Here is a 144,179-nt window from a genome sequence, read left to right on the forward strand (position 1 = left end):
TTCCTATAAGAAGACTTTCTTAGGCTAACATGAACTGCTGCAAAGGAAAGAGAGCAGAAGTAGAAGAAAGTTGTACACAGTAACAAGAATATTGTTCAGTGAAGAACTAACTATGAATGACTTAACTATTCTCAGCAATATAATGATCCAAGACAATCCCAAAGGACTCATGATGAAGCATGCTATCCATCTCCAGAGAAAGAACTGATATCGTCTGAAGACAGACTGACGCATGTTATTTTTCACTTTCATTCCTTTTTTTTGAGTCTTCTTGTACAAAATGCCTAACACAGAAATGTTTTACATGATTGCACATGTATAAACTATATTGGATTGCTTACCATTTCAGGGAGGTGGGGAGGGGAGGGATAGAATTTGAAACTCAAAACTTTAACAGAAAATGTTAAAAAATTATTTTAACACGTAAACTGGGAAAAAAAATTTTAAATCCTTATTGATTCTTCTAATACTTCTGCCCAAAGTACTTTGTACTTATTTCATATATAGTTTGTACTCATTTGTGTACATATTATTCCTTGCCTTCCCTGCCTGCCCCCCTTCAGTAGGATGTAATCTCCTTGAAGGCAGGAGATTGTTTTGTCACCAAAAAGCATTTAAGCACCTACTTATTAGATACCAGGGCAGCTAGGTATCTAAGTAGATAGAAGACTTATTTTCGTGAGTTCACATCACCCTCTGATACTTACTAGCTGGGTGACCCTGGGCAAGTCACTTCACCCTGTTTGCCTCAATTTCCTCATCTGTAAAATGAGTTGAAGAAGGAAATGGCAAACCACTCCAGTATCTTTGCCAAGAAAACTTGGGGTGATAAACAGTTGGGCATGACAGAAACCACTGAACAGCAAAATACTAGGTACCAAGCATTCTACTAGGCCTAGTACTACATACTACAAAAACAAAAGTGACCTCAGGAAACTTATATTCTACTCGGCATGGTGGTGTGTTTTTCAAATGTTAATACATCAGCATATATACCAGATATATACAAAAGAATTACAAAGTTATTTGTTGGGGGATGGCTGACACTATTAAATAACATGGCAATCGGGAAAGGCCTCCTCCCACTGACGGCACTTAGCTGAGCTTTAAGGGAGCCAAATTCTAAATGGTTCATATTCTTAACACCTGCAGAGGTAGCAAACTCATCTTTTAAGTGCTTGGTGAATTGGAGGTGAAGGAAAAGTGGATCATATCCCACCATTCATTTCCTTTTTCCCACTTTTCTAACCACAAAACCAGAGTGGTCTTTGACCACAGTTTTTAGCCAGGAGACTGTCTTTGCAAATTGCAGGTGGCTCCGCTGGGGGAAGAGAGTCTCCTGGACGTCAAGCATTGCCTTTAAGAAGCCAGAACCCACTTCATAAGGAAAACACTTACTCAAGTAAAACATTTACTGTCTACTATGTGCCAGGCACTATGCTGAGGATGGAGAGGAAAGGGATAAACATTACTGTAGTACCAGCTGTGCCAAGAGCTTTAAAAAAAAGTACAAATATTATCTCACCTGATCCTCATAATAATCTCTAGAGGTAGGGGCTACTATCACCATTTTTCAGAGGAGGAACCTGAGGCAAACGGAGGTTAAGTGACTCACCCAAGGCCACACAGCTTTCATAAGAAGCTGCATTGCAATTGGAACCCAGGGCTTCCTGACTGCAGCCCTGGCGCTCTCTACACTGCGCCACCAGGGGGCTCACAAATGCAAATCCAGGTCCTGCCCTCAAGGAGCTTACACACGGGGGGGGGGGGGAAGGATACACTGTGCAAAAAGCTACGTATGAAGCAGCTTCACATACAGACTCGCCCTCTACAAGGAAAATGGCAGACAATCGACAAAGGGCATGCATTAGCATCAAAAAAGAGGCATCTTGCAGAGGTGAGCTTTGAAGCTGCAACACTTGAACCTAAGCGATAATCCTGGTTTTTGGAGCTCATTTTACAGATGAGGAAACTGAGGCTCGAAGAAGTGACCTGGGGACCATAAAAACTGGTGGCCCATGGGACAAGGAAGAGGGGTGCAGAAAGAAAACCCTCGAGGTCTTCGCTCGCCCACCACCCCACGCTAGGTCCTCGCGCAGTCTGTTAGCTTGTAAGGGTGGGGGGAGAGGCAGCGAGGAGGCGGGGGAAGGGGGTGAAGCGAAGACGCGCGGGCGCGGGGAGTCACGTGACGTCCTCCGCCGACCCGGAGGCTCAGGCCTGGTCTGGGCTCCCCTCCTCCTCTTCCGCTCCCGCCCCCTCCCAGCTGGGCACCAGCACGAGGCTGTGTGCAGAGGGGCGGGATGGGAGGCGGGGGGGGAGGAGAAGGAGGAGGAGGAGGAGGAGGAGCCGGTTTCACCCGGAATGAAAACAAACAGCGACCCGCTTCATCCGGGGACTTTCCGGAACGCTGGCGAGCTCTGATCGTAGCGCTGCTCAGGTGAGTGAGGCTTCTGGGCCGGGCTGAGCTAGGAGGGCTGAGGGGCGGACGCCGGCCCGCCTGCTTCCCTGCCTCCTGCCAGCCCAGCCTCCTTTGGGGTCGGCGTCGGCCGCGCCCCATGGGCACGCCCCAGCCCCCGGGAGCCTCCCGGGACTGCGGGGCGCCCGGGCTTTCTTCGTCCTCCGGGGAGCTGAGGGGCAGTGGATGTGTGAGGGGTCTGGGACCGGCGCTGGGTTTGCAAAGGTAACTCCGGGGGAAGCTGATGGTCCCACGGGAGGCGGGGCGGCGAGGGGAGGGGCGGGGCGGGGCGGTCCGGGTCCTCCTCCCTTCCTCACCTGACCCGGGGGGGCGGGGAGCCCAGGGCTGGGAGAAGGTGCTTCCATCTTCTATTCATCCTGGCTCTTGTCTGCTGAACCAGACCTGGCTCCCTTTCTCCCCCTACCCCTACATCTCCAGGCACTGAGGAGGAGGGTGGTCACTGTGGGGAGCGAGCCCCTTCTTCTTGGTTCCCCAGGCAAGGCTGCCCCGCCCCGGGTAAGGACGAAGTGGGGTGGATGACGCGGGGGTGAATGTGGCCTGGGGTTGAAGCGCACGGTCTCTCGGTGGGACCCCGCTGGGGAGGCGGGAGGCAGGGGTGGGGGGCTGTGTGGCACTACTACCTCGTCGCCGACACGACCTGTAAGACCGGTTGGGTACTTACTTAAACCTTTGTTTATAAGCTCATAGCTCATAATTTAAACCACAGCAACATGAGATTGTAATTAAAATCAAAGAGTTCTAATTAAAAGTACAAAGTGTGTGGTTTAAGGTTTAGTCAACAGTAGGTTCTGTTGGACTTTTGATTGCCTCATTGTTCTGTAGGTGGATAGGTGAATGTTACTTTCCAAAATCCTAACTTTCTGCTGTTAGATTCCCTCCTTTGCCCATTCCTCTCAAAGAATTTGTTACATTTCATAAGAAAAGTAAAAGTATGAACATTCTGGGAGATGTATAGTTAGGAAGTTTGGGAAGGTTGAACTTTTTTGTCAACTTAATGCAAAAGTGAAAATAAAGCTTAAGTATTCTTTATCCCTGGCCCTAAAATGGCACTTCAAAGAAATTTCACTTTCAGTTTTGTATTGTGGAGTGCAGCTTTGTTAGTTTTAATGTAAGACCCATGTATCAAATTTTTCTGTTCCCTCAAAACCCTCCCTCATTACCTATTGCCTTAGTAAGTCTGCTCACTGGTCTCTTAAAATCCCTCATACACATTTAAGCCAAGGGTGATATGCTCCAGAGTTCTGTTTCAGGACCAGAGTAATTTGTTGTTATAATCATAGGGCTAGAATAGCATGGTATGATGGAAAAAACCACAGGATTTAGAGTCAGAGAACCTGTGTCCAAATACTGGCTATGTGGTTCCTACTACCTATGTGCTGTTCAGTTAGTCATTTAACTTCTTTCAGCCTCATTTTCCTCATCTAGTTAGGTAAGATGATTCCAGGTTCCCTTTCAACTCAAAATTCTCTGATCCCAGTAAAGTGGTGCGCAGGTCTGATACCATCATTCTCCCATTCAAAAATCTTCAATATCTCCTTGTTACCTCCTCAGTAAAGTGTAAATTCAGCTTCTTATTCAAAGCCTTCTACAATCTGACTCTAACTCACCTTTTGAAGTGATAAGTGAGATAAACTCTAACTACTTGTCACTTGGTCTTCCTTGCTGACATATCTTTGCTCATGCAGTCTTTTCCACATAGAATGTACTTTCACATTCTTCAAGGCTCTACTAAGTTGAACCTGGTCCAATTGGTAGACAAGACCAAAACACCTTAACTATAATACTGTTAATAATAATATTGTACACTGCCTTTTAGGCATAAGGCTGCCAGGAATAATTTTATTTATTTTAATGCTATTTCATATTCAGGCAGTTTCTAACTTACAGAGAGAGGTCCAAAATGGAATCGTTCCCTATGTTCTCGTACTTCAAGACAGTTTGAGGTACTGATGGGGTTATGGGACTTGGACCCCTAAAAGGAAAAGACCATGTCTTTGAAAGCAACCGAGTCCCTGAATTTTCCCATACGTTTCAGCAGCCCAGATCACTGTGCCCAAGGCAACTGGCCCACCCCAGCCTACCCTGATCACCGCCTAATTAGCTTACTAGACATTCCTTTCACTGTAGCTCTTGGCCCACTCCAAACTATTTACAACTCCTTAATCCCAACCAGATCCTATCCTTTTTCTATATAAGCATCAGTCTCAACCCCAATTAAGTAGAAGGTTCACTGGGAACCTGCCCTCTTTTATTGGCATTACAGTAAACCTTGTCATTTGACTGGAAGAAGGTTTGAGTTTGTGAATTCATTCCAGGTGGATACTGCCCTGTACCCTGACATTTTGGGGTTCCCAGCAACCTCAAACCGTGTCATCAGGTTCCTAGCAGCCCTTTACCGAATCAGTACCATTTATAACAATCTTCAACAAGGAAAAGGTTATAGTATCTTAAATTATAATTTCACGTTAATATTCCAAAACAGTAATCACTACTCAGTTTCTTCCTTGTTGTTGTTGTTCAGTCATGTCTGACTCTTCCTGATCCCCATTTGGAGTTTTCTTGCCAAAGACACTGGAGTGGTTTGCCATTTCCTTCTCCACCTCATTTTACAGATGAGGCAAACAGCTTTAAGTGACTTGCCCAGGGTCACCCACCTAGTAAGTATCTGAGGCTGGGTTGGAACTCTGAACTTCCTGACTTCAGGCAAAGCTCACTATCTACTGCTTCACCCTGGCCACCACTCTTGAGGATTAAAAAGAGTTTTTACCCTGTGATAAGTATGACCTTGAAGGCGAAAGAGGGCGCTGCCATTAAGTTGGTTCCCAAATCTCTAAATGAGGCAGTGATTCTAGTTAGATAAGAGTTAAGTTTGGTTATCATCCTTAATACATTTGTCTTAAGAAAGGCCCATTCTTAGCTTTCTATACATTTTTAGGAAAAAACTCTGGAAAGAGTTCAAGACTAGAGAAATATTTATTTCTTAAATATTTATTATTTATTATTATATATGTTAATATAATATATTAACATATTATTATATAATATATAATTATATTAATATTATTTGTTTATTATTATATTAAATTTATTATTTATTTATTATTATTTATTCTTAAATTTATTCTTAAATATTTATTTCTTAACTATTTTCAGTTGAACACAGTAAGGTCACAAGATAAAGTGCTGTGTGAGGTGGGGAGGGAAGAGAAGGAAAATTGTTTGCAATGAGGGAGATCAGAGAACATCCTACAAGAGGAAGCGTTTGACTTGGGCTTTAAAGGATAGATGGGAATTCACAGGTAAAAGAAGGGAGGGCATTCTGGGCAAACAGCTTGAGTGGAAGCATGAGAATTCAGTGTAGGGGGCTTAAATGGTTATCTAATTTGCTGAGAGTGTAGAGCAGGTTCTCCACCCCTAGTGTAGAGTATAGATGGAGGCAGGGTAATATGAGAAAAAGCTGGGATGATACCAAGTTGTTGTGGAAAGCCTTGAATGCTCAGCAAAGAAGAATGACCTTTACTTGATAATTAATAAGGAACTATTAAAAATTTTTGAAACAAAGCAAGATGTAACCAGATCTATGTGTTATAAAGATTATTCTGTCAGCAGCATAAAGGAGAGAGATTGGAGATTAGGAAGACCCCTAAGGAGATGGTTTAGACATCTAGTAATAAGCCCTGAACTACGTACAGTGGACTTGGTAAATGATTGATTGGATATGAGGAATGAGGGAGGGGGAAGAATCAAAGCTAGCAAGATTGCCAAAATGGGAGACTGAATTAGTGGTGGTGTCACAGGCAGAAATAATGAAATCAGAAAAAGGAACAAGTTTGGGGAAAAGGTTAAGTTCCGTTTTGGACATGTTGAGTTTGAGGTATTTGAAGAATACCCAGGTGGAGATGCCCTATAGGCAGCCAGTGATCTAAATTCAAACCTCAAAACAGAGGTCAGGACTAGTAACAGGTTTTGAATTCACCTGCATAAAGGAAGTATTTTGAAGCCATGGAGTGAATTATGTTGCTGAGGGAGAGAAGAGAACCAAACCCTGAAACTTGTAGAATATACTAGAAGGTGTTGGGAATAGGGCAGAGAGAACAACCTGAAGGAGCTGTGACTCTGCAACCAGTGGAAGAGAGAGAATGTACAAGGGGAGGGGGTTGTCAACGTTGTCAGAGAGGATGATAACTGAAAGAAATGTCACTGGATTTGGTGATTAGAGAGCCATTGGTGACCTTAAAACAGTTTTGGTAGAGTGGTGGAGCTGGAAGCCCAGATACCAGGGAAGATGTGGGTAATGAGGAAGCGGAGACATGAGGTGTAGACAATTTTTTTTACTTTCATTAAGTGAAGGGGAGGAAAGAGATGGGATTGTAATTGGATTGCCTAACAAGGTCAGATGAAGGCTTTCATAGAATTAGAGAAACATGTATATATTGATTTACAGGGGTGGGAAACCTGCAGCCTTGAGGCCACATGTAGCCCTCTAGGTCCTCAAGTGCAGCCCTTTGATGAATCCAAACTTCACATAACAAGTCCCCTTAAAAAAGGATTTGTTTTGTAAAACTTGGACTTGGTCAAAAGGCTGCACCCAAGGACCGAGGAGGCCATATGTGGCCTCGAGGCCACAGGTTCCCTACCCCAATTTAGTATCAGAGGATCTATCGAGGTATTTGGTAAAAACTTATAGAAAATGTACTTTTAAGTAAATGTGTCTCATTGGTAATGTTCCATCTGTACCAGAGGATGGCAACCTTCTGGATAGAGTTAGTTTTGGATGAGTTGGTTTGATTTAATACTCTGGGTAATATTGTTGAAGTTATAGCTACTAGACCAGGGAGTATTCTTCTCTTTCAACCCAGACTGTACTGTCACTGATAAAATGTGTAAATTCTTTAACTGCAACCTAGGTGGACAAGCTGGAAACTTGTGAGGAAGAAGGGTGAGTAATAATAGGAGAATGAAGCAGAGAAGACAGTTTTAAAATACTTTGAGGAGGTCTTTTTAGTAGTTAAAATTTATTTTTTGATAGGCAAAAATTTGCACCAGACTAATATCTGCTTGCGAAATACTCATTTAGTCTCTGAAGGCTTAAAACAAGGAACAGTTGAAGAACTGTGAGCAGTGGTTAACTGGGGTTTTTTAAGTTAGTTGAAAAAGGTGATAATGATCTAAATAAAGCTATTTCGAATTTGAGAAGTGGCTTATTAATCATTTAGAACTTACTGAGCATGTCTTTCAGATATGTTCCCCCTCCTTAGTTCCCTATTTTAACTTTCTCTTTTTCCTCGCTCTTTCCATTCTCTTTTTAGCCATTCTCTATCCTTTTCTCTTTCTTCCACATCTTTTCATACTTGTGACTTGTGGCCACCACTTCCCTGGCCACCACTCCTCTATATGTGTTGCTCTCTGTATTATAAAGTAAGGTCTTTGAGGGCATGAACTGTCTTGCTTTTGTTTTTGTATCCTCGTTGTTTAGAATGGTGCCTTGAATGTAGTCAGGGCTTAATAATTGCCTTTTCATTCTTTGAATTTCCTTTACCTCAACTAAACTAATATGTAATTTAAACCTAATTTTAGATAGAAAAAAAGTTTCCTACCCCAGTGGTATAACCTTAATCCTCACTTCACTTTTTGAATGCTTTCTGTACCTTAGTTAGACTTGTCTTGATTATGCACAAGCTAATAACTTGTCCATACATCCTTACATTTTCTCTACACATTGTATATCTGCCACAGCTCCTCATTTGATCATGTAGTGAAAATGAGAAAAAAGAGCCTGAGTGGTACACTGATATCCCCAGGATATTAATAGGTTGAAAGAAAGCTCTTTAGAGTGTTGGGTGGGGTCTTTGGAATGACATGGATTAAAAAACACATATGTGGAGAGGTTTGGGAATCTTCACTGGTGTTAGCAGTTAACCACACAGATAAAAGAACAGATTGACCAAAACACCAAGATTATGTCTTATTAAGCTTCTAATTGACCTTTGGTAGGGCCTGGTACTTTGATAGAGCTCTGTACTCAGTCATTGTTATCAGCATTTTTACCTTTCTTCTACAGCTTCACCCCCATCAGCAAAATATTCAGTCTTCTTTGTCTTTGATACAAAGATTAATCAAAAACATACTGCTTTACTTTGTGAATCGGTAAGCATGCTGACAGAACAGAATAGCAACAAATAATTGAGTAATGAAGTATATATGAAATGGCACCTTACATAGAAAATAATTTTTGGTTTTTAAAAAAATTCAGTTCTGTTTTAAGAAAGGAGTCTAAAATGTTTTGTTTTTTTTAAGACAATTTATCTCTTTTTCTGCTATAATTATAAAGTCTAATGATGGATTAAAGAAGAATTTAGAGGGTGGGCAAGGGAGTCTAAAGAAGACAAAATTCAGACCTACAGATCTTACCACGTGTTAGCATCTCTAATAAAAAGGTTCGTAAAGGAAAGAAACTGAAATGATAACACCTCCCTAGTTTATATTAACTGGGGATGGGTAACTGATTATTCTAGTCCAAAAAGACACCACCACCATACTGTGTAAGTTCTAGTTACACTCTAAAATATTCCTTTATATCTGTTTTTTAAAGGATGGCACAAAAGAAATATCTACAAGCAAAACTGACCCACTTCTTAAGGGAAGACAAAATTCAACTTTGGAAACCTCCATATACAACCGAGAACAAAGAAGCTGGTTTGGTGTTGAAGGTATTAACTTTTCTTATAAAACATCAAAACTGGTCAGTAATTCATATCTGATGTCTAGTGAAGTGACTATTGAAGATACCAAAGTGTCAGAATCATAACTATGTAAAATGCAGAATCTCTGTTAGAGTTTTGCTGATAAACAAGTGGCAAGTTAATGCCATCATTTCTCCCACCAAGCATTCTTGTCTTTATGAATCTTTTCAGTAAGGGCCCATCCATAATGACAATGAAATCTTTTATTTCTTTGTGGTTTTTTTATGATTAATTATAATAGTATTAAAATTAAGATTTCCCCCCCAATTTATTAAAGAACTAAAATTGAAAGAAATGTAGATATTAACATTGATATCATCGCTCAGTAGTAGAGTACCAATTAGTTACTGTTGAATTATTTAAACTGATGTTTCTTAGCTGCTTCTACTGTCACACATTGTAAAAATGGATTTAATTTTTTGTACACTAGTCTTCAAATAGCCTACTTATTTTTCTCATTTGGTGCATATAGAATGTTAAAAGAGTTTTTTGTCATTCAGTTGTTTCAGTCATGTCTGATTCTTCATGACCCCATTTGGGGTTTTCTTGGAAAATATCCTGGAATGGTTTGCCATTTCCTTCTCCACCTCATTTTATAGGTGAGGAACTGAGACATACAGGGTTAAGTGACTTGCCCAGGTTCACACAGTTAGTAAGTGTCTGAGGCCAAATTTGAACTCTGGAAGATGAATCTGTCTGACTCCAGGTATGTAACTCTATCTGAGGCCTACATACTGGATAGATTCTTTAAGGAAGATTTTTGGGAGGACATGGATGAATGAGATTCATAAAGGAATGCATTGGTGGGAATGCATGATCTGTGTTATTTGAGCAAATTCCCATTTCTATAAGATCATGTGTCCACTGTGAGGGAAAATACTTAAAAAAGGGGTTGACTGTAACTGCTGCATTGATATTCATGCAGTGACATCAAGAAGGAGAATGTGGTTAACGGTACTGAATGAGAAGGTACGGATGGTTTGTCATCTGCACTGAGGGAATACCCAAATGAATGAGATTCAAAAATCTGTGGAATTGTTCTAAATATTGTAATATTTCATTTACTTAACTTTTTTCCCAGAATAAGTTGTTCCATATAGATAACTGAAACTTACCTTGTTCAACAGAGGAACTTAATGTTAAACATTTTTAATGGAATCTCTGCAAAATATACTACACATTTCCTATTATCTTAAAGTCTTCCTGGCATGATTTAACCATCACTTTATGACCAAGCCATCATTATGAATACTAATTTTACACTCTACTGTAATGCAATGAAGACTCCAGGGCCATTCAGGTATATCAGGCTATAGGACTAGACTGCTATGCTTTCTGTTGTTTTCCTGCTTTCTTTAGTCAGCTGTGACTTCTTGGTATTATCTTTTTCTTTAGAGATCCCACCCTCCCTTCAGATTTGTGGCATCTAAATCTTTGTAGGAATCCACCCATGTTAGAATTGTATTTAAAATAAGAGTTAGTAGATTTAAGAGTGATGACTTCAGAGAATTTCTTACGAATAAAATATGTGAAATCTTTCTGCTCCAAGGCCTTTTTTTGTTTACTTGTCTGTGTTCCAAATAGTTGAGATCTATGGCTAAATGACTTCCGGATTAGTTGTTATACTGGAACTGAAGACAACTTTTTGGCCACCAGAGAATATTTCTCAGTACTGTATTCCTGAACACCCAAGAATGATCCTTTGGAATAAGATTACCTTGAGTAGCTCTCTGTTGAGGACTAGAATTTGAGATTTACTTTTGCATATATAAATATCTCTGAGGCTTCTAACATAGCAAGAATTGGCATCTATCACAAATATGTATTTTAGAAAATTCCATTTTATTAAGTTAATATTAGGATGAATTTTACTTTAGAAAAGCTCTGACGGGGAAGAGCCAAGCTGGCAGAGAACAGGCAGGGACTTGCCTGAGCTCTCCTAAATTCTATAGACAACTTTAAATACACCTCAAAACAAATTCTGGAGTGGCAGACTCCAGACTTCACCTGTAAAAGAACTGGGTGAAACAATTTTCCAGCCCAAGACAACTTAGAAGGTTGACAGGAAAGGTTTGTCACACTGAGGTGAGAGTGAAGTGCAGGTGGTGCCCCAACAAAACCAGAGGAGGGCTTTGGAAATGGGTAGTAGGTGGGAGATGACTGAATCAGCAGTGGCAATGACTGTTTCTGGAGCTCCCAGCACACAGACAGTAAGGGGGTCAGACAGCTAGTCAGAAGGAGATTACAGGGGTCCCTTTACTGACACTGGGTGCAGGACTCTGTGACATTGCCCATACTAAGATTCAGGTCATAGTCCTGGGTTGTAGTCCTAGGGTGAGGAGGAGCACTAGCACACCAGAGCTTGCAGCCACAGGGGAGTGGAGACTCTGGTCACAGTTCCACAGCAAAAGAGAGTGCTTGTGGTCACTTAGAGACCATAGCATAGGCTAAGAGAGAGTAAACACACCTCTCCTTAGACCATGCCACCTTAGAAGAACTGAAAGCTGACACACCCTCACAAGTAGCTGCACAAAAAACCTGAAGCTTGGGACAGTGCCTCCTTCATCCTGGGAGTAGAGTCCAACTTTAGTATAAAGTTAAAAGTCAAGAAATAGGCTGAGAAAGTGAGCAAGCAAAGAAGAAGGATCCTGACCATAGAAAGTTACTGTGATGACAGGGAAGATCAAAACACAGACTCGGAAGATAGCAGAGCCTTAAAGAAAAAATGTGAATTGGTCTGAGGCACAAAAAGAATTCCCAGAAGAGCTCAAAAAGGATTTTAAAAAAATCGAATGAAGTAGAGGAAAAATTGGGGAGAAATGACAGTGATGCAAGAAAATCATGAAAAAAGAGTCAATAGCCTGGTAAAGGAGGCACAGATATAACTCCTTAAAAAGCAGAATAGGTCAAATGGTAAAAGAGGTACAAAAATCCATTGAAGAGAAGAATGCCTGAAAAAGTAGAATTGGCCAAATGGAGAAAAATATACACAAATTCACTGAAGAGAAGAACTCCTTAAAAAGCAGAATTCATGGGGCAGCTAGGTGGCACAGTGGATAGAGCACTGGCCCTGAAGTTAAGAGGACCTGAGTTCAAATCTGACCTCAGACCAAACACTTGACACTTCCTAGCTGTGTGACCCTGGGCAAGTCACTTAACCCCAATTGCCTAAAAAAAATAAAAATAAAAAAACTAAAAAACCAGAATTTGCAAAATGGAAAAGAAGGTACAAAAGCTCACTGAAGAAAATAATTTCTTAAAAATTAGAAGTGGGCAAGCGGAAGCTAATGACTCCATGAGACATCAAGAAGCAATAAAACAATTAAAAGAATGGAAAAATGGAAGAAAAAATGAATTATGTCATTGGAAAAACACTGACCTGAAAAATAGATCAAGCAGAGATAATTTAAAAATTATTTGACCATATTATATGATCATATCAAAATTATTTGATCATATTATATGATCAAAAAAAAAGAGCCCAGATGTCATCTTTCAAGAAATTATTAAGGAAAACTCTCCTGATATTCTAGAACCAGAGGGTAAAATAGAGATTGAAAGAATACACTGATCACCTCCTGAAAGAGATCCTCAAATGAAAACACCCAGGAATATTATAGCAAAATTCCAGAACTCCTAGGCCAAGGAGAAAATGTTACAAGTAGACAGAAAGGAATAGTTCACATCTCATGGAGCCACAGTTAGGATAAGACAAGATTTAACAGCTAGTACATTAAAGGATCAGAGGGCTTAGAATATGAGCTTCTGGAGGGCAAAGGAACTAGGATTACAACCAAGAATTACCTACCTAGCAAAACCAAGTATAGTCCTTTGGGGAAAAAATGCTATTCAATGAAATAGGACTTTCAAGCATTCCTGATGAAAAGACTGGAGCTGAATAGAAAATCTCACTTTTTTTTTTCTCTCATTTTTATTTTTATTTTTTTTTTTACATTTTTTTTAAACGTGTTTTTAAAACTTGGGGTTCCAAATTTTCTCCCTTCCTCCCTCCCCACCCACCCTCATTGAGAAGGCAAGCAACTCAATATAGGCTATACATGTGCAGTTATGCGAAACACTTCCATAGTAGACATGCTGTGAAAAACTAACTCTATTTCCCTTAATCCTATCCCACCCCCCATTTATTCTATTCTTTCTTTTGACCCTGTCCCTCCTCAGAAGTATTTGCTTCTGATTACCCCCTTTCCCAATCTGCCCTCCTCTCTATCATCCCCCTACTCTCTTGTCCCCTTCCCCCCCCATTTTCCTGTAGGGTAAGACAGATTTTCATACCCAATTGAGTGTGTATGTTATTCCCTCCTTAAGTCAAATCCTATGAGAATAAGCTTCACTCATTTCCTCTCACCTTCCCCCGGTTCCCCTCCACTGTAAGAGCCTTTTCTTTTCTGTTTTTTTGTGAGATAATTTACCCTGTTCTACCTTTCCCTTTCTCCTAGTATAATCCTCTTTCACCCCTTAATTTTATTCTCCAGATATGACCCCTTCATCTTCAACTCACCCTGTGCCCTCTGTCTATCTATCTATCCATCTATCTATCTATATATATATACACATATACATATAATTTTTTCCATCCAACTACCCTAATACTGACAAAGGTCTTATGAGTTACAAATATCATCTTTCCATGCAGGAATGTAAACAGTTCAATCTTAATAAGTCTCTTATGATTTCTCTTTCCTGTTTACCTCTTCATGTTCCACTCGAGTCTTGTATTGGAAAGTCAGATTTTCTATTCAGCTCTGGTCTTTTCATCAAGAATGCTTGAAAGTCCTCTATTTCACTGAAAGACCATTTTTTCCTCTGAAGAATTATACTCAGTTTTGTTGGGTAGGTGATTCTTGGTTGTAATCCTATCTCCTTTGCCCTTCGGAATATTATATTCCATGCCCTGCGGTCCCTTAATGTAGAAGCAGCTAAATCTTGTGTTATCCTGATTGTGTTTCCACAATACTTGAATTGTTTCTTAAATATTTTCTCCTTGACCTGGGAACTCTGGAATTTGGCTACAATATTCCTAGGAGTTTTCCTTTGGGCATCTCTTTTAGGAGGAGATCAGTGGATTCTTTCAATTTCTATTTTGCCCTCTGGTTCTAAAATATCAGGACAGTTTTCCTTGATCATTTCTTGAAAGATGATGTCTAGGCTCTTTTTTTGATCATGGCTTTCAGATAGTCCAATAATTTTTAAATTCTCTCTCTTGGATCTATTTTCCAGGTCAGTTGTTTTTCCAACGAGATATTTCACATTGTTTTCTAATTTTTCATTCTTTTGGATTTGTTTTACAGTGTCTTGATTTCTCATAAAGTCACTAGCTTCCATTTGCTCTATTCTAATTTTTAAGGAAGTATTTTCTTCAGTAGTCTTTTGGACTTCCTTTTCCATTTGTTCAATTCTGCTCTTTAGGGCATTCTTTTCTTTTTCTTTTTTTTTTCTGGTATTTTTTCAGTGAGGCAGTCAGGGTTAAGTGACTTGCCCAAGGTCACACAGCTAGTATGTGTCAAGTGTTTGGTCTGAGGCCGGATTTGAACACAGGTCCCCCTGACTTCAGGGCCAGTGCTCTATCAACTGCACCACCTAGCTGCCCCTAGGGCATTCTTTTCTTCATTGGCTTTTTGGACCTCTTTTGCCTTTTAGGTTAGGCTATTTTTTAAGGTGTTATTTTCTTCAGTATTTTTTTGGGTCTCCTTTAGCAAGCTGTTAACTTGCTTTTCATGATTTTCTTGCATCACTCTCATTTCTTTTCCCAGTAAGTAAGTAAGTTTCCTCTACTTCTCTTACTTGCTTCTCAAAATCCCTTTTGAGCTCTTCCAAGGCCTGGGACTGATTCATATTTTTCTTGAAAGTTTTGGATGTAGGAGCTTTGACTTTGTTTTCTTCTTCTGGTTGTATGTTTTGATCTTCTTTGTCACCAAAGTAAGATGATATAGTCTGACTCTTTTTGCACTGCTTGCCCATGATTCCAACCAATTACTTGAGTTTTAAACTCTTTGTTAAGATAAGAGTCTGTTTCCAATGTGGAGAATGTACTGTCCCAAGCTTCGGGGGTTTGTACTGCTGTTTTCAGAGATACTTCTAGGGACCTGAAAAGTGTCAGTTCTTCCAAGGTGCTATGATAAGGGGTAAGGTGTTTCCTCTCCACCGCCACAAGAAGTTCCACCGCGTCAACACTCTTCCTCGCTCCAGGACCGCCCCTCAGAACTGTGACCCAGATCCAAGCACGGGCAAAGCAAGAGATTCCTGCCTCAGCCCTGGCAAAGAGATCCTTGCAATCCCCTCTCTGATCAGCCACTCGATTCCCCCTCAGTCTGTGGGCCGGAAGCTCAGAAGGCAGCCGCTGCCCTCGGGGCGGCTGAGATCTAGCTGCTTCTCTCACTGCAGTCACAGACTTTTCCCACTGACCTTCTAAGTTGTCTTTGGCATTCCTGGGTTGAGAAGTCTGGAAACTGCCACAGCTGCCTCTGATTCAGTCCTCTGGCGCCTGCTCCAGGGTCGCTGCTGCCTGCACGCCCACGCCAAACTGTGCTCCTCTCCCTGCCCAGCGCGATATACCTTTATGATCAACCGTCCAGGTTGTCTTGGGCTGGACATTTGTTTTACTCTGTGTTTTTGTGGGTTCTGCTGCTTTAGAATTTGTTTAGAGCCATTTTTTGTAGGTATTTGGAGGGGTCTGGGGGAGAGCTCTAGCAAGTCACTGCTTTCCCTCTGCCATCTTGGTTCTGCCCCGCTAGCTCTCAAAAATTTCACTTTCAAATACAAGACTTAAGAGAAGCATTGAAAAGGTAAACTGGAAAGAAATCCTAAGAGTTCCAATAAGATTAAAATGTTTACTTTCTTTTTTTTTGGTGAGGCAATTGGGGTTAAGTGACTTGCCACGTTCACACATCTAGTAAGTGTTATTTGTCTGAGGCTGGATTTGAACTTGAGTCCTCCTGATTCCAGGGCCAGTGCTCTATCCATTGTACCACCTTGCTGCCCCAAATGTTTACATTCTTACATGGGAAGATACTTGTAACTCCTAAGAACTTCCTCATTAGAGCAGTTAGAAGGAATATACATAGAGGGCATGAGTGCAAATTGAATATGAGAGAATGATTATCTCAAAGATAAGATGAAGAGGTGAAAAAGAGGAATGCAGTGGGAAAAGGGGAAGAGGACAGGTAGAATGGGGTAAATCATCTCACATAAAAGAGGCTTGAAGGAGCTTTTACAGTGGAGGGGAACATGGGGGAGGGGAGGAGCAGGTGAACGTTACTGTCATTGGAATTGGCTCAGAGAGGGAATAACACACACACTCAGTTGTGTACAGACGTTTGTCTCACCCTGCAGGAGAGTATGAGAGCCAGGGGATGAGGGAGGGGCAGTAGGTCGGCAAGAAGGGAGGGCCAATTGGGGGATGCGGTAGAAGCAGGATATTTTTGAGGATGGACAGGGTGAAGGGGAGAGAGAGAGAGTAGGATAAATAGCAAAATGGGATAGAGGGAAATACAGTTAGTAATCCTAACTGAAAAAATTTTTACAGCCAGCTTTCTCTGATAAAGACCTCATTTCTCAAATATGAGAACTGAGTCAAATTTACACAAATAAGGGCCATTCCCACGTGATAAATCGTCGATGCATGTGAACAGGCAGTTTTCAGAAAAAGTAATTAAAACTGTCGTCATATGAAAAAATGCTCTAAATCATTGATTAGAGAAATGCAAATTAAAACAATTCTGTGATATCACCCCACTCCTGTCAGATTGGCTAATATGACAGAAAGGGAAAATGACAAATGTTGGAGGAGATGTGGGAAAATTGAGACACTAGTGCACTGTTGTTATGGATCTATGAACTGATTCAACCATTCTGGTGAACAATTTGGAACTATACTTAAAGGGCTATAAAACTTTCATACCCTTTGACCCAGCAATACTACTACTAGGTCTTTATCCCAAAGGGATCAAAAACAAAAAGGAGGACTATATGTACAAAAATATTTATAGTAGCTCTTTTTGTGGTGGCAGAGAATTGGAAATCGAGAGGATCCCCATCAATGAGGGAATGGCTGACCAAATTGTGGTGTATGATTGTGATGAAGTACCATTGTGCAACAAGAAATGACAGACAGAGTGCTCTCAGAAAAACCTGGAAAGACTTACATGAACTGATGCAAAATGAAATGAGCAGAACCAGTAGAACACCGTACACAGTAACAGCAATATTGTAGGATGATCAGCTGTGAATGACTTAACAGTTCTCAGCAGTATAATGATCCAAGACAGTTCAGAAGGACTTAGGATAAAAAATGCTATCCATCTCCAGAGAAAGAACTGATGGAGTCTGAATGAAGATTTAAGCATACTTTTTTTTTTACTTTATTTTTCTTGTGTGGTTTTTTGGTCTGTGTTTTCTTCCACAACATGTCTAATATGGAAATATGTTTTGCATGACTGCACATAATATAACCTATATCAAATTGCTTGCCTTCTTAGGGAGGGGGGGGGGAGAGAGAGAGAATTTGAAACTCAAAATTTTAAGAAGTGAATGTTGAAAATTGTACATGTAATCAAGGAAAAATAAAACATAAAAAAATTAAAATTATAGGATTATAGAACTTTGAAATTTTCTAGTCTGTCTTCTAAGCTGGCTTCACCAAAACCTAAAACATGGTCATTTTTCTCTCCCAGTTCTAAAGTTCTCCTTGGGTAATTATTTTGCCATTCATTCTATCATCTTAGAACTATTGTGATGAGAAAGTTGTTCCCTACGTATAATCTGAATTGTTCCTACTTTACTGTAATTTAAATCCATCTTCTCTTGTTTTCTCCTTAGTGGAGATGGAGAACACTTGGTCACCATCTTTCTTAAAATAATCCTTCATATTACTGACGACAGTTAAGTCACTTCTTAGCTTTCTTTTCTGAATGATCTCAGTTGTTTTGGCTTTTCCTTGTAGGCCATAGCTCTTTAGTTGTTTTTGTTTTATTCCTGAATCCTCCTTAAATTTTTTATATATCTCAAAATATGGCTCCCATACAGGCTCTTACACGAGGAGTGACTACTACTCAACACAGTTGATTATTTCACAGTTCCTGCATGCTTTGTTTCTCTTAGTACTAGCTTCTTGGTTTGTTTGGGGTTTTTTTTTCTCTGTTGCATTATTCATTTAAAATTTAGCAGCTTTGCATTGAGCTCTGTTTTGTAAATTTTTGACAGGAACTTGCAAAGAAATATTCAGACAAGCTAGAATGCTGTGAAAATGAAATAGAAAAAATTATTGAAGAAATACGGTGTAAAGCAATTGAACGTGGAACAGGAAATGAAAACTTTAAAACCACAGGTGTTGCTACAATTGAATTATTCTTGCCTCCAAGACTAAGAAGAGTAAGTAATTATCTTTACTAATATAGATGCTCATTATTTGTTCAGTGCTCAAGCTAATTGTGATTTTAAAATTATAGTGTTATAGTATTTAAATTTAAAGTATTTCAAATTTTGGGAAAGCAATTTCCCATTTTTATTTTTTTAAAAGATATCTTAAGAGGACTTAATTTTAATGGTCACTTAAATGTGAGTAATAGTATAAAAGCATGTATAATATAGATTTTAACGTGATACAGTGACATCCTAAACAAATGAGACAGGTTTCCTTTTGTTTTCCTATCAAATATGATAGAATTAGCCACAATGTCTCAAGGATAAGAAGATAACTGAAAAGTCATGATGTGATCTGTATGCCATTGATAGCCTATATGACAAATCTCTGATTTACCAGCATATTGTATGCCAAATGTTTCTAAATCAGTTGTTTGAAATTTGAAATATGTTTTCTTGTAGAAATAGTGTTACAAGTGGTGGTTAAGTTCTCATGTTAGGCCACCAAAAAAAGAACTTTTTTTTTTTGGTGAGGCAGTTGGGGTTAAATGACTTGCTCAGAGTCACACAGCTAGTGAGTATTATGTGTCTGAAGTCGGATTTGAATTTGGGTCCTCCTGACTCTGGGGTGGTGCTCTATCCACTACTGCACCACCTGCCTGCCCCTAAAAAAAAAGAACTTCTTAACCCATACTATTTCTTAAATACTCTACCTTAGAAAATTGACACTGTTGCAAATATATAGCTACTGAAAAAATAGAGAGGAGAGAAGGGGTTAAGAATGCAAAGAAGGAATTCCAAGATAGCCAGACAGAGGGACAGGGGAATGTAGTTAGGGTCAGAGGACCTGGGTTCAGATTCTGTCTCTGACATGTACTAGCCCTGAGCAAGTCACTTAGCCACTCTGGTCCCCAGTTTTCTCATCTGTAAAATGAGAGAGTTGAACTAGATCACTTGTCAATCTGATTTCTGTGTTTAAAGAAAAAGCAGTGATAGAAAGGGTAGGTGCTTCCCTTCAGGGATTTTAGGACCTCTGCCGCTTAGGGTATGGCTCTCCACGTGGGTGAGATTCATCTTCTCCCCAAAAGGGAGTTTGGAGGGAGTATGAATAGATGTGCTCTCTCTTCATGGTAACAGATAAAGGAATGCTACTCCTTCATTCCAGTACCTGACTGGGGGACATTGTCTCGCATCTTGCTACTGCCAGTTTTCCCCCATTATCTAGTCTGAAGGGAATGTAATGGAAACAGCAACTTCTATATTCCCTACCATAGCTACCCAATACATAGAAACTCTAAAGAGAAAGTTCTAAGGGAAGCCCACACCCTGCATGGACCAGATATCTACAGATAAAAGCAGTTTACAGGTATTCCCACCACTTATAATGTAGTTTTGGTAAAACCAGTATTTATAAAAGCTTCTAGTACACGTTAAAGAGCTTAGTGGGAAAACCAGAGCATTTGTTCTGTGCATGTTTATTATTTCAGTTCATAAATATGTAGGGTTTTTTTAAGTAATGAAAAATTGAAAATCCATGAAGATATGTTTCCATTCATCAGTTTCTGATACTTGTCATAGACATTTTACTATTCTGGTCTTGGACAGGTACCAGAATGGTGGATTGTAATATTTTCTTAATCTCCTTCCTCTTGGTTATTTTATTGGTTAGCTTCCCTAAATCATGTCTTGGTACCAGAGTATAAACTAAAGCATCAGTTACGTATGTTGTGATTTCTGTAACATTTTTGCACTTTTCAGTTAGCTGTCTGGCTGAAATCTTTTGGGCTCTAGTTCTGACACTGCAGTAGAATTGTGTTCTAGACCCTTTCTCGTAAGTCTGTATAGCTATCATTTTAGTCCATATCCAGTGCCACAAATGTCATAATATTTGATATAAGGCCTTCTTAACAGAAAAGAATAATAGAACAGAAAAATATAAAATTAAGTACAGGGGAATCGCAATTGTAATTTTTAAAAATTTTATATTAGGATAAGAAAACCTTCTTGGAAACCAAACTGCACATCACCGGCAAAGAACTGAGATCACAGTAAGTTCAGAAAGTCTTTCTCCACTTTTCCTAAGTCTTAGTACATTTTTATAGTTTATAGACTGGATTGGATTATATGCTGTTTCCTGTATGATATCAATTACCCATCTTGGACTATCCATTTGCAATATGAAAAAAATGGTGTCTGTTCAGCGAGAAGAGCCTTGGGATTCCAGTCCTAACTATGCCACTGGCAGAACCTTTGTGATCTTCAGCAAGTCATTTAACTTCTGAGTCTTATTTTTCTCATTTTTAAGGGTCTTTTCACAAGATCCTAACTTAAGGGAATGTTGAAATTTAATTGTTTATTTTATTTATTTGTATTTTTTGAGTGTTAAATGCTTTAAGCAATAGGTGATTTTTTTTTAATAGTGAGGCAGGGTTGTTTTTGTTTTTTTGTTATTGTTATTTTAACCATATGTGTAATTGTGTAAGTAGCTCCAGGTGAAGAATTTGTACCATTCAAATCAGGACCAGCTGTACCATTTATAGTCTTGGAGAACTACCTGGGATACTGAGAACCAAGTGATTTGCCTAGAGTCATAAGTAGGACTTGAACCCAGGTCTTCTTGACACTAGAGGACAGCCCTCTATATCTCCAGCCATTACTCCCCTCTGCCTCAGGCAGTCATTCTTTTTTTTTTGTTTGTTTGTTTTTGTTTTTGGTGAGGCAATTGGGGTTAAGTGCCTAGGGTCACACTGCTGGTTCAAGTGTCTGAGGCCAAATTGATCTCAGGTCGTCCTGACTCCAGGACTGCTGCTCTATCCACTGCACCACCTAGCTACCTCTCAGGCAGTGATTTTTAAACATTTTTCCTGTTTATCCCCCCATTGTCTGCAGTTGTTTAGCCTACATTTAGGGTTAGGATCCAGAAAAGAACAGTAGAAAGTTGCATTGAGTTAGCTCTGTTATAGCCTGGTTCCTCCATGAAAACTAAAAAAGGCACAGGAGTAACTTCCATACTGATAAGTTAACTTCTTCCTGTTTAAATCCTTTACTGTGAGTTTTGGACCAAAGTCTACTAGAAATCATTTTTATTAATTTACACTATTCTATTTAAGCATTGAGGGGAGGGGAACAGGAAGAGAAAAGGGAGGGAGATTGCTTTTCAGGTGGATAAGTCAAGCACACCTTGGTCTGATCACCACTTTAATTACTTTCAGCAAGAACTAATCTTCCTTTCCAGGGCTCACCTGGAAAGGGGAGAGAACATCATTTCACAATCAACAGTTAAAGACTGATATTAGTCCAAAGGCTTCAGACCAGGATAATTTAAAGATGCTTTCTTAATATTTCTGAAAGAAGGAGCAAGTATTGCTTTAGTCAGTTTCCATAGTAGTTATGTGACATATCAAAGTATAATGCTGTATAGGTGGTCCCTGAATTATGATGAGAAGCATTCTAGAAATCTGTGGTAAAAATGATTCAGATGGAGCGTTTCACTTTTTTGGATAACAAATTTCTGTAGTTACTAATTTTTGACACTAGGTGACACTCATTCATACTGGTTGAATTTGTGTTAGTGACTGAATTTATGAAAGCAAAATGGTGAAATGCAGGAACTATCTTAGGTGTACCTTTTATGCCGAAGTGACCCTGAAAAGTTATTTGTTAAGTTGTTTTTTAATTTGAATTGTTTTGAATGACATGAGATTATTTTTTTTTAAAAAACCTTTGAGGAAAATCAATATAAATGATGGCAGTTTATATGTTTTCTCTATTTTACTTATTTGTCAGTTTCAGTTGAAAATGGAAAGTATTTATATATATTTAATACTCCAGCTAAACAGTCATTATAAGGATGATGATAGCAAATGTGAGTTGTCCTATATCTACATTTTTTGTGTTGCTTATAAATGAATACTAAATTGAAATGTACTTGTAACTATGTCTGAATTTTCTCTTATATTTTGATTTATTAAGATATATAGGATTAACCAAAGTTACATTTAAAAGGAGAACTGAAAACTTAATTCCAATAAATAGATTTGCTAACTGCTTTTCCTGATGGTTTTTGGTTTTTAGTTTTCATAATGAAAACAACAATTCACAGGTACATAGCACTATATTTATAGTTTCAAAGTGTTTTTATATATAAAATAATTTCATTTGAACCACATAACCATGCAAAGCAGTTCATATAAAATGACCTTAGTTTTCTCACTTAAGAAAACTTATGTGACTTTCCCAAACCTATTATCTTGAAGGTCTTGATTAGCGTTACTGTCCTTATGTTGAAAGTCGAGTATTTCGTCATGAAATAGTAATACAGAATTTTCCTGATTCTGTCTTTCAGAAAAATTGAAACTTCCCCCTCTGGTAGCCTATATTTCTATTTGTGAAAATTGAAATCTGTTTCATAGGTAATGTAATATAAACATTTGTATTTTACAATGACTTTTATCCATTTTATTTTGTAGAATAGCTGAAACCTTTGGATTTCAAGAAAACTACATTAAAATAGTTATAAATAAGAAGCAACTTCAATTAGGTATGTATTGATTAAATCTGTAGGGTTTTAAAAAATAATTTATAGCACTAAACAATGAAGAAATTTAGATATTTGAACCTTTCCTCTTCATTGATTATATGGTGTTAGATCAGTGAGCTTAGAGGTAATGCTTCATTTCACTCTTTTTCTTCACCATGGAAATCATCTTGACCATCTCTAACATGAAGAAGAATGGCAAGTAGAATTCTGTCTGCTTTCTGCCTTCTACCTTTTCACTCTACTGAATTTGAACTTGTGAAGCTCAATGGGAATTGCTTGCCCTTCTCAGCCAGTGTAATTTTCTTAGTTCTCTCTTGCCTTGATTTCCGGTCAATAAACATGGGGCTCCTACTCTGTGCAGAGTACTGCACTAAGTGCTGGGGTACAAAAGCACACAAAAACAGCCCTTTCCTTGAAGATCTTTTAGGTTTACCAACATTTGGTACTGTTTACTTACAAGTTATTGAAATTCTACTTTTTTCCTCCCTTTATTTCCCATGATCTTATGTTATCCTGGTTCTTTTCTTCTATTTACCAGACATCTTCCTGATATTTCCCTGATCAGTTCCTGATCATTTGCACTTCTCTTTTTTTTCTCCATTTGTGCTCTCATTTGTTCTATAGTTTCAGCTATTACTTTGGATGGCCCCCAGGTCTTCATCTCTAGCCCTGATCTCTCTGCTAGCTGCCTGATAGGCTCAGTCTGCTGCTTCCTTATTGCTTTGAATGGTACAAATCTCCCATTGGTCCAATCTCACAACTTTATCTTATCCTCATCTTCCTTAGATAGTCACCAACTCCCATTGATTCTTTCTTCACAATATCTTTTCCTTCCATTTTCATTCCCACTGGTAGAAATCTAGTTCAGACTTTTATCCTCTCTAGATTATTGCAAAAATTAACTAGCATTTCTCCATCAAGTCTAACCTGCACGTAATTGCCAGATTAAACTTCCTCGAATATCACTTTGATCTTGTTACGTTATTGTTCAGAAACTTATCAGTTCCTACCCATTTCCCTTACATAAGATCTGGACTTCTTCAAAATGTCCAAGTCTGCTGTACAAGTCATATCTCCCAGTACTCCTCTACATAAGCCATTCCAACTAGACTGATATATTTACTCTCAGACATACCATGCACTTCTCAACTTCCTTATGCTTTCTACCTTAATGACATTATACTCTGCCCTGTTCTACTTATCTGCATCCACCCTAGCCTTTAAGATCTGCTGAAATTCCATCTCTTCTCTAAAGCGTTCTCTGATCACTCCATAAAGAATGGAACTTTCCATACTCTTAGAATCTACAACCCTTGTGGACTGTGTCATTTACTTGTGCTAACTTGTACCATCTCATCTGGTGTTATCATATTTAAATCTAACTTAATGTGCTTGTTTTATATTCCCTATTAGGTTGTAGGTTTCTTGAAGGCAGTATGAGTCACTTGTACTTCATTTACTCCACAAAGGCTAACATAGTATATTCTGCCATAGGGTCTAGCATAGTGCCTGGAACTTTGCAGGCACTTAGTAAAGCTTGGTTGACTTTATTGGATATTTTAAAATTCCAGTGACTTTTTTTGAAAAGAATTACTGAGGGCAGCTAGGTGGCACAGTGGATAGAGCACTGGCCCTGGATTCAGGAGGACCTGAGTTCAAATCCGGCCTCAGACACGTAACACTTACTAGCTATGTGACACTGGGCAAGTCACTTAACCCCAGTTGCCTCACCAAAAAAAAAAAGAAAGAAAGAAAAGAATTACTGAAAGAATAAATTGATTTTAGATCAACTAAATTTCCCCAAATGGAAATATAGTATTTCTTAATGTTTTTACTTACTAAGGTTAATATATGTTTAATGCTACCATTGTCACAAGGCAAATTCAAATGTATTTATCCCAGAATGATCCTATAATGGTTTTTTGAAGGTTAGTATAACTCCCAAAGTGCCCATTTAATTTGTAATAATGTTTTCTTGATTGGTATTTGTTACCCACTACATTTAGGCCTGGGCCACATTTTACTTCACTTCCTAGCCATCTTCTCTTTGTCTTCTCCCTCTTCCCTCTCCTCCATTTTCCAGTCTTGGAATCATAATCAAATCTGCCCATTGATCCTTCCTGGAAAGGCTGTGACTATCACTTCACTTTGGCTACAACTCATCATCCCTGTAACTTCTCCAAAACAAAATATCTTTCCCTGGCCACTTCTCCCATATATGTGTTTTGTCTTTCTAGTACTGTATTGCAAATTGCAAATATTGCACATCTCTTGAGGGCAGGGACTGTCTTTGCTTTTATATTTGTAACTCTGGCTATTTGATACATAATAAATGCTTAGTAACAACAACTGCTAGCATTTACATAACGTTTTTAGATTTGCAAAGTGCTTTAACAATATAATCTCATTTTACTTCACAATAACCCTGGGAAGTAGATGCTGTCATTATCCCCATTTTAAAGATAAGGAAACTGAGTTGGACAGAGTTTATTTGACTTGCCCAGGATCACACAGTTTATGTCTGAGGCAGGATTTGTGGTCAGGTCTTCCTGACTCCATCCTAGCTCTATCCACTGTGCCACCTAGATGCTTTTTCATTCATTCACCTTTCTATGGTACTTTAAAGTTTATAAAGCACATTCCTTAGAGAAATCTTGTAAAATATTTAATGTAGACATTATTAGCTCCACATTATAGGGGGCAACTAAGTGGTACAGTGGATAGAATGCTTGGCCTGATGTCAGGAAGAGTCATCTCCCTGAGTTCAGATCTGGCCTCAGACACTTACTAGCTATGTAACTGTGTGACCCTGGGCAAGTTATTTCACTCTTGTTTTCCTCAGTTTCCTCATCTGTAAAGTGAGCTGGTAGAAGAAATGGCAAACTGTTCCAGTCTCTTTGCCAAGAAAACCCCAAATGGGGTCACAGAAAGTTGGACACAATTGAGCCACAACAAAACAAAAATAGACGAGGAAGCTGAGGCTCAAGAAGGAGGGCCTGCAGCTGGCGAGCTTCATGGCAGGTCCGTGAGCCGACGGACTGGATGTCTCTACTCACCTGTCACTCCAATTCTGTAGGGAAAAGCCTGGAAGAGCAAGGGGTCACACACAATGTGAAAGCTTTGGTGCTTGAGCTCAAGCAGTCAGAAGAGGACGCAAGAAGAAATCTTCAGGAAGAAGAACTAGAGCAAAGTGAAGCTGACAAAAAGGAAAAGAGGATGCAGAGAACAAAGCGAGGCCTGGAAATACTGGCACAGAGAGGTATGCATACGAGCGTTTGCTTGTCACCTTCTGCTGGTGAAAAATACAACTGAGTTCTTTTATTGGGGTGAGAGTAAAACACAAGCACATTTCAGTGGATTAGCATGGTGGTTGTCTCCCTTTCAGTTTTTGGAACCCTTTGTCCTTGGCAGTTTGGTTTATGTATTGTTCTATATCATCATTGTTGACTGTGAGCTAGTGAAAGTTTATTTTTGTTTTGTTGCAGCTGAGACTGTGGATCCTGAAACAACTCCATACTTAGAAATAGCTAATCAAACAGGCAGATCAATCAAAATACCCACAGCAGAAAAAAAAGTAAGTACTTTAGTTTCATAGTTCATTCTCAGATTTTGTGTTAAGTAAAAATGTGGTTTTTTTCTAGCCATTTGGTGTCTCTATAATTCATTGGATCAAATGATAGATTTCTGTTCATGGTCCTACAAATAGAGTATGTAACAATTGTAGTGTGGAACTGTTCCCAACGGGAACTAATTCTGTGACTTTTAATAAAGGAACATAATATGTAGGCACTTTTCTCTAATATTGTCTATACTTGTGGGGAATTTAGTAGTGGAGGGCTTCAGTGATTTACTTGGATAAATTTTCTTCAGCATATTTACCCACATGACAAAGTTCATAAGCTCGCATTCTAAAATAGGTTCAGATTCATGAAAATTTGCTATTTAGATAGCGATTTTTTTCATTTTCTAAAAAACATTTTAGTTGCATTGGAAATACCAGTGAAGATATGAATAAGAAATCCAGAAACAGAATCTTGTGATTAAGAACAGAAACATATTCATTCCCAAAAGATTCTATAGTATTCCTGGCAAGTTTTTCTTATTTATGTTCCTATGTACTATATTAAACTTAGACTGTACATACCATCCATCATACTGAAATAAAAAGATGAGAATAAAGGGACAGCTTTCACTAATTCATGAAATAAAATTTAGAAATCTTTACTGTGGCCACTTGATACTGCCATAATGAGGCTCATTAAACCAAGAATGCTGTTTTTTCATGTGATAACTTGTTATGGTATACATCTCTTGAGATCTTTCAGTATTTAAAATAAATTTTGTAGAAATCAGTTTTCCTTTTACTTCATTTGGCTTTTAGATTAAGTTGTGAATCTACCTTGATATTAAAGATATATTTTTACTTTTTTTGGAAATATAAATGGAAATTTTCCATTGCCCTGAATTACAATTAAAAGTGACCTTTTCCAATCCACTTTTCCCTGTAGGCCCTTATGTTAGCTATGGGATATCATGAAAAGGGTCGTGCATTTCTGAAAAGGAAAGAATATGGAATAGCATTGCCGTGTCTGCTGGATGCTGACAAATACTTCTGGTAAGTATCTTTGGACTCCTTAATTTTAAGAGAAATGACAAAATACTTTTTTAGGTTCTCTATTTCAAGCCTACATAGTGGTGAAGTGGGCCTCTTATGTGAATATTACTTCTTTAAATCTAACTTAACTTTCTGCAGAAATTCTTCTTCTTCTTCTGCTTTTTTTTTTTTGGTTCGTCTTTGGTGAGGCAATCGAGGTTAAGGGACTTGCCCAGGGTCACACAGCTAGTAAGTGTTAAGTGTCTGAGGCTGGATTTGAACTCAGGTCCTCCTGACTCCAAGGCCAGTGCTTATCCACTGTGCCACCTAGCCGCCCCCAGAAATTCTTCTTAATAATATGCTTTTGACCATATCTTGGATCCAGAGAACAGTATTGTAACAAGGATCCATTGAATGTATCACAGTACCCTGACCCAAAGATCTCTGTTTTTTTCTAAGAAAAAATTAAATGTAAAACATCTTTATTCTTGTTGACTGGCACTGAAGCATTGAAACAAACTCGGTCATAATGCTTAAGAGTAGACTTACAAAAAAGAAATAGAAATCTCTAGTTGGATACCTGGCTTGAGGAAAAGGAATAAGAATTAATGATGAGCACCATTTCAACATCTTGAATTTTGGAATAGTTTTTGGACACACACCGGTGAGGAATCTATTCAGTTTCACTAAAGTGTATCTGGGTTTTCAAAATCATCTTCCTACCCCTGTAGCAACTCCCAGGTTTTCTGGCAGATAACCTTTTAATTTTATCCTCAGTATGTAGGAGACCCTGCATACTTCCAGAAAGAGAATAGCTCAATTCCAAATAAGATCATCTTCTATACAGGATTCCTCGGAGCGTATCAGAAGCCCAGAGGTCCTTCAGAACACAACTATTTGTACTTAGACCTGGAGCTAACTCTGAAAAATGGCTATATGTCTCCAGTTCAAGTCCTTATGTGATTCAGACATTCTGGAGCTGATCTAGATTGCTGGCTGGGAATTTTCATTCAGCTTGTTGGTAGCAATTGGCATCTGTGCCTAGGATATAAGGGTGGAAACCTTAGAGATTTGAGTCTAGCAGAAAAAAAAAGCAGGGAAGTGTTTTTGTACCCATAATATTATTTAAGTAGTACAGAGGCCATATCTGTTTTTACATCTTTGTATGCTTTATACAACATCACATGTCAGTATTTGCCATCATTTAGTTTGGGGAGGTTTTTCAAGGTTATAATTGCCAAGAGGATGAATGAAAAATGTTATATGCCACTTGAGAAATAACATACATAGTAAATTTTCATTTATCCATGATGGCAGAAAAGAATAGTGATGTGGATAATCCTAATGGTTTTACAACAAATTTACCTTCTTGGTTATGTTTTAATGGTTAGGCTTATTGGTTTGAATTCCAAGAGTAGTTGAGCTCAGAATGTAATCAACAGTCTCTTCACTTTGTACCGTGAGGCAATGTACAGGTTGTAAAATGTTTTTCTTGATTTCAAAGCAATAATATGTATGTGTATGTATGTGTTATTTTTTGTGATTATGGCATAGGTGTTGTTCATAAATAGGGGATACCCTATGTAAGTTTTTAAAAGCTTTTAGTCATTGGAATTTATTATTTCACACTTGGAATGTGTAGTGAACTTTTTTTCCTATAAAAGTCTGTTGCCTGACATAAAAACATGATCAAGTGCCACACTTAAGGAGAAAAACAGTTTTTATATTAAAAACCAACACTGAACAGGGGACATGAAACTATTTGTTAAGTAATGCACATAATAAAATGTGTATTTAAATTCCATTATATTAGCTAGTAGTTAGGGGAAGAGAAGCAGAGAGTGAGGGGAAATTAGAACAGGAGTTAAAAGAGGAAAAAGTTGGAGACAGGAGGGAGAGAAAGAGATTTGGGTTATAAAGATCATACGATTATAGGTTTAGAGCTGGGACAGAGCTTAGAGAACATTTAGGGCAACCCCATCATGTTCTAGTTAAACAGGCTCAGAGAGTTCTAAGGCCTTATCTAAGTCAGAAGTAGGATTTGAACATGGGTTACATCTGGAGTCATTTGACTCCATATTTAGCACACTATTCTTTGAATCACATTGCATTCACATGTATGAACGGATGAAGAAGAGACAGATTTAGTAGGTTCTCAGGTCAAGCTTAGTTATATTTTAACTCTTTCCATCGTATACTGGACTTTACTTGGGCTGGAGCCAAGGTGGTAGAGTAAAAGCAGGGACTCATTTGAGGTCTCCCCTAAACCCCTCCAAATACCTGTAAAAAATTACTCTAGGCAAATTCTAGAGCAACAGAGCCCACAGAAACAGAGAAACAAATTTCCAGCCGAAGGCAACCTAGATGGTCTACAGGAAAGGTCTGTTTGTGCCTGGCTGGGAGACGAGCACAGTCCAGCGCAGGCTGCAGTGGCACAGAGAAGGCCCCAGTAGGCCTAGAGCAGGCCTCCAGAGAACAAATCACTGGCAGCTGTGGCAGTGTCCAGACTTCCCAACACACAGACACCAAAAACAACTTAGTAGGGCAGTAGGAAAGGTCTGTCGGACTTGAGTGAGAGAGGAGCGTAGTCTGGCCCCAGTCCTAGCATAGCCCGGCAGTGGCGGCAGCTGCTTCTGGAGTTCTCAGCCCACAGACTGTAAGGGGATTGAAAAACTGATCAGAAGAAGATTACCGGAATCTCTTTGCTGGCACTGAGGCAGGATTCTGTTGCTTTGCCTATACTTGGATATGGGTGGCAGTCCTGGGGCGAGGAGGAACACTGGCATAGCAGAGCTTGTGGCAGTAGTGGAGAGGTAACCCTCCTCACAGTTCCAGGGCAGAAAAGAGTGCTTGTGGTCACTCACAGACTAGAGCACAGGCCAGGAAAGGAGTACACACCTCACCCTTGATCTTACCACTTTGGAAGAACTGAAAACTTACAGGTCCCTACAAATATCTCTGAAAGCAGCTGCACAAAACCCCTGAAGCTTGGGACAGCATGTCCTCCACCCTCGAAGCAGAGCGCTACCTTAACGAAGAGTTAAAAAGTCAAGTATTTGACTGGGAAAATGAGCAAACGGTGGAAAAAAAAAACTCAGACTATAGAATCTTACTTTGGTGACAAGGAAGATCAAAACATACAAACAGAAGAAGACAACAAAATCAAAGCTCCTACATCCAAAGCCTCCAAGAAAAATATAGGGTGGGGGGAGGGGAGAGATGGGGAGAAATTATGGAACTCAAAAGTCTGTGGAAGTGAATGTTGAAAACTAAAAATAAATAAGTTAAAAAATAATTTAAAAAAGAATAAGAAGAATAAATGGTAGAATATGTTGTGACCTGTTAGAATTGCCCTTTGGAAGATTGATTACCAGAAAAGTTTCCAGTTTTTGTAAAATGTCAGTTCTGGATAGAGTACCTCATCAGCCTACCAGATGTATTGTGTGGTGTGCATTGGCTGCAGCCAGATCAGACATCATCTCAAATTGCTTGCAAAGAACAATCAAATGTAGCTAAAGGCCATAGCCATGAAATAGAGGTTTCTGAACCCTGCTATTGGTTTTGCATCAAAATTTTGTTTGACATAAAGCTTGTAAAGAGCATTTTATTCTTATTCAAATACATTAAATCAAGTCAAGAAGAATTCATTAAAAGCCTACTGTATGCAAGAAACTGTATAAGCATTAAGCACTGAAGTTATGAAGAAAGGCAAAAAACAGTCCTTGATCTCAAGGAATTTACAGTCTAATGAGACAGGCAACATGGCAAATAACTTTGTACAAACAAGACATACAGTATAAATTTGAGATAATCTTAGAGGAAAGGCACTAGCTTTAAGGGGAGATTGGAAGAACCTTCTTGTAGAAGGCAGGATTTTAGTTGGGACCTGAGGAAAGCTAGGAGAAAGGATATGAGTCAGTCAGACATTTATCAAGTGCTAGGCATTCTGCTAAATTTGGGGGAAACCAATATGAAAAAGAAAGTTTCTCACCTCGAGAAACTTACAATCTAATGGAGAAAGATAACACACAAAAGGAAACTGAAAAGTGGAGGTGGTGGTGGAGAAAAAGTACTGGGACAGATGGGGGCAAGGTGGAGAAATCAAAGGAGCACAGCCAGTGGGAAGTGAAGAGAAGACTGTCCTAGGCCCCCTTCTTCAATGCCAGTTTTGAAGCTCATTGCTCCTGCGCACCAGTCAGAAAGTACTGAAGTTGATTTGTTGTGTCAAAGTGATGAGGTTTCCCGTTGATGACATTCTTGTGGACACGGTGTAGTGAGTGAAGGAGTGAAGCCAGTGGGAAATGAAGGCTGTGAGGAGGGAGAGTATTCTAGGCATTGGGGACAGCCTCGAGTAGGGAAATGGGCTGTGAGAGGAGCAAGGTTAGCATCACTGGATCACAAAGTGTTCAAAGGGAAGAAGTTGTAAGAGTGGAACAGCAGGAAGAGGCCAGGTTATGAGGCTTTAAAAGCCAAGAGAACGTTTTAGATTCGATTCTGGAGTTGATAGGGAGCCACTGGAGCGTATCAGATAAGGTGAGGGTGTGATCATATCTACAGAGATCAGTTTGACAGTGAAGGAGTCAAGGATGATACCTAGGTTTTTGAATCTGGGTGATTAGGAGGATAGTGGTACCAGTGAAATTAGGGAGAGGGTAGGGTTTAGGAAGAAGGGTAATACACGTTGAGTTTAAAATATCTAGAAACATCCTCTTCAAGATGTCCAAAAGGCAATTGGAGATGTGACTAGAGGTTAGGAGAGAAGTTAGAGCTGGATAAGTGGATTGGAGAATCATCTCCATAGAGGTGATAATTAAATTCATGGGAGCTGCTGAGACAAGTGAAATAGCATAGAGGGAGAAAAGAAGAGGACCTGGAACATCATTATATGGAATTAATGTCCTGGAATACTGTGAGTGTGAGTGGCTTTAAATCATGAATATAGCAATCAATTAGTTTATAGACTTAAAAGCCCATGTTTTACATTGGTAGAAAAAAAGCACCTGGTGACCTCACCCAGGACTGGCCCTATGAAGGTAGTCAACTCCTTATTGAGTATACTTACCACATGAGTAATGGCTCCTTTCTTTTCTTTTCCCTGCCCTCCAAAATAGAGAGTCATAGCTGACTTTACCTACTAAAATGTCTAGTCCACTTGTTGCTTAAAATCAGGGTTAAAATGTACATATACTTTCTGTCCCTGAGAGGTAGGAGGGATGTGGAAGTAGGGAGGGGACAGCAAGGCAAAATGGTTAGAGGGCCTGCCTTGAGTTCAGGTTCTCCCATTGACTCGCATTAGCTGTGAGGACATACAAAAATTAAGTTACGGATGAGCTACTGATTTGTATCAGTGGAAGAAATTTCTCCACCAATAGTTCCTAAAATGAAATCACAGATCTGGACCAAATTCATTTTTATTGCTGTAATAGGCATATGTACCTATTACTGTCAGGGGCACTACCCTCCTTCCATCCAGGTTTGTAAACCCCTCTTTCTCATCTTGAATGTCCAGTCAGCTGTCAAATTTAGCTATCTCTACCTTCACAATATCTGTCTTATCTATCCCCATCTCTGTTTGTGCAACCACTGCCCTACTCCAGGCCCTCATCTGTCACTTCCAAGAACCTCTTAATTGGTCTCCCTGCCTCAAGTTTATCCCAACTCTAATCCATCAGTCCATCCTTCATACAGCTGCCAACATGATTTTCCTAAAGTGCAGGTCTGAACACATCATGCCCTAATAAATTATCTTCATAATCTAATTGTGCGCTATTTCCCTTCCTATTCCTCATACAGGACACATTATCTCCCAACTTTGTGCCTCTGCACTGGCTGTTGTCCTCTGCCTGAATTGCACTCCCTGCTCCCCTCTGCCTCTTAGAATCCTTCATTTCCTTCAAGTCTTGACTCAAGCTCCATTTTCTACATGAGGCCTTTTGTGATCTCCTACTTCTTCCCACCCAGATATTAGTGATTTCTCCCCTCAGATTACTTCATAGCTCTCTTATCCATGGGTCCTGTGTACATTCATAGAATCATAAAATGTCAATGTTGGAAGGACCTTCAGAGGACAGCCAGTCCAATCCATACCTGAACAAGAACCCTCTCCAACATTCCCAACAAAGGCTCTTCCATTCTTTCTGTAAAGGCCTCTCGGAAGGTCGCATTTTACCTTTGGATTTCAGTTTATCTAGAGCTTCTAAACTTCTCAGAGCACTTGTGTGGGTGATGATCTCCAACTTCTATCCTAGCTTTATAACTTAGTATCTGTATCCCTTTTGTCTTTAAACCTTTGTGAGAGAGGCAGGTCAGGATGACATCACTCTCATTTTACAGTTGAAGGAAACTGAGGTCCTAAAAGGTTAAGTGACTTTTCTAGCAGTTTTGGGACAGAGCCAGAGCTGGGACACAGATATCCCAATATTCAGCCCCATTTCCTGACTCTAAACTTTGCTTCCTTAGTGCTGAAGCATCAGGATTGGGGTTGCACTGACATCTTCCTTTTATTCAGATTGATGGAGGGGAAAAGACAAGAGGTTGATTCAAAATAATAGACTTAATCTGTGTTTGTGTTTAGAATAGGTCTGAGAGCTTGTTCTTGAAGATGGGATGTCTGACCCTGAGAAATAATTTTTATAATAAAAGTTAAAGGATCTTCATGCAGACCTGATTAAGAAAGCTTTGGATAATCAGCATGATAGAAAATGGATAGTAGTACTCCATCAAGTCCAACCTCTTCATTATATAGATGAAGAAATAGTGATTACTTGTTGATTGATTGACTAGTAATCCCATAACAGCCAGCTTTAATTGGAGTCAAAGAAGTCTAGCCAGCTAGATACTGAAAGCATTTATTAAACACTTCCCATGTGCCAGACATTGTGTGCACTGGGAATACAAACCAAATAAAAAAGGGATAGTTCCTATCTTCAAGGAGCTTGTGTTCTAAGCCTGGAACTATAGAACCACTGCTTTAGCAGTTTAGAATGTAGAAGGTCTCCAGTAATCTCAAAGAACAATGTACTGTAGTAGAAAGGTTTTTATATTTGGGGTCTGGGGACTTGGGTTTAAGTCATGACTCCACTGCTTACTCAGTCTGTAGAACTGTGGAGAGGTCGTTCATCTTCAGGCCTCAGTTTCCTCCTTAAAGTGAGGGGGTTGGACTAGATGTCTTCTAAGGTCCCTCCCAGCTCTATCTAAATCTGTGCTCTTGCAGTTAATAATTATTGCTCCAGCCTAGAGGTTGGTGTAAGTTGTAGAGTGGAGGCTCAGCTTAAAACAGCAACTTCCTGGGAATTAGGGAATGGATAATCAGTAAAAAGATTGAAAAAGGAAAGATGTAATCTACCCAGAGAGAAGAACTCTGCCAGTGTCTGGAAGCACCGAAAATTCTTCTGGGCAGGAGGAACTACCTCTTTCAAAAGTTTTCCTTTACAGCTGTGTTTTATCTGTAGTTGGGGTAAACATTTTGAAGTATTATTTTATTTCTCGACTGTTGCCATAAATGAGTTTCTTTGCAAGTACCAAAGAGAAAAGCACTTACATGGTCAGCACAAAGCAATTCCTGATCAGAGGCAAAAAATGAGTGGTACACTCTAGTTGCTTGATAAAACTTGAGGTCCTTCCAAAGGAGGCAAGAAAAATCAGTACTAAAGACAACAGAATTGGTTAAATCTATGTTAGGATGTTTAGTTTTATTTTTTTTAATTTATTTTTTATTAACATATTTTGAGTTATCAGCAATCACTTCCATAAGCTTTTGAGTTTTAGATTTTTCTCCACCTCCCTCCTTACCTCCCTCCCCAAGATGGCGTGCAATCTGATATAGGCTATACATATACATTCCTATTAAATGTATTTTCACATTAGTCATGTTGTAGGGAACAATTAGAACCAATAGGAGGAACCACCACAGAAAGAGGAAACAAACCAAAACAGAAGGAAAAAAAAAGCAAATAGTGTGCTTCGATCTGTATTCAAACTCTATAGTTCTTTATTTAGTTGTGGATAGCATCTTCTATCATGAGACATTTGGAGAAGTCTTAGATCCTTGCACTGCTGAGAAGGGCTAAGTTTATCAAAGTTAGTCATCACACAACGTGGCTGTTACTGTGTACAACATTCTCCTGATTCTGCTCACTTCACTCAGCATCAGTCCATACAAGTCTTTCCAGGTTTTTCTGAAGTCTGCTTGCTCATCATTTCTTGTAGCACAATAGTATTCCATTACATTCATACACGACAACTTGTTCAGCCGTTTCCCAATTGATGGGCATCTCCTCAATAAAAATGGGAAAAAGACCCACATGTACAAAAATATTTATAGCAGCTTTTTTGTGGTGGCTGCTTAGTTTTATTGCAGATGGTTTAGTAAGTTAAGCAAGAATGTTAGCTCCTTGAGTGCAGGAATGATTCTGCTTTTGTCTCTGTATCCCCAGGGCCTGACACATAATAGGTACTTCACAAGCTTGTTTTGACACACGCACACATACACATATACATATACATATACATATATATCTCCATCCCCCTGGGAGAGATAGCAGAATGGAAAGTTTAAATCGTAGACACAAATTATTTCCAGTAGATTTTGGTAATGGAAATGGGAGGAAATCATTAAGACACAGGTGCTTGAAGAGAGTATGAAGCCAGTCTTAATTAACATTTTGCCTAGGAGATGATACTATGTATAGTAGAGTATCTATTAAGTTAAAAGGATATGTTATCTTAAAACTTGAAACAAAAATAGTTTGATTATTGAAGAAAGATAATTCTGACTGGTAGGCTAGATTTGCATTATAAATTTTCATTTAGTAATTACTTAACACTAGAAGGACCAGAAACATCAATTGATGCAAAAATATAATAATTTTACTTTGAAATACAGCTTTTCATCATTCTATCTCTATTTTCTTTGCCTTATGTATTGAAAAAATGCACTTTATCACTTGATGCAGCTCATTCCTTTGAGATGTTCTTAAATTCTGGTCCTTCTGCATTTAATTTGAAGATAAGTAATTTTAAGATCATAATATTTTCTGTTAGAACTAGAATAATAGAGGCAAGCATGGTTTAGGGGAAAGAACACTGGATTTGCAATTAGACCCAGGTTTAAAATTCCAGCTCTATTTCTACTACCTGTATTATCTTGAGCAAATCATTTCACTTCTTTAAGTATTCTCATCTATAGAATGTGGGGGTTGGACTTTAAAATTTTTCTAAGGTTCTTTCCAGTTTTTTCTTTCTTTTCTTTTTTTTATTTTTAATATGTGTTTTTAAAACTTTGGGTTACAAATTTTCTCCCTTCCTCCCTCCCCACCTACCCTTATTGAAAAGGCAAGCATCTCAATACAGGTTATAGATGTGTAGTCATGCAAAACACTTTCATAGTAGTCCTGTTGTGGAAAACTAAGTATATTTCCCTTCATCCTGTCCTACCCCCCATTTATTCTATTCTCTCTTTTGACCCTGTCCTTCCTCAGAAGTGTTTGCTTTTGATTATCCCCTCCCACAATCTGCCCTCCCCTCTATCGATCCCCTACTCTCTTGTCCCCTTCCCCCCTTATTTTCCTATAGGGTAAGATAGATTTCCATACCCCATTGTGTATGTTATTCCCTCCTTAAGCCAAATCCTATGAGAATAAAATTCACTCATTCCCTCTCACCTTCCCCCATTTCCCCTCTATTGTAAAAGCCTTTTCTTGTCTGTTTCATGTGAGATAATTTACCCCATTCTACTTCTCCCTTTCTCCTTCTCCCAGTATAATCCTCTCTCACCCCTTAATTTTGTTTTCCAGATATCACCCCTTCATCTTCAACTCACCCTGTGTCCTGTATCTATCTATCTATACATATAATTTTTTCCGTCCCACTACCCTAATACTGACAAAGGACTCGTGAGTTACAAATACCATCTTTCCCTGCAGGAATGTAAACAGTTCAACCTTAATAAGTCTCTTATGATTTCTCTTTTCTGTTTACTTCTTCCATGTTTGACTTGAGTCTTGTATTTGAAGGTCAGATTTTCTATTCAGCTCTGGTCTTTTCCACAGGAATGCTTGAAAGTCCCCTATTTCATTGAATAACCATTTTTTACCCTGAAGGATTATACTCAGTTTTGCTGGGTAGGTGATTCTAGGTTGTAGTCCTAACTCCCTTGCCCTCCAGAATATCATACTCCATGCCCTCCAGACCCTTAATGTAGAAGCTGCTAAATTTTGTGTTACCCTGATTGTGTTTCCACAATACTTGAATTGTTTCCTTCTAGCTGCTTGCAATATTTTCTCCTTGACCTGGGGATTTTGGAATTTGGCTACAGTATTCCTAGGAATTTTCCTTTGGGGATCTTTTTTAGGAGGTGATCGGTGGATTCTTTCAATTTCTATTTTGCCCTCTGGTTCTAAAATATCAGGGCAGCTTTCCTTGATAATTTCTTGAAAGATGATATCTAGGCTGTTTTTTTGATCATGACTTTCAGATAGTTCAGTAATTTTTAAGTTCTCTCTCCTGGATCTCCAGGTCAGTTGATTTTCCAGTGAGATAGTTCACATTCTCTTCCCTTTTTTCATTCCTTTTGATTAGTGTTACGGTGCCTTGATTTCTCAAATTGTTACTAGCTTCTAATTTCTCCATTCTAGTTTTTAAGAAAGTATTTTCTTCAGTAAGCTTTTGGACTTCCTTTTCCATTTGGCCAATTTTACTTTTTAGGGCATTCTTCTCCTCATTGGCTTTTTGGACCTCTTTTGCCATTTGGGTTAGGCTATTTTTTAAGGTGTTATTTTCTTCAGTATTTTTTGGGGTCTCTTTTAGCATCACTCTCAGTTTTTCTTCTACTTCTCTTCTCAAAATCCTTTTTGAGCTCTTCCATGACCTGGGACCAATTCATGTTTTTCTTGGAGGCTTTGGATGTAGGAGCTTTGGCTTTATTGTCTTCTTCTGGTTGTATGTTTTGATCTTCTTTGTCACCAAAGTAAGATGATATAGTCTGACTCTTTTTGCACTGCTTGCTCATGATCCCAGCCAATTACTTGAATTATAAACTCTTTGTTAAGGTAGGAGTCTGTTTCCAGTGTGGAGAATGTACTGTCCCAAGCTTCAGGGGTTTTGTGCAGCTGTTTTCAGAGATACTTCTAGGGACCTGTAAATTTTCAGTTCTTCCAAGGTGCTATGATCAAGGGTGAGGTATTTACTCCTTTCCTGGCCTGTGCTTTGGTCTATGAGTACTTTTTTCTGTCTTGGAACTCTGAGGAGGGTTTCCTCTCCACAACCACTACAAGCTCCACCTCACCAGTGCTCCTCCTCGCCACAGGACCGCCACCCAGAACCGTGACCCAGATCCAAGCTCGGGCAAAGCAAGAGATTCCTGCCTCAGCACTGGCAAAGAGATCCCTGCAATCCTCCTCCATCAGCCACTTGATTTCCCCTCAGTCTGTGGGCTGGAAGCTCAGGAGGCAGCTGCAGCCCACGCTTGGGACTTGCGGCTGAGACCTAGCTTCTCTCTCACGAAAGTCACAGACTTTTCCCACTAACCTTCCAAGTTGTCTTTGGTGTTCAGGGGTTGAGAAGTCTGGAAGCCACCACAGTTGCCCACGATTCAGTCCTCTGAGGCCTGCTCCAGGTTTGCTGCTGCCTGTGCACCCACGCCAAACTGCACTTTTCTCCCTGCCCGGCGCGATATACCTTTCTGATCAACCATCCAAGCTGTCTTTGGCCTCAAATTTGTTTTACTCTGTCTTTTTGTGGGTTCTGCTGCTTTAGAATTTGTTTAGAGCCATTTTTTATAGGTATTTGGAGGAGTTTGGGGGAGAGCTCTAGCAAGTCACTGCTTTCACTCCGCCATTTTGGCTCCCCCCTCCCCCCCGGTTCTTTCCAGATTTTAAACCTTTAACTATCTTTAACTTTTATCTTCTCCCAATATACCCATCTAATCCATGGTCCCTAACTTATAGAGAAAGTCTTTAAAGATCCCAAAGGATTAATTGTGGAGTGCAATGTGGTAAACTAGGTACAAGAAGGAAGTTTGGCCGGAAACCTTTATTCAAGAGATTTTTGACACCCTTTTACTAGTCCAGCTCTACTTTCCCTCCCACCTCAGAGCCCCAGTTGATCTGGATGCTTTGGATAAGAAACAGAACTTGCCCCATAATAGTTAAGAACTTCACTGTAAAACATCCAGTCTTCACAAACACAAGTGAAGTTTTTTTGTAGCTTCTTTCTGCTTTAATTTTTGAAAAAAAGAATTCAGTAAAACTTGACATAATGAAAATTTTCATAAAATAGATGATTAGTGAGATTTACTTTTTCTCTTACAGTGAATGTTGCAGAGACTTGTTGGATACAGTAGATAATTATGCAGTGCTTCAGCTGGACATAGTGTGGTGTTACTTCCGTCTGGGACAGCTGGAATGCCTTGATGATGCAGAAAGAAAGCTAAATGTGGCCCAAACATGCTTTAAAAACTGCTACGGGGAAAACCACCAAAGACTAGTCCATATAAAAGTATGTTGATTTGAACTATGGTTTGTTTGGGATTATATTGCATGTTGTCAGGTCTGAGTACAGAATTTGTGTGTATGTGTAATTCACGTCATATCTACTAGCTCAAAAGTGCTTCATAGTAGTTTGCAGTTTCTTGCAATTTCAGACTATATTTGAAAATAATTTTTTAAGGGTTTTAAAATACCTTGTATGTGTGGGGCCTTTGGGTTTCATTATTGTTGTCTATGCAGAATTCAGACCCAAGATATTCACAGTTAAGGGACTCTGGGACCACCTTTGCAATCCCCATTAACCAAAAGAAACATGTGACCTCTGTATACCCTGTAGAGTTTACATGTCACATATACCTCAAGAACTGTTGTCTGGGCGTTATTGGCTTAAACTAACCAACTAAATTATTGTTTAACTATCCCACAAACAAATTCATTTAATTCCTAAGATATTGCTTAGGATTTTCTATCCCATTCTATAATTACTAAGTTTTGGTTCTTTTCCCTATTTTCCCACAGACTTGCAAAGGGAGAGTGTTTGGGTTCTGTTACCAGTTGTACTACTTCTTCACTTCAAGGAATATCATTTTATTGTAATAACTCTTGTTTATGTAATAGCTCACATTTACGTAGCACTTTAACTTCTGCAAAGTTCTTTCCTCATAACAATCCTGTGAGGGTAGGTAGTGGAAAGATTATTAATTATCCCCATTTTACAGATGAGCAACCTACATTTGAAAATAATTTTTTAAAGTTTAACAATATATTATACAAGTGGAGTTTTGGGGGTTTAGTCCTTATTTCCTGTGCAGGCTATTAGACCCATGGAACTCAGTTACTGACCCAGGAACTATGCTCTCCTTTTTTAAGATAAATTAAGTGATAAGCCTGTGTTCACATAGCTAGTAAGCATCTGAACTAGGACTTAAACCCAGGGGTCTTTACTGCAGATCTAGTGCTCTTTCCATTATATCTTGCTGGCATTACTTAGATTACAGAATTTCAGAGTTGAAAGGAATCTTAGTGGTCATCTAAACTAACCCTGCCCAGTGCACGAAGCCATTTTATGGTGTTTCCAACAAATTGTTTGGCTAGCTTTTGCTTGAATAACTTCAGGGAAAGAACGCTTGTTACCTAATCAGTCAGCCCATTACATTTTAGCTAGCTTGAAAGACCCCATAGTGTAGTGAAAAGAATATGGGCTCTGGATCAGAGCACCTGAATTTGTGTCCCAACCCTGCTACTTACAACTGGTGTAACCTTGGGCAAGTCATTTCATCTGCCTCATTGGTCTCTGGGGCGTGGGAATTAGAGACTTAACTAAATGATCTTTAAAGCCCCAGCCATCCCTAAAGCCTTAGAAAAGGGAGAGAGATCAAGCACTTATTAAGTGTCTGCTGTGTACAAGACACTGTGCCATTAGAAATATTAACTCATTTGATCCTCACAACAACTCTGGGAGGTAGGTACTGTTACTATCTACCTGTGCTGAAAATAAAGATAAAGAACAAAAGTCTTTGAGATGAATTATAAATTACAGGTAGGTGCAGGTTTATTGTTCTTTCCTGTCTTTCCCCTCACCTTCCAGTTATCTGAATTACATGTTGTATTGGTATGCATGGAATGAGCTAACACTGGATGGAAAGCTTTGAAGAGAAATTTCAAGAATAGTACAGTGATAATGTGGATGCCACTAGTAAAAAAACAGCCGCCCCACAGGATCTGGTCCAAAATCATTTGGTGGAAAAACCTCTTTTAGATGAGTCTACTAGTAGGAATCATTTGGTGAGACTGACATTGAAAGGTGATTCCGGGGCAGCTAGGTGGCGCAGTGAATAGCGCTCTGGCCTTGGAGTTAGGAGTGCCTGAGTTCAAATCCAGCCTCAGACACTTAACACTTACTAGCTGTGTCACCCTGGGCAAGTCACTTAACCCCGATAACCTCACCAAAAAGAAAAAAGAAAGGTGATTCTACCACTTTATTAATTTATTTTCAATAAACATTTTTGCATTGGAATTTTATTAAATTGTTCATCTTCCTGTCAGCCTCTTCTTAAACCAAGTCTTTAAAATTTGTTTTTAAAAAAAAAAATGAAATTCATAGGGGCAGCTAGGTGGCACAGTGGATAGAGCACTGGTCCTGGAGTCAGGAGGACCTCGGTTCAAATCCTGCCTCAGACACATAACATTCACTAGTGTTATGACTCTGGGTAAGTCACTTAACCCTAATTACCTCACCAAAAATAAAAAGAAAAGAAATTCAATAAACTTGTTCATTGGGCATAGTTGGTAATTTTAAAATAATATTTAAAGCAATTAATAGCAGTAAAATAAAAATAATTGTTTTAAGTGATGGTAAATGATAATGACCATATCTGCAATATGTAGGTGATCAATTTTTAAAGAATTAGCAGAATGCAGCAAAATACACTTAACACTAAAAGTATTCTAAATATAATTTTATCTTTCTTGGATATTTCAGAAAGTTCTAATAGTGCTTTGAAGTTAGCATATCTCCATGGCCTAGAAATTAGACTTGGGTTCTAGTCTTGCATACACTGCTAGGGACCTTTAAGAGTTCATTAATTCAGGGTTTGACCAATCTTAGGTATCGTGTTGTCATAGTGTCTGGGGGCTTCACATGATACTTAGTATTTTAGGGAAACTAGTTTTCTAGTATCATATGAGAAACTGTAAACTTCCTTCTCTGTGAATCTTTTACTTTAAGATAACTTGACATTCACAACCCTAGACAACCGCACAAATGGGGATTCACCTAAAGGCTTTGTGTGCTTCTAAATCTTTACCATGTGTGTCTTGGCTCTGTTCCCTGAATGTTAGGATAGAAGAAGAGAGGTAGGTGAGAACTGGACCCAAAAGAGCCAAGCACTTTGCCTCTGAGCCAAGGAAGTGCCCAGACTGAATGTTTGAGCTTTTCTAGAGGATTCTTCCAGAGTTTTCAATAGTCCTTCTCTAATCCTAATGTAGTGTCCATCTTCTAGTTGAGCTGCAGTGCCTCACCAACAATGTGCAGCTTCTCTTACTCACCCTGTTCTTCCTTCTTCCCTTTTTTCCCTTGAAAGCTAAAAAGTTCATTTGGCTTCTAAACTTTTTGGCTATCTCCCAGATGCAAAATTGATTTGTTGTGCTTCAATCTAATCTAGCTTCATTTGTGTTATATCTTACGAGGAAACTGAGACAGAGGGAGATTGTGATTTTCCCAAGGTAACATAGCTAGCTAGTTGTAGACCTGGAGTGGGAACCTTTGTCTCTTGACCGCCAGTCCTGTGTTCTTTCTATCCTATTAGAGCTGATTAATATGAGATAGCAGAGTTTACTGTATTGAAATTAACTTTGTTTTTTGCTATTATAGAAGAAAAAAGGAATTTAAACGGAAGTGTTAACATGTCTAGTAATAGAAGTAAGGTAGTTGTTTTAACTTTTGGATGTTTTTTTTTCCTCTCCTTAGGGAAGTTATGGGAGAGAGAAGGTACTATTTTTAAGACTTTACTTGCTTCAAGGAATAAGAAACTATCATAGTGGTAATGGGGAGGAGGCTTCTGAATATCTCAATAAGGTAAGATGAGAAACATTGTAGTTACTCAGCTACTATTTGTTTTGCCAATAAACATTAGATTATATTACAGAAGCTTAAAGACTAATAGGGTGAAAAGATATGAATAGTGGTAACATAATGATAAAGCAATAAGTGCATTACAGAGTTACAAAACAAAGTTTCATTTCGGACTAGGGAGAAAGGTCATTAGCAACTTGGAATCTTGGAAGACTTCCTGGGAAAAGTGACATTGAATTTTGGCTTCAAAGTTTTTTAGGAGAAGATTAGGAAGAAAGGAATTTCAGGAAGAGGGGAGAACTTGAGCAAAGGCATGGATGTGCAGGGTGTGGGATTGGGAAGGGAAGAGGGCTAGCCTTTCTGAGGCAGGACTCTTGAAGGGAAATAATACAAGACAAGACTAAAAAGAGAGGGTTCTACCCTCTAGGAAAAGCTTTGATTGTAGGCAGTGAATGGCAAACTTAGGCAGGGTGGAGTCTTTGAAGATTTTTGAGTAGGGGAGTGACATGACCAAATCTATAAGATTATTCTGGCCGTCTTGTGATGAACAGATCGGAGGGAGGAGAGAGTGGTGGGGGAGATATGTTAGACCTTATCAACAGTCTCAGTGGTTGGTAATAGGATTCCAAATTATGGTGGTGGTGGTGAGAGGACAGATGTGAGGGCTGTCATAGAGATGGAATCAAAAGGACTTAGTAAGTGATGCAAGAGGTGAGGGAGAAGACAGTGCTCCAGAGGGTTTGAGGGAGCATAAGGGTTGAGGAAAATCCATTGGATTTATCAAGGAGAAAGTCTTTGGTGACTTAGAGCATTTTCAGTGGAGTTAGGCAGGTGAGGCAAGTCCAGTTACAAGAGGTTGAGGAGAAAGTGGGTAGTGAGGAAATAGAGACGTAAGGTGCAGATGAATTTAGGCACTGAAGTGAAGTAGAAAAAAGGCTAGACTCGGTCAGGAGACCTAGGTTCAAATACTGCCTTATCACCCTGGCTGTATGAATACAGAGAAATCACGTAACCTTTCAGAGTTTCCATTTTCTCATTTAGAAAGTGGGGGATAATAGTACCCTCTACCTCCTTGTGATAAGGAAAGTGTTTTGCAAACATCCAGCTGGTATATACATGTGAATTATTTTCAAGAAGGCCAGCATTGAAGAGGAGTGGAGAGATGAGATGGGAACAATGGATGGGCTTCAAGCAAAGGCTTTTTTTTTTTCCCTCCTAAGGATTAGGGAAGCTTAAGCATGTTTGTACACAGGTGGACCTTATTCAGTTAAGGAGATATTGAAGATATGTGAGTGAAAGAATGATCATTGGTGCAGGAGTCTAAAGGAAGTGGGAAGAAATTGGGATTAAGGGTACAGGTGGAAAGATGAGCTTTTTCTGTGGGGATATCTGTTCTTTGACTTGAGAGAAGTATGGGACAGTGGGAGATGATGCTGAACAGGTTTAGGGAATCGAAGGATGGGAGCTGAAGAAACTCATCAGATGGCTTCAGTTTTTTCTTGGTGACGTTACATATATCTTGTGAGTTACATATATCTGACAAGCACTACTAATTTTTCTTCTGTCATAAGCTTATGAGGGCAGGTACAACATCTTAAGTTTCTGCTGTAACTCCCCATGGTGCCCAGTATAGTGCTCTGCACATATTAGGTGTTCATAATGTACCACTGACTGGTCATGTTTCCAATTCTTACATGCACATGGCCAAGTTGATTTTGGCTCTACAGTTTAATTTCTTTTAGGCCTTAAATTTATGTTAAGTATCAGCATTCTTATACCCATATGGTTACTTTGTTTTTTCCCCCATTGGTAGGCACAGCAACTCTATGAAGAGCTGTCTATAGATCCTCTAAAAGTTCACAGTTTGTTACAGTTGGGATTTACTGCTCAGGAAGCTCGACTTGGCTTGAGGGCTTGTGATGGAAATGTAGATCATGCTGCCACCCATATTACCAACCGAAGAGAGGTACTTTAACATTCTCTGTTTATATGTTTGTCAAACATCTATACTCTGTTCCTTGAATAGGTAGTGAGACTTAAGACCAAACCAATACTATACCAGCCATCAGTGTCAGAGAAAACTGTTTATCCCTTTTGACTCAAGTTTCCTGACTTCAGAAGAGTGGAAACTTATTCTACTTTTCCAGTAGGTATTAATTACAATGTATTGTTAGAACAGGACATGAAAAATTTTAAATTGAATCACTTGATTAATTGGAAGTTTAATGTTCACAGTTGTATTTACTCCAGTAACAAGTCCTGGTTCTGCTCTCTGGAGCAATACAGAATAAGTCTATTACTTCATCTGTATTTCATGCACCGTGGCTGGATTGAGATTAGGTAAAAAGAGGTTATCACTGCTCTGCTTTTTTTCTGTTTGTTTGATATTGCCAGGCAACCCTAGGGGATGTTATCCTAAATCATGGATTTATGTTATAGAGCATGGATTTAGAAAACTGCATAGGAAATCTCCTAAGATCCCAGTTATACAGTCTGCTCTTGTGAAATAAAAAGATAAGGACGATTTCTTTATGACTTCAGCTATGTGAACTTGTACTTGTGGCTAGGCCTAGAATAGGGAGATTGGGTGAGGATTATCTGTTGAACGACAAACATTTAAATAATGGTTCTTGTTATATGTTATCGAAGCATCCATTCTCTCTATTTCCTGTATTCCCTTCTCCTTCCTTTCTTCTTCCTTCCCCCAGTCCCTCCTACACAAAGAGAGTAGAATAAAGTTCTTTAAATTTTTTCTTGAGGTTGTATGCTGAGAACAGTACTGAGGAAGGACTCAGATATAGGGATGTAGTTGAGCTCAGTGCCCAGCGTACTAGCCATATGGGTTATTGAACATTTATCAGTCAGTATAACTTCATTCTGTTTGAATTGTCTCCTAAAGGAAATTGCCCAAATAAAGAAAGAGGAAAAAGAAAAAAGAAAAAGAAGACTGGATAACATAAACTCTTTGAAAGGAATGGGCTATTCGGCTCATGCTGCAAAAGAAGCTCTCCACCAGGCAAGAGGAAACCTGGATGAAGCACTCAAGGTAAGTGGAAGGATTCATCCATTCTATGTCTTCGTCACAGGCCTCGTTCTCTGAAACACCATGTACTGTACTGAGGACGCTTGGCCACCAGGGCCTGGAGATCACCCACCACCCCTGGGAGACCCAGGACTATGTGTTCTTCTAACTCCAGCATAAAATCTCTTGAGGTTTTAAAATTTCATCTGAACTTTGTTTCTCAGTTGGTGTTTAATTTAGTGTTTGCAAGCAAATAGACTTTCCAAAAAAAAACCTAAACCTCCAGTGCCCGTTTCTTCCCCTTCTCTAGCCTTATACTCAATCAGGAGACCCATTTCCCCTTCTATCTTTCCTACCTCAAGAACAGAGATGAAGAAATTAGACATCCTCTAACTTTAGCACAATTGTACAATTAAAAGACTAATGACATTTTTTAACAAAACGGAGGTCTGTTCACAACATTTGTCGATCTAACTGTATTGATACTATAAGTCATAAGGCCTGTAGAAGATCATGGCAAAATTTGGTTGCCTGGAGAAGTCCACCAGTATTGTACACCAGTTTCACGATGGCATGCTTGCACAGGTTCTGGATAATGGACAGTGCTCTTGCATTTTCCCGGTCATCAGTGGAGTGAAGCAGGGCTATATGTTTGCTCCCATGACTTTTAGCATGTTGTTTTTAGTGATGTTGTTGGATTCCTTCAACAAGGATGAAACAGCATCAAGGTCAGCTACCACCATGATGGTAAATATTTAACTTGAAAAGGCTCCAAGCCAAGATTAAAGTGGAGGGAGAGTTTGTGTGTGACTTTTTGTTTGCAGATGATTGTGTGCTCATCGCAGCCTTTGAGGGTGAGATGTAACAGAGTATGGCTAAAATTTCTGCTGCTTGTGCTAATTTTGGTCTAACAACTAACACCAAGAAAAAACAGAGGTTCTCCACCAACCAGCATTACACCATCCATATGCGGTACCATCAGTTACAACAAGTGGAGAAATGTTTAATGCTATGGATAAATTCACTTATGTTGGCAGTATACTTTCCAGGGATGTACACATAGAGGATGAGGTTGATGCACACATTGCCAGAGCTATCTCAGCATTTGGGAGGCTCTAAAAGAAAGTGTGGAAGAGAAGAGGTATTAGACTGCCTAACATCCTGAAGGTCTACAGAGCCGTTGTTCTGTCCTCATTGTTGTATACCTGTGAAACCAAGATAAACTGCTAGGACCATGCCAGAAAATGGAACTGCTTCCATTTGAATTGTCTTAAAAAGACCCTGAAAATCGCCTGGCAAGATAAGGTACACTGAAGCCCTTTCTTGAGCTGGACTGCCAAGCGTTCAAACTTTACTGCAGAGAGCCCAACTCTGATGGGCTCACCATGTTGTTCAAATGTCAACTGTATGTCTTTTGCCTAAAAGACTGTTTTATGGATAACTCACACAAGGCAGGTGCTTACATGGTGGTCAGAAGAAACAATACAAGAACACTTTCAAGGTCTCTTTGAAGAGCTTTGGTATCAGTTATAAGACATGGAAGATATTGGCACAGGACCACTCAGCCTGATGGTAACTCAAAAGAAATGAAATGTGAAATGTACAAGTTTAGAGAGGTCTCCCTCCCAGATGTTCATGTAGACTATTTGTGCCTGACCTGTGGTAGAGCCTTCCAAGCTCAAAGTGGTATGATCCGCCATAGCCAGGCACGTTGTATATTGACCTTAACATCACAATGTCATTTTGGTCCTCTTCAAGCATGAAGGACAAACAACTTTCCAAATCAAAAATTTGTTTAAAAAACAAAAAACTCCATATAAACTATTGGAAATAGGAGCACTTCATGTATTGTAGAGAGTTATAAAATGTAGGTAACCTCAGTGCTTGACATTTTAATAGCAGACTGGATAAAGTTCTTTGAAAAACAGATTAGAGAGAATAAGCCTGTATTGCCAAGGGCTTAATATAAAGGTAGCTTTTTCTAGGTTTTGAGTTCTGCTTTAGAACCTGAGTGGGGAGTGACATTTATATTCCATATGGATCGGTAGCTTGTTATTCCTGTGTATTTTAGATTCTTCTTAGTAATCCTCAGATGTGGTGGCTAAATGATGCAGATCCTGAGACTAGCAACAACCAGGAACATGTTTCTCAAGAAAATATTGATAAGGTGAGTGCTAATGCCTTTGTGTCCCTCAAAGCATCACAGAGATCTCTTCAGTTGCAGAGATAGGGGTCAAGAAAGAGACAGTGCCTCAGCTATTCTGGCCTCTTGTCCTGGAGACAGTCAAACATTGGGAAGCTGTGGAGGGTGTATTCCTGGCAGGAGAAAACCAAGGGAACAACTTAGGACTTTATCTTGTCTTGTACACATTTACTTAAGGAAGCAACTAGTATAGTCTGAGTACTTAGTTAAGTACAAATATTACTAATTTGTATAGTACCTTTCATACAGAGGCCTCAAGGTTTTCTTTGGAGGAATCGGAACTAAAGGCAATGGTAAAACTACTCCTTTTCTCAAGGGAAATTAAGATGCTTGACTCAAATGTGCTCACCACTTGAATTACTTGGAGTCAGACTCATAGAATTCAAAACATTTAATTTGGGAAAAATTTGATGTTCATGATATGATCTTTTTAAAAAATCCTCTTTAAAATAAGCCTAGGACTAACCAGTTGTGGTCCCAGAGAAGACATAATGAAACATAGTTCCTTAATCTTAGAATAAGGAGATGAGACCTATGTTACAGAATGGTATGTAATCTGTCAGATTATGTTTGTTCTGTTGGCTAGTTTTAGTCAACTTTTTTCAATCTTAGAGCAGAGTGTTCATTGAGGGGGGAATAGGGGTAAATCAGGAAATAACTGGTATAAAGAACAAAAGGTCTGATGAATTTTAAGAAATAAGCTTGGGGATTGACTGTCTCATTGGATGATGTAAGTGCTTACAGCAACCATTAACAAACCTCAAGTTTTGTATACTACCTGAATTTTCTATTTTCTACTATCTGTAATTTTCCATTTTTCTGCTTTAGTTGGTATATATGGGTTTTGAAGCAGAGACAGCCAAGACAGCTCTCAGAGTATTTAGAGGAAATGTTCAACTGGCTGCTCAGACACTTGCTCATAATAGCGGAACTCTTCCGTCTGACTTACAAATACCATCTGAAGATTCTTCTTCCACCTCATCAACAAAATCCCCTTCAGATTCTGCTGGTAAGACTATGGTCTAGCTCTTGATTAGTGGGAAACTGATCGTACTGAGAAAGGAGAACAGTTGCATGACTTTGGGCTGCAGAAATAGAAATAGAAGCCTTAGGTGGGAAGGCTGGGGCTGCCATACTGGTTTTGCATAGCGATTGATTACTTGGGAGAATATGTAATTAGAAGAAGACATATTCTAAAACTGACTTTGGTAGACCATTATTTGTTTGATTTTTCCCCCCTTTTATCCCATTTTAATATTTTATTTTAGGTACTTCTAGTGCCTCAACAGATGAAGATATGGAAACAGAGGCAGTCAATGAAATCTTGGGTGATATTCCAGAACATGAAGAAGATTATCTTGACTCAACTCTAGAAGATGAAGCACTGGTTATTGCTGAGTACTTATCCTATGTAGAGAATATAAAATCAACAAGCCAGAAAAAGTAGATGACAAATTGAAATAAGTACCTTAATTTTGTGCTTATAAATTCTATCTGTATAAAAAAAAAAATCTAATACAGTCCTTCATTTTTTTTCTTCTTCCCTATTGCTTGCTTTGAGTACTTGAAAGATATTCCCAGGATAGGGGATAGGGAAGATAAAGGACTATAAAGGCAGGGACCGAGGAAATCCCTGAAATGTTTAGTAGTTGGAGCCATGGTGGGGAGGGCATAAAGAAGGGAGATTGTTCTGGCCTAACTTGCTTTTTGCTGTCTTCATTCAAGCTTGGCCTCCTCACCTTGGTCTACCTGGCCCCACTTCTTTTTCCTTGCAGGTGAGATTGGGAGCTAGAGAGGGCCATTTGGAAAAAAACAGGGTTTCCCTAACCCCTTAATGTAGTTTCTGGCTTTGTAGCTGTGGACCTTGACCCTCCTTCCTCCTAAGACCGAGCTCTGGATAATTTTTCTTCACATAGTGCCTGTCCTTGCCTCCGAAGCACTTGTGCCTTTCTGTATCAACTTGGCTGCTACTGTCACTAAAATTGTTTTAAATCTCTATTCCATGTGCAAAAAAAAAACAAACAGATGAGTGCGCTGCAGGTACAGAATAAAATAATGGTAAATGACTGGAGCTTTTAAATACCTTGATTATATAGTAAAATATACATTTGAAATTTAGGTCAGGAATTTTTACACATCAGCAACTTTTTTTCCACAAACTTTATTCAGTTATTAAATGGAAGGCAGAGCAACTCTATTTTTAAGTAATCTGTTCCAAATCTTCACTGTCATTTAAATGTCATTGCTAGCAGAGAAAACTGTAGTGGAAACAAATATTTTATGACAGATTTTTTTGTATGCTTATATTTCACAGAGTTTATTTCTAAGGCTTTGTGGTTAATATGTTTAGTGGAATGAATAAATCATTTTCCTAACACCAAGATTTCATCCATGTAACAAAAGGAGAACCCGAGTGCAAGTGTTGTCCCTTGGGCTCGTCTCAGCCTCCTTAAAGCCAGTGGGATCTACACTGATTGAGGGCAAACGTTGACCCCCCCCCCCCAAAGCCTGATGGTTATTGTCAAGAGACTGAAATCACCACAACAGCTTGGGCAGTGGTTTCATTTGAATGAGCAAAGGCCATTTTTTTGTAGTTCCCTTCAAACGGCACAAGAAAGGTGGGTGAGATCTTTCTGCCTCATTAGCTTAGCCCTTCTTAGCACTGTTGGATGGAAAAGTCCTGACTTGAAAACTGTTAAGGGTTATGGCTCCTGGATGAATCAGAGGTTCCTTTAAACTACTGTAAGTTTACATATTCCTTGTGTTCTTTGTCCTGACCCCATATCTTTTCATCAGAAGAACTGAGGAAGCTTTTAGCTTTACACTTCATTGAAGGCTTGAAATTCATTTAATGTCAAGGCAAAAGGAAAATTAGAATTTTTTCAGATTTATTGTGCTACAGTTTCAGAATTGGCAGTGGTAGCAAGGTATATCAGAGAGAAATGGCAAGGTACCCATTTGCTTTGGGAGAATGCTGAAGGAAGCTCCCAGGGGGAGGGAAATCTGTATTATACACATCTGTAAAATGGGCATACTTGCACTCTTTTTTCCACATAAACCCTAAAGGGATTGTTTTGAGTTATTTCAGGGTTTTCAGCTTACAAGCCACTTCGATATTACTTACCATTTTGAGGCTAGGAAATTATACAGATAACTTCACAGATGTTGTTTTAATTGTAATAGAAAAGAACTGCCATACTGTACCAGCCTGTTCCTGTCTTTACTGCATTGCCGCATAAAAGGATTTGACAGAGAACAAAACAAATGCCTATTCCTTGAATAAGAACTTGGTCCAAAATTGAGGAGTTTCTCTTTTGGGTCAGTTTTACTTATTTATACATTTTAACATCCTAACAGATAGGTCATTGGAATAATAAATTGCCTTTCAGGTTGGTGCAGGAATGTGGATTTTAAGAACCTTGGATGAAGGGTGAGGAAGGAGCAGGGTGACCCATTGCAGTCGAAAGAGTGGGCCAGGAAGAAAAATTGGATATTCTCAGCCATTTAGGAAGTGCGTTTTCAGTTCCTGTTCCAAAGAAAATAAGCAGTGGTGGAAGTGGGCTCAACAGCTGGGGAGCTGAGTAAATGAATTCATCCTTTTAGCAGAGTACAAGGGAAAGAGTGCATTGGTTCCTCTAGCTATGACAGGAAAACCAGAAAAATGAGCACCCAGTGTATTCGTGGCACTTTGTTAAACGCTACAGAAGAGGCATAAGACAAAATCACTACCCCTCAAACCGTGCTATAATCAAAAAGAGAGAGACTGAGGGCCTGAGGGGGTAGCCCATTTGGATAAAAAGTAGGCAAAGGGACCAATCTGAGCAAAGACATGAATGATTGTATGATCCTGGAAAATAATGGAAGACCTGGCTGGAGCCTTGCATGAAGTCGCCGATACCAGAGTGTCAGCTTGGTCGTTCAAAAGGGTACCACCTGAATTCTTGTTTTATTCTTTTAGTGAGCTACTCAGTAACCACTCCATTGTGTCACTGTGGTGGTGGTTTTAATCTCCTTCCTAGGAGTACTTCCTTATTCAAGATGCAACAGGTCAACATGAGAAGACCAGATGATGGAAATAGCGTGTTTTATGTGTAATACTGCTATACCCGGCTTATAACCCATGAGTTTTTGCCATCATTTCTTAGCACCAAACAGCATTGTTTTTCTAGATGAGAGAGGAGGAGTTCTCTCCTTGGAAGGTCCCTGATTCTGGTGTGCTTTTCTGACTAGTGTGAGGCCTGAGCAGCCGGATACATAGAGTTCACTCCTCTCTCACCTCCCGTGGTACCGCAAACAGCATCTTGGATGCCTCCATCAGGAAATGCAGTGATCCATTGATGATCATCTTGTCAGTCATCCCAGAGAGCAGAGATCTGCCCTGCCTTTTCTTGCCAACTCCAAGCTCATAAGACAGAATAGGCACTTAATAAAAGCTTGTTGATGGTATAAGACATCTCAACAAGTTTGTAAACTTTTTGAAAGTAATCTTTTTTTTCCCTACATCCTCCATGGTTTCTGGCATAGAACTATGCGCTTAAGTCCTCAAAATATGCCAGACCCAACCCCTGCTCCAGGGGGACCAATCTGGCCACCCCTTCTCCTCCCTTCCACTTCTCCAAAGCTCAGTTCTTTCATGAAGTTTTCCCCAATTCTGATCCTCAAAGTTCTTTCTGCCCTAAACCCTAACACTTACTGTTCATCTATTAGTATCTTGCATGATTTAAATCTACTGATGTGTACGTTGAACCTTCAAATTCCTTGGAAGTTGGGATTATGTTTTATGACCTACCTTTGCAACATTGTTGTTCTATTAAAGTTGTTGACTGAGGACCCTGGAGAAGAGCCTGGGCCAGTCTCCCCATCAGGTGCAGAGAAGTCAAAAATCCTGAGGGTACTTAATTTCTCCATTCGCCACACAAAACAAAGGCAACTCTCTACCCCAAACCAGGAAGCCATAGGGCTTACCCCTTATTTTTACAGACCTTCATTTTCTTCTGGGTTTAGTAGTCATCACACATGGTCCTCCAACTCCTGTTTATATGTCCACATCACCCAAACTAATCAACTCTCCAGTAATCTGCATGAATTAGAGGAGTTTGGTTGTGTGGATAACCCACAGATGAGTTAAGTAGTCACTCCAGACACCCCCACACAATCCCTCTTATAGGCCAGGCAGAATTGGGTATCCTGGGAGACCTAGCTGGGCATCAAGCTGAGAGCAGTCCTGATCCTTGTAGCTGGAGTATAAGAAATGAGACATTGCATTCTAAGGGATAAGAACCAGCAGAAGCCAAATACCGCTCCAAACTAAAGAGTTTGTGAGGAAGGTATCGTGGAAGAAAAGTTTCAGAGCCAGAAGGGATGTTAGGGACCATAGAGTAAGTACAATGGAAAGTCGGGAGAAATCTGGAGTTTTTAATCCTAACCCTGTCACTTAAATTGTGATGTGACCTTGGATCTCTCGGGCCTCTATTTCCCCATGTGTTAAATGAAAAAGTTGGTCTAAAGCAGAGATGTCAAACCCTTAGCCCACAACACTCCCTACTGCAGCCCAGCCTAGATTAAAATGAAATGGGGGAATATTTAACAAAATAAATAAAAATAGAATAAAATGTGGTTTTCTAAGTTAACATGTAGCCCACAGGGATTCTCACACAATTCAGTGGCCCTTGTTTCTATTGGAGTTTGACTCCACTAGTTTAAAGGATTTTTAAGGTTCCTGTGGTTGCACATAGCCTGATCTACCTAATTTTACAAACTGGGAGCCTGTGGCTCAGAAAAGTTAACTTGTCCAAGGTTCCTTGAGGTGTCAGTGGGAGAGATGAGACTCCAAAGCCATCATAGCACCCAGCCTCACCTGTGTTTACTGCACCCCTCTGAACAAAACCTAGAACTTGGCCTAAGAGTTTTACAGGATTAAATCAAGAAAAGCACATCAAGAGAGCATGGCTAGCAAACAATATGTATTTCAGTTCTCTATCAAGTTCCCTCATCACAGAAAACTGACCAAAATGGAAAAATGACAGCGATCACATACATATCCATGGCTCAATGGTTATCTTTTGAAATATTTTTTTAAAAAATGTAATGTCTCCACTCTCTTCTCATTGAGTTGGGGAGTTAAGGTTCTGGCTTCATTTGGGGATTCAGAGAGTGGAGGGATTAGTGTCTGATCTCTTATTCCTAAGCAGGAGAATAAGAGCTCAGGTTGTTGATCCATGACAGAGAGAGAAGTTAGGGTTTGCCAAGTTCGTGTCTGAGGAGTAGTGGCCAGTCTTGCCCACAAGAAAGGCTTAATCTTGTGCTCTCGGTGAGCTTTCACTTGGTTATCCACAGTGGTAATGGGTCTATGTTGGGGGAAGGTGAGGGAGTGGAGAGAGGAGAGGGAGAAATAGATGGAGAGAATAAAAAGAACAGGGAAAGACAAAGTGGGAAATCGATAGTGACAACATGCAGAGGAAATGAGATGGGGGGTAAAAAGGGAAAAGGAGAGGAATTGGAGAAAATGTGTGGAGAGAAGAATTGAAGAGGCAGGGGAAGAAAAGGGGAAGGATGGAGGAGGGAGAAGAGAAAAATGGAGACAAAATTCCCAAAGCAAAAGTGTAACCTATGTCACCTCATCCCTTGCCAGACAATGTAATAAAGGCAGAATCTTCTTGCTTGTCTCTTCCTTTTTTGTTTCCTTGAGAACAGGGCTCTAGTGCTGGGCAGCAGCTGGTTGCAGAGAGGAATTTTTAAAAATAGTTTAAAATTACAGTTATATGATAATAGGCATACAGAAGAAACTTATCTAGTCCTACAGGGCTCCTTTGTCAGTCCCAGCCAGAAGTCCTAGAGGCACATGAATCAAGGCTTCTGTACCATCATGACCTACGTGAAGTAACACCACAAGGCATTCAATTTCCTGAGCTCGTCAAGGAAATGGATTTTCAAACATTCACTTCAATACTCTCTGAGCTTGGGACCTTCTAGTTTTCCCTTCTGCTGAGTAACAGACAGCTTGGTTTTGGCGACCAATGGCTAACTAAGGTCCGTTCTATACTCCAGGGTCACAGTAGCTCAATGGTCTCACACTCCCCACCCTGAGGTGGAGTCACTGTGCAACCAACTTTGTTGTTGAAGAGCTGGGAGAGGCTCCTTTTGGGGGTGCTGCGATTCTGGGCCAGCTCCCTCTTGGGGCGGCTACGCAAATTTTGCTTGCAGACTCCATGAATGTCCCAGATCCTCAGTGTGCCATCGTGGGAAGCTGTGTAGAGCACCTCATTGTGAACCTGAAATAACATGGTCATATTTCATCCTGCTGGGTCTGGGGCAGAATACCAGGAAGCCCACAGGGCAGGATGGACCTGGGGTTGTTGGGGAAGGGGGTAGAAACTCCTGCAAATTTTCAATTATATACCATGATGAGGGAATGGAGTGATATAGATTCAATTCAAATCAAGTAAACCAACATTTATTAAGCACTTTATATATGTAAGACTGGTGGGTGCTAGAGATACAAAAATGGAACATGGATATAGTCTCTGCCAACAAAGAGCTCTGACCGTAATCCAGGGAGAGCAGAGTTAGACCTAGCAACTTTGTCATAAATGGAGCAAATAGAATGAAAATTGCCCTCAAATTAACTTGGAAATTCATGATGTGAAAATAATGAGGATTGTTGTAAAAATATAAACCTAACAAATTTTTGAATTGCACACACAATCTTTATTTATACCCTCTAAATTTTAGCACCCTAGGAAAAGCTCCTGTTGACCTGACCTAGTTAAAACTTAAGTGAAGTAGGGAGGACACAGCACCAAATAAGTATTACGTAAGGCAAAGTGCTATAAGACCAAAAGAGTTTCAGGCAAAGTGCTGTAGGAAAATATGAAGAGGGAGAGATTGCTTTCAGCTGCGGGGATCAGGGAACGCTTCATGAAGGCCATGGCACCTGAGCTGGTCCTTGAAGGATGAGAATTCTAACAAGTGGAGGTGAGGAAGCAGTGCATTCCCTGCATGGTGGTGGATGGCTGTGTGGATACATGGAGGTGGGGGTGGCAACAGGAAATACAGATGGAAAAGCAGATGAGAGTCAGAATGTGGAGGACCTTCAATGCCAGGCCAAGGAGTTTGTATTTTATCTCTCAGGCAATAGGGAACCTCTTAAAACATTTTTGAGAAAGGGGAGTGATGTGGCCAGATTCATATATTAGGAAGAGTACTTTGGTCAATCCAATATGCTTCTTTGGTGCTTTTAAGTCTATGATTCTGTGATCCTACTGCAATGTCTGTGATTTCATCGAAGTGGGTACTCCCTCTAACAGTGCAGACTGATGCTCTGGATAGAGTTGCTATGTGTGTGTGTGTGTGTATATTTAGGTTTTATACCCATGACTAGATTGTAAGATCCTTGAGGGCACAGAACATATCTTCTTGTGACTCACCTTCCAAATAACTAGGCATACAGGGGAACACACCAAAGATTTGTTGAACTAAACTAAATGCACCAAGGATAGATTGGCTTAGGATGCTGGTCACAATGTCAGATGATTCTGAGCTTCTGGGCAAAGCTATTTCTTAACAAGATTGTGAAGTAGACAAAACTTAAATTTTGTGGTCTCCTACTTGCCATCAGAGGCTCTTCTGACCTGGACACTATGAACAACTGCCCCGTGTTTTTTTTTTGTTTTGTTTGTATTGCTTTATTTCACCTTTCTTTGTATCCGTAGTACTAAGCACAGTGCCTGGCACATTGTAGGTACCTAATAATTGCCGGGTCGTTGACTAATTCTCCAATGTCACATGCTTTTTCACAGCTTACTGACAAGCAACCCTTGCCAAGTTGTTAGCTAGGAATGAAATAGTTAACTGATAAGTAAAGAATTAGTGAATAACTAAAGTGTTATCTGACAAAGCATTAAGAATTAAAATTCTGTGCTAGCTATTAACTAAGAAATTAGGTGATAGTAAGCCCTTTCAGTATTTTAAAAGGGTAATCCTGAACAAAACATTTACCCCCTTTTGCTTTGCCCAGAAGGCCAACTACTATTGACCAGAGCCAATAGGGTGCTCAGTAGTCAATTAGGGAGAAGAGGATGGTAGATCTGGAGTTGGAAAGGACCCCGGAGATCATTTGGTGCAATCCTCTTACTTTTCAGGGGACCATTAAGACCGAGTGCTTTGCTCATTGTCACACATGCAGTAAGGGGCAGAGATGGGATCTGAACCCAGGTCCTCTAAAAGCCAGTGTAAAGGTAAATGTAGAACGTGACTAATTTGACCATGTTTCTCTCCCCACAGTGAGAGGAATGTGAGTGTCCCAAAGGGGTCATCAGTGTTCCTATCCCAATTCATCTCCATTCAACTGCACAATCTACCTGGGTGGCTTGCTACCTACGTAACCTTGTGCAAGGCCCTTAACCTCTCTGGGCCTCAGTTTCCCTTTGTATAAAATGAACGTTTGGATTAGATGAGGTTCCTTCTTACTCTACAGCGAGGATCCTAAGGTCTACTATTGCTTGTAAACATTTCATATTCTTCCCCATCACCTGTTTAGTCCCCTCTAACACAAATCTCCCCATCCTGTACCTATTGTAGTCATGGAATGCTATAAGATATAAATATATTATATTATAATTATATTATGTATAGTACTATACAATACCATGCTATATTATTGTAATTATCTTAACAATATAATATGTGTTAATAGTAATAAAATAATATTATATAATAACATCATATAACTATAATTATAAATATAAAAACACAGGAGCACTAGGGGTAAATGAGCCCTTCACTATTTCCAAAAAAAAAGGAAACAGAGAAGTTATGAGTTGTACACCAGGGCACATGGTGGAATGAACCAAAAAACTGATGGTAATCTCTAAGCACTATCTCTACATCTACTCACCACCTCCAACTTCCACAAGCTCCCAATAAAAACTCACAACATATCCCTAAAAGAAATCCACACCTTTATGCATCAAAGCCAGATTTCTCCCTCATTTCAGGGGGAAATGAGCCTGGTCTGTAGTATATACACTAAGGGGTTAGATAAAAAACCAAGGAGGAGGTCTGTGAGAGATTATGAGGCTAAAAGTGGAATATGATCAATTTTTCTAAGGCTGAAGTAAATCCAAAACTCAGTTTTTCTCGACCCTCTAATAACCATGTCAATAGGCTTCCAAACCCGGAAAGTCTCTTGGCCCTACCTGGATGCAGTTGATGATGAAGGTGTGGCCCCGGAATACCCTTTGTAGCACACCAGACTCGGTATTGAATGCTCGGGCACAGGCATCCCCACTGCCTGTAAACACTGCAAATATAAACACATGTAGGTGTTGGCTAACAACAGACTATACCTGGATGGCAAGAAGGCTTCTGCCTCTCTCCAGGCCTCATTTCTCCATCAATTAAATAGGTATGTATAAATAATAATCATTCCCCATGTCAAAGGGTCAAAGGATATGAACAGGCAGTATTCAGAAGAAGAAATCAAAGCTATCAATAGTCATATGAAAAAATGCTGTAAATCACTATTAGAGAAATGCAAATTAAAACAACTCTGGGGTACCACTTCACATCTATCAGATTAGCTTACATGGCAGAAAAGCAAAATGACAAATGCTGGAAAAAAAAAGGGACATTAATGTACTATTGGAGTTGTGAACTGATCCTACCATTCTGGAGAGCAATTTGGAACTATGCCCAAAGGGCTGTAAAACCATGCATACCCTTTGACCCAGCAATCCCAGTACTAGATCTGTAACTCAAAGAAACCAAAGAAAATGAAAAAGGACCTATATGTATAAAAATATTTATAGCAACTCTTTTTGTGGTGGCAAAGAATTGGAAATCAATTGGGGGATGACTGAACAAGTTGTGGTATAAGTCTGTGATGGAATGCTATTGTGCTATAAGAAATAATGAGCAGAATAGTTTCAGAAAAATCTGAGAAGTCTTCCATGAATTGATGCAAAATGAACTGAGCAGAACCAGGAGAACACTGTAGACAGTAACAGCAATATTATAAGGATGATCAATTGCAAAAGACTTAACTATTCTGATCAATGCAATGATCCAAGACAATTCCAAAGGACTTCTGATAAAAAAATGCTATCCATCTCCAGAGAGAGAGAGAGCTTGAAGTATGAGTGTAGATTGAAGCATAATTTTTTCACTTTATTTTTCTTGGGGTTTTTTGGCAATATGGCTAATATGGAAATAGGTTTTGCATAATTTCACATGTATAATTGATATCACATTGCTTGCCTTCTCAATGGGTGAGGGAGAGACGCAGGCAGAAGGGAAAGAATTTGGAACACAAATTTTTTTTTAAATTGATGTTAAAAATAAATTTAAAATTTATTTAAAAATAAAATAGGAACAATCATCTATCAGTGGTTTCCTGTTGCCCCCAGGATAACATACAAACTTCAGTTTCACCCTTCATAATCTGATTTCAGCCTTCTTTTTCAGATTTATTATATATTACTTCCCATCGCTTTGTGGTCCAGACAAAGGGCTTACTTACTTTCTATTCATCAAACTTGGGATTCCATTTCCCAGTTCCATGTTTTTATGCCTGCTGTCAACCCATGCCATTTCCTTCCTCTCACCTCTGTGAGGGGAGAATGACAAAAATTCAGTTCCATTCAAGGGTCAGCTCATGTGCTACCACCTAAGGAAGGCTTTCCTAACCACTTCCCCCCACTTGTTGTTAGTGCTCACTCCTGCCTAAAATTATCACATATATACACATATGTATATATAATGTATATACATGTTACATATACCACATATGTTATATATTGTGTATATTAGATCAATATCTGTATTATGCTGTAAAATGCAAATTCCTTGAGGGCAGGAACTGGTTTTTGTATTGTCTTTGCATTCCCAGTCAGTCAACAAGAATTTATTAAACTATTGTACTATATAAGAACTGACAAGCAGGCAGATTTCAGAAAAACCTGGAAAGACTTACATGAACTAATGCAAAATGAAGTGAGCAGAACCAGGAGAACATTGTACATAGTAACCACAACTGTGTGATGATTAACTATGATACACTTAGCTCTCCTCAACAATGCAATGATTTAAGACAAGTCCAAAAGACTCATGATGGAAAATGCTATCCATATCCAGAGAAAGAACTGATGGAGTCTAACTTCAGATCAAGGCATACTATTTTCACTTTCTTTCCTTTTTTTTTCCCATGGGGGCAGGAAGGGGAGGGAGAAAGGGAGAAAAACTGTAACTGAAAATTTTATATAAAAAATAAATGTTAAATAAAATAAAAACAAATAAAAAATTTAAAAACAAGCATTTATTAAATTCTTACTATGTGCCAGGCTACAAATGAAGGTACAAACACCATCCCTGACCTTGAGGAGTTTCCATTCAAAGGAAAGAGACAACCTGTAAATAACCAGGTACATACACGATATATATACAGACAACAGGAGGTGATTTGAGAAAGGCATTAGTTGCTAAAGGGATCAGAAAAGGCCTTTCAGCAGAAGGTGGTATCTGAGCTGAATCTTGAAGGAAGCTGGGGAAATAGAGAGGGAGAGGCGAGAAGGAGCGAATTCCCGGTGCAGGGGCAGCAAGTACAAATACCTGAAGCCTGGTGATGGATTGTCATGTTTGAGGAAGTGGAAGTAGGCCAATGTCTCTGGATTGTTGAGTTTGGGGAAAGGCCCCAGATTAGAAAAGAGGCCAGGTTATGAGAAGCTTTGTTGTTGTAGTTTGTCCTTTGTTCTTGAAGAGGACCATGACATCAGGAAGGTGAGGCCATGACATGCAAGTGAATTGGATTTAAGGGAGGGAGGGCTGTGTCAATTCACCAACCTCACTTTCTCCTTCAGAGGCATCTGGGACCAGTGGCCAGATATAGATCAGGATGACTGGAGATGGAGGAGCTTTACATGCCAAAAAGAGGACTTTATACTTGATCTTGGAGGTAATGGAGAGCCATTGATGCTTGGGGAGCAGGCAGTGAAATGACTGGACCTAGGCTTTAGAAAAACCACCTTGGCACCTGAGTACCCAGTGCCTTGCAAAAGCAGGGGCTTAATAAATGCTTGTTGGTTTGGACTGGATTCAATCACTATCTCCTCCTGCCTCTAGTCCACCCTCCTAGCAACAGAGCCAGAAGGAAATGTGAGAATGGGTTGCAAAGTTTCGTTCAACAGTGCAGATAAAAAATCTTATTCATCTGCACAATGGGGATAATATTTGGTCCCCCATGCTCACCATGATCCTTCCTGTCCCCCCCCCCCCAGCTAGAATCATAAGATTTAAAGAAGGAAGAAGCCTTAGAGACCATGTAGTCTAACACCTTCATCTTACAGATAAGGAATCTTAGGCCCCCAGTCACACACTAGTGAAAATATAGCAAGAGTAGTAATAGAAAGGGCAACTAGGTGGCACAGTGGATAAGAGTACTGGGTTTAGAATCAGGAAGACTCAACTTCCTCAGTTCAAATCCAGCCTCAGACACTTACTAGCTGGGTGACCCTGAGTAAGTCACTTAACCCTATTTGCCTCAGTTTCCTCATCTATAAAATGAATTGGAGAAGGAAATGGCAAAGCATTCTAGGATCTTTGCAAGAAAACACCAAATGGGGTCACAAAGACTCAGACACGACTAAAACAACTGAACAACAGTAATAGAAAAGTTAGGATCCGAACCAAGTTCCTCTGACTCCAAGTCTTCCTTACGTCCCACTATATCCAGCTATCTCCACAGACTTATTATGGGGAGACTCCTCTACCAACCTTACAGAGTCATATGAATGTGATATGTTAGCTCTTACTATCCCAGGCATGAAAAGCATCATGATGTAATGGGGAAGGTTCCACATCAACAATCAGAAGACGTGGTTTCTTGTCTTACTTTTATCCCTAGTCACTTGCACTGAGCCTTGAAGGAAAAGTAGTATTTTAATAGCAGAGAAGAGACAGGAGTGTACATTAAACATCCTTCACTCCTCCTGCCTCCCACTCCTGGAAAAACCAAACCAGAAACTGACCCAAAGCCCTGAGATCCACTGGTACCACACCAGTGTTTGCTGAACACAGAATTCTGTGCCTCCCACACAGGGCCAGAGATGGGATGTAAAAGGGCCAGCCTAATGTGGGCCTTTATTTAAAAGAACCATTTTCATGGGTTCTTTTATCCATGAATGTCATGGATAAAGACAGTGAGGTTTGCTTCAAGCTATAGGGGAAGTGGGGTGACATGAAGCAGCTGAAGGTGGATCTGATTTACAGCCATAAGTCAGTTCCTCATAAGCTGTTCAAATGGCCTCTGGGAGCTGAGTGTTCTGATTTTTAAACTGGGGTTTGGGAGCAGAGTCTCAATCACACCCACTGGCTGTGACACAGGAAGGAGAAAAGAACAATTTATCTTTTTCTGTGTCAGATCCCCTGCCTCTTGAGAGCAGTCTGGGTTCTATTCTCAGACACTCGGTACCATCCCCATCTGACACATCTGCACCTCTGACTGTGAAAATAGATTTTATGATTCCACCGTCACCTCATCAGCAACCTCCTCATTCCTCTCCCCAAGCCTCTCCAACTTGGGGGGGCAGTGAGGATGTGGTAGAGGTCTCTCATAGGTGTACCCCAAAGATCATTTTTCTGTCTAGCCAGACATCTTGCAGGGAACCTGAGAGGGTGTGTGACAGGCGTTAGGACAGCAGGGATGAGGAATGAGAGTGATAGGGATGGAGGACTGGCTTTTGAGAGGAGGGAGACCAAGGAACAGGAGAGCAAAAACATTTCAGGCAGGCTTGAGGACCCCATCCCAGATATAGGACGTGTGGTGTCTGTGATGTGCATGCAAACAGGTGGTTGGTTTGACAGGTTATCAGAGGCAAGCTATGAAAAATTCTGGAGAGTGGGGACCATGACAGACTTGAAGTCAGAAGGCCTGGCTTCAAGTACAGACTTTGAGACCTACTGGACAAGTTGCTTAACCTCTATCTGCCTCAGTTTCCTCATCTGTATAATGGATATGTTAATAATGCCTACTTCCCATGGTTGTTGTGAAGATAAAGCACTTAGCACTGCGCCAGCACGTAATTGGTGCTTAATAAATGTTTGTTTTCTTTGGGGGCCCTGAGGATACCACCACTTCTCTGATCCTGAATCATGAGAATTCTATCTTTGCCTAGTGCTTTTCAACTTGGGAGCTCAGAACATATAGGAATCCTCATTATGTTCTGTTGTGGTAAAGATGGGATGACAGCCCGATAGAGTGGAGAAGGTAATGGAGTCAGAGGGTCAGGATTTAAATGTTGGCTCTGCCATTCACTACCTGTGTGACCTTGGCTAAATCACTTAACCTCTTTGGGCCTCAGTTTTCTTATATGTAAAAAGAGAGGGTTGGACCAGATGATCCCCAAGGTTACTTTCATCTTTAAATATTTGCTAATAACAATAATGATAATGACGACAACAATTATAGCTAGCATTTGTATAGCCCATTAAGGTTTGCAGAGTGTTTTACAAATAATGTCTCATTTGATACTCACAACAACCCTGAGAGGTAGGTGCTATTATTATCCCCATTTTACAAATGAGGAAATTGAGGCAGACAGAGGTGACTTGTCCAGGGTCACACAGCTAGTAAGTATCTGAAGTTGGATTTGGACTCAGGTCTTCCTGACTGCAGATCCTGAAGTCTATCCAAGCCACCACCTAATTCCTTTAGGGATGGAAGGGGGAAGGGGAACACATGATAGGAACTTCTAGCCACTTGCCAGGAGTTAGCTGCAAGTTTGTGCCAAGGGTAGTGGTGAACAACAAAACTTTCCAGTATATTCCTCCCCCAAGGAGTAACTGATTAAGAACTAGAAACAATGATAGGATGTAAAAATTACTGGGTAGTTATGATATATTTCTACAAATATATAAAATAATATATAATATAAATTTTATATAAATATATAGAGTGATATATTTATATATTATATAAATTTAATATAAACATATAAAATAATATATTTATATATTATATAGAATATAAAAATTTATAGAAATATACAAAAATATATAAACCATATATTTTATAGCACTTTAAGGTTTACCAGTATGGTTTCTTCACAACTCCCCTGTGAGGTAGGTAGCCTAAGTATTATTGTATCATTTTATAGAAGAAACTGAGGCTCAGAGGGGTTAAGTGACAGTATCTACACTCCCACAGCTCTTAAGTTATCAGAGGCAGGATTTTTATCCTGATTCAAATGTCCAAGTATTCTTTCCACTTCCACCATGCTATCATAAAGAACTATAATTACTCTGAAACTATGCATCGCATTAAGTACGCTTCCCTCTTCTAATTACAAAGTGGTGATGGAGTAGCACTGGGGTGGGGAACCTGTGGCCAGGGCCACAGGACCTAGAGGACCTAGAGGGTGGCATGTGGCCTTGAAGCCACAGGTTTGCCGTGCCTGGAGTAGCCGATGGCCAAGGCCTGAGAGACATCTGACAGCCAGGTCATGTGCTCCAAGGTCTAACAAAGGGAATGAGCTCAGATCCTGAAGCATTTTACCACCTCCCTCTGTGAGAGAGGATAGCCCAGGCTGCTTAGAGGGGGTGAGAGCCGGGAAAAGAAGGGCCACTTACAGGTGCCGGCGTGATACTTGAGGGCACTCACGCTATGCTTGTGGGCCCTGAAAGTGCGCACACTCTCCCCTGTGTCTGCCAGCCAGCACTTCACCGTCCGGTCTGCACTTCCTGAATACAAGTGCCGATTCACCAGCTGCAAAACAGGACGAAGAGGGAAAGAGATCAGCCCCCACTGGAGTACAGCCCTCTTCCATACTTTTTGATTGGTCATGCCATCAGTAAGGAATTGGGGTTTCAAACCCGCCAACATAGATATATTTATTTTTTACATTTAATTTTTATTTTATTTCTTCTTAATTCATGTCTATAAATTATATACATATTACTAGACTAGTATATCATAGACTATACACATGCTAGACTAGTATATATGTACATTATAAAATATACACAAAACAGACATTAAAAAGAATGAGAGATGAAAAATAATATTTTCAAAATAATTTATTTAAATGTGGCTCACAAAAAGATCCCACTAGGAGTAGAAATGTCCTGCCTGCCCTTGTTCTATTCTAGCATTAGACTATTTGTCTTTAATTTCCAATTTTTTTGAAGGAATCTTTTTAAGCCACTTGGCCTTCTTGTGAGAGTCAGTGTAATTAAAATGAGATCACATAATCTGTAAAGCCACTTAACTGGGCACATGAAAATTGAAATGAATAAATGAAAGAAAAAGCATCTTCTGAGCCCTTGTGATGTGCAAAACACCAAAGTGCTGGGAATACAGAGAAGTGGAACCCGTGTGTTCCCAAGAAGCTTGTGTTCTAGTGGGACACAACATAGAGAGGGGATTTAAGCCTCGAGTCAGATGGCAAAGTCCCATGGTCCTTACAATGCAGCAGCAAAACTACAAAGAGTTAATGTTGTTTCCATTGACAAAATAATGTCTATTTCTGACTTTGAACTACTGGACAAGGCCAAGAACTTTGTTGTCTAGAACTTTCTCTTTTGGGTCTTCGTGGCTACTGAGTTGGGGGAAGGAGGGTGTACGTAGAGGTACAGCACCTGCATAGGTATTTCTTCCCATGCTGATAACTAGAGGGGCCAGGCTCAGCCGGGCCAGGGGTCTGGGGATGGGGAGAATCTGGCCAAGTATCAGCACATGCTGAAAGTGAACCAAGTGACAGCGCTCATTAACCATGTTATGGAACTCCTATTCTACCCTCAGGATATCACGCTTACCATGACGTGATTGACAGACAACTCAGTGAGGGGTGCCATTGTCAACCATATGTTAAATATTATTAGAGTTTAAATTCATTCTCTCTCTCTCATTTAAACAAAGAAACTCTTCTATTTTCTTCCTTCACTCCAATGCATCATCTTATACATCCCACTTTGGAGACCATAGGATGGAGGAAGGCAGGGAACAAGCATTTATTAAATGCCTACTGTATGTCACAACCTGTACTAAACACTTTATATGTATTATCTCATTTGCTTCTCGCAACCACCTTGGGAGTAGTTGAGTAAACTGAGGCAGACAGAGATCAAGTGACTTGCCCAGGTTCACCTAGAGAGTAAGTGTCTGGGTCATATTTGAACTCAGATCTTCCTGGTATCAGGCCCAGTGCTCTATCCACTGAGCCACCATGGCACCAGAACACCATTGCCAAGAATAACCATTCACTCACAGGCCTGTTACTGAAGTGGAGGCTAATGCCGTGATTTAAGTCAGCTCGTCGCATTCCTATCTCCCTGAGGGGCTCTCAGGGCCTCCCTTGACACAAGTGGGTGGAGCAGGCCTCACTGGAGGAGCACCAAAATCCAAATATCTTCTGCCCCTGGTGTGTCCTATAATGCCTAAAATTTCCATTGTTGTTTGGTTGTGCTTCAGTCATGTCTAACTCTCCACGATCCTATCTGGGGTTTTCTTGGCAGAGATACTGGAGTGGTTTGCCATTTCCTTCTGCAGCTCATTTTACAGATGAGGAAACTGAGGCAAACAGGGTGAAGTGACTTACCCAGGATCACACAGCTAGTAAATGTCTGAGGCCATATTTGAACTCAGGTCTTCCTGACTCCAGGCCTGGTGCTCTATTCACTGCACCACCTAGCTGCCCCAAAATTTTCTTTAGGAACAGTCATTGTTTCCAGACGGCGTTTGTAAAAATGTATGTATGTTACCCTGGAGAGTAACATGAACCTATTAATAGTTATCATCACACTAGTACGGAGACTCGCCCAAAAACAGGAGTTCTTAACCTGGGGTCTGTGAACTTGTTATTTTAAAAATATTTTTTGTAACTATACTTCAGTATAATTGGCTTCCATCACGGGAAACTTCATTTGCTATTGGCTGTTCTGCTTGCTTTCAATTCCACAAATATCTCCCTATGCCTGTGCCAAGTACCCTCCGGTGGTCCTCTCGCCCCGTTTCCTGCTTCTTATATTGTCTCCCCCGTTAGATTGTATGCTCTGTGAGGGCAGGAACTGTCCTTTTTGAATGTGTATCCTCCTCACTTAGTACTATGTGCCTGGCACACAGCAGGCGCTTAATAAATGTTTATTGATTAACCTTATTTTATTTTATGTCCCTAAAAACATTATTTTGAGAAGGTGTCCATAAGTTTCATCAACTTGCCAAAGGGATGCATGATACGGAAAAGGTTAAAAACCTCTGTGTCTAGAAGAAGACAGGGAACTGAAGGACTAGGAAACACGGGATAGAAATGGATTTATGTGGTGGGGGGGAGGGTGAGAAGGAGTGAGGGAATAGGTTCATATGGGGTCAGGGAAGGCAGGCAAGAGTGGAGAGCAGGGGCAAGGGAAATCTGGACAGCCAGGGCTTGTGACCTAAGACTCTTGGGCACCACAGCAAGAAATGAGAGATGAGGAGATGATGGGTGGGGGCAGAGGCCACTTGGAGAGGGATGGAGGAGGTACTCAAGGGAATCTGCCTGAATCGCAGTTTTTCTTGACAAAGAGGTGTTCTGCTGATGACCTGCAATGAGGGAACTCGAGGATACAGGAAAGGGAGTTGAAAAGATTGGGACAGAGTATGAAAGCCCAGCTCTTTCTCTGCTTTCAGGCCACAGCCCTTTCAACCCCTGAGACTCGTTGCCCTGTACAAGAGCCACTGTGAGAGCCCAGGAGGAGAAATCTTGAGACTGTGAAAATAATTCTTGAAAAAATCCCTAGACTAAACATTTCCAGGCCAAGCAGGAGCCCCAGTTGAAGAAACCATTCACCAGGAACACCGGTAACTGGATGCCTCAGCAGCGTGGATAGGGCCCTCTCCAGCACTGTTCCTTGGCCTTGGGATGCTCCCTGGGAGAGGGAAATATCATCTGCTGCACCGGCTGATTCGAGTAACCGACACATTGTTTGCTCTTGGCCACTGAAAGCATGGGAGCATTTGGGGGGGTTAGGCACTCAAAATCTTTGCAGTGGAAACAGCCATATGGTTTTCGGGCCACATGCATTAGAAAATCCAGACTACCATTTGTCCAAAGTGTTTACAGGCAGCCTGTGAAAATTCTCCATTAGGTAGATCTTGTTTGGTTTTAAGTCTACATGAAATTGAACACAGTATTAGCGATGTGTCTCTGCTTTTCTCTGTCTCCTCCTGTGTATTTTAAAAATGTCATTGACACTTTTTTTTATGGCATCACTATTACTACCTAACTCTCCCTGCTGAAACCCCTCCCTCCAGAAATGAAAGCCCCTTCTTTCCCCCTTGTGATAATTTAATATGGTTAAGCAGATAAATTCAGACGTTGGTCTTGTCTGAAAAAGGAAGCCACAGTTGTCCTTTTAAATATGGTTATTTCCCTCTTCCTTCCTTCATGTTTATCTCTAACCCAGAATTCTTTAATTACTATGCCCCTGTCCTTCCCCTTCTCCCCAGCCCTGTCACTCATGTAAATCCTTTCCACTTTTTCTAGGTCTATCTCAAAGCTCACCTTTTCCATGCTAGCTTTCATTGCTCTCCTCTCCTGCTCTGCTCTTGTTTAATGTATTTTATCATTCCAATTGGATTATGAGATCTTTGAGGCCAAGGATAACCTGGTGTGCAAGCACTGGCTCTGGAGTGGACCTGGGTTCAAATCCTGACTCTTCTTCTTAGCTGCATGACTTTGGGCGAGTCACTTCTCTAGACCTGAGTTTCCTCCTCTGGATTAGATTGGCTTCTACTGTCCCTTCCAGCACCAAGATTCCACGGATCATGTGTGTATTATGATACTTCAATCAGTATCTCCCATGATGCCTCACACAACGTTAAGCACATAGTAGGTGCTCATAAATATATCATAGGCTCATGGAATAGAGCTGGCTATGACCTTAGGGGTCATTTGGTCATAAACTCACAGATCTGACAGCTCTCTCGTTTTACAGACACATAAAGGCAGGTCTCACAAACAATGTCCTGGCTCTTCCCACTGCACCTCTCAGTCATCTTTGCATCATGTGTCCTGAGGAGGAAACTGAGTAGAGGAAAGCTGAAGTCACACAGGTAAGAGGAGAGCCCAGAGAAGAACTTGGATTTTCTGACTCCAAAACCCATTGCTGTTATTACTATCTATTGATGTTTCAGGGTTTCCATTTAGAAAAAAATTTCAATGCTTTTCTTGATGACTTCGTTACCCCCAAGTCCAGGGGATACCTGTCACCACCTAAGATACAAATCCTTTTTGCCATGACTTTATTTAAAGACAATTAATCTGCTGTGAGATTAATCTTCCTAAAACGCTGCTTCCTATACTCTTATGATCAAAAGCCTTCAATTGCTTCTAGAGCCATAACAAGCCACCGCCGTACCTGGAGCAAAATCTCTTGGGATGGAGGACATCATGGTGCAGCAACGCAGAGGACGGTCCCGCATCAGGGGTGATTATCCTGGCAGGGGCCATGTCATTAACCAAGGAGGGTGGCTGTTGAGCCCTTGAGAGTGGGGGAGAAGGGGACCCCAGAAGAGAGCTGCTATAGTGATAGGAGTTTCAGAGTAGAGGCCAAGAGTGGTCGTGCTCTATGCCATCAAAGGACTTTGAAATGAGTCACAGGGGCAGACCATGCGGGGAAGCATGGGAAGGAAGCCCACGCACCCACCTCTAGTACACAGTGCTATGGGGGCAGACATCTATTCTATACAAGCTGTGGCTCTGATAGTGCCTCGTTTCCTCAAATATAAATACCAGATTCCTGAGCTTGTCATTCAAAGCCTTCAACAGCCTTGGTCCAACCCATCATTCCAACTTGATCTCCTACCATCCCTCTAGGTGAACCTTCTACTCTGGGGCTAATGCAGTCTGCTCCCCATTCCTCAAATACATCATTCATATTGTCTTTCTCACTCTTCTGCTCATACCATTCTTTCTACCGAGAATACTCTCCCTAATCCCCTCTACTTGAATAAGGTCTATTCATCCTTCAAGGCCCAGCTTCTTCTGCAAAGCCTTCCCTGGCCACCTATCACTGAGAGGTCTCTTTCTCCTTTAACCAGTAGCATTATGGTCCCTTTTATTTATTTGCCAACTAATATTTGCTACTTTTTGTTCTTAGAAGTATGTCCTGTTTTCCCATTAGACTCCAGTTGAGAGCATGGACCCTCTTTGTATCCTCAACATCTAACACAGGGTTCTGCATAGAACAGGTACTCAAGAAATGCTTGTTGATAATGATGATAATGAAGGAAAAACCCTTTAGTGCCCTCAGTGGCATTTCCAAACTACCCAATATCTATAAATCCTCTTGTTTGAAAATGATTGGGAGGTAACAGTGACAAATTCTGATCCACCAGGATCTGGGGCTCAGTAAGAGAGGCTCAGTGAAATATTTGTCTTGGCTAACTCAGGCTCATCTCTGTTCACTTTGGCTAATTTCCTATTCAGTTGACAGTGGCCTGAGGGAGCCTGAGAGATGCACAAAGGAAGTATGGAATAGAACACCAGCAGTGTTTTAGGAAGATTAATCTCATAGCAGATTAATTGTCTTTAAATAAAGTCATGGCAAAAAGGATTTGTACCTTGGGTGGTGACACGTATCCCCTGGACTTGGGGGTAACCAAGTCATCAAGAAAAGCATCGAAACTTTTCTCTAAATAGAAACCCTGAAACATCAATAAATAGTAATAACAGCAGCAGATTTTGGAGTCAGAAACAGCAGTGCTTCTCCTTCACACAGCAGAGGATGACAGGACTAAGGGGGATGGGGAGGCAGTGCATTTCCGTCAAAAGCATCAGATGCAAATCCATCAATCATCTTGTGGCGCCCTCCTCACCCCCGCAAAGATCTGTTAATCCTCAAATACACAGCAGGCCCTGCCCCACTTTACATTCTGCGGATACCATCACTGGTGAGCTGAAAAATGAGAGCGGGTTGTCCCAGGCAGTGCAGCATCATGGAGAGTAGAAGGTTTCTCCAACACTTCTGAAAAGTTAAATGCTGGAGTCTCAAGTACAAATTCTTCAAAGGGGCTCCTTTTGGAGTGTGGGTAGTAGGAGCTCAACCATCATCAATAAGCAGGGTGGTGCAATGCAAAATGAACTTAATGGGTTTGAAGACTAATCCAAGAGAGACAGGTTTTCACACTGCCTCTACTAGTAACTATCTGTGTGGCTTTGGGCAAACTTCAGCTTCTCTGGGCCTCAGTTTCCTCCTCTGTAAAATGAGCATCTGCCTCACCTACATTCCAGAGCTGTGCGTAAGGACCACTTACTTTCTCCCCAGATGGCATGGAAAATTTTTTAGATATATCTAGAAGATCTTTCTTCTTTGTGCTCTGGTGGGAATCACTAGTTGGAACCAAGAACACTGACTTTCACTGACACTCTCCCCCCAGCCCTTTTCTTCCAATAGATGCCTAGGGATGGAAGGAACCTCAGAGGCCGTCTAGGTCAATTGCTACCTCCAACGATGGCAAACTTCCTATGTGACGTTGCAGCCCATTGCATTGGTGGAGAGCTTGGATCCTTAGGAAGTTTTTCCTCATATAGAGCTGAAACCTGCCTCTTTGTTACGTCAACCCCCTTGTTCTACTTCTGCCCTTTGGGGCCAAGGAAAACAAGACTAATCCTTCTTCCACGTGACAACCCTTCCAATATTTGTAGACAGCTATCATATTTCCCCTAAGTCTCCATTCCCTTGGGCTTAACCATCCTCAATTAAGATCAGAATGACTATAGAATTTTAGTGCTGAAAAGGCCCTTCGAAATCATCCACTCTAAACACCTTATTTTTGAGATGAGGAAACTGAGACACACAGAGTCTAAGTGACTTGTCCAAAGTTACTCAAGTATTAAATAAGAGATCTAGAATTCAAACCCAGGGCTTCTGGTTCCAATCCAGTGCTTTTTCTATTAAGCCCACAATTCCTTCAACTATTTCTCTCATGGTATGGTTAGTCAACCCACCATCCTGGTCACTGTCCCTGATCATGCTTTACCTTCTCTTAAAATATGCTACCCAGATCCAAGCATAATAATCCAGATATCATCTGGCCTGGTCAGAGTAAAATAGGACTAGCATTTCTCTCATTCAGGAAGTTATACTTCACTATAATTCCAATAATACAGAATGAAAACAAATTAGTTTTTTGACTGCCATGTTATTTTGCTGACTCATATGGAGCTTGCAACCTGTTCAAACGTCCAAGTCTTTTTCTCAAGAACTGTTCCCTCATGGTGCTCCTTTATCCTGTACTTTTGTAGTTGATTTTTCTTAACCTAAGCTCAATACTTTACATTCCCAGAGATCAAATTTCATCTCCTTGGATTTAGCTCAGTATCCTAAGCTGCGAAATGTCCTTTTGATTGCCAGTTCCATCCTTCAGGGTATCATCAAGCCAACCAATCCCTTACAGCTTTGAGTCATCCACAAATTTGATAAGCATGTCATTGATGACTTCAGTCAGGCCAGTGATAACAGTTTTGAACACAGCCGACTGGAACTCTACCAGGCAATCCACTCCTGGCTAATACTGATATATTAGCCAATACTCTCTGGATCAAATTGTTTAACCAGTCCCAAATCCAAGACCTTTGGCAATTGCCAGTCTCAAAATACTCCTCTTGATCTCCATGAGTTCTCAAAGATCATTAACAATGGCTTGGCAATCCTATCTTTCAGTATCATAAACTGTGATTAGTTTAAGTCAACCTCAGCTATGGATAGGTAGGTGCTCTTCTGCCATCTCTTTACTTCTCTTGGGGGTAATGCAAAGGGAACTTAATGGGTTCATTAAAAAGGAGACTAATCCAAGGGAGAGAGGTTTTCACTCTGCCTCTGCTAATAACTACTATCTGTACGGCCTTGGGAAGCCACAACTTCTTCGGGCCTCAGTTTCCCCCTCTGTAGAATGAAGGTAATAGGATCTGCCTTACCTATATTCCAGAATGGTACATAAGGATCATCTACTTTCTCAACTTGCTAATTTTGCCAATTTTATTCTATCCTTCCCAGTCTTAAGCGTATCTTTCTTGGTGCAGGAAAGAGGAGCAGAAGAAGAGCTGAATAGCTATCTTTGCTCTTCCATTATCATTGTCCTATTTACTCTAAGTCAAGAGTCTCTTTTCCCCTTGTTCCTCCCTTTAATCCCAACATTGGCAAAAAATGCCATTTTTGTTTGTCCTTGGCACTTATCACAAGCCTCGGTTCATTCTTGGATTTAGTCTTCCTAATATTGACCGAATTTTTGTATTCATTCCCAATAAACTGCCCTTAATTCTACTTCCTATACTTAGTTTTTTAAAATCCGAGCTCTTAAACGAGCTTCCTATGTAGTCACATCATTTAGGCCCCTTTCCCTTTGTTTCCTTAATGGAATTATTTGTGACTGTATCATCAGAATTTTGCTCACGAGAGTTTCTTAGCTCTCTTTAGCTGACCTCCCCTTTAGTAGGCAGGTCCCAGGCCACAAATTTTTGCCTATATTTTCTCTGACTTTGAAATCTGTCCACTCTACTATGAATGCTAAGAAGGCATCATCGCTTCCCTCAATGTTTCTGCAATCTCCACTTCAACCAGGTCTACCCAGTTACAGTCAGATCCGAAAGAGCAGCTCCCCGTAATGTTTCCTCTACTTTCTGAAAGATGAAGTGATCAGCAGGGCAAATCAGAGGCTTATCAGATGTTCTGCTTTAGTGGTTTTTTTCCCCCCAAAACAAACAGAAATCCTCTCTCTAGCAGATGTTTGGATGACTGAATTTCCCAACACTGCCAGATCCTGCCTCTGTATCAGTTTTGGGTTCTATGGTAGGCATTCCCTACCCATGTCTTCCTCCTGGCCTGGTGGAGGTTTATAGCAGACTCACACCATGATATCATTTATGTTTTCCCCTCCTTTTATCCTCACCCATATCACTGTATATATCACTGTATCATGCTCCTTCCTCTAGGTTTGTCCACATCGACCCAGGACCATATCTGCTTCAAGAACTGACACAGATCACAAGCCCTTAACAACCTTGTAGATAATCTTTAACAGTTGCTGGTGCTGAATATTTATCAGCCTCAGTCAACCCAATGAAAAGCCTCTCCAAACTTAGCTATGGCAGTACTTATATGATGGCCCATCATCAAACCTGTACTCAAAGTCTTTCCAGCCTGATAGTACCTACTAGATCTTACACTCTACTGGGGTCACCTTCAAGAACTCAGGATCACTTCGATGCCACAATGAAGCACCCAAGTTGGACTTCTTGGTGGATATAACATAAATAATATAATGTAATATAACAATGTAAAATAACATAATGTTCTACTTTTAGTGAATTATATTTCATATAATGCATATAATCATAAGGATCATAGCTGGCAATGAGGTGAAGAGATCATTGCTGGTTGGAGTTATCAGGACTTAACCTGCACAGGCAACCTGGTGATAAACTTCCATGAATTTAATTAGGCTGGTTTCTAGATAATAAGTATAACATCTAATCATACATACAATACATACATACTCAAAGCATTTCTAGTTTGGAAGGACATGCCAGAGCTTTCACTATGATGGCACAGCCTTTGAGAAGCCAAGGTTATCTCTATACAATGATGAGGCATTAGAAGAAGGACCTATGCTTTCACTGATACAGGAAACTCATTCCTGGAAGAGGAAGCTCCCTCTATCAATAAAGGTCATGAATTTCTCTTCAACTTAGAGAGTTAGAGTGTTTCCTAGAACAATAAGAGATTAAATCACTTGTCCAGGATGACATAGGCAGTATGTGTCAGAAACAAGATTTGAAGGGGAAAGGACCCACACGTATAAAAATATTTAGAGCAGCTCTTTTTGTGATGGCAAAGAATTGGAAATCGAAGGGACGCCCATCAATTGGGGAATGGTTGAACAAGTTGTGATAAATGAATGTAATGGAAGATTATTGTGCCATAAGAAATGATGAGCAGGCAGATTTCTGAAAAACCTGGAAAGACTTACATGAACTCATGCATAGTGAAGTGAACAGAACCAGGAGAACACTGTACACAATAATAGCAACATTGTGTGATGATTAACTATGAATGACTTAACTCTTCTCAGTAATACAACGGTCCAAGACAATTCCAAAGGACTCATGATGGAAGATGCTATTCATATCCAGAGAAAGAACTGATGGAGTCTGAATGCAGATCAAAGTATACTATTTTCACTTTATTTGTGTGTATGTGTGTGTTTTTTCCCCCTTTGGTCTGTTTCTTCTTTCACAACATGACCAATAGGGACATTTACATGATTACACATACATAATCTATATCAACATACACATATCAGCATTACACATATGTAACCTATATCAAATTGCTTACCATCTTAGGGAAGGGGGAGGGGAAGCAAGGAATAAATTTGGAACTCAAAAAATTATTTTTAAAAATGAATGTTAAAGGGCAGCTAGGTGGTGAGGTGGATAAAGCCCCTGGAGTCAGGAGAACCCGAGTTTAAATCTAGTCTTGGACACTTACTAGGCATGTGACCTTGGGCAAGTCACTTAACCCTGATTGCCTCGAAAAACATTTTTAAAATAAAAAAGAAGATGAATGTTAAAAATTGTCTTTACATGTAATTGGGAAAAATAAAATACCGTTTAAAAAGAAAAAAAATAAATTCAATAATTTTTTTTAAAAAGAAGTAGGATTTGAAGCTCAGTCTTCCTAGCTCCCTAGGCCAGCTAGTTCCCTGTCCATTGCACCATGCTACCTCTCATTAGAAAAGGATACAACACTGTTATTTCTCAATATACACTACTATTCTACCAATCCCTTTCAATCCACCTTAGTCCTTTTAGAAAGGGTCTACTCTTCCACTGGCATATTATAGCTATCAGTCATAGCCCAACAAGTCTCTATGATATTTGCAAGTTCATATTTTCCTCTTTACATTAAAATCTCTGGTTTTGTGCATTTTAATTTGCAGACATCTCTGAGACCATGATTATTGCTTTTGCTTCCTCTTCCTTGTTATAATTATCATTATATTCTCCTAAGAATTACTAGAAACCTCAACTGCTATTTTTCTTCCATTGTTATACTGTTGCTCCCTTTAGTATCTGGTTTGGCAGGGAAATCTGGGCAATTTTTTCATTCTCCATTTACTTAAAGTCCTTTGAATCAGACCAATAAGTCTCCAGGCAAATCCATTTTTTCCTCGGTCCTCATTAGATGCACTTCATTGCTGGCAAAGAGCCTATTCCTGGCCAAGACCCACTCTTATATCTTAATCCACAGCCCAGAAAACTAAATCTCAATTTCTCACAATAACTTCTTAGCTAGCTGCTAATTTTCCCACAAACTCATTTCTGTTCTAAAGCCTCTACCGTCAATCATCAGCAATAATTCAAATACCCAGTAAGTCTTTCAGTTTCCTGCCAACGAGTTCACAATTCCTAGATATTAACTCTCAAAAATTGCAAAAAGGCAGCATTGCAAAATGGAAAGAATACTGAATTTGGAGTCAAAGGATCTGGGTTTGAATCCTCTGTTTCCTTAGCTATAAAATGAAGGAGTTAAATAAGATAATCTCTAAGATACCTTCCAACTTTAAACCCAATGATCCAATAAATAGGCTGCTCAGTCCTAGCCTAGTCCTTTTCTGACTACTCAGAGGTCTGGCTTATCTAGACATTAGATTTTTGGCATGGGAGAAGCTGGGCCTAGCCTTTTTCCATCAGCTAGTGCCTTAATTTGACTGCCGTGACCCACCCAGTAATTTGAAGTGCTGATTTATGAATTTTTAAGCCTGTAGAAAGGATATCAAGTTGTTCTCTGGATATTACTAGTATTCAAGCTGGGTAAACCATCCATCCTAAAAGGACTGCCACCTCCTATATGTCATACCACGCCAATGGCCACCTACCACCATTAGGGTAATTATGCGAACCAATCCACCAAAGGCATCTTTCCAGATAACTACAACTAAGGCTTTTGAAAGTTTTGAATAGGAACCAAGTTGGTTCTAGGACCAAACATAAGTGTGGAAAACACTATCTGTGAGCTAGATTCACGTGTCCTTGCCAAGTAACCTGCAGAAAAGACCGTCTACAAGCTCAGGCTTGACCAATGAGTACTGATAAGTTTCCAGGAATATTTGAAGGGGCAGGTCACCGTTAGTAAGGACTAATTTCAGGGGTGGAGGCTTTTTCATTACATTTGTAGCGACAACCCAGTCTCAAATCACATTGCCATCAAAGACTCATCCTGTGACCCTCACACAGATACTGTTGACTTGCAGTGGTATGAAAGAGGCTGTCAAAGAAACTTCGCAAGCCTGGAAGAGCTTGCCTTTCCTCTGGAAGCACCTGAGAGAGTTATTGTTAGCTCTCACATTCCCCCGTATTCGTTATCTACCCAAGATTTGGCCAGCTATAACTCATTTCTTCAATAACTCTCATCCTTCAATAAATCTTACCAGAACATTTGAAAAGTGTGCATTGGGTATTGCTTTCACTTTTTAGTGGCTCAGGGGTAATGTTTATCACATTTAGAGAGCCTTAGCTGCTTAATGTTGGAAAATGGGCAGGAGAGTCTAATCATGCCTCCACTCCTTGGAATTAGCCTCTCAAATCCAGAATACCAGGTATGGGGGAGGGCACCTAAAGCTAGTTCTGCTGAAGTCTCTTCATAAACCCCCAGCTAGACATTTGGGTTTCTGAACATGCTAATCAAAGCATAAATAGGACTCTCTCCCCAGAGGTTGTCCTTGGGGCCACACCTTATCTCCTTGACCCTGTGCCTAGAGTTCAACAGAGCCAGGGCTACTGAAGCTAAGGATACCAGAACATTTATTTTTTTTTTTTCCCACAGGCTTCAGGTCCTCCCTCACCACCCTTATGGGTGGCATATCCTATATTGGGATTTCAATTTTAATCTACCGCTGTACACTTTAAGTACTTAGAAGACTAAAGAAGGATCAGATTTTTTTCTTCATGCTGGCAGAGGGAAGAACTGGTAGCCATATGTAAAAGCTGCAAAGGCAGATTTTAGCTTAATGTAAAAGGACAAATTCCCTAATAAATGGAGCTGATCAAAAGAACCTCTGGAGACGTTCCCCCTCACTACAGGTATTCAAAGGAGGTAGCAGGTTTTCCCCTCATGGACATCTTCAGATGATGGCATGTCTGATGATCACCGCTAGCTCTCTCTGGGGTGTCCTGGGGAAGTTTAAAGCTTTATCCACCTTGCTCCTCCTTGGAGACAAAAGTTGCAAAACAAAACCCCTCTATCATTTGGGATCTTGAGTGAAGGATTTGGCCCATTCTATACAATTTGCATGTTCAATTCCCTAAATTGCCTATGTTAGTGGATTATCTGTGGTCTGGGGCTCTTCCTTTATCCCCCTGAATAGCAGAGTGGGCTGCTATAACTGAAGCCTCTGGAGGAATGAAGATCATTTCAGTAGGGGTAGCAAAGCCTTGGTCCGTACCTGCATGGTGGCTTTTCCTTCCTTCCTTCCACCAGAGCATTCTGTTTCTCTCTCTAAGGGACTACGTATGAAGCAGCACTGTACATGCAATGTGCTGGGGGTGGCAGGAAGAAACAAAAAAGAATTGTCCAACTCTAGTTGGACTGTAATGACCTTAACATGGTGTTAATATAACTTCTCCAGGAAAAAAAATCCAACATAGTTGTCCCTTTATCTAAATATGCAATCTTGGATTCCAACAAACACCCCCAGTTGATCCACATGGAAAACCGCAGACAAACAGCTGTTTCTCTTTCAGCCCCCAGTCTGCAGGCACTCTCTTTTGTCTCCAAACTGGATGAGTGGGTGCCATGGGATAAGCTAAAAGAAAACAGCCCCGAGTGAACACAATGGCTGTGTTTTTTTACATGTGCTTTGCTTCATTCCAAATAGACCTTGCTTCTTGCCATTGATACATTTCTAAAAAAAAAAAAAATGACGTGCCCATAAAATTTGTGTTAATTAAATTTATTTCAAATGCCCTGAAGGAACTGGAGTCCTTTCATAAAGCAAAGAGTCTCCAGTTTATGTATTTCAGCATAAATTTTTGCCAAGGCACATGCTAATAATAACAACAATAATAATAACAGTCCCACACTGACTACTTACTGACCCACCTCCTCCATACTTCTTAGGGGACCTTAGGCACCTGAGAAAGCCAATACCTTTCTCTAAATGGAGCAAAATCAGGTTTTCCTCTTGGTGCATCAGTTAAATATTAAAACAAGGGCAAGAGTTGATGACAAATTGCAGAAGAAGGAAGGAATCAAGCATTTATTAAGAGCTTGTTATGTACCAGGCACTGGGCTAAGTACTTTACAATTATTACTATCTCATTTGAGCTTCACAACAACCGTGGGAGGTAGGTTATTATTATCCCCATTTTATAGATGTGGAAACTGGGCAAACAGAGGTTAAGTGACTTACCCAGGAATATCCATGTAGTAAATCTCTAAAGTCACATTTGAATTCAGGTTTTCCTGAATCTAGGCCTAGAAGTCTAATCATCTGGCTGCCCCTGAGGAATACCCTGAGGCAGCATGGTGTAATACAAAGTCTTGAATTTGGAGTCAGAGGACCTGGGTTTGAATGACTTTGCCACTTAGTACTTAGAGTATGTGATACTATGCAGGTCACTGCACTACTCCACGCTCCATATTCCATAGATATAAAATGAAAAGTTTGTAGTAAATGATCTCTAAAGTCTCTTAGAGAGCTAAACCTATGAACCTATGAAGCTGTTACACCTGCTGCTTTTCGATCTCTATGCTGCCACCGAGGAGAAGCACTTTCACAGAAGCTTGGAAGGATTACCTTATAGGTGATCCACCTGTAGGAATCACGCAGCTCAACTTCCCACATCTGTCACTTCACCTTCAGGCTGATAAAGCCCAGCACTAATGCCCCTTCTTTGCCCATTAGACCTGTCTGCTTTCCATCCTGCTGGAAAGCTACTTAATAATCTTTGCCTCTGAGGAATAAAGTTCCAGGGAAGATCATGTTTGGATTCATTCTACAATGGCACCCAACCTGCTCCTGAAATATCCTAGGCACCCATTCTCCTGCATCATGAATTTCCCTCAGAGTCAATATCTTGGAATTAGATCCAAGGGATTGTGGACCCAAGAGAGCAGAGTTCCTTTTAGATTTATGGTTGCTACATTCACTTGTATGGAATTGAAGGTTTGTTGGCACGAGTTCTGAGCTGGTCAAATTAGTGAAACCACTGATCAAAATAGACCTTAGGCTAGTCCAGGGGTGGAGAACCTGCGGCCTTGAGGCCACATGTGGCCTTCTAGGTCTTTGGGTGTAGCCTTTTGACTGAGTCCAAGTTTTACAGATTAATTGGGATTTGTTCTGTGAAGTTTGGAGGAGCTACAGGGTCACATGTGGCCTTGAAGCTGCAGGTTCCCCACCCCTGGGCCAGTCCAAAGATTCATATGTGAGTGTTCAATGAATAGATTACAAATACAAAGAGCATCTGGAAAACCAAGAGATCATTTCCAGGTGGTATGGTCAAGAAAAGCTTCATGGAGAAGATAAGATCTCAACTGGATCTTAAAGAAGGAATATTATTTGAACATGGAGAAAGTAAGGTAAGAGCATTCCAGTTGGGGGTGGGAGGAAGAGTTTATGCAAAAGCACAGAAGTGGGATAATTTAAGGTGTTTTTTAGAGATGCAGTAGATCAATTTGGTTGGAGTACAAGGGGACAGAGCAGGAAATAAGACCGGAGAGGCAGGAAGGCAGAGCAACTGATTTGTTGCGAAAGAAGGCAGCAGCAACTGCTAATTAACTCCAAGGAGGAAGTCAGCTTCCTACCCACTCTAATGTAGCTGAGCATTCTGGATTTGCCTGAAACCTGATAAATTTTATTCCAGCCCTCATTTTAACTGTGAGTAACTTCATGTTAAATTGTGTTTTAATACCAAGAAAATTGTTGGATTATGTCTTATAATTCATTTCTCCACTCTTCTGTTTTATAGATGAGTTTAGTCCATTAACATTTAAGTTCACAGTTGTTAAGTTTGTGTTTCTCTCTATTACTTTTTTCCCCCAGTTAGTTCCAAGTCCCTAAAGGTTATTTTGCTTAAAACAATCTGATTCCAGTCTCCTTTCACAGACACCCCCTACCTCCCACTCCCCATCTCTTCTTCCCAGATCAATTATGTCCATTCTCTCTCTCTCTCTTGCTCTTATCATTATATTAATAATGTTAATCAGCATTAATATAATTGTGACATAATTAATTATGAAAGAGATAATTGCAAAAAACCTGGGTAGTACCAATTGACACATAGTAAAGTGAACAGAACCAGAACATTTTAGAAAAGGAAAATAATGCTGTTCAGGAACATGACTTTGGAGGACTTAAAAACTCAGATCTAAGCAATGACCAACCATGTTTCTAGAGGACACTTCTAATGAAGCATGTTACTTCCTGACAGAGAAAGAATGGAAACAAAGTGCAGAGAAATACATTTTTGGACATGGCCATTGTGTGGATTCATTTTGCTTAACTATGTTTATTTATTAGAAAGGTTCCCCCCCCCCTTTCTTTTTCTCAGTTAATGGGGAAGAATTCAGGAGGGGGCAGAGGGATTAGCAATCTGTTGTGGTTGTTCAGTTGTGTCCAACTCTTTGTGATCCTATTTGAGGTTTTCTTGGCAAAGATACTAGAGTAGCTTGCCATTTCCTTCTCTGGCTCATTTTACATATGAGGAAACTGAGGCAAACAGGGGTATGTCACTTGCCTAGGGTCACACAGTTAGTTAGTGTCTGAGGCTAGATTTGAACACAGAAAGATGAGTCTTCCTGGCCCCAGGCGCAGTGCTCTATCCACTGCACCACCAAGCTGCCCGAGGGATTAATAATAGTGATGACAAAAGAGGACCATTGAAACATTTTTTAAAATGCATAGCAGAGAACAGAAGGAAACCCTAAAGGATGCAGTGACAAGCAGGAAATTTGGCAAGTAGCATGTAGAATTTATTTTATTTTTAAAATATATATGTGTATATATATACCTATTTAAAAGTGATATGAAATTGAGATTCATGTTTTCATGTATAACTGTGATCTGCCATGTATATGGAAATGCTGCTTTGTGTATGTATGTGTGCTTAAGAATAAAAAGAGAAATTTATAAAAAGAAGAAGAAAACTGAGACCAAAATGTCCTTATCCTTTGACACAGAAATCTTACTGTTAGGTGCATATATACTGTCAATAGATGATCACAACTTCATAAAACTTACATGAAAACTGGGCTTATTACAAGAGAAATGAAATGATAAAAAGAAAGGTCTGATGTACACTAAAACAGTTATATATAAAGAATAGGAAACAAAACACATGCTCATCAGTTAAGGGAAAGAATAAAACCAACTGTGACAGCTGAATCTAATGGAATATTATTACTGCACAGTAAGAAATGATGAATATGAATAATAATAACAGCTAGTATTTATAGAGCACTTTAAGTTTTTACAGTGCTCTGCATATATTATCTCACTGGATTCTCACGACAGCCCTATGAGGTAGGTGCTATTATTAACCCCATTTCACAGATGAAGGAACTGAGATACATAAAGGGTTTAGGTGATTTGCCTAAGGTCACACCACTGAGACAGAGATAGGACTAGACCCATGGGATATTGGGATTTTGATCTTGAAGGGATTTGAGAAATCATCTAGACCAAGTCTTTCATTTCAGTTATTAGGAAAGTATCCCAGAAAGGCAAGTGACTTGCCCAAAGTCACAAATATAGCAAGCTAAGTAGGATTCAAAACACCTGGACTCCAAACCCAGTTTTCTTTCCATTACCTCATGTTGTTTCTTGATTTTTGGTCATTTCTAAGTCAAAGATTAGGAATTCAAGGGCTATGTGTTTGAATCTCATCTTGGTGACACTGTAGGTTGCTTCAGATAAACTGCTTCACTTCTAGTAGTGGCCACTAGTTGGCCTAGTGGGTAAATCTATCAGTAGTGATGGACTTGGGAGTCATGAAGACTAGAATTCAAATTCTGCCTCAAATTACTAGCCTTGCTAGTAACCCTACTAGCCTTACTGTGTGGCCTTGGCTAAATCATCTAACAACTCTCTGCCTCAGTTTCCTTAAGTGTAAAATGGGGATAATAATAGCACCTACCTCATAGGGCTGTTGTGAGGACCAAATAAGACATGAAAAGTGCTCTACAAACCTTAAAGTGTTATATGGATGTTAGCTGTAATTATTAGTAGGAATAGGACCACATCTGCCTCCTCTGAGAAAGGGGTAGACTAATTTTCCTCTCGGAATAGTTAGACCTTAAGTCCCCTGGAAATCCTCCTAATCTGAGGCCAGCACAGATGTTACTTGAATGAAAATCTCATGCAAATTACCAAGAGGAGGAAGTCACACTTCTGAGCAGTTACTCCCCCTCAGCAGTTTGGTTGCCAGCTTCTCAGATCAGCAGCTTGAAAAGAAATCAGGCACCAAGCCTAACAGTAGCAATTTAAATCACTTCCACCTTCCTGTCCATTATATCACATTCTTTTTCCCACAGGAGCCAGTGTTAGGGAGATAAGGAGAGATGGGGAGAAACAGCATCCTCACAGTAGGATCTGACTTTTCTTGAATCCCTCTTCAAGGTCATGGTATGGGAGCTGAAGAATGGAATGGGTCAACAACAAGATTGGAGGTAAAATTAGGGGTTAAACTTTGTAGCCAAGGAGAAGAAACTGAAACATCTGATTTCTATGAAATCCAAACATTCACAAAGCTCAACTGAACAAGGTGTCCTGGATTTTCCCCCCTGGTCCCTTATATCCCAGCCACACCACTCAACAATAATTGCCAGAAACTGTCACTTACTCCCCTGAACCTGTTTCATGATGTCTCCCTTCTCCAAACTCCTACAGCACTTGGATAGCACCACACTACAATTTAGTATCAAGTACACATAGCCTCACACCATTCTATAATTAATTCCTGGTCACTAATCTTGCCTCCTCAATTAGTCTGTAAGCACCTGGGACAGGGACCCTTGTTGAGACATCAATTTCTCTTCTTTCCCCTGATGGACCTACCCTAGGAAGGGAAGCACAGGTGTTCAATCAATCCTCGGATTGAGAGTCCTTATGATGGCCCATAGGGTAGCAAAAGAGCTGGAAATGTCTTCAGAGTCAGCAGAGACCTGCTTCCATTTAGAAGAGTTTTAGTGTTATGTCTTTTAAGAATCTTAACTCTTTGAAAATTGGCAGTCCAAATATGATATGGATGCAAGAACCTTGTTTTTGCTTTGTTTTATATCCACCGTGTTTAGCACAAGTGCCAAGCACACGGTAAGCATTGAATAAGTACTTGTTGACTGAGTGGATGGTCAGCCAACCTTTAAGTCACAATATTAGATTAACCAAACATTCTCTACACCCCAAATATTCAGGGTAAATGGGAATCTATTGTATTAATGGTGCCTCCTTGTATTAATTAGTAATATTCTTTCCAGAAACTGAAGAGAGTTTTGTTAGGGGGTTATGTCATGTCCTGCTCAAGCACCTAGTAAACCATAAACTCCTAAGTACATGGATAATGAATCATCTAAATTTTGAAGGGTGGTTGGGAAATACTTGGTGATTGCCCAGTCAGAGGAAAATAGGTTTGGGAGCAAGATATGTTGGTTAGCTCCACTTTCCAACCCTTTCACCTAGTTTTCCTTCAAACCATTTTTTTCTCTCTTTGCATGTCTGAAGAGACATGCCCTTTAGGCTATTTGCTTGTTTTTTCAAGTTTCAAAAGGAATGAAAACCAAAACAAACCACACAATCAGAGCCTCTGCCTTTCCTGTTTTGGGTCAACCCCTGTTCACCTCTGATTCATGTGTCTCCTCCGTCTTTTTTGTCTCTTTTTCTTTGCCTTTTCCCTTTCTTTCTCCTGTCTCTGCTGCCACTCTCCCTCTCTCTCTCTGGCCTTGCCTTTTTCCTGTTCCCTGCCAAAAATACCAAAAAATGCCAGAAAATAGGCCCATCCCTACCCCCTTCACTGGAAGAGCAGCATCCAGCCCCAAAGAAAGGCTTTTTGAGATGTGGCATAAAGATAAACCCCTTGTCCATCACTGGAGGAAATTACCTCCAAAAGGATGGGGCTCCTCCAGGAAAGATAGACAGTCTTTTACTGAGCAGGCCTAAACATCCTGGGGAAGGAGAGAGAGAGCATGCCTGAACAAGCAAATAAAATGTCTCAAAGAAGAGGTTGTTTTTCCTTACAACTAGATGCCTCTCTTTCCCCTCCCAGGGTTGTCTCCAGCTTACATCTTCAACTCAGGTAGCTGAGCTACTCAGATAATGGCTTAATTTCTACCCAACTAAAAATTAAAGTTTATACTATTTCAGCCCAAGCCCCAAAGTGACCAAGGAAGTCCCAGTGCTTAGGGAAGGACCCGTGAAACCCTATCTCCATTCCCCAGGGGCCGATGGGCCCTCTGTACCCCTAGCCAGCATGATGCTCAACACCCCCTTGAAACAAGTCCAGCATATGCTTCATTACTTCACTTGGATCCATTACCTCCTTGATGTGGGGATTCCTTCATGGCCATCCATGCCTTCTCATCCAGTCTGATTCTCGTCCTGGTCTTCTCAAAAATCTTCTGTTCAGGATCAACCCAATGTTCTGTAGGTCACCCACTGGGTGCTTTTGTGTTTGTGTGTGGTTTTTCAAACACATCTTGTGGGTAGGGAACCAACCACTAGAACCCTTGCGTTGTCCATCTATCCTCTTACTACCTGACTTGCCTGTTTTTCCTTCTCATCATACATTTCCTGGATGATAGCTTTCATGCACAATAACTAATAGCCTGCTTATGTTTGCCATGTTTTCCTCCAGTGCCCTTCCAGGCAGAACTGGGATTGTTCTATGGTTCATTGTCATAAGCCATCACTGGGAGAATATCAGTGTTAAAAAGATGAGGTTTTGTGTCAGGGATCAGCTTGGGATCCCCAGAAGTGCTGTGCAGTTTCCCAAAGGCAATCTAGTTCACTATCCTCTTCCTCTTCAATTTTGGACCCATTATCCATCTCCAGTGCCTATCCAAGACAGATGTACTAGATTGATGGGAAGTTCATGTAATTCACAGAATAATCAAGATTATAGACATTCTTTATCTATTGTTTGTCCTATGTGGGTCATCAAGTGGACCTCCTTTCAGGAGTTAAGTCTCTCATTGAGGATATCACACAGTATCCTGAGGTTTAATTCAATCAACACAATGACACTTGCAAATAGAGGCACTTGGAGGAGCTTATAATCTATAGTCAGGCAAGTCACTTAACCCTATTTGCCTCAGTTTCCTCATCTGTAAAATGAGCTGGGGAAGGAAATGACAAACTACTCCATTATCTTTGCCAAGCCCAAATGGGGTCTCGGAGAGTCAGACATGACTGAAATGACCGAACAACCACCACAATGAAACAACCTAGAGTGACTCAATCCTTCAATTTGGACTGAGTAACCTCCAGAAAGATAACCTCCAACAACCTGGTTAAGCAATATGTCTGCCTGTTTTAGGACTCACTTGATCATTCTCAAGGTTAGTGATGAACTGCTATTCTTAGACATGACCATGGCCAGAAAAGTGACCATGGCCACACAGGACCGAGAGCTCTTTTGTAGCTTCCTTTGTTTCATGGGCTACCAAAGCCAAGGAATTTACCTCTTAGTGGCCAGGTCAGTAGCAATAAGTTTTGCTGGGCTGGTCCTCAGACAGTGGACTCAGTCTACCATTGGATCCAGGCTCAAATCCTGCCCTTTGAGAACCTAGGGTCCCCGCCTGTTATGTTAAAGCATCAGTGCAGGACTTGTGCAGGAAATTCAGCATACAAAGAAGAAATGAAGAGAGGGAGCCTTTGTTTTCTAAATGGAATCTTCATAAACCTTTTCAAAGGACTTGCTATACTGGTCTGTTTGTGTAGCATATTTTAACTTTTGCATGAAATTATCCCCCTTTTGACCACAAGGAAACTCATGCTAATCTGTCAACTAGTCCACCTACTTTGAAAGTTATGTGACTTGACCAATGTCACCCAGCTAATTAGTCACTGATCGAAGACCAAAAGCCAGGATTTAGGATTTAGGGCTAGCAGAGACTTAGAGAACATCTAGTCTAATCCGTCTATTTGAGATGAAATGAAGGCCTGGAGAAGGGAAGGCTTCATATGGCCAACAGTGTTCTCTTCACCAGAGTGTTCAAAATATGGATCAATTACCCCCCCAAAATGTAAATAAATAAAATTGTTTTGCACCCAACTTTTTTAGCATAAAATGAGGCAAGGCTGTGTAACAGCAAAGGTCAGTAATTCTCTAGTATTTTGATCTATTCTGGGTGTCCTTGCGGTCTGGAGTGGCAAGAGTAGACAAAGCGTCACTCCACTGCCCAACCGATGTCTCCTGGTGAGCTGGAAAAAGCACTGAACTCAAGAGTCAGATAATCGGTTTGGAGTCTTGACTCTGATACTTAATAGCTGTGTGACCGTGGCCAAATTATTTTCCTTCTCTGAGCCTCAGTTTTATTTCTGTAAAATGGGGATAATAATACTTGCATTACTTGCCTCAAAGTTTTGTTATGAAAAAAAATATAACCAATGGCTAGGGAGAGATATTGTGAAGGTTTCCTACTTAGGTATGTGTTTGATTAGAGGACTTCCGAGATGCCTTCCAATCTGAGATCTGATGATTCTGAGAAGTGACTCACCCAAGGTTATACTGATGAATGAGGACCCAGATCACTATGCAGATTTTCTGGAGGACACTGTGTTTTTCTCTACTTAAACTACACTTTCTACTAAAAAGCATATTTTGTCCCAATGGACTATAAGTGCTTTCTAAAATGACCCAAAGCAGGGATTAGATTATCTCAGAATTATTCTACACGTTCTGCAAGCAAATTGCTTGATTCTTACCTCCAGGCAGATCACTGATCCCTGATGCTCTTTAAACACCTTCAGTGGCTCCCCAGTCACAAGGTTCCAAGTGCGAATGGTGGAGTCAGTGCTGCCTGTGAAGAGCTCCTGGTTGAGTTCATCCAGGGCTAGGCACAGGACCGCTCCTGTGTGGCCCCTCAGGGTCTGGTAGCAACAACCACTGGACACCCACCAAACTTTGGCTGTGCCATCTGTGCTGCCAGTTACCAGGAAGTCTCCGCTGACCTTCTCCCCCTCTGCTGAAGATGCATCTGGGATGTCCTTGGAGGAGTAGTGAGCTAAGGTCAGGACACAATTCCGGTGACCCCGAAACTCCTGGATTTGACGTTCCTTATCCACACTCCAGCAGCGGGCCGTTCGGTCATAGGAACCACTGAAGAGGTAGTCTTTGGCAACTAGGATCCTATTGGCAACAAATCTGGGATCAAAGACTAACCCAAAGTTCAGTTCCCCAGTCAGGCTATAAAGAGTCTCAAGACTGTCACTGAGTTTGGCAAACTGATGCCGCCCCTACCCCCATTCCTACCTAACCAAATCCCACTATATATGCGGAGGGTAAGACCTGTTAAGATATCTTGCTAAATAAATGTTAAGTAATTTTATAATTACCAATAATTAAGTGTTAATGAATAAATGGAAAAGATATCTTCTCTCTCCACCCTTATAGACAGAACATTTTGTTTCAGTAAATAGATTATATTGGAAGCCAGGCATCCTGATGAAGACACAATGAAGTAAGAAAATTGGGGGGGGAGAATAAGAAGAAGAGAAAGAAGAAGAGAGAGAAGATGAGAGAGAAGAGATGAGAAGGGGGAGAGAGAGAGAGAGAAAGAAAGAGACAGAGAGAGAGGGAGGGAAAGAGAGAGAGAGAAAGAGTTCACAGAATGAGCTCAGCTGAGCCAAGAGCAGGTAATTTGGAAGTAAAGAGAGCATCAAGTGATCTACCAATCCTTACATTTTTCATAACACTTTTACCTAGACCTCTCTTTTGTCCTTAAGATCAGAGATTTAAAGCTGTAGGAAATCCTTGAGGTCATCTAACCCAACCCTCTCATTTTACAGATGAGGAAGTTAAGGATTGAAGAGATAAAGCAACTGGTCCAAGGTCAAACAGGTAGGAGAGGAGAGCTAGGTTTCAAACCTGGATCCTCTGGTGCCAAATCCAGTGGCAGGTGGGGAGGAAGGGGTGGGTTTCCACTACACCAGATTCCATAATCTGCTCTGAATCAAACCTGAACATGCAAATGTATTATTCCACCATTAGACTGTCAGATTCCTGAGGGCAGGTGTTACATATTCTTTCATTTCTATGTCTTTAGGGCCTTGCTTAGAGCGTGGCCAAAATAGGTACATAACAAAAACACACTTGTTGGATTGAACACACTGTCACCAAGGAGTGAAGCACTTGTTAGCTTCCTCTTGCATATTTTTTTGGCATCACTTTGGATTATTGTTAATTATGTTATCCGGTTACATATTTCCTATTATATTTAATATGTGCCTGAGAGGGCTGTTACTGAGACAACTTACCGTAAGGACAAGAACAGGAGATAATGGACTTACTGAATTCTTTCCCAAGGTTGGTGATACAGAAGAGAAAACAGGCCTTCAAGGAGTTTAGAGGAGTAATAATGATGATGATGATGATAACTAATGTTTACAGAGTGTTTTAAGGTTTTCTAAACAGTTTGCATATATTATCATTTGATCCTCATGGCAAACCATGAAGAAGATACAAGGATTATCACCTCCACTTTACAGATAAGGAAACTGAGACACAGACCAGTTAAATGACTTGCCCCTAATAATAGCTGTATTGCTTTAAATTCATCTCAATTGATTCAATACATCTTGGCAAAATTTATTAAGCAACTATGTGCAAAGCAGCATGCTAGGTGCTGTGGAAGATACAAAGTTGAAATAAAACATGATCCCTGTGCTCATTAAAGATTACAGTCTAGTAGGGGGAGAAGACACACAGATAACAGATAATATTAGACATATGTATTTGGTGAGAATAATAGCTAGCATTTATATAGTGCTTTAAGGTTTGCAAGATCATCTCATTATATATTCACAACAACCCTAAAAAGTAGGTGCTATTCTACATTTTTACCTTATATACATATTTTCTCCCTGTTTTACAGCTACGGAAACTGAGGCAAACAGAAAAGTTAAGTGATGTGGTCGGGGGGGGGGGGGGGGGGGTCACACAGATACTAAGTGTCTGAGGCTGGATTTGAGCTTTGGTCTTCTAGACTTTTTTTTTTTGGTTAGGCAATGGGGTTAAGTGACCTGCCCAGGGTCACACAGCTAGGAAGTGTTATGTGTCTGAGGCCGGATTTGAACTCAGGTCCTCCTGACTCCAGGGCTGGTGCTCTATCCACTGTGCCATCTAGCTGCCCCCAAGAAAATAATCTAGGGCTGGTGCTCTATCCACTGCACCCTTAGCTGCCCCCAAGATTTTATATCAGATCAGATGAGCTAAGTGGCCTCAGAGGTCCGTTGGGTACTTAACACCCTGTAGTTCTCAGGGGTATCTGTTTTCCAATCTAAACTCTACTTCATTGAGGTTGCTGTGTTCGCTGTTCCACAAAAAAGACTACATTTATTGCTAACTTTTTTTTTTTACATTTTTCTATCTTCAATAACTATTAGAAGTACCACCTCCTCCAGGTAGCCGTGTGTGATTCTCCCAGCCTTCTCTTCTCCCTTCTCTGAATTTCTACAGCACTTATCATAGTCCCCTTTCATTTGTCACTGAATCATAAATGTTTGGCCATAATAGCTCACACTTATATAGAGGTTTATAGATTACAAAGCATTCTCCTTGCAACAACCTTGGGAAGAAGGTGGCAGAAGACGTATCGGATCCCTTTCACAGATAAAGATACTCTGAGAGTTTAAGTCACATGTGAGTGATCACGGCATTTTAGAATAACAGGATCAGACCTCTAGAGCTGGAAGGGACCTTAAAGGCCATCTAGTCCACTCCTTGATTTTACAGATGGGGAAACTGAGGCTGAGACAGGTTAAGTGACTTGCTTAAGATCACGCAGCTAGGAAGTATCTGAGATGGGACTTGGACCCAAGTGTCCTGATTCTAAGTCCTGTGCTTTTATTACTGTCATGCTACAAATTTCTGAAGGTAAAAATTCAGTCTTATATAATTTCCATACCTTCCTCAGAGCACCTAGCACAGTGCCAGGCAGCTCCTTGGCAACTAGTAAGTACTTACTGACTTTAACTGAACGGTGAAGGCCTTGCAGACTACCCCGAAAACCAGCTGGCAGGCCTGAATTCAGCTGGGCAAAAAAAAACTTCAAACATCTTGAGCTGGGGGATATTTTCAACAATTAACCAGGGAAAGGATTTTTTTTTTTTAATTCTTAGTTCCATCTTTAGAACAGACAACTCCCGCCTCTCTCTTCCTCCTCCTTCAACCTCACCCCCTCCCCCCGGCTAAGCATCAGTTATCAATTAAGCCATTTCCTCTGGAATTCTATTCTCACCAGTGGAAGTGCTGGGCTTTCAGTTCCTCTCCCATCCTTCACCCAGAAGCAGCTAAGTCGGGCATCAGGGGGTGCATGGAACTGAAGGAAGGCATCTGCTTCCATGCCGACGGCTAAATGAGCCATTCAACAAGACTGACTCAAATTGAGAGCCTGCCCAGCCCAGCCCCCTGGTCACCTTCCTCTTCTCTGACCTGCTTTAGCATAGCCAGGGATTTGGCTGATGCTCAGTCATTAATGGTCCCACCTCAGACACTTGCTAGCTGTGTGATCTTAATTAGTCTTTCTCATCGTGGTGTCATTCGTGTTATTTCAGTTCTACAAATAATGTCTCATATTCAGGTTTAAGACTTCTAAAGTTCTTCACAACTGCTATAAGAGGTGGATAGTGTACACATTATTATCCCCATTTTATAGATGGGGAAACTGAGGCTCAGAGAAGTGGTTGTGACTTACCCCAGTTCAGAGAATGAGTCAAGTGCCAGAGCTGTCTGATCTGAGTCTCATGACTTCTGGTCCAGTAATATTTCTACTATACCACACCATACTTTATTATTATTAAATTTTTGCATATACGAATGCTTTATCTCCCCAGCTAGACTGAAGGTGGTAGGCTCATGCAATTTAGAGCTGGAAAAAAAGACCTTTAGAAATCATTCACTCCACCCTCATTTTATAGATGAGGAAACTGAGGTCCAGAAAGATGAACTGACTGTTTTGAGTTCAAACAAGTAATAAGTAGCAAAGTTAAGTTTCAAAAGCAAAGCTGAGGTCCTCAGATGCTTAATCGAATGTTTTTTTCCACTGCGCCATACTGTTTCTATAAACTCTCCAAGGGCAGAAACCTTGTCTTCTGTTTCTTTGCATAAAAGAAGGTAAGCTTCCTAAGGGTAGGGACTGTTAGGTTTTCTTTTGCCCACTGCCACTGCACAGCACCTTGCACAGCGCCAGCATCTAATAAATGTTTGTTGAATTGAATTTGTATTTCCCACAATGCCCAGCAGAGTATTATACATGCAACAGGTGGGTTCTGGGATGCCTGCAAGTGTTCAATTGTTGGGAGTTAGCAGTTGTGGAATAATGGTATCAGGCACACGAACCTGTTTACAATTGACGTATGTCCTCGGTAAACAGCCAAACATTGTCCAGTCACCACGTCCCACTTTCGGATGGTATGATCAGCACTACAGGTGAAGGCAGCTTCATTTTCCAACTGGCAGAAAGTGATATAGCTTTCATGTCCTTCGGAGAAAAAGGAGAATCAAGTGAGATGTGTGAGGGACATTGATTATCATTATTCCCTAAAAAGAAACCACCAGGAAAGGGAGAGTGGTAGGGCTGGTGAAGGGAGTGACATCTTAGGAAAAAACACAGGGGCTTATGACGGATCCCTCCCCCCAGGAAATCAATGCTGCCCTTCTCTTCCTCCCTTTGGGACAGAGTTCTTTTCTTTCTCCCTCATAGCATTCACATTCACATTCTCTGTCCCATCTTCTCTCTTCTCCTCTCTCTCCCCTTTCTTTCCTTCTTCCCTAAGTCAAAATCACCCACAGACATTTGTTAGCACCCACTGGTAGTGGTCTTGACTAGCAAAATTGCTGAGCACTGCCTTATGGGACTAAGGTTTGTCCAAATCAAATAGCAGCATAGACCTGGAGAGTACAGCCCTGGCTACAGGACCACAAACCTGGGTAGCACAGAATCACTGACTCCCAAAACTTAATAGTTAGAAAGGGCCTTGGAGGTCATCTTACCCAGCTGACTTCAGTTTATAAAGAAGAAAGCCGAGGCCCAAGCAAGTGACATGACTTGTCCAAAGTTACACAGGTAGTTTGGGACAGAGCCAGAATCTCCAGATTTCTCTTCAGGATGTCTTTCTACCATAAATGATAAATAAAAGATCTGCCAGTGATCAAAGTGTGTCTACATATACAGTGGTTCAGCCAGCGCTTGGACAAAACATTTGTCTTTTACCGAATTTTTCCCTTCTCATCTGGATGCCTGACATCACCCAGACAGGGTCTTAGAACCTCCAGGGTCCAGTTTCAAGCTGCCTGACACATTTTCCCTGAGTTTGAGCTTAGCTGCTCTTGGAAACACTCAACTTCCTGGATTCTGAGAGAAGAAAACTTTAGAAAAAAAAATTTTTTTTAAAAGAAATGCTCAAATCTTCTTGGACAGCAGATACCAGGCCTCTAAGAAAACAGTGTTTGCAGGAATTAAGTAAACATGTGAGGAAACCCTACAGATTAAATTTCCCTTAAAATACACACAGGATTTAAAAGTTAAGGGCAAAATGTGTTTGGCAAAATGCAGCTCAGGGGCTTCTTTTTGTTTGTTTTGTTTTTGTTTTTTTTTTTTTCCACCAGCCTCAATGCATTTGCAAAATACTTCAGGACTGTCAACAAATTCTTCCTGAGACCGGATCTGTCCCCTGTGCTCCCTCTCCCTGCCTCCCACCACTCACTGATCAGACAGTCCCAGAATACCAACAGAGAAGAGGCGGCAGCAACTTTTTTAACACTGTAATGGTGCCTCCCATTAACTGCTTCACAGGAAATACTGAGTGAGCGACAACTGGAAGGAACAAGGGACAATGTGTAAACTGGGGCAGGGGAGATGATGCAGTGCAAGAGAGCAGACCAGTGTGGTAGGCCGGGAGGGCCCTCACTTTCAAGTCTCAACTCTGATACTTACTACCCAGGTGACCTTGGGCAAGTCAACTCTCTGGGCCTCACTTTCTTTAGCTATACAAAGAGGAAGGTGAATTAGCTGACAAGCAGAGGCTACCTCCTTGTGGTGTACGAATTTAAGGAGCACTGGATTGCAGGCAGAGGCCCGAGCTCAACTCCTACCTGTCACCTCTCACTTGTATCTATAAATTTGGGCAAGTCTCGTCCCCTCTTTGGTTGGCAGTTTTCTCATCTCTAAAGTAAGGAGCTTAGGGTAGGTGGTCTCAAGGGTCTCTTGCAGTTTTAGATCTATGAACTACAGAATATATATCAATTCTTGGAGGACAAAGACCACCTAGGTCCTCACCTTGATTTTACATGATCACATTATTATTATCATTAACTCTATTAAGCTAGCCTGAATTCATTTTTATTGGAGCTCCTCCCTCCTTCTCCCCAGTGAGCAAACTCTCCTGGTTATAAAGAAAAGCTCCTTCCTCCCAACCCCCATTCCCCCTGCTCCTCAACGATGGTCTGACCATCTGGAATTGAACACCATGGCTTATTTTGACGAAGCCACCCACCCCACATCTGAAAACAGAACCAGCAATGAGTCATGGTTTTGAGGGCTTCATCAACAATAAGCAAATCCTACAGTGATTAGGAAGATCTTCTAGGAAGCACACTTGGGAAGCTTTTCAGTGGTATCTCTGGCTGTGCCAGGGCTTTGCAGAGTATCATTTAGAATGGCATCATCCATCAGGATCCAAGTCCTCTGAGCTCTACTACTACAGTTCTAACATAACGATGATGATATAACAGACTAAGGGCATTAAACTAGGGAGAAGAGAAAACAGTCAGCTGCCCACCCAGACACAAAACCGTGCGTACCCTAGATGGAGGGGAGAGGAGATCATGAGATTTCCAACTGGAAGAGGTTTTTAGAGATCTAGTTCAATCTCATTTAGTAAAAAAAAAAAAGAAACTGAGGCAGGGGTGGGGTTGTGTGGTGAGATGACTGTCCAAGGTCACTCCGAGTTAATTGGCAGAGCAAGGACTCAAAAGTCAGATCTTCTGAGCCCTAGTCCATCCAGTGCTCTTTTCACTAGACCAGAGACCAAGAAGGCAGGTCTTGTGTCTTTAGAGGCCTACAAATCCATAAATGTCAAATTGAAATGTAAATGGCATTGAAGGTTTGGAGAATGCATGTAAAAGGTGGTGACTGATTATATCACTACTCTGAAGTTGGGTAAAAGGTAGGACTGATCAAGTACAAATCAATCCTTACTTCTTTTTCTTAGCTGAGCTGGAAAATAAGTTGGTGGAAGAGGTCAAATTGATATGGAGTAAGATTTGTTTCCTTAAATTTAAACTACTCTTAAGTGAAAATATTAATACAGTATGACAAGGGAGATTTTTGAGATTTTGTTTACTTTTGGGCAACTATTTTTAAGAAAATTATGTTTGCCAAAAGCAATTTTTTTTCTAATAGAGGGAGGGGGAGGGGGAGACAGAAAAATGGGTCATCCTGATAGGGTGGGATGAAGAAGATTCCATAGGCTGTGGGTCTCTGAGGTTGAGGGATCTGTTGTACCTATATACACGAGGCATAATGATAAAGGAACTACTTTATTTTAAACAAACATACACACACTGGTACAGGAACATGGGTATATAAATATAATTTCCCTAACACTACATTAACTTGGGCAAATTATTTAATTTGCAATTAATTACAAATTAATTTCTGTTTGCTTCAGTTTCCTCAACTGTAAAATGAGAAAGATAATAATACACCTTTCTCAGGGTTGTTGTGAGGATCAAATGAATTAATTTTTGTAAAGTGCTTAACACAGTGTCTGGCATCTAATAGGCACTATTTAAAGATTATCATTATTATTACTTAGCCCAATGATGTTGCCAATTGTTAAAAAAAAATGGTTAAAGCTCCGCTTTTGGTGAGAGCTTATGACTTCTGCTCCAATCAATCAGCAAGCATTTATTAGGTACTTACCATGTGCTACTAATGGCTAATTGCTAGACCATGGGGATATAAGACTAGAATAAAATAAACTCTGTCTTCAAAGAGCTTACATTCTATCTATATATACAAATGAAACACACATATAATATATAAATGTATCATATTACATGTTACATTACATATATGTCATGAATAATATATAAATATATAAACAAATAAACATATAAATGTATGAAATACATACAACATATATTTATGGGAGGAGAGAATCAGGAAAGCCTTCATATTTGAGTAGACTGAATCTTGACTGGAGTTTTAATGGAAACAAGGATTTGAAGAGACAGAGGTGAAATGGAATGTCTTCCAGGCTTGGGGAACAGCCAGTTCAAAGGACTATAAGTTTCTTGAGGTAACTGACCAAGTTTGTACTTTGTGTTCCCTATACTCCCGCCATGTATGTGTTCAACAATAATCTATTGATTATTGAAAATTTTCAGGTAGGAGTGCATAGACCTCCCTGAAAACAGACTAATACAGTTCGTCTATATCTACCTCAGAACTCCACTAGCTGAATCACAGAAGAATCGAAAGCTCCCTAAGTGGCCATCCCGGCACTTCTTAAACTGTGGGTCAAGACCCTATATGGGGTTTAAGAAGTGCTGAAGGGGTTGAGAGTGGAAAAAGTTTAAGAAGCTCCAATTACCAACATAAGACATTTCCACAATAACAGAATCAGCAAGTACCCTTCACTGATTAACTCTACTGTGACATTATTCACTCCTCTACTCTATCTTTTCATCCCATCTGCATTCTATTGTGCTTCAATATTATTTGACTCTTGTTAACTTTTTATTTTAATTGTTAAGTCCTTTCACATATTTGTGAATTAACTAGCTTGGAAGCTCTATAACAAAGATTATCCTGTATGTTGTATCCTCCAACGATGCCTAGTACAGTGCTCTGCACAAACAGGAGCTCGAGAGATGTTGTTGATAGGCATTCAAAAAAAAAAATCACATGAACTGGTAGTGAGAGAAACACACTGAGGCTATAGGCCTTCTTGACAAGGTTGTTAATTATATTTTCTTCCTCTTTGTTGCCTTCTCCCTACCCCTCCATCATTCCAGAAGTGTTCTCACTCCCGACCCAACATGCAGGTTGCATCTCCTAAGGTTCTAACAACTCTTCTTTGGGCAACGGAATGTCTCAGTATCAGCTCCCAAACCAGGAGATCTGGGATCTCCACTGTTACTGTTGGTCACAGAAAATAACCTGGAGTTGGGTGTTGATGAAACAGTAACCTGGCAACTGGGATCTCTAAGCTCCGAGGAGAATCTAGCCTGAAGTACGGGTCCTTCAAGTGAAAAGTTCATAAAAGGGCTTCTTATTTCTTTCAAAACATTTTAATAACTACATTTCAATTAATTTCCTTTGTAATCCTATAATTTGCTTTATGCACTTAACACCATTATTTTGAGGAGTCTATAGACATCACTAGATTGCCAAAGAAGACCATGACACATAAAAGGTCAAGAACCCCTGTTCTTGTGAGAAGCCTCTCTAAATATGACTTAGTTGGGAGTAATCCCAATTACTGGGAAAGTGGAGGTCAGTGATCTCTTGAACTTGAGAGTTTTGAACTGCTGTGAGCTAAGCTGATTGGACGTCTACACTAACAACAAGCTCCAAGAACGGGTAGTAGTGAGAGTGCTTTGCCAAGTTGTCCAAGGAGGGGCAACTTGGCCTAGGTCAGAAATGGAGCAGTCCAAGCTTCTGTGTGGATCAGAGTGGGATCAGACCTATTAGGAGCCCCTGTAACTTCAGCATGGGTAAGATAGGGAGACCCAGATTTAAAAAAAAAAATTGGACTGCTCCTCAGCTAACAGGCATGGGACCATAGATTTAGGTTTGGAAGGGACTTTAGAGGATCACCGAGTCTAAATCACCTCATTTTACAGATAAGGAAACTGAGGCTCAAAGGTTACACAGGCAATAAATAGCAAAGCCATGATTTGAATCCATATCCTCTGACTAAATCCAGTTCTCTTTTCTACATCTGTTGCTAAGTCCTTCTGGCTTGTTGCAAGAGTTTAGTCTCTGATGGGATGGTCATTGACACTACAGGAGTATCAGTGGAGAGAGAGCACTCACATCAATGCCATCATGAGTTGTATGAGTCGCATTCATCCAAATCACTCACCTTTCCGGAGCCTCCACAGGACCCCTTCTTTACACACAGCCTGAACTGACCAAATCCCCAAATATAGTTTGTACATGTGCATTTTAAGAGGGTAAAATTCTCCCATGTTTTAAGTTGGAAGTTGACATAACTAGAGGAAATTTGTCTCTTAGTGACCAGGTAGGCAGATAAACAGAATCAGAGGCCTTAAGTTTTCTCTGAATTAATTTCACCCGTGAGAGGGAAGTAGCATAAACTCTTTTGGGATGGAGGAAGGAAGAGAAGCATTTGGCAAATATCCTCTTCTGCTTACTCATTATTCACTGGCTCAAGAGAAGTGACACTCTGTGTCCCCACTCTGTGACAATTCAACATGCCCACCCTTGCATCAACAAATCAGATCAATCAGGTGGCAATTGTTCATTCTGCAAAATTAAAGTTATCCTTTGTTTTCTCTGAGGAAGCCTTACACATTCCCTTCTCATGTTTTCATCAACCTCAATGCAAACAGACCATTCTTAAAGAGATTATAGAAATGAGAATACCAAATGCAATTTAGTAATTCCTTCCATCTTCTTGGTTGCTTTTTGGGGGGGGGGGTTAAAAGTGACTTTCCTGATCTCTTCTATTCTTTCTGGATCTTATCCTCTTTTTCTTTCAAAGTTGATCTCAAGCATCCACCTCCTGTATAAATATTTTCCTCATCCCTCCCAGCTGTTAACACCCATGAAATTACTTTGTATACACTTTCTATATACTTTGCATTTAGTTATGTAGCAGGGGTTGAATTGAAGTATAAATCGGGATCACCTGTGCCCAGCACACTTCTGGTGAAACTGGTCATGGTTGAAGGACTTGGGTACTTTGGAATGAAAAAAAACAATTATCTTTATTGGCTTCTGGGAAAGAAGAGCTGTTGACTCAGAGGGATCTTTAAAAGGGAGTAACCCACCCACCCTCTGACTCTGTTTCCCCGGCAGACTCGTGTCAGGATATTCACAACTCTTTTTAGAGGATGAGGGGGATGGGAGAATTCCCTTTTCCCCACCCCAACAGCTTGTCAGCTGCAGGCCATGTGGAAGGTAGCACTGGGGTTCTGCCAGATAAGCTTTAGCCCAGACCTCTGGCTGCCTTTTCTGCTTTGTATTTCTTTGATCCTAGGTGAAAGAACAGTGATCTCAAGATGGATCTCATATGAGAGAGATTCTGGGTTCTTTGGTCAGAGCTGACTGGCAGTCAGTTGGACTGCTTAAGGTTTTGATATTATTGTACATATTTGTATTTGGTATATACTTATGTGTCCATATTATCTCTCCTAATAAAATGGATTGGAGGAGATAATATCCTCCCCCCCCAATTGATAGGGGCAGGCGATAGAATGTACTCCCTTATTCCTGAGGGCAAGAATAGGGACAAGAATGGTTTCATCTTTGTCTTTATCTCCAGTACCTCACTCAATGGCTGGTATATAGTAAGCATTTAATAAATGTTTATTGATTGATTGCTCAATTTACAAAAGCATTCACAATCCTTTTCACAGTAAACATTCTGAGCACAGAAGAGCTAACATTATACAGCACTTCACAAGGTTTATAAAGTGCTTTCTCATTTGAAATATGACCAGTTTATAAAAGAAATCTGATTTCTACAAAACTACTCAGCAATATATCTATAATAAAGTGAGGCACAACTGAATTCTTTTTATAACTGGGAGTTTCTGCATCAGAGAGAAGAATCACCACCAGAGGGAGGAGATTAACCCCTGATTTGCTTTGACAAAAGACACAGACCTGGAAGGAACTGTTTGGCCAGTACAGAGTCAAGTTGAAGTGTAAAATACTTATTAAGCCAACTTTGCAAACTGCATTGTGTCTTGTTTTAAATATCAGCCTCCTGGGATATTATAACAATTACTGTTATAAGTTACTGTATCCTATTCTGAGTCTCCATCAATGTGTGCTTATGAATCTTTGCATTTCATATTTCTTTTGTGTGGAAGAAATTCATTGCTGTCCCATACCTCATTGGTATTGTACACTAAAGACCTTTCTAGTGCCCTCTTTTGAAAAGCCCTAGGAATGAGCCAAACATAAACTTCAAGTAATTTTCCTCCGGGGGACGGGAGTCAGGGTGTGAAGAGCCAAAAAGTATGTGAAAAAGAGCCTAATCCTTCTTATTAGAAGTGACCCCAGATTGAGAACAGAGACTTCATAGCAGCGGGCCTAGCAGTGGGTTCTCATTTTTACAATTGTCTCTAGCATATTGTTTTTCCCAGTAGGATGTAAATTCCTTGAGGGAAGGGACTTTTATTTTTATCTTTTTTATCCCCAGTGGCTAATATAGTACTTGGCACATAGTAGGTACTTAATAAATTCTTTTTGATTAAATTACTAATATGGAAATGTTTTACATGATTGCATTTGTATAACCTATATCAGATTGCTTACCATCTGGGGGAAAGGGGAAGAAGATATAGAGTGTGGAATTCAAAACTTTTAAAAAATGTTTAAAATTGTTTTTACATGTAATTGGGGAAAAATAAAAATTTTTTTCCTAAATACTTTTTGATTAATTGTTTAATTTAGAGAAGGATTCTCAATTATGGGGTCCTTTTCATAGAGAGTCTCCTGAATATATTTGAAATATCCAATTTGCCAAAAAAAAAAATCTGCCTTCAGTACACTTCGTTTTTATTACCACCGTCTCCTAAGGAGTTCAAAGGGCAAGAGGAGTTTATCCAAGTCTCTGATTCTCTTATTCTATCCATTGTCTGATTCTAGATCCATACAGCCATAAATTCCCCACTCAATCCTCTCACTTCTTTACTACTTTCTCCATTTTTTCCCCCACCATAACTTGCTGCTACCAAAGAATCACATTTTCATGGGCAGTTCTATATGTGACCCTTAGCTGGTCTGTACACCTTCTACCCTTCATTACAGGTGGCCTATAAAAGGGGCAGGCTTTCTTACCCTCAGTATTCTAGAATGGTAAGCATTTCACTGAATTAAATGCTCAGGGGAAGACAGCGTATTGGAAGTTACCAATTCTCCTGTCTTGAGAATCATAGATCAACTAATCTATATTTATTGAGTGCTTATTCTGTGCCCTGAAGTCTAATGGGGCAGCTCTAATACCCATTCTGTAGGGATCTGATGTGTCTACCATTGGTGGTTCCCCACCTCAGGTGACACCTGAAAGCAGTGATCCCTGACTCTTCTTAGTAGGCAGCTACAAAAGTTAGGAGAGCACATTGTCCCTGATTTCAAGGAGGTATGTTATGTTAAGAAAAAAGATTAGTTCTTTCTTCCCAGCAAGTACCCATTGATTCACATCCTCTCTTCCAGGTGATGAAAATTTAGCATTTCTCCTCTACAGAGCATTTAACATCCCTCTCCCTTTGAAATCCCAACCATCAAGAGAAAAAAATTAAGCAGGAAAGAGTAGACACTTTTTACTCTTACACATGAAACTTTCCTGTTCAGCAGGATCAGTCTACAAAGCAAGGGTACTAAGGGGCTCAGGAGCAGAGATGCCTTCCTGAGAATGAGGTGTAAGTAAAATAAAGCTGGAGAAGCCAGGTGGAAGCAGAAGCAATTGTGAATGAGGAGCAAAGGGTGATGAAGAGGGAACAAGGGATGGCTGTGGGTGAGTTTGAGGAGCAATGCATTGGAGTCCCCCAAAGGGGCACTCTGGGGAATGGGAATACAAGACTGGGCTGTGCCAAAAGTGGTATGATCATCTATAAAATATTACCATTTGCTTTTATGAGAATATAGATACAAAAATGGGTGCAAAAATCACAATAAATTCTTAAAACTGGTATAGAATCTGGAAAATATTTTAACTTTAAGGAGAGAGAATGGGCTCCACTCAAATCAGGACCTTCCGAGGTCTAAAGCTTACAGTGAATCACAGTTCTCTTTTGGCCACAGATAAGCAGCTGTGTTTTTTGTTTTTTGTTTTTTTTCATTTGTAGCAAAGTCTCAGTTGTCAGAATAAATATTAGCAAATATCAGATAAGCCAAAGTTAATTTCTATTTGGCTGTGCATTCACTAAAATATCTTTTTTTCTTCAACAAAACAAAAAGAGGGGACATGATACAAGGGAAAAAGCACAGGTACTGGTAGATGATTATTAGCTTTTGGCAAGTCATTTAATGTTTCTGGGCCTCGGTTTTCTCATGCAAAATGAAGGGGTTTGACTAATTGACCTCTGAGGTCTCTTCACACTCTAGATCAACGATCTAATGATCCTTCTTCATAATGCCTGGAAATTTGGAGGGAGGGAGATATGGAGTGGTAAGATAGCACAGAATAAAAAAATGTAAGCTGCCTAAAGATAAACTTTGGAGACAAAACTCTCCAAAAGAGGGCAGTAGGAAAACAACAAGTGGAAGAATATGAGCTGTTAAAAAGAGTTCCTTACCTCCAGCTCTTTACCTGGAAGATGGTTAAAAAAAAAAATCACAAAATACAAGCCACACTTGCTTGGCTTAAAATCACAGAATCATGGGATATCAAAGCTGGCCATGACTTGCCCAGTGTCACATAGCTAGTTATTGGCAGGGCCAGGACTAGCCCTCGTAAGCCTAGTGCTTATCAAAATCTGGTTTGCTGATAAATGTTCTACATGGGCCTCCCTCCCAGTTACCTAGCCTCCTACATAGGTCAGGCATGTCCATTCCATACAGTCTTCCTTACCTCCCGGAAGGACAGGAGACTTGGCTTCCTGTCCAAAATGGCTGGGTCTCCTTCTATGTGTTCATATAGCTGTGGCCCTGTTTTAAAAACTCCTTGTAGGATAGGAAAGCTGGAAGGTCCCACTGTTATCCCAGCCTTTGGGGAGACACTATCCGACAGAGTCCCAGAGGCTGGAGGGGAGAGGAAAGAGGAAAGGGAAAGGTGCCATGTGGCACCTTCTGGGAGGCCAGAAGGGTCCCAGACCAGGGGAGGAGCAAGGGGACCGGTTGGAGCGCGCTCTCTACCTTGGAAGTGTCCGTGACATTGGCTGTCATCAGTGCTCCAGAGACGAGCAGTGCCATCCTCGCTGCCCGTCAGCAGCCGTCGGCCGTCGGGGCTCAGGCTGAGCCAGTTGATGCCTCCTCTGTGATCTGTGCAGACCCTCAAGGCGGAGCCATTGCCCCCCATTCTGCCACTCTAAGGGCGGAGTCCCAAGAAGGAGACCCCCTCTAGGGAGGGGCTCCCCAGCCAAAGGAAGGCAGGTTCCCCCAGAAACTGCCTGCAGACATCACCTTAGGAATTACACTCCAAGAGCCTGCAAAAGGTATTCATGTGTACATGAGGGCACAAACAAAGCATTCTCAGCCCTGCAGAAGCACCCCTGTTCCAAACAAGAGCATTCCCCCTAATCTAGTCCCTCTTATCTTACACTCTTACCCCCTTAAAAAAAAAAACTCAAGAGAAAAAGTCAGCTCAAGTGATTGAATATAGACATCAAAAGTGGACACAGAAAAATGAGATTTCACCCCCCTCACCCTCTTCCTCTGCCCCTCACACCAGTTCGTTTAGGACTGCAATTCATTGCATGGAGAATAACCAAACCCCTCCCCCATCTCCCAGCTCCCTACACTTCTCCCTCCTTTTTACCCAGGAGGAAATTCCCTCTACAGGACATATTCCCTGTTGGGGATGCCGCACGCCCCTCCCCGACTTTAGTTGAACCCACTGTCACCCTTCCACAGCTACCAAAGCACTAACCTTGGACCATAGGATTTCCACCCCAGGACCCTAAGAAGTCCCATGAGAGGTGATTAACCCAAACTCCGCACCTCCCCTTACCACCTCCAGCCACACCGTCCGCCCCAAGGTACACCTAAAACCAAAGCCAAAGAGAAAGCTTCCAGCCTCATCCCAAGGTGCATCAAACTCACTGACCTGCCTAGAGCCCGTGGGGGTGATGGGGGTCTTTTCCTTTAAACTCCCCTAAGCCCCTACTCCTCTCTCAACTCACAATTACTCGTTGTGGAGGGCAATAGAACAATAAAGTGCAGACTGGCTCCTCCTAGGAGACCACCCCTCAACCTGTCCCCTCCCACTTTTCCGGGACTGCTTCCCCACCCCTATCCCTTACTTCCCAGCTTCCTCGCTCTTGTGGTTCTCAGTCTCCCTAGAGGACCCAACTCCTCCCCACTCCCTCCCCACGCCTTCCCCTTCCTCCGGTGCCAGCCTTAACTCACCTTTGCCTGGGACCCCCAATCGCTCCCTCCTTCCTTGCTCCTTTCTACGCGCTCTCCTTCCCTCTCCGCCTCCTCCCTTCCCCCGACGAAGGCTCCACGTGGAAACTTTCCCCGACCGCTCCGACCCTTCCAGGCCACTCCAGCCCAGACTCCAGGCAGCACCCCCACCCTCTCACCTTCCCCAAAGGCTGGGAGGGGAGAGGAAGACTGAAGGAGGAAAGGGCAGGGGGGAAAACTGGTCCTCCTGTCCCCGGGGAGGGGGAGAATTTCACCCCTCCAAGGGCAGCTAAACTGAAACCCTAGCCACACCCCCTCCTGCCCTAGGGAGTTCGGGGGAGGAGGACGGGCAGCCTCGGTTAGGCAACACACACACACTTTCGCACATATACACGGGCAGCCTCGGATTAGGCAATACACACACATTTTCTTATATATACACACTTAACTGCGTTACATCCAGACTGGAGCGCTTACTGGGGAGGCCGGGAACTGGAGAGGAAAAGGTTATTCTTTAGGATTAAATCCTAAATTCGCTTCCAAAGTGAAATCGACCCCCTCTTCCTCCCCTCAAATAAGGCATAAACCCCGAATGGTGAGGTACAGTCCCCCGAATGGTGAGGTACAGTCCCCCGAAGAGGAAGTTTTTTCAGAGTTTGGGGCTACATACTGTATGAACTCCACCTTTGGAGAACTGGAGTGGAGGGAAGGCGCGAGCTGCTAGTTAGCTGTATGACCTTGGGCAAATCACTGCATATTTCTGAGTCTCATCCGTTAACACTAGGAGTTTGGACTAGTTCAGCGGTTCTCAAACTTTTGATCTGAGGACCTGTTACACTCTTCAAAATTGTTGACCACGCCCCCCCAAGTTTTTGTGGGTTATGTTTTTCTGTATTTGTTGCATTAGAAATTAACCCAGGGATCCCTGGACCACTCTTTGAGAACTGCTAGACTTGGTGATCTCCACGGTCCTTCCAACCCCCAGCACAGACTGGCTGTTAAATTCCTGCTTTCCAGGGAGGACTTGGGACGATTACTTTAGTTACAGGACGAGCAGAGCAGTGCCTAAGATTGGGTTACCAGTGTAGGCATACAGGCTCGTCTTGAAATCAAGAATCAAGCAGGAGCTCCTGGCACCCAGGTCTTTTGTTAGAACTTCCCCCACCCCCCGTGGCTGCTGATACTTCTCCTCCTCCTCCCTCCCTCCCTTTCTTCCCCCCCCCCCCCCCCCAAGACTTCAAGCTCCATTTGATCTGCCCGCTGAGGTCTCTGCAGGAATCCTAAAACCCGGCCACTTGAACCCTCTCCCAGAGCTTCTTTCCCCTGTTTCTTATTAATTCAGCGGTTCAGGAGCTCAGCTCAGTCCATCAACTCAGCAGGCAAGGGAGGATGGAGGAAGGGGGAGGGGAGCGGCGAGTAGATAGGTGGGGAGGAGTTGACCCGATCGCCTCAGGATCCCTCTAGGTCCTAAAGGTAGCAAGATTTTCCAAATCCTTTCTTACCCCTTCCCAAAAATCTAGAACGTAGAGAATGGCCTAATGACTCCATCAAATGGCCGGGTTAACTTCTCTCCCCTAGAGAAGGTGCTCATACCTCCTCAAAAGATGATCTTATGGCAAGGTTCCATTGGTCACTGAAGCTAACCTGGCACATAAGGAGCTCAAAAGGAAAGAGGAATTACTCAGCAAGTCTTAATTAAAAGGTACCTATCGCTTGTTAAGTGCAACGGGAGGGGTAGGATTTGAATCCAACCTTGTAGAAGTCTACAATATTGTTGGTGAGATAAGAGTAATTCTCCACTCTATCATTTATATTGGGTCATCTTTCCCCTCCTTTCCATTCTTATTGCCATCACTCTAATAGAGGACCTATTTACCTCTTGCCTAGATCAGTGCCTTCCAATCTGACTTCCTTGATTTCATTCTACTTCCCTGATTTCATTTACCTTCCCTGATTTCCTTCTATCCTTTCACATACTATGCTTTTTTTTTTTGGTACCCATCATGCCTTAAATGGTATCACCTGGTGAAATTCTTCTCCCTTCCTTCAAGGACTAGATCAGGTGCCTTATTCTCCATAAATGCTTTCCTGATTTCTCCAGGTATAAATCCTCCTTTTTCAAATCTCTCATACCAAATACTTTTTGAACATCTTTACACTTATAGTAATTTGTATATTTGTCTTACTCCTACCCCAACCCCACTAAATTGTAAACTCCAAGATAGATGGCAGGGGGTTGACTTTGCTTCATTTTTATACTATATTTTCAGGTTCTAGTGATTAATACACATTGCACTGAACTGAATTAACACTAGAAGGACTGGAATTTAAGAATACTTCAGAGCGCCAAGCAAATGTTTGCAGCAATTGACAAGAGCATGAGTGGAACAGAGAAGGATACAAAACATCAGTATGATAAAAAGCATTGACCTGGGAGTCGGAAAGTCTTGCTTGTCCCATCCTAATGATCAAACTAACTTCATAACCGAGCAGATCACTTCTCCCTTGATTTTAGGTCCCCCATTTGTCAAATGATTATGTTGGGCTAGAAACTAGATGGTCTTGCAATTTGAAACTATGTCCAAAGAGTTGTAGAACTGTGCATACCCTTTGACCCAGCAATACCACTTCTAGGTCTGTATCCCAAAGAGATCATAAAAATAGGAAAAGGACCCACATGTACAAAAATATTTATAGCAGCTCTTTTTGTGGTGGCCAAGTATTAGAAATTGAGGGGGATGCCCATCAATTGAGGAATGACTGAAAAAGTTGTGGTTTATGAATATAATGGAATACTATTGTTCCATAAGAAATGATAAGCCAGCAGACTTCAGGAAAACCTGGAAAGATTTACATGAGCTGATGCTGAGTGAAGTGAACAGAACCAGGAGGACATTATACCCAATAACAGCAACATTGTGTTAGGACCATCTTTGATTGACTTAGCTCTTCCCAGCAATGCAAGGATCTAAGAAAATTCCAAAAGACTCATGATGGAAAATGCTATCCTCATACAGAGAAAGAACTATGGAGTCTGAATGCAAATTGAAGCATACTATTTTCTCTTTCTTTTTTCTCATGGTTTTCCCCTTTGCTTCTAATTCTTTTTTTACAACATGATTAATGTGGAAATGTGTTTAATATGAATGTATATATATAGCCAATATCAAATTGCATGCCATCTTGGGGAGGAGGGAGGGGAAGGAAAGGGAGAAAATTTAGAACTCAAAGTCTTATAGAAGTGAATATTGAAAACAAAATTAATTAATTAAAAAAGAAACTGGATGGTCTTCAGGATCCCTTCTAGTCTAAAACTGGAATTCTAGATTAAACTAAACAAAAACTTTAGAACTGTAGTTGCTTGTAGTGTCCTAGAAAGAGTCTGGAGAGACCAGAGTTCAGATCCTGCCTCCAACACCTAGTTGTGTGACCATGGCCACTTAAGTTTTCTGAACTTCAAAGATAATATTCATAAAGTGTTTAGCCCAGTGCCTGGCTCATAGTAGATGCTTAATAAATATTTTCCTTCCTTCTTCTTTCCCACCTTCCCCCCTCCCTCAATTTCTTCATCTGTAAAATGGGCATAACAAATATGCATAGTTAGGCAAAACAATTCCCCCAATGGCTTCATAAATAACAGGTATGTCTCATTCTGCACCCCAAATCCATCACTACTCTCTAATGAATAGCACATTTCACCTTCAGGGCTTTGGAATTATAAATGGTCATTTTATTGATCATAGTTCTAATTGCTTTCAAAGTTTACAGTGATATTGTATAAATTGTTCTCTTGGTTCTGCTCATTTCATTCCTTGACAGTTTATAAAAGTGCTCAAAATTGTGCATTTTTATGATACTGATGTTATGGTATAAATTTTTTCTGTTCACTTCATTCTGCATTAGTTCATATGTCTTTCCATATATTTTTAAACCTTCTCTTCTTTCAGCTCCTACAATTCATGGTACTCCATATATATGTGTATATATATATATATATATATGTATTATATATATGATATGTCTGTCTATCTATCTCACTTATTCAACTCTTTATTGGGCACCCTCTTGGTTTCCAGTTTTTTGTTTCCACAAAAAGAGTTGCTATAAAGATTTTTGTACATAAAATTCTTTTCCTTAAAACAATTTGTAACTGTTTTAATAAACAAAGATTGATCGATGGAACAAGTTAGATATACAACATGCAGAAGCAAATTCATCTAATACTCTAGTATTTGACAAATGCAAAGACAGATGCTATTGTGATAAGGACTCAATATCTGACAAAAACTTCTTGGAAAACTGGACAGCAGTATGGAAGAAATTAGATTTAGACTAACAACTCACACCTTATACAAAGAAGGCTCCAAATGGGCATTTGACCTAAATATAAAAGGTAACACCATAAACAAATTAGAGAAACCTGCAAAAAATATCTATCAGACCTATGGATAAGAGAAAAGTTCATGACAAAACAATGTATAGAGAGGATCACGGAAGATAAAATAGATAATTTTAATTACATAAAATTAAAATTTTTTTGCACAAATGAACCTAATAAAGCTAAAATTAAAAGGGAAACAACTGGGGAATTTTTTTTTGCAGTAAATTTCCCTGATGAAGGGTCTCATTTCTAAGATATATAAGGAATTCATGCAAATTTATAAGAAAAACATCCATTTCCCAATTAACATCTAAAGACATAAACAGGCAGTTCTCAAGGGAAGAGACTCAGGCTATCTGTAGCTTTGGAAAAATGCCCCAATATTAATTATTGAAATGCAAATTACAGCAATTTTGAGATTTCACTTCACACCCATCAGAGTAGCAAAGATGACAAAAAAGGAAAAGAATAAATGTTGGAGGGGCTGGGGAAAAACAGTCACACTGATGCGATTGGCTGGACCTGTGAATGGGTACAATCATTTAGGAAAGCAATTTAAAATTATACACAAAACAGTGCATGCTGTTTGACCCAGCTATACCACTATATTTGGCTTATACCCAAAAGAGATCAAAGAAAGAGAAACTGCCCCCCATTCAATGCCAGTCCCCCTTTCCTTCAGACCTAGTCCAGTCCCACCCCCCACCCCCCCACCCCCACACACATACAATGATGTTCCTTTCTTCTTTAGTTCTCTGCCTGGGAGCTGCTAGAGACTCTCACTGTAGGTCCAGGCAAGACCACTTCCGTTCTCCTTAACACGCATCTCCTCTGCAGTGGCATTGGAGCTGTGAGCAAGGTGAAGGGCTGTTGCTTGTTACCGCAGAATGGTGGGGTAAGGCCAGGGACAGGGTGTGCTGGCAGAAATAGCAGAGGCATCAAGGGATTTGCTGAGGGAGTCTCAGAGCAGAAGCCTGAAAGTCTGATTGTCCTGCCCGGCCAGAGTGTAGGGGAGAGAGTGCTAAGGAGGAGCAGGTTAGGGATTAAGGATTCAAATGATCTGGTGTTCATTTTGTTACCTTGCCAGATTTCTTGGTGTCTTGGGCTGGAGAAACAGCTGCAATTATTCTACCTCTTGTGAATAATTCATATTGGGGGGGAGTTTGGAGAGTTCATGAGGATTGGAGAAAATGTTCATGTTGGTCACATGATCTACCCACTGCTTCCCTTTCTATCTATTCACCAACCATCTCTTTAATGATCCTTTCCAGAATTTTTCCAGGATCAAAGTTAAGTTCACTGGCCTATAGTCTGCAGGCTCTGTTCCCTTCCCTTTTTTGAAAATTGGGACAGTCGGGGCAGCTAAGTGGTGAAGTGGAGAGAGGACCAATCCTGAAATCAGGATGACCTGAGTTCAAATCCAGCCTCAGACACTTGCTAGCTGGGCAAGTCACTTAAACCCCGATTGCCTCCAAAAAGAAAAGAAAATTGGAACATTTGCCTTTTTCCAGTCTTATGGTGGTACCTCTCCCATTTTCCACATTCTTTCAAGTATAATTGACTGATTATGGCTCTGCAATTATATCTTTCAGTTTTGGGGGGGCCCCAAGGATATAGTTCATCTGAGCCAGGTGCCTTTAATTTATATCTGTAGTACCTGTCACCCCAACCTTGTTGTGAAGATCTTCTTGAGAAGTGCACATAAAAACTCTTTACAAACCTTAAAAGTACTATATGAATTTTTGCCATTATTGACTCCCTGAGTATAGAATCAAGTGCTTAATTCTGGGGTATGATGATAAGGTTGCTGAAGTTGAGGAAAGGAGAGATCAGGGTCCCACCAAGGACAAGTCAAGTCAGTCTGGTCAGCATTATATTATGTGTTTTAGTACCGCCTTGACTCTTTTCTCTTGGTATATGTGGTAGAATGGCAGTGGTCAGCCACCTAGGTCACTATCTTTAGTGACATTATCTGAGGTCTCAGGACCTCTCCTGTGGCTTCCACTTCAGCCATGTGACTCTCCTTCCATCCCTTCTCTTATCTCCTCAATTCCATTTCCTATTACCTAAGTAAGATTAACAACTTATTAGGGCCAGCCAGTATCCTAGAGTACAACTTTAGCATAAGAAGTGAGAGGCAGTGTGGTGTGGTGCACAGGGTTCAAACTCAAATAGAAATGGGACCACTAAACCATAGTAAGGATCCCTCCAGACAGCATGTTGGCTTAGAAGAACACATACTAACATTATCTATATACTATTTTATTTTTATTTATTTTGTTAAATATTTCCCAATTACGTTTTAATCTGGCTCTGGCAACACCAGAGAGTGTTGCAAGCCTTTGGGCACTGTGTTTAACACTTCTGGTGTAATACATAAAGGGCCTGGTTCTGGGCCAGGAAAAGCTGGGTTTAAGTCTTGACTATTGACTATGACCATTGGTTATGTGACTCTGGGCAAGTCAATTAACCTCTCAGTCAGGGCTCTAGGAAACTCTTTAAGATTGCTTAGTGCCTGGCCCCCAGCTCCTCCTTGTCCTCATTCCTCACTCCCCCTTCAAAGGTCTTTACTGTGGCCCTGAGAAGGTATAGACAGATTTTGACAGATTTCTTGCTTCTTATCTTTGTGTCACAGAAATGATGATTGAATAATTTGTAGCTTGCCCCATTCCTCTTTGTGCTTTTTTAAGCTGAAATTAAAGCAGTCTGGTTTTTAGCTTGTCTTGACCAATACTATGGATACTTGATCCTGGAGGGATCCTACATTAGAATTTCTTGTGTACAAGTATGTGTTTGCAAGATTGTTCACTATGTACAACCACATTACTTTGAAGGTCACAGTGGCAAGAGCCACTGAAGGTCTTAACATGTGGTCAGAGCTTTGCTTTGGCAGCTGTGTGGAGGGTGGACCAGAAGGAGGAGAAGCTGGAAATGAGGACACCAACTGAGAGAGTATGGCGGAAGACAGGCTAGAGCAATGATGGCCTGGACTAGGGCAGTTATGGTGTGAATAGAGAGAATAGGACAGATAGAAAAGATGTCATGAAGGCTGAATCAATAAGATTTGGAAATCGATTGGACTCTTTGGGTCTGGTCATTCTACCAGTCCTGAGTCTATTTAACTATACTGTCATCCTCCATCTTTTACGCAACGATAGTATGAGACACTTTGCCAGATACCAGGTATGCTATATCTTTGATAGATATAGATATAGATATAGATAGATATGAAGATAGGTATGTATATATGTGTATATGTGTATATATATACATACACACACACACAGAGGCACGCAACACTAATACCTTTTCCTTTTGTTGACAGGGTTACTAGATTGGGAGGTTACAGAAATGTCTCTGTATATGCCAGATGTGTGTATGTATGTGTGTGTGTGTGTGTGTGTGTGTGTGTGTGTGTGAGAGAGAGAGAGAGAGAGATGTCTATGTATGTATACAACATACATATGGAGGCATAGATCTCTGTATGTATACATGCATACAGAGATAAATGTCTATGTATGTAGAGAGATACAGACATATGGAGATATATGTATACATAACATAGACATATGTCTCCATATGTATGCATATGTGCATACATAGACATATCTTCAAAAATGTCTATATCTCTATCTATCTATCTATGTCATATCCAGAGAAGTATTTCTCTGACCTCTCATTCCAGTAACCCTGTCAGCCAAAGGAAAAGGTATTAGTCTGGCATGACCCTGTCTTGATTAAACCTCTCCTCACTCTTAAAATGCTCGCAAACCATCCCTTTAATGATACATTCTAGAATCTTGCTAGAAATTAAAAGTCAAGCTCACTGAGCTAGAGTTTATGGATACAAACTCTTCCTTTCTGAGGATATTCTTAAATGGGAAATTCGTCCATTTCTTCTCCTTTGGAATATCCACCAGTCTTTTCTCTCACCTGAAATACTCTAAGGATGTGCGTACACTCTCTTACCACCTGTCCTCTGCTGTTTCCCTCCCTACCACTCCACTGAAATTCATGTGAAATTCTAATGGCCAGATTAAATGGCCCTTCCCCAGTCTTCTTCCTTTTTGACCCACCTGCAGCACTTGCCACTACACAGAAGGGGGTGTGATGGTATGGGGAAAAGGGTCGTGTGTTCAATCTGGAAACCTAAGGTCAAGTTCTTGCAGTGGCATATACTAGCTGTGGGATTGTGAACAAATTGTCTGAGTCTCCATTTTCATCATCTGTAGAATGGGAATAATAATAGTTGCTCTACCAGCAAATGTTTGCCTTTGTGCTTTATAAACCTTAACGTGCCACACAAATGTGAGTTATTATTGTTGATGCTGACCTCCTTCTGGATATTTTCTTTCCTTCCCTAATTTGAGAGGCTGCATTGCCCTTAATTTGCTGATTTGCACATGGTACTTCCCATTGTCTTAATTCCTTCAGGGACCTGGCCCTGCCCACAGCCTCTCATCCCAGGAATAGGTCAACTTGTGGTTTGCCTAGATCTGGGAAATGTTACAGGGTGGGAAGGGATGGGCTTTCAGAGAACAAAAGAAATAGAAATGAATTCCCACAATAGCTGGCAAGCATTCCAGACAGTGTCTTTTGTAGTGATCAGGGCCTGACCCCCCCCCCCCCCAGGAAAGCTGGCTAGGAATACTCCCCCTATGCTAACTCAGCCAAGGAAGGTTTCAAATCTATGTTCCCTAAATAAAGTGTAGGATGCCCTATGGCAGAGTGTTTGGTCACTTATGTGGGATTGTCTCAGGGTCTGCAAGGCTTCTCTACCTTCTCCTGTCCTGTGACAAGGCTCCTGTCTCTTGATGCCTCAATAGTGAACAAAACTCTTTATTCTGCAATGAGAAAAAAGGCAAAAAATTCATTTTCATCTGGGAGAAAGCCTCAAGTTAAATTTGTGCTGAAATGTAAATAATACCAGTGACAACAGAACCTCCCTCTGCTACCTCTGATACTCCACTTTCACTTCGGTCTGAATCAGGGTGCATTACTTTTCCTAGCACCCTGGCAGCTTCCTTCAGCATACTTCATTGAATCTTGGCTCTTTTATCCTCTTTCTTGTTTTCCTAAACCCCATCTTCCTTTTGGATCACTGGGCTATGCCATGCCACCTGGAGCTATGTCAGGAAAGCATTACAACTAAGGTGGGGGTGAGGGTGGAGAGAGGCTCCCAGTGCAGACACCTGTGAGTCATCTGAGAGATGGACAGTTCTGCCCGAATGCTGAAGCTTCAAGTCCCTGAACTAGCTTATCTTGTAAGCTATTTCTGTATACTTCTCATCTTACTGGAAAACAAGTTCCTTGAGGACAGGGATTATTTTTGTTCTGGAAGTCATGTCCCTAGCTGTCCGCACACAGTAGGCACTCAATAAATATATGACAAATTGAATCAAATGTAGGGAGAAATTAATGCACAAATAAAACTCTAATGGTTGCATTTCAGACACAGGGGAATTTTACCCTATTCATTTTTGAATATATCCCTTCCCATTGAGCCCTCTTTTATAACAATGATTTAAAAAGAGATTTTAAAAAAAAGGCAGTTCAGTAAAAATCAACTAACAAATCAATTATATTTGACAATCCATGTGATATTCCACACCCATAGTCTCACACTGATGCAATGAAGGAAGGGAGTTTTATTTTTCTCAACTCTTCTCTAGCAAAGCTCCATCATGTTACATAATATTCAATTTAATCGTATTGTCCTTTTCACTTATATTGTTACAGTGATTGTGTATATCATTTTTCTAGATCTGCTTACTTCATTCTGTATCAGTTCATATAAGTTTTCTCATGCTTCTCTGAATTAGAGGAGGGTTTTTAAGGTGGTGTTAGACACAGGGCCCAAAGGATTAAAAGGTTGGTAAGGGAGAAGGCTTATAGCAATGTATGCTAGTATCATTAGTCCTTCCTTCACTGAACTCTATAGAAAAGGGAATGGGAGTTTTGACTGGAGGAAGAGCAGGGAAGGGTGGAGAAGAGAAAGGATTAAGCATCTGTTTTGCTCATAGTAGGTACTTAACACAGTAGGTTCATTAAATTGGGTTGAACTACTCCAGGCAACCCAGCAATCTATGAGATATCCCTTGAAGCTTAGGATTCTAGTTTGTCTTCATTTTACAAAAAAAAAAAAAAAAAAAAGACACTGAAGCCCAGAGATGTGAAGTAGATTGCCCAAGTAGGCACAGGTAGTAAGTGGCCCGTCCAGAATTCAAACCCAGGTTTTCCTACTTTGCATTCAGTGTTCCTTCCATTATGCCCCCTTGATCTTAGCTCACAGTGTAGAGAAAAGAACTCTGAACTTAAAGGCAGAGATCTAGATTTGACTCCCAATTACACCATGTAGTGGGTGTGAAAAGCATAGCGCAGGCACCAAACTGATTTACTTTTACATATACCAACTAGTGTAATAGAAACACTAAATCAGACTTTTATTCATCAGCTCATGCAATCACTCTTTATTAATCAACAGCATGCAATTATCTATTCAATAATACAAACGTTAAGTCCTCTAGGGATAAACCACCAACTGGGTTCCTAAAGGTCCTGGCATGCATATCTTGTACCAGTGCCTAGCCAGGGGTTGTGTGTCTCCCTCTGAGGTGGCGTTCCGGTAATCACACTGCTTTAGAGAGAACATGTGAAACACTAATCTCTGAGTGTAGGGAATGAGTCAGTTCTGATGGCTACCCAGAAGCAGACTGATAGCTGGGGTTTCTGGTGGATTTTTATGATTCTGGCTAAGGAGTTATTTACCAGATTTGGGAAATATACATGTCATTAGTGGTTATTTACCAGATTTGGGGGATTCACATGTCAAACTATACACAAGAACTTAGTGCCAAAAAATTCCTTACATACCAACTAATTAATAAAAAGATGGAGGTTTAAAACAAAATGGAGCTGCCTGTGCTAAGTTAATATGCTTATTCCTATTTTAGGATGTCTGACTTTGGGCAAGTTATTTCCCACTCAGGGCACTGGTTTCATGATCTGTAAAATGAAAGGGGTTATACTAAGTGATCACTAAGGTCCTTTCTGGTTCTGATAACATGTTAAACTCCTTGTGTGTAAGGACATGTTCCAACTCAAAAAAAGAAAATTAAGAAAGAAGAAAAGGTAAAAATAAAAAATGAACAGCTAATATTAACAAAATAATTATAAAAGAAAAAGAGTGGAAACCCCCCCCCCCAAAACTTTCCTCTTCAGAGGGAATGAGTCCTAAATGAGCTCCCATGGTGTATGAAGCTCTCTCAGTAAGAATTTAGGATCTGAAGTCAATTGGAAGGTAGGAAACTAAACTATTCTATATGAATATTCCTCCACTGGATTCCTGAAACACACATAGGGTAATCAAAAATAGAGATTGAGACAAATTAGGGTAGATGGTAAATCAGCCATTTCCCCTCTAGAGAAAATTTGTTTTCCCTCCAAAATTGAAAAAGGACTTAAGTTTCTAGGTTATCAGGTAACTCCATTCCTATAGAACTAGAGGCCATAAGGATTCCAGATTGTCTGTGTAGATTAATGAAATGATAGAGTATGCAGACTAGATTTATTTTTTAAAAATAAAATAAATATAGGTGATCACCAAGAATACAAAAGGTTTCCCCAAAAGGGAATGAGATTAATTGGAAGTCAATACCTCATATCCTAGATGAGTCCCCAGAATGACTCAAGACCCCCCATGAAGCCTTTGGGTTCATACAAAACAAGTTCAGTCCTGGATACTAATGCCAAGAGGGTAATTTTCTTTTGGCTCATCGCCCCCACCTGGAGTGACTCCAAGAAAGTTTCCTAATCTACTCATGAAATAGCTCATATCTAAGTTTCCCCAAATGTGTGTACAAGGGTCTCCAGCTCCCATATAAGAACCCAAAGGGACAGATGAAAATTAGGTATGGGACAGTCTTTATTTTTCCCCATAGAGAAATAGGGAAAGGACTCACAGCATTCATAAAATGATAGAAAAATACATAAAGTAGTGAAAAGGAGTTATCAGCTCACCCAAAGGGGAACTAAAGTTGGGGTTGCTATTGGGGCTACCCTGTGATATCCCTATGGTTTCCTTTTTCCCATAGAATCCTATCCAGTCCCCATCAAGACTCATATTGCCACCATATGGCTCAGATGCTCTCTCAGAAAGTAAACAATACTAAGGGGCCATTGAACAAGTAATCCCCTTCCTGTCAAACTTGTACATCTGAATAACTCATTGGCTTTGCCCTCCAAATAGGATACTGCCCAGGAACCATGTTGATGACGCTCTTCTTTCTCCAAGGGGCACACTGCATAAATAAAGCCTCTTTTCTCTCTCTGCAGGGTCTGCCCGTCAAATTCTCAAACCTTGAATTACTTTCAAGGCAACCCCCAAACTGGAACCCCCTCTCACGGTAAGTAGGCCTTCATATATCTATTTCTGATACGTGCAGGAGATCTCTCAGTGCCTAGGTTGTTACTATCTTGTGAGCAGGGAAAGTCTACTCTTAGGATCTCTCCTCTCAGATTGAGTGTGAACATATGTGTCTCTGCCATGTGCATCTGCAGGAACTCTGGAAGTGCCTTAGCTGCTGCCATCACTTAAGCTGGCAGAATCCACCTTCAGGAACTAGGAATTCTAGTCTCTGGCCTGTCCTCAGAAGCTAGGAGCCAGTACATAGAACTCCCATGTGTTCCTGATGTAAGATGACCATTTCAGTCCCTGAGGAGAGGAGATAACTTTCTCTCCTCTCAGGACCAGGCCTGATCTATTGAGTTCTTGACTGTTTTATGAAGGCCACAAAAGGAAGGCAAAGAGAACAAACTGGCCTGTCAGCTTGTTTTTAGAGACCATGGACAGGGGACAGTGCCTCCATAAAGAATTTGTTTTCAAGTCTCAAGCAGCTCAACGCCAAGAGTTCCCTGTGTCTTCAAAGGAGCACATCAATGAACATGTCAATGCTCCCGAGGTGATGCCTCTCAACACCCACACCCTGAAAACTCATTGGGCTGATTGGGGAACTCCCAAAGTGATCAAGGATTGCCTAGACCAGCTCCCTCCTGCTCCTTACACATGTATCATCTAAGAAAAAACAAAATCACTGCTCTTCAACAGATTGTTACAATCTGTTTTTTATCATCCCTACAACTTAAGTAATTAAAGATCCAAAGGTCAAAATCCAAAAGTTTAAAGATTTCACGATGACTTTCTAAGAAGGGCAATATGGTGTAGTTGGAAGCATACCAGATGGGGAGTCAGGACACCTTATATTCTAGTCCTGGCTCTGTTGCTCATTGACTGTATGACCTTGCACAGAACTTCTATTCTCTTAACCTCAGTATCCTTGCTTGTAAAATTAGGGGGTTGGATTAGATAGTCTTTAAGGTTAGTTCCAACTCTAACAATGCTAAGGTTCCATCAAGATTCCATCTTATTTTTGAATTTTTATTCTTATTTAAGAATAGGAACAGGGAGTGGACCTGTGATTTCATTGGCATGGTGAACTCCCAGATGAGGAAACTCATCAATTTTCCCAGTGGAGGCCATCATCTTCTCCGTAACTTAGAATAAATAATAGAGTTGTCTAGAGCATTGAGAGGTTAAGTGACTGGCCACGGGTCACATAGCCCCTAGTGTCAGAGGCAGGCCTGGAAATCCACCCTTATTGAGTCGAAAAGCAGCTCTCTATCCACTAACCACACTGCCTCAGAATAGCAAAATTTAACAATTTTTATTATTTCTGTCATCCTTATCATAGCAGGGAGGTAAAGTATCTCATATAAAGTATCTAGTAAAGTATCTGGCTTATGTGGTCCAGACTATAAGTACTGTAGTAATTCAGAAAATAGAGAAAGGAACAGAAACCTTCCAAGGGGGTTAACCCTGGGATAGGATACTCACCACAAGCCATGAGGGAGGGAAGATGGGATGAAAAGAGGTTGATATATTCTCCTGCCCCTCTCCCTCCTCCACAGAAGGGGTCTCCTCTCTGTATCATCCGCTTCTCACTCAGAGTCCCAGTGGGCACTGTCCTCTCTAATCACACTCAGGATCAACAGTAAACTGGGTTCAGAAGCCGGAAACCACAGCCCCATGCCAAGAAAATCCCCTTTGAACTGGCCACTCTTGGCAACTGTCTTGGAATGCTGGCCTTCTCTTCCCCTTGGAAACTATTTCCCTTCCAAGCCACAGAGACGCCAAGGGGTTCTGGCTTGGGAGCCCAGCTTAGAGGTCAAAGGTCACAACATACTTACAACCCAGTCCAGAGTTAGGGGATAGGGAATGGCCAAAGAGCTGGCAGCCCCAGACTGCCATCACACTGGTCATAAGCTGTCCTGATCTCTCCTAGAGATGGGTTTCTCATTGTGGCCATGTCAGCAGAGAGATGGCATGCCTTGAAAGATGAAATCCAGCTGGAGATCATCCCATCACCTGGAATTTCCTCTTCACCTCCCCACAGGCTTTTCCCGGCAGCTCCAGAGAAACATCGAGGAATTAATTGGGCAAAAGGAGTCCAGTTTCTTAAGCAACTTTCAAAATGGGCCCAAAACTTTGCTAACATTATCATGACCCCACATCTCCCCCACAGTCAGTGACATCCTATATCCCTTTCTCCAAAAATAGCTCCCAAACCACTCTTCCTTAAAGATTTATTCAGTACTGCCTCTAGCAGCAAACTGATCCCTGGGATGCTTCTGTTTCTCCCCTAAAGATAGTGAAGTTCCAAACCCTAAGGGGAAAAATACACATTCACACATTAAAGGAGGCTGTCTCCACTAGAGTTCATGCAGAGGGCTGGTCCTCAGCAAATTTGGTTTTCAAGAGCCCCTGCCTCCTCTTTCTGTCCCCTTTACTCCTCTTCTAGATCCTACCTTGATTCCTGGCCTTCAGGACTTCATGTCTCAGTGAACTCCCCTTTTGGCCCCCTAAAAAAACTTGCTCTGGGGAAAGGTTTTCTTCCTTTCCAGGGACGCTGAACCATAACTAGGCCAGGGTGACAGGAGCTTTGCCTCAGAATGCTGACTACCCTGGAAGTCCTTCTGCAGCATCAAATTAACTGAGTTTAGTGCATAATAACAACAACAATAACAGCTAACATCTAAATAGCACTTAGTATGTGTCAGGTGCCGGGCTAAGCACTTTACAATTATTATCTCCTTTGATTCTGACAACAAGCCCGGGTGGTAAGTGCTATTATCCCCATTTTGCAGATGTGGAAACTGAGGCAAACAGAGGTCAAGTGACTTACCTAGGGTCACATAGCTAGTGTCTGAGGCTAGATTTGTGCTCAGATTTTCCTGACTACAAACCCGGTGCTTTATCCACTTTGCCACCTACCTGTTTCATTGCCTAGTTAACAAGATTAATTAATTCAAATAGGAAGCTACCATCTGACCCATTATTATACTACCCCTACCACTATATACATCCCTCAGGAAGTGGTCTCCCCAGCAACAACAAAGGGCATCTCTTATTCTACTTGCCATTTCATGCTGCTTACTCCAGGTATAAAAATTGCTATTTACTGCTCTGTTAAAAAAAAATCATTTCTAACTCTCAGGGTACTCTCTCTCCCAGGAGTATGTGCATCTTCATAGGCTTACAGGATTATAAGACTAAGTGCTAGAAAGGCCTTTGTTATTGTTCATTCCTGTCTGACCCATCCCGATCCCATGGGGGGGGTTTTCTCTGGCAAAGATACTGGAGTAATTTGCCATTTCCTTCTCCAGCTCATTTTACAGACAAGGAAACTGAGGCAAGCAGAGTTAAGTCACTTGCCCAGGGCCACACAGCTAGTGAGTATCTGAGACCAGATTTGAACTCAGGTCTTCCTGATGCCAGCCTAGCACTTTATTCACTGCACCACCTAGCTGCCCAGAAAGGGCCCTTAGATATCATCTAGTTTAACCTCTGTTTTTGCAAATGAGGAAACTGAGACCCAGAGAGAAGCAAAGCAGCTTGTCCAAAGTCATAAGAGTAGTAAGAGTTCTGACGCTTAATGCCTGTGTGACTTTGGGCAAGTGACTTTGCCTTCCTGGTCTTCAGTTTCCTTTTGTGAAAAATGAGGAAGCTAAGACCAGATGACCTTTCTGAGCTTCCTTCTAGCTTTTGACCTATGATTCTTCGACCACGGTACCAGGGCCCGAATTTAAACCCAGATCCTTTGAGTCCAGATTAGATTCTCTGAGGCTCTTTCCATTGCCTCATGTCTTTACCCCACCTTGTGTAGTTGAAGCAATTTTTCAATTCCACAGAATCTTTGTTAAAAGAATTCAAGCCCTTAGGGAGTAAATGAAAGGGATTTGAGCCTGTCATTTGTTGGGTTTTTTTGTATGTTTTAATGGGGATTACTTTCCAGTACTCCTGAATCACTACAGGAAGGCTGCACTCAAGACTTCGCTCTGACCATGGGTAATTAAGCTTTGCAAATGAATGATAAAAACCAAGGCTTGGAGGTGACCTGGATTCTCAATGCCTGTGCCGAAGTGCATTCCTTGGGACCTCTCATGCCTCCAGGAACCTCCTCATCCTTGGACATCACTTCAGCCTGGGTACTCTCAACTCATCAGTAGCCTCCAAAATGGAGGATGGAGTGGAGAGCGCTTCCTGTAACCTCCAGTTAAGGAAGGTTCCCGGGCCAGCTCTCCAGTCATTTCCCACCAAACTTCCTTCCTTTGGATTTCTTCATCACACCCCCATGTGAGTATCTTTCCTTCCCTCCCCCATTCCCAGCTTCCTCTTACGTGTTGTCTTTCCCCTTCAGATCATTAGTTCCTTGATCACATTTGTGATCAAATTTTCATATTTGTAGTCTTAGAGCTTAGCACAACACCCGACACATAGTAGGTGCTTAATAAATATTTGTTGACTGACTGACCTCAGGCCTTCTAATGCACCATGTGTTTGATGTCTGAGAACCGTCCTTACTAGGTTGGGAGAGGTTTGTCACTGGGTTGGCCACAGTCTTTTACGCCTACAGCAACTCTCCGGTTGTAAAAGGCTTGCCATCTGCATTGGTCAGATCTGGCTTTGAGCCCTGGCTTTTGAACTTACTACCTCTATCATCTTGGACAATTCTCTGACTCTCTTGGGGTCTGTTTCCTTATTTGTAAAAAGAATGGATGGCCTAGATGACCACTGAGGTCCCTTCCAGCTCTAAGTCCTGTGATCCTGTGAACTAACCCATGCAGGTTAAAATTTAAAATTATTCAAATTAATTTTAAAAAATTCAGCCAACCCCTGGGAGAAAATTAACAAAATGAGGCCTTCTCTACTCCCTCTATGCCAAGCTAGTGGGAGAGTGACTATTTATGAGGCTAGAGTATTGTGTTTAGTTCTGGGCATCACATTTCAGGATGATTTACAAGTCAGAGCTTTTCCAGAAGAGAGGTTAATCAGAATGTTGAGGGAAAATTATGCTGTATAAGGAACAATTAAAGGAAAATTTTTTAACCCAGAGAAGAATTTACTGGGACATGTAGCAGTCCTGTTATGTAGAAAAGGGATTAGACTTTTTCTGCTTGGCCCTAGGCAGCATAACTAGGGGCAATTGAGTGGAAGCCACCTTATATTGGGATTTCATCTGGGAAAAGGAAGAATTAAACAATTAAAACTGCCCCAATGTGGACCAAACTGCCTTTGGATGGGAGGGAGAGAGGGAGTTCCCCAGTACTGAAGGACTTCAAGTTGAAGTGAGATGGCCATTTTTTAGGAATGTTGTAGGATTTCTGCCACAGGTATTGGTTGGATTAAGTGGCTTCTGAGATCTCCAAATCTAAGATTTATCCTTCTATGAAAACTCATGTGAACCTTGTTCATAATGAAGCCCCTCCTGATAAATTCCACATCCATGCTGTTGAATAACCTTAGACTCAAAAGGCTGGACCTTGGAATGGTCTCATAGATTTGGTCCATTCCCCAGTCCCTAGGACAGTAAAAGCTATTGATATCCTTGGTTTATTCCTCTGTTCTCTTCCCAAGTGAATATTAGATCTCACACACATCACTTAGACTAGAGTTTGTGAGCTTTCTTATGGACTGCTAATCTGCTGATGGCTCTATTAACATTCTAAGATCCCCTTCCCCATTCATTCTCTTTCCCATTGAGGATCACTGATCCCTAACAACCTTCACAACCAGAATCTTGTTCCCTAAAGTATTTGCGGTGTTTTTTTTTAATTTGGTTAGGCAATGGGGTTAAGTGACTCTCCCAGGATCACACAGCTAGTAAGTGATGTGTCTGAGGTCGGATTTAAACTCAGGTCCTCTTGAACTGAGGGACGGTGCTCTATCCACTGCACCACCTAGCTGCCCCTCCCTAAAGTATCTGAACAAAACTTTTGGGTGATCAAAACCCTTGCTCTTGGGAAAGTCTATGAAACGAAGGGGTAGAAGGAATGGATTGCTGGGGTGTAGTCTTTTCCATTCTGTGGTCTTGACACACAACACATGGCTAGCACAATGGACCTTCAGTGACAGGGCACGTTGCAGTAGCTGGATATATGGAGACAATAACCAGAAATGAGCGGGATTCATGTGCTAGTTCTGACCAGCCAGGTGATTGGCAGAGCCATGAGAACAGAGACAAACCTGCCTGTTCAGATATGCACTGGACAAGAGCCCAAGACGTTGACATAACCCTGTATAGAAAGAAAATTGATGAGGCTGTAATGTTAGTCCTCTCAATATTGCCTCGTATGGAACATTCTAAAATTCATTCTGTAGACAAAGGAATTGAGAAATTGGACCACTGATTCTATGTATGACCTTGACCCTGACAGGTTAATATGAAAACAAGTTGATGTCCATTAGTGTTTGGGAGGCCACAGAGCTCTCTCTTCCCTACCCAACATCTCAGCACGAGGTGTGTAGAGGTGCCCAAATGCACATGCACATACACACTCATACTTCTTCCCCCATCAAAGGCTTTGGTCCATATCTGACTCAATGAGACAACCTGTTGAATTCTTTTTTCTCTGCTATTAGGAGAGGATCTTGGAGTCTGACCTGGCAGCATCTGTTTTCACTCATTATAGAAATTTTCCAGATGCCCACCAAAATGGTACAGTTATTCCTTTTCAATATGGACTATATAACCAAGTCCAATTCAGTGCTACAGGCACTATGAATGGGGACTGCACATTAATTCAGCATCATTTCATACAGGGTCCAAGGCCAGTCAATCCAATTATTCTATGACTTTCATTTATTGATTTAAAAAGAGAGGCATCTGTGGTTCATGGGAAAGATCACTGAATGACAGAGCCATAGACATGGGTTCTAATCCCAACTCTGTTACTCACTAACTGTGTGGCCTTGGGTATGTCATTTACCTTTTCAGTTTCCTCATCTGTAAAACAGGAGCAATAATTTTTGTCCTACTTACCTGCCCAATGGTGCTGTTGTAAGGATTACATGAGATAATGAGTGGAAAAGTACTTGTGAAAAGTATCCACACACAAGAAATTATTAAACACATGAAGCTTTAGCATAGGATCATAAAATGAATGAATGAATGAAAAACATCCTTTGCTTTCACCCTGTCTTGCCTCATCTCTGTATCTGGAACGATTCCTCCCCAATCCCAATTCCATCTCTTGAAGTCATTACCTTTATTCGAGGTTGACCTTAGGTGCCACTTCTTTCAAGAAGCCTTCCTGGTCTCCTTCCCCCCACCAGGTGAAAGTGATAGCTCTTTCTGAGAATTTCCTGAGCCACTTTGCCCGCACCATTCCTTTGCATGTGTCTCACTCCACCTTGAATTCATCTGAATATATGTGTATGTTCACACATATACATAATATACACTCACATGTGTATGTATACATACATATGTATGTGTGTGTGTGTTCACAACGCTTTGCACAGAACACAGAAAGTGTTTAATAAATGATTGTTGAATGAATGAGAGAGGTAGGTGGCATTCCAGGAATGGAGAATAGAGTGAATTCCTTTATATAGTGCCTCTGACTGTATGCTCTGCCCAGCCCACCTCTGTTTCTGATCGTGGTGTTGTCAGAAGGGAGGAGTAATTGAGGGAGGTAACAAAGAGAAATTTTTCCTGTGGTCAGCTTGGCCCTGAACCCCTCAAAAAACTTGTTTGAGACTAGGAGAGAGTTTGTGGGGGGGCCAGTGAAGAGAGAAACAGAGAGAGACAGAGACAGAAAGAGGCAGAGGCAGAGAGACAGAAACAGAGAGAGAGACAGGAAAAGACACAGAGAGAGAGAGAGAGAGAGAGTAATGGGGAGGGGGGCCTCCAAGACAGGGGAGATAGATGTGCTGAGAATGCCAAGGAGATGAAGTTTGCAAAATTCCCAATTTCTCAAACCACAGAGCCCTCAGCAAAGATATTTGAAACATCTGTGGGTATGGCCATTCATGTCCGAAGGCGTTCACTGCCCTGGCCTCAATACACAGACCCCCCGGACTGACTACAGATAAATTACAACCCAGTCTGCAAAACACTTTCCACGCTCTGCCGGGAATCTTATTTTTCTTCCTTCCAGACAAATGCCGATTTGCAGACAGATTACAAGAGCTGGGGTTGGGGGTGGGGGGCGGGGGGCGGAGGGGGGATGAAGGAGGTCAATGAGGAGCATAATGTATATTCATGAACTATTAATGTTTAATAAACCATCTCAAAACCTTGGCACTTAAGTACTGATAAAAAGTTTGGATGAACCCATGAGATCACAGGCTTGGAAAAGCCACCAAAACCTTTGCAACTATATAACTGGGGCTTGGATTCAAGAGTCCTGGCTTCATTTCCAGCTCTGGTAGTCTTTTTCTGGGTGACCTTGGGCAAATAACTTTAATTCTCTGGGCCTCAGTTTTCTCATCTATAATATAGACATGATGACATCTGTCCTATCTACTAGGGTCAAATAGTATCATAGAATCTCATACCATTAAGAGCTGGAAAGAACTTTAGGATTAACTTGTCCAAGTTCAAATTCAATTCTCTCAGTTTCTCAGAGGAAACTGGGCTCCAGAAAGACAAAATTCTTTACCTCACGTCACATGACTAGTTTGTGGCCCACCTGGAACTAGAATCCATTGGATCTCGACTCCCAGTCTAGCATTTTCAATAGATTTCAACTGATTGATTGGAAAGCTAAAAATGCTTTAGAAATTGAAAGCATTATTTCTACTATGGAATTACTAGGCATTACTGTACCTGGGAAAATTTAGCTACGACGATGTTAGGAAAGCATATGATGAGCATGGTGCATGAAGGACAATCTGTCTAGTGTTATAGTCATGCTAAGAGAGGGGATGGACTGTCGCTCAGGGTGCAGAGACTGAGGCCCCTTTGGGTCAGGCAAAAGCAACCTAGGAGAGGAACCTCAAGGCTAAGATGGCACACATTGTTTAGAGACTCAGGAAAGCCCTCCTCCCATGAACAATCCTCCTGCCATAAAGAACAGTGGAGAACTGAAGGCAAGGTGCACAGATGGGTGTTGCCATGGGGAGTGGAGAGTAATTTGCCCCCTTGATATCAGCACCCTGGAGAAAAGTCCCAACTCCCCTATGCCAGTTACAATTCTGATATTGTAACTTATGAGTGAGTTACATTCTAAAGACTTTGCCACTTGTGGACTGAGTTAATGTGAAGATGTTATGTTCCCAGGCAGGGTTAGACACTGATGGTTCTCCAGGTGATGGAAGTTGGTGGGTTTTTTTTTAAAGCCTGGGTAAAGGGGCAACTAGGTGGCACAGTGGATAGAGCACCAGCCCTGGAGTCAGGAGGACCTGAGTTCAAATCCAGCCACAGACCAGACACTTGACACTTATTAGCTGTGTGACCCTGGGCAAGTGATAATCCCAACTGCCTAAAAAAAAAACCTGGGTGAATAAAAAATTCTACCTGAAACGATTATTATCCTGGCCACTTGGGGAAACCAGTGCCGTCTTCATACTTGAAGATTAGATGTATCAATAGGTAGGAAAAAAAAGTCTCCTTCCTTTAATAAAAAAAAAAAAATCCTTATTAGGTGTTTTTGACCAGTTCTTTTTTTAACAAGAGAGTGTTCAATCAGAAGAAGAGAAGAAGGTTAATATTTACAGAGATGACTAAATACAAACGCAAAAGGCAGTAATACTTTTTTTGGGAAGACTAGCTTTTATGAGAGGGATCAGTTGAGGGTCATTGAAAGTACTTGCCAATTGCCCAAATAAAATCTAGCCTGCTTTCCTCATCCTATTAAAAGCTGGGCCCAGCTTCAATCAAGCCTTCCTCTGATGCTCATTGGGTTGTGGAGGTAACCTTGCCTGAGTCATTTGCTTGGCAAGCAGAAGAGTGTAACCTCTGGAAAGTTCTACCACTATGCAAAGGCTCTGGATCCTTATGTAAAAGGAGAAGGGCTCAGCCCTATCACATACACAATCTTTCTCCCTACCCACCCAAGGGGGAAGAGAAATCACAGAACCATGGAATGTTAGAACTGGATGGGACCTTAGAGATCCTCTAATATATCCGCCTCATTATACAGATGATGAAAATGAGGCCCAGGGGATGCTTCACTAGCCTCCAATTCTTCTGCTTAAGAGTACAAGAAATAACCCATTGCTGGCCAGTGGGTTCATCTTTTCTTTTTCTTTTTTTTTTTTTTACAAAAACCCAGGATTCTTCCTCTATAATTCATGCCCCAGACCTCCCCTCTACTTAACTGACTTCCCATCCCATTAAATAATCTGCCCCTAATTGCTAAGCCCTTTTCTGCTGGAAGAATATAATCTATCTTTGGCTATTCAGCAATTCCTTCACTATTGAGGTAGCCAAGGGCGCTCAATCTATCTTTGTCCATACAGCTCTGGTCAGTTTATGTTGGCCCTATGAAATCTTGTTCTGAAGGATATTGGATACTGTCATCCTGGCATTGACACCATGCTCTTCCTGGATAGCCCGAGGCGTGGAGTAACAACTTAACCATTTACTGTCCAGCAAGTGTGTTCCTTTTCCCAGGAATATAGGCACTTTAAGTTTTTTCTCTTTCATTAGGACAGAAAGGTTCTGTCCCTGTTGAAGTACATCTTTTTCTCTCCCCCCACCAACCGTTTTTTTAAACAAGCACCAGGGACAGGAAGAGACCATCTTGGGCCTCTTGAAATGTTCTACTTAGGCTCATCTAAGTTATTCTTATTTAAGGAATGAGCAAGTCCACTCATGTACTCTCCCACACATCAGATGAGGATGTCCAAAATAAAGCTTATGCTTGCTGTTGCTACCACATATGCTGTTTTTTGGACTAGAACTGTGATTTCATTGGTATAAAGAGCTCCTAGCAAGGAAACTACCTACTGCTAATGAAGATTAGCACTTGCTATTAGCAGTTTATGGTCTTAGAGAATTGCTTGGGCCACTGAGAGGTTAAATTGCTTGTCCAGGGTCACATGGCCAGTATGTGTCAGAGGAGGGATGTGAGTGAATGCTGGGCTTTCCTGAATTCAAGTCAGACCTCCATCTCCTACATCCTGGTTATCTTATAACACATATAGTATATGGCAGAGAATGATATAAATGAGCATCTTTATGGCATAACAGATAGAAGAGCCAATCTTGGCATCTAGAAGACCGAGGTTCATGTCCAACCTCTAATATATACATTATTTATGACCTTAGGCAAGTCATTTCATTTCTCAGTGATTGAAGCAACTCTCTGAGTCTATAGGTACATTAACGGAATAATGGAACACTTCCTATACCATTGAAATCACAAGTCTGGAATAATAATAATAATAGCTGGTTGAGATAACAGATTGGCTGGCAGGCAGGGGGCTGTAGAGAGAGCACAGGACTAGTAAACATGATGCTGAAATCTAGTTCTTTCCACTCATACAGTCACAATGTTTGGTTCATTAGCTCTCACCTACACTAATGCAATAGCCTTCTAACTGGTCTCCCTGCCTCTAGTTTCTACCAACTCCAATCTGTCCTCCAATCAGCTGCCAAGGTTATATTTCTAAAGTGTAGGTCTATATGCCCAAAGGTCTAGAAAGCTGTGCATACCCTTTGATCCAGCAATACCACTACTAGGTCTGTATCCCAGAGAAATTTTAAAAAATGGGAAAAGAGCCTACTTTTTCAAAAATATTTGTAGCAACTCTTTTTGTGGTGGCAAACAATTGGAAATTGAGAGGATTCCCATCAATTGAGGAATGGCTGAACAAATTGTGGTATATTGTAATGGAATAAATGACAAGCAAAATTATTTCAGAAAAAACTGGAAAGACTTACATGAACTGATACAAAATGAAGTGAGCAGAACCAGGAGAATGTTATACACAGTAACAGCAATATTGTATGATGAAGAATAGTGGGTGAGTCAGCTATTCTCACCAATACAGTTATCTAAGACAATCTCAAAACACTCATGATGAAAAATGCTATCTGCCTCCAGAGAAAGAACTGATGTCTGAAAACAGACTGAAGCATACTATTTTTCCCTCCCTCCTTTCTTCCTTTCTTTCTTTCTTCCTTCCTTCCTTCCTTCCTTTCTTTCTTGTTTCAGTTTTCTTGCAGAAAGTGAACCAATATAGAAATGTTTTACATGATCGCCCATGTATAACCTGTATCCGATTCCATACCATCTCAGGGAGGAGGAGGAGAAGGAGGGAGGGGTAGAATTTGGAACTCAAAAATTTTTAAAAATAAACATTAAATTGTTTTTATATGAAGTTGGGGAAAAATAAAATATTATTTAAAACTAAAAAAAATTAAAGTATAGATCTGACCAGGTCATCACACCATTCCCTCCTGCTCCATGAGCTCTGGTGGGCTTTCTGTTATCTATAGGATCACATATGAAATCCTCTTTTTTTCATTTAAAGCTTCAAAACTTGGTCCCTTCCTGCCTTTCCAGCCTTCTTATATTTTACCCCCTTCTACAACTCCTATGATACAGATGCACTGGCCAGCTTGCAATTCCTCTAGTAGTTCATTCAGTCTCTCTTCTCCCTGATTTTGAGCTTGCACTGCATCTGAGGGCATCTCCAGTCGTCCTGATCTGTATCTGGCCACTGGACCCAGATGGCTCCGGAGGAGAAAGTGAGGCTGGTGACTTTGCACAGTCCTCCCTCACTTAAATCCAATTCACTCGAATGTCATGGCGTCACCTCCCTGATGTCATGGTCCTCTTCAAGAACGAAGGACAAACAACAACAACAACCCTGACTTTGTACCGGCCATCCCTTGTTCTTGGAATGTTCTGGCCCCTCACCTTCACCTTTTAGTTTCCCTGGTTTGCTTCAAGGCTCAGTTCAGACTGTCCCTTCCTTAAGAGGCCTTCCCCAGTCCTCCAGCTACCTTCCCTGTTATTGCCCTCACCTATTCTACATCTATATCTTGTATGGACCTGGTTATTTGCACATCGTCTGCCCCATTTGAATGTGTGCTGCCTTTCTTTGTATCCCCAGTACTTAGAATAGTGCTTGGCACATAGCGAGCGCTTTAAAGGATGCTTGCTGATTGACAGACTAGCTGTGTGATTTTGATCAGTTCACTCAATCTCTTTTATACTTTGGGCTCTTTATCTGTAAAAGGATGAGGATTGGTCTGAATGATTTATGGTCTCTTCCAGCTCTAACATTCTGTGACTTCTGCCAGCATCTTCCTCTGTCCTCCCACCACCTTCTTGCCCTCCATGAAGCCCCTTATTGCTAGCACTGCCCCCAACCCTCTCTCACCATCCCTTCTCTCTCTGCCCCAGCATTTTCTTGATCTCTCATACTTGATTCATTTCCTTCCATCCTTCCCCTCATCCTCTGCCCAAGGTTTTACTCTGAACCCAAGTTCTAACAATGAGCTGGGGCCTTCTTCCAACCTTTCAGAGGGGCCTCCTTTATAAACACTGAAACCAATATAAACCAAGCTGATAAAAACCCAGCTTACGGAAAGCCCTTAGTCAGGCCTTTGGCTGAGCTGGAGAGCCACATCTGGCACTGCTGACTCAGGGCTTCAACACATTCTGGAAACTTCTCCTGCTTTAAATCTTAGCCCTCATTTCTTTTAAGTGCCATCCCATCACCTCTCCTCCATCCCAGCTTCATCGCCGCTGCCCCTCCTCATCCCATCCCCGATGCACACATGAAGCATTGCTTCCCAGATGTGTCGGGAAGATTCTATGCTATACTAGAAAGTGTACACGGAGAGTCAGGAGACGTGGTTACTTGTCCTGTCTCTGACACCAACTATTTTTGTGACTTTGGACAAGTTGCTTCCCTCTATGCCTTGGTTTCCTCCTCTGTAAAATGAGGTGAAAATGAGGTCTGGACCTAGGAGGGACCTTAGAAATTCTCCGCTCTGAGGACTGGTGAACTTGTTTTTTTAAAAAAATGTTGTGATAACTGTGTTTCAATATAATAGGTTTCTTTTTTGTAATCCTATGTACTTTATTTCATGTGTAATGGGGCTTTGCTCTGTGCATGCCTAGATCACCTAAGATGGAGGCACCCATGGGGGAAATGCCAGAGACCTGCTTCTGGGAGAAGACATTCTGCATTCCTCTGCCATGTGGGTGGGAACAACCTCTTTCCATTGGCAGCACAGTCTGAACAGGCTGTGTCTTTAAAACTACCAGACTGGGACAGTGTTTCTCTCTCTTTCTGGAAGCATCCAAGGGGTGAAGGTCTAGTTTGCTACATCAGGGGCACAAGGAACTGGACCTAGAACTTGGGAGGACTATGCTATATGAGAACAGAGCTAAATTATGAACCTGATCTTCATCTCCTTGCCAGAGATGGAGGTAGTACAAGAAAGGATCACACCCCACCCCAGCTGTGGGATTGTCTGCAGGTCTGCTCTTGCTGTACTTTTGAAGCAAACATTCCTTTATAAAAGTTAATTTGACTGTTAAGTGATCGGATGGAAAAGGAGTGCAAGGGACCTCTCAATTAGGAGAACATAATTGGTAGGGGCTTGAGCCAATGACATAGAGACTAGACACACTCCCTAAACTCCCTTTATAGGTACGAGAGAACCCCAGAAAAGAGGTTCAATGTAACATACCAGGCTTTCAGGCCAGAGTAATCCTTGTTATACACGTATTTAAAAACATAACTCATATATCCCCAGACTGCCAAAGGGGTCCATGACACACAAAAAATTAAGGACTCTTCATCTGGTTTAACCCTTTTATTTCACAGATGGGAATACTGAGGCCCAGAAGGATTTAAAATAGTAAAAAGTAGAGTACGGATTTGAACTCAGGTCTTTTGACTCTAATTTCAATGCTTTTTGCTTTCTGCTTCTGTGTAGAACTAGATGATCTCTAAGGGCCCTTCTAGGAATCCAGAGTGCTTTCTCCTGATCTTTCCTTCAAGGACCACCTTCTACATAAAGCAGATCCTCCAACTTCTGGTGCCTTTTCTCCTTAACCTTGTGTGTAATACCTTGTATTTAATGGTTTTGGATTTCTCTGTGTTTATTTTTATATTTGTTTTGTGTATGCTTATATGTGTTCTTGTCTCCCCATTAGAATGTGAGTTCATTAAGAGTAAGGATTGTTTCATTCATTGTCTTTGTACTCCCATTGGCTGGCACACAGTAGGCACTTAACTAAATGCTTGTTCATTGATTGATTCCCAGTCCTGCATCTTTATCAAGGGACCCAGCTGCAGTGTCAGTCACCTCCTTGGAGGACTGGGGACTAAGAATTGAGCCTGTTCTTCTCCAAGGGTGATTCTCAGCAGCTCACAGGACACAGGGCAGAGCTAAGGATATAAAAGAAACTGGAATTTTATAGAAGACTTCTCAGGAGTCAGAGATGTCTGAGATTAACCACCTAGGGTAAAGGAGGAGAAATGATTGAGAGATGGGAAGAGAGGAGCTTCCAATTACCCAAGGGGTAAGATAGCATAGCCTATAAGCTAGGTTATACCTTCCCTACTCTCAAAGAAGGATTCCATTCCCCCAAAAGAGAAAAACACTCAGAAACCCCAATTAGCTCGTTAGCCTTTATTCCCCATTGTCTCCTAAAAGTGTTGGCTTGGGGAGAACAGGACACTTCCCCAGTGTTCCGTTGGAGATCCATCCATCCAAGATGGTAGCAGAAGCATTGGGCCAAGTTAGAAGAAGTTGACCACTTTTCGAAGGGACTGAACATTGGCGCTGTGGGCCTGCCAGTCGTTGAAGCTTCGGTAATCGCCCCTCTCCACCACGTACATGTGACCCCGGTAGTTTGGTTCTTCATAAAGCACCCACCTAGGACAAAGGAAACAGGTGTGGGTGGTAGAAGGAGGGAAAATTTGAGAAAGTAGGAAAACTAAGACCCTTAGCTTCAAGGTAGGGGGTCACTCTTAATGGGTAAAAAGCTCCTGCAGAGTTTGTACCATGATGGAAGTATCAGAGCACAGGAAGGTACAGACAAGGGGGTTGTTGTAGGCTGGGAATCATTCCTCCACATTCTTTGTCCTATTTGGTTTCGCTTTTGTGATTGCACAGTACCAACCGAAAAGTTCTAGACCTAGAGGACCCAGACCAGGATTGGGAAAGATGGCATTTTAAGATCCCACATCTCATGCTGAAAAAACACATTAGGGGCATTAAGTTCAATCCTTTAATTTCACAAATGAAGAAACTTGGACACAGAGAAGTTAGATGATATACTCAAAGTCATACAGGTAGTAAATGGCAGAGATGAGATTTGAACCTGGGTACCTCTGACCCCAAATCCATTGTCTTTTCACTGTGCCATGATTTTTATCCCTTCTGGGGTTACTATGGAAGAAACCCAAAGGTTGCCATTTTGGGCACACTGTTCCTCCCATCCCCCAAGTCATCTGAGACTCAGGAGAGGAATCTAGTACTCCCTACTCCTGGGACTTCCACATACCCACCCCTGATTTCTCTCGCCTTCCTTCAATCTGCTTCCTTCTTGGATTTCCATACCACTTGGTGCCTGTACCACACATCTGGATGCCTAATTATCTACCTTCCCTAATTATTTTATCAGTGTAAAACTCTTCTCTCCAATTACTTGCAAAATTCCAAGGGGAGGGACTGTATCTTTTCCTCATCTTCAGCAAAGAATCAAACACAGAACTGAGAATGACATAGTAGATGTTGAGTAATAGTCAATATATCAAAGATCTAAGATTTTTGTTAAGAGTAAGACACCCTATACCTTAGTAGATAAATCTTAGAGAATTACCTGGAGTTCAAGGAGGCTAAGTAGTTGCCCATATAGACTTAGCTAGAGTCAGAGGCTGGTGTGTATAGGTTGGTAACTGGGCACACTAATAGGTTCTCAGTAGTGACTTTTAACATTTAATTGGGTGCGTGACAGGGCTACGGGCTCAGGCTCTTTCTGCTTTTGTCTCCATACAACCAGACTCACTCAGAACCAACCCTACACATTGGTTGGGAGGCCAGCCACACCTGTGGCTGTGGAGATGTGAGAAAGGAAGGAAAAGGGGAAGAGGGAACAGAAGACAGGGGAGAAGAAGAGAAAGGGGAAGAAGGGGAAGAGAGAAAAATGAGAGAGAGAGAGAGAGAGAGAGAGAGAGAGAGTGATTTCAACATTATTCTGAGCTGTCCCAAATTCTCACTGTCTTTAATATTCCTTGGTTTTCTGGGGAAACGTTAGCTAACAAGAACAGGGGGTCATTTTCTCTGATTAGGACACTATACCCTAGTGTAGATAGCAGTGCCTTAAGGAGAGGGAGCACCATAAGCTTTGATGGAGGGAGAAAAAAGAGAAGGTCTGGTGCATAACACACTGTCTAGGTCCCACTAGGGCAACAGAGGGAGGGAAGCCCTGAGCAGCCACCAGAGTAACAATGAGGGTGTTAGGTACCTTGGGGTAATACCAGAAGAGAACAGGTTGGAGGCAATAAATATTGACCTTGCCTACTTGCTGACTCTGTCTCCATCACCCACTTCCTGGGCCATGTCACCCAGGACCTTAGTGTTCTTTCCCATAAAATGTTCCTATAAGGGGGTGAATAAAGAATGGGGGATTTCTAAGGTTCTTCCCAGTTCTCACACTGTATAATTTTCTAGCTTCTGATTCTTTCCTATGTCTCACACACATACCCACTGACTCTGTCCTACTAACTCCTAAATACCATTGGCTCTTAGATAAACAGTAGGTACCATCTTTTATTCCCCAGAGGACATGGGCTCCTATACTTGGAAATAACCTTAGAGGCTATCACATCCAGCCATCTCACTTTCACACAAGGAAACATAAAATGGCTTGCCCAAGGTCACACAGCTAATTAATGGTCTAAACATAGAGTAAAACCCAAGTTTTCTCACTCTTAGCCCAGTCCCTTTCCTCTGTATGCCAGGCTATCCAGGGTTGAGGAGATGGGTTGGGAATGTCTGTGAAAGATGGTAACAAAATCTAGGTCTTCTTAACTTTCCTTCCTTTGGCTGCTTCTGTGCAATACTTACTCTGCTGGTCTCACTGGATTTATCCTCCAACCCACCAGGGCCCTGAGGAGGTTGCCTATGGTGACAGAAAACTAGTGGAGGCTTTTTCCTCATCACCTTGCATTTACTCTTTTGGGCATTACTGCCTTCCTCAACTGAGATATCTGTAAGAAGAAGAGATGTGAGGAGGGAAAGAAAAGGGGAAGGGAGAACAGAGAAGAGGAGGGGAGAAAGAGGAGGGGGGGGAGATAGAAGGAGAGGAGGAAGAGAGAGAGGGGGAGAGAGAGGGAGAGAGAAAGAGAGAGAGAGAGAGAGAGAGAGAGAGAGAGAGAGAGAGAGAGAGAGAGGAAGACAGAAGGAGAGAAGGAGGAAGGGAGAGAGGGGGAGAGAGGAGGAGGAGGAGGGAGAGACAGACAGACAGGGAGACAGAGAGAGAGAGGAAGACAGAAAGAGAGAAGGAGGAAGGGAGGGAGGGGGAGAGAGAGAGAGAGAAAGAGAGTGAGATGGAGCAAGGAATAGCCAGAGGGCTCCAGTGTGGGGATAGTTCACACTGAGTTGGCTGCATTCCCCGGCCCTAAGCCAGAGCAATCATCTCATTTTCATAAGCCCTAAGTCCACCCACGACCACAGGCTTTGGGCCACCCCCAAAGGACTCACTTTTATCCCCTTCTCCCCCACAGTGAACCAATGAGGCTTAAGTGTGAGAATGTCCAAAGCAATGCCCTGAGACAGAGCATGGTACTCAAGGTTTCCATAGACCCATAATGAAGTGCATTGAGAACAGGGCTACAGACTGAAGGAACCAAGTTCTCCCTTCTCTTCCCCCACCTCCAACTACAAATAACACTATGATTTATGGGGGAAGGGAGGTGAAGGAAAAGAGGGTGGTTGGGGGAAGGGTGAGAGAAGAGAGAGTAAGGAAGATGGAGAGAGAGGGGACTGGAAGAAGATGAAAGGGACCCGGGGGAAGGAAAACCAGCCTCCCTAAAGCAGGACCTTGCCGGTGAAGAAACAGCAGCAACTGGGCTTTAGGGAAGTGTGGGGCGAGGCAAGAGTGGGTGGTGTGGTGCTGGGATATTCACTGCCTCTAGCCCACTCCCCTGCCTCTCCCCCAGGCTAACAAACAGCAGCTATCTGACCATCCTCACCAGAACGTCATCATAGAAGGAGAAGTTCTTGTGGACATGTTCTGCTATGACCATTTTTTAGTTTTGATTTTGGTAACTCCCCCAGTTACCCACCAGCAGAGTCCTCCAGTGCTCTATCCCAGGGGATAGTTTAGGAAAAGAATGGTTAGGAAAGTGTTTCCAGAGCAGAGCACTTCCCATACGGAGCTCTCCCAGGAGTCCAGCCTTCTGGGATGTCATTCCTGGAATTCACTGCTGTTGATCCAGAGGGAAAAAAATCCCTGGCATCCGAGAGCCCCACCCCCACCCTTTTCTGGGGCTTACCCTGTGGGACAGCTCTTTCCAGATTGACCCTTTCTCCTTCTGTGCCAGGTTTTAAGAGCTTTGCTTTTTAAAATTTGAATAAATTTTAATCCATTTATTTCTAATAATGGCTCACTCAGCCAGTTAATGGGGAAATCTCAAGTTGCTTTCTATATGGGGCCAGGTGATAAAGGTGGCTTTTAAGACACTGCTCAGCTGATTAATTCATATCCCTAACAAATTAAACAGTTCCAGTCCTGAAGAGTTAGACTCCATCAACTCTGGGTATAGGTTACCCCATGGGGATGAAGAGAAAGGAGTGATCCAGAAGCAGAAGCAGAGAAAGAGAAAGAGCTTCAGAAAGACAAAGAAAGACAAAAAGAAATTCAGAAATCAAGAAACAGATGCAAAGAGTCATAGAGAAAGGAAAACCAAGTGAGAAATAGAGTGGGGGAGAACACAGCACATTCCTCCAAGTCACACTGAATTCAAGGACATGAGACATGGCACACAGCACGAAGTCAATCTGACACAAGGCCAAGTACAAAGGTTTGTTACGAATGTGGAGACTTTTTCTTTGGCCTTATCACACCCACCCCCTTTGTTGTTGCGATTAAATCCATTCTAAAGTCTGCTAACTTGAACAACACGTCCAATTTATTGGGGCGGGGGGGTGTTAGACCTAAGAAATAAATGGACTCCCTCCCAACTGGCTCTTCTATGGGATCAGGTCTTGGGAACATCTAATTCAGCAGCAAGAAGGAATACCACTGCTGGGCACACTGTTCTAAACTTTGATGAGAGGATTGGAAAGGGGAGAGAGGATTTAGGGTGGAGACATTATTTGCCTTGCCCTGATCAAATGGTAATATTATGCCTTAGAATCATTAGATGTATTTAAGGAAGAGACCTAAGATATCACTTAATCCAGCTATCACATGCTATAGAATCTCCAACAGATGAGTGCCCTGCTTCTGCTTGAATATTTCCAGTGATGGGGACCTCATTACCTAACAAGATGACACATTCCATTTTCAAGTAACCCCTAACTGATAGAAAGCCCAAGTCTAATCCCTCCATAGGAAAGCCTCTCAAATACTTGAAAGCAGTTATCATGTCCCAGCCTTCCCAAAACTTCTGTTTTCCAAACTAAATATTCATGATTTCTTCTCCCATTCCTCCTATGAAGACCTGAACACAATACTCCCCATGTGGTCTGACCATGCCGAGTGCAGTGGGTTTATTACATCTCTTGTTCTAAATACTTTCATTCCATTAACATCATGTTAACTTTTTGAGTACCTGCATCATACTGCTGACTCATTGACTTGTAGGTCACTAAAATTCCTCATTTTTTTTCTTAGAAGCTGCTATCTAGCCAACCATTTCCACCTTATTCTATACTTTTTAAAAAAAAAATTTATTTATTCTTAGTTTTCAACATTCACTTCCACAAGATTTTGAGTTCCAAATTTTCTCCCCATCTCATCCCTCCCCCCACCCCAAGATGGCATGCATACCCCTTCCCCTAATCTGCCCTCCCTTCTAGCTCTCCCCCCCACTTCCCTTATCCCTTTCCCCTTCTATTTTCCTGTAGGGCAGAATAGATTTCTATACTCCATTTCCTGTATTTCTTATTTCCCATGTGAAAATAATTTTTTTAACATGTGTTTTTAAAACTTTGGGTTCCAAATCTTCTCCCTTCCTCCCTCCCCTATTCTATACTTTTGAAGTGGTTTTTAAACCCAAGTGTGGTACTTTACATTTGTCCCTACTGATTTTCATTATTAGATTTAGTATATTATCACAACCAATTCAGGTCTTTTTGGATCCAGATGCTGTCATTCAATCATTAGTTATCCATTCAAGCTAGTATGTTTATCAACAAATTCAATAAACATACTATCTGTATCTACATCCACATCATTGATTAACAATAAAAAAATTAAGAGAACAAGGCCAAGCACAGAACATTATGGTATTCCATGGGATACATACCTTCAGACCATGTCTAACATTAACTAATAATGGCTAACATTTACATAGTATATTTGTATATATATAAGTGTATTTTATATTATATATAAATATATATATATAATATATAAATATATTTATATATAAATTTATATATAAAAATATATAAATATAAATTATATATATAATATGTATATATATATAAATTTTATATTATATATAAATTACATATATAATTTATATAATGCTTTCTTTGTGCCAGGCACTGTGCTAGGTGCTTTACAATTATTATCTCACTTGATTTTTCACAACTACCCTGGAAATTAGGTGCTATTATTATCCCTATTTTACAGATGAGGAAACTAAGGCAAACAGGAATGAAGGGATTTGCCATGGGTCACACAGTTAGTAAGTGTCTGAGGGTGAATTTGAACTGAAGTCTTCCTGACTCCAGGCCTAGCACTCTACCTGCTCTACCACCTAGCTGCCCTTAAATGGATTTTCATCCATTGACCAATATTCTTTGAGTCTGTTCATTCAACTAGCCATATGTACCTCATTATACTGTAATGAGAAGTGATAGGTAAAGTATGACCTGCAGACACTGCCTTTTTTTTTTTTTGCAGGACTAAGAATGGTTCTGTCATTTTAAAATTAAGTTTTATATTTTAAAATGCAAAAACCATTCTTAGCTCACAAACCGTAAGAAAACAGGCTGCAGGCTGGATTTGGCCTTCTGGCTAGACCCCATGCATATAAACATGCACCCTCGTCCACAAGTATATCATGAGGTATTTTTTCAAATGCTTTCCTAAAATTCACAAGGAAAGACCACTATAAGGCAAGTCAGGAGACCTGGGCTTAAATCCTGGCCACTTACCAAGCATGTGACTTTGGACAAATCATGTCTTCTCTCTAAGCCTCAGTTTCTACATCTGAAAAATGAGTGGTTGGACTTAATGATCCATGAGGTTCCTTTCAGCTTTGACGTACGAACTCTGATTCTGGGCATATCTTGCTTTCCGGGAACCAGGTTGGATAACCCACAAAGCAAAGGTAATGTGGTTATTAAAAGTTGTACTCAATATTTTTGAGTGGCCAGTCTAGAATTCAGAATACCTGGTCCAGAGTCATCTCTTGCTTTCCTCAACAGAACGCTGAATTGAAAACCTCTAGATTTAAATTCTTGTCCCAACTCTGCCCCTAACTAGTGACTTTGGGCACTCTCTTCATCTCCATGGTTGTGATTTCCCTCATCTGTAAGATGAAGGGCTTGGGCTAAATGACCTCTTAGGTCGCTTCAAGCTCTATTATTATTATTATTCCATGTTGCTACTTTTCAAGCCATCTCTCCACCCTCAGCCTCAAAGCCCACTGCCATTCTTTCCTTATTCTTGGGCTTCAGAGTGGGTCTAGGAAGGTAGTTCACGCAGGCGGTGGTGGGGAGAGGTCATCACCAATTCTTGTGGTGAGAGCGGTTTGCCATCTGGAAATTCCTGAGACTTGACAAGATACGGAAAACAAGGACGGGCATTCCCTTGGTGACTTGGGAGTTCCCTTTCCTGCTATTTTTAACATCCTACCAGGACACATAGTTTTTGCTAGATATTGGCAGCTCTCAATAACTTCCCTGAGTCAATGAAGTCATATAATAATAGTAGCTAGCTCTTTAAGGTTTGCAAAGTGTTTTTCATATGTTATCTTGGTTGATCCTCACAACAGCCCTATAAGGTCGGAGCTATTATTATCCCCATTTTACAGGTGAAGAAAATGAGGCAGACAGAGGTTAAATGGCTTCTGAAGGGTTACAGAAATAAGTAAGTGTCTGAGGCAAGATTTAAACTCAAGTCTTCCAGATACTATGTCCAGTACTCTATCCATTGTGCCGTCTAGTTGTTAATCCCTTCCTCCCCTATGCCTCTTCCATTGGTTTTACAAGTTGTAGATGTTCCTTCCACAGGATTAGAAGGGACAATTTACACTAAGATGTTGATGACTGATATCAGCCTAATATGTTCTGATTTCAAGGGCAGATATTTTTATAGGAAATGTTTAACCCAAAGGAATGGCTTTCTAATGGTGGAATTTTAGGCATTTTTGCATGTAGGCTGATTGGGTATATATTTTCTAGTCAGGGTGGCTACACATGAGAATTGTATAGGAGCCTAAACTAGAGTACAGAAGGAGATACGCTAACTCCACTTAAGGCCTCCAAGGGGATGACCAAGGCCAATGTCCAGGATGCCCTCTGTGCCTCTTTCCTTCCTCCTTTCCCTCTCCCTAACCAAATTCTTATTTTATCTCTTTTTTTGGGGGGTGGGAGGCAACTGGGGTTAAGTGACTTGCCCAGGGTCACACAACTACTAAGTGTCAAGTCTCTGGTCTGAGACCGAATTTGAACTCAGGTCCTCCTGACTCTAGGGCCAGTGCTCTATCCACTGTGCCACCTAGCTGCCCCTATTTTATCTTATTCCTTGAATTACCAGGGACCAGATGGCTATGCTACCTTGTCCTGCTCTATGCCATGGGCTATGCCTGTTCCTTCCCTCACTTCCTACCTCTCCTTTACATGTTGTATTTCCTCATTAGAATGTCAGTTACTTGAGGACAGGGACTGTCTTGCTTGCTTGCTTGCTTGTTTTGTAGTACAGTGCCTGGCACAGAGAAGCACTATAGAGTCTCTATCTATCCATCTATCACCTGTCTCTATATCTATCATCTATCTACATCTATCATCTCTCTAGCTATCATCTACTATCTATCTTTCTTTCCATCTATCACCTATCTATTTTTCATCTATCTATTTTCTATCATCTTTCTGTCTGTCTATCTATCTAATCCATGGTCAAGATGAGCTATGTTGCCACCAGGAAGTAATTCATCCCTTAGCACACTCAACAGTATCCAACCCTTCCTTCCCCTACTTTATCTTTTTGTGACTCCCTCTCAGTGTGGAGAAGGGCTCCCTTGGCATTAACTTTTGCTGAACAGGAGGTCCAAGAGAAGCTTCCCCCTTGCTCAGCCATGGAACAGAGACTTCTGGGCACACATTTCTCTGACATATTCCAACCTAGTCAGCTGGGACAATGAGGAATTGAGAGCTTCTGGGATGTGAGATTTCTCCCACAGTGCCCTGCCCCCCAACCTGATGCACACAATATCCATTATATTATCTTCCCTCTAAGAGAAGGGTTCTTAACATTTTTTGTCCCATGAAACCCTTGGGCAGTCTGGAAGCCTTCTCAAAATAACATTTGTTGCCTACGTTCATAATTGAAGGTAATGCTACATTTCCATTAGAGGTTAATGAAAATTAAGAAGTGATTTTCCCCCCAATCCAAGTTCATGGAGCCCCTGAAAAATCCATCCATGGACTCCTTAGGTTCCATGGACCCCAGTGTTAAGAACTGCTCTAAGAAAATAATACTGTTTGTATATAACTGTGTGAGTTATTCCTGCTATGTACTGAAGCATCCAGAAACAGAAGCATCACTTTAAATTTCAGGCCCCAAAAGAAAGCTTTGCAAAGAATCCCCTGCCTTCTCCAGCCAGCCATGAGGCAAAGAGTAAAGCAGGAAAGTACTCTGGTATCTTCCTATCTTCCCTTTCAGTGAGTGATCTCTTGCTCTGTCCTGGCATCTGACCATTCCTGCCACGGTGCTTAATGCCCTTATGCTGCCCTCCCTAGTCCAAAATTCCTCTTCAGGACTGACTTTATTATACACTGTCCTGTGCTCTAGACTATCTTTTCTCCCTAGGATCAAAACTTGGCCTTAGTTAGCTGTCCCTTTGGAAAGGACAACTCTCAGGAAGATATGCATGACTGATATTAGCTTAATGTGCTCTGTCAAGACGATGTGCATTTTAACAGGGTATGTCTCAATCAAAGGAATGACTTTCTAATAGTGGAATTTTAAGCACTATGCCAAGAAGGCTGGCAGGGTAGCCCAAGATCCAAACAAGGGAAAATAATGCCCAGGAGTACCCTTCCAGCTGGGATCCTTACCACAAAGATCCTCATCTGCCCCCCAAACACAGTAGTAGCTGCTAAAGCAATAACCAGACTTCAAACCCCTCTTTCAGCCTCTAGTTTACTCACGCTCCATCCCCGTACACCTTGACAGCATTGACGCAGTTCTTGGCCCAGCCCCGGCTCTGAAGGAAGGGGCAGTCCTCCGTAAACTCCAGGCACTGACCTGTGAAGTTGCAACCCTCAAAGATTTCCAGGCGGTAGTGTTCCCCATGCTCCAAGGTCAGAAGGGTTTGTGGAAGAAAAGGGGATAAGAAAGAAACAGCTGAGTTACTGGGTTTGTTTTTGGTTTTGTGCCTCCCTCCCCAGCCAAGAACCTGGGCAATGAGTGTGTGGAACATCAGAGCTGTAAGACACCTTAAAGATGATCTAGTTTAACTCCTTCATTTGATAGATGGGGAAAATAAGGCCCAGGGAGGGCAGATAACTTGCCCAGGGTCATACTGACTGACCTTGTCAGTGACAGAGC

The 144,179-nt window shown here is 41.0% G+C and overlaps 3 protein-coding genes across 7 annotated transcripts in view; 1 reads left to right on the forward strand and 2 right to left on the reverse strand.

Moving 5' to 3' along the window:
• The first annotated feature begins 2,337 nt into the window (after nucleotides 1–2,337).
• On the forward strand, nucleotides 2,338–51,081 carry NUB1 (negative regulator of ubiquitin like proteins 1). Of its 3 annotated transcripts, none has more exons than XM_027840922.1 (15): nucleotides 2,338–2,437; nucleotides 9,069–9,186; nucleotides 18,439–18,606; nucleotides 20,587–20,645; nucleotides 23,067–23,137; nucleotides 26,214–26,396; nucleotides 26,623–26,711; nucleotides 27,646–27,752; nucleotides 40,040–40,226; nucleotides 43,686–43,793; nucleotides 45,604–45,756; nucleotides 46,690–46,836; nucleotides 48,884–48,979; nucleotides 49,844–50,024; nucleotides 50,284–51,081. In XM_027840922.1, exons 2-15 carry the CDS (start codon nucleotides 9,070–9,072, stop codon nucleotides 50,460–50,462), a joined length of 1,845 nt encoding a protein of 614 aa, XP_027696723.1. In that variant the 5' UTR covers nucleotides 2,338–2,437; nucleotide 9,069; the 3' UTR covers nucleotides 50,463–51,081. The 3 variants fall into 3 exon arrangements, with proteins under 3 accessions (XP_027696723.1, XP_027696724.1, XP_027696725.1); XM_027840923.1 differs by lacking the exon at nucleotides 2,338–2,437 and adding an exon at nucleotides 2,576–2,680; XM_027840924.1 differs by lacking the exon at nucleotides 2,338–2,437 and adding an exon at nucleotides 2,778–2,971.
• Nucleotides 51,082–51,183: 102 nt separating this feature from the next.
• WDR86 (WD repeat domain 86) lies at nucleotides 51,184–105,792 on the reverse strand. Of its 3 annotated transcripts, none has more exons than XM_027840925.1 (7): nucleotides 105,530–105,792; nucleotides 104,318–104,607; nucleotides 93,595–93,736; nucleotides 88,962–89,385; nucleotides 65,636–65,771; nucleotides 59,212–59,315; nucleotides 51,184–56,286 (listed from the first exon to the last, which is right to left on the reverse strand). In XM_027840925.1, the coding sequence occupies exons 2-7, from the start codon at nucleotides 104,478–104,480 to the stop codon at nucleotides 56,065–56,067; spliced, it is 1,191 nt and encodes a 396-aa protein (XP_027696726.1). In that variant the 5' UTR covers nucleotides 104,481–104,607; nucleotides 105,530–105,792; the 3' UTR covers nucleotides 51,184–56,064. The 3 variants fall into 3 exon arrangements, with proteins under 3 accessions (XP_027696726.1, XP_027696727.1, XP_027696728.1); XM_027840926.1 differs by lacking the exon at nucleotides 105,530–105,792 and adding an exon at nucleotides 105,228–105,311; XM_027840927.1 differs by lacking the exon at nucleotides 105,530–105,792 and adding an exon at nucleotides 105,051–105,121.
• Nucleotides 105,793–133,874: 28,082 nt separating this feature from the next.
• The window catches only part of CRYGN (crystallin gamma N), a 15,659-nt gene continuing 5,354 nt past the window's right edge, over nucleotides 133,875–144,179 (reverse strand). Inside the window, exons 3-4 of the mRNA XM_027840968.1 lie at nucleotides 143,780–143,925; nucleotides 133,875–134,098 (exon numbers count right to left, since the gene is read on the reverse strand). Of these exons, the coding sequence (XP_027696769.1) occupies nucleotides 133,963–134,098; nucleotides 143,780–143,925 (282 nt within the window). The 3' untranslated portion in view covers nucleotides 133,875–133,962. The remainder of the gene's footprint in view (nucleotides 134,099–143,779; nucleotides 143,926–144,179) is intronic.

This window comes from Vombatus ursinus, unplaced genomic scaffold, assembly GCF_900497805.2.
Source record: "Vombatus ursinus unplaced genomic scaffold, bare-nosed wombat genome assembly UNPS02014852.1, whole genome shotgun sequence".
NCBI classification, from domain to species: Eukaryota; Metazoa; Chordata; class Mammalia; order Diprotodontia; family Vombatidae; genus Vombatus; species Vombatus ursinus.

What these genes read in the sequence shown, in the direction of transcription:
- WDR86 (XM_027840925.1), bottom strand. Translation starts at nt 104,480, where the DNA reads ATGGGGGGCAATGGCTCCGCCTTGAGGGTCTGCACAGATCACAGAGGA. An exon ending in ATGTCACGGACACTTCCAAG is followed by an intron (nt 93,737 to 104,317) that starts GTAGAGAGCGCG and finishes TTTTCTCCGAAG; the next exon opens with GACATGAAAGCTATATCACT. An exon ending in CAAGTATCACGCCGGCACCT is followed by an intron (nt 59,316 to 65,635) that starts GTAAGTGGCCCT and finishes TTATATTTGCAG; the next exon opens with TGTTTACAGGCAGTGGGGAT.
- NUB1 (XM_027840922.1), top strand. Translation starts at nt 9,070, where the DNA reads ATGGCACAAAAGAAATATCTACAAGCAAAACTGACCCACTTCTTAAGG. An exon ending in AAGCTGGTTTGGTGTTGAAG is followed by an intron (nt 9,187 to 18,438) that starts GTATTAACTTTT and finishes AATTTTTGACAG; the next exon opens with GAACTTGCAAAGAAATATTC. An exon ending in AAAGACTAGTCCATATAAAA is followed by an intron (nt 40,227 to 43,685) that starts GTATGTTGATTT and finishes TCCTCTCCTTAG; the next exon opens with GGAAGTTATGGGAGAGAGAA.